At 40.0% G+C, this 144,179-nt stretch overlaps 1 protein-coding gene and 3 long non-coding RNA genes across 7 annotated transcripts; 2 read left to right on the plus strand and 2 right to left on the minus strand.

Moving 5' to 3' along the window:
• Nucleotides 1–22,830: 22,830 nt before the first annotated feature.
• LOC309846938 lies at nucleotides 22,831–33,307 on the minus strand. Its single transcript, XR_014302203.1, has 2 exons — nucleotides 32,973–33,307; nucleotides 22,831–23,423 (listed from the first exon to the last, which is right to left on the minus strand). It is a non-coding gene; the product is annotated as an uncharacterized lncRNA (long non-coding RNA).
• Nucleotides 23,018–26,257, plus strand: LOC309846942. Its single transcript, XR_014302208.1, has 3 exons — nucleotides 23,018–23,068; nucleotides 24,636–24,698; nucleotides 25,896–26,257. It is a non-coding gene; the product is annotated as an uncharacterized lncRNA (long non-coding RNA).
• A 9,910-nt stretch (nucleotides 33,308–43,217) lies between the features above and the next one.
• Nucleotides 43,218–95,871, minus strand: ALDH1A1 (aldehyde dehydrogenase 1 family member A1). Its single transcript, XM_082696596.1, has 13 exons — nucleotides 95,710–95,871; nucleotides 83,295–83,399; nucleotides 75,197–75,337; nucleotides 72,990–73,119; nucleotides 71,319–71,380; nucleotides 68,723–68,851; nucleotides 67,215–67,328; nucleotides 62,818–62,920; nucleotides 60,681–60,865; nucleotides 56,605–56,769; nucleotides 52,049–52,206; nucleotides 48,494–48,568; nucleotides 43,218–43,843 (listed from the first exon to the last, which is right to left on the minus strand). The coding sequence occupies exons 1-13, from the start codon at nucleotides 95,773–95,775 to the stop codon at nucleotides 43,771–43,773; spliced, it is 1,506 nt and encodes a 501-aa protein (XP_082552722.1). The 5' UTR covers nucleotides 95,776–95,871; the 3' UTR covers nucleotides 43,218–43,770.
• Nucleotides 89,001–98,553, plus strand: LOC309846936. 4 transcript variants are annotated; one of them, XR_014302197.1, is made up of 4 exons: nucleotides 89,001–92,128; nucleotides 95,166–95,226; nucleotides 97,582–97,761; nucleotides 98,317–98,553. It is a non-coding gene; the product is annotated as an uncharacterized lncRNA (long non-coding RNA). The 4 variants fall into 4 exon arrangements; XR_014302198.1 differs by having other exon boundaries at nucleotides 98,402–98,553; XR_014302199.1 differs by lacking the exon at nucleotides 97,582–97,761.
• The last annotated feature ends 45,626 nt before the right edge of the window (nucleotides 98,554–144,179 follow it).

The raw sequence follows: 144,179 nt of genomic DNA on the forward strand, positions 1-144,179 counted from the left end.
CTGAGCACCTGCGGGGGTTGGCCATGCAGTCCTCGCATGACCTTTGAGCCTGTCACAAAGGTGTCCTTGTCTTGCAGATAAGGCAGGGAGGGTGGAGAGGCTGTACCAGCGAGGGTAGCGGCACGGGAAATGGGGGGGGAGGTCTCATCCGCTGGTTTGCATGGGGTCGGCCCAGTACCAGGTTCATGGTCTTATCTTAGCATTTATAACTTGCCCTTGACCGTCTTCTCCCTTTCCCCTTCCCTTCTACCATCTTCTTTCTCCTTCTCCCGACTCCTTCTTCTCCTACCGATTCTTCCTCCTCCTCCTCCTCACCATCATTATTGCTGCAGCTTATGTACGCCTCTGTTTACCCCAGGAATGTTTGACTCTTAAAGTCCAGAGGCCCAGTCCTGTCACAGGGCCAGTTCAGGGCGGTCCACAGAGCTCAGAGGGAGGGGCAGTGAGGTCTTGGTGAAGAGAATGAGCTCCACGGTCCAAGGTTTGGGGGGCATCCGTCGCTTGTGAACCAAGTTACCTGGGGAAAGACACACTATCTCGTAACCTTACTATCCTCCCCAGAAAAGCCAGGAGGAGAATAACACTTCTGCCACCAGGCTTCGAGAGAGGCAGTTGAGTCAAGGTCCACGAAGCGCTCTATACCGGGTGTATATATATATATAGTATATATATACTATATATATATATATAGTATACGGGGCCATGAATGCTATTTTTAACACAGTGTTGTTGAGCTACAGAAAGACTAGATTAAATCATTCCTGCTTCTCTCCTCCATGTTTTGTCCAGGTTCCTAGAAAGGTTGGCCCCAAACTTCAGGCCCCAGGTGTCTGGCTTTTTACTAGATTTAGTGAATTCCTTAAAACAAATTATACCTCCATATATTGGTTGCTAGCTTATAGAAGAATTAGGGTTTTTCCCCCTTAATTCCTCAACTGATTTTTCTAGAGATTCCTGATGGATAAACTTCCCATGACACACTGGACAAGAATGCTGAAATCGCAGCGCAGGATCCTGTGGGAGCCATTCTCACCTTTGCTGCTGGAACTTTCTCACACTTGTCTTTTGCTGTGAGTTTTCTTATAAACTCAACCTATTGGGCGCTTGAATTTCCAGGATTTCTCATGATTTCTTATCTATTACAGGAGTTGTCTTTTTGTTATCCTTCAGCATGGCCAAATATCCTTTAAAATGTGTTTTCTATATTTCTATGGGTTTTATGTGAGAAAGACATTATAATGTCTTGAAATGAAAGTTTATCGTTTCCATTTCTAGACTTCAGTACTGCAGTGAAGCGATTAGTAGATCCTCTTCATAAATGGTGTTGGAATGAAGGGAGAGCCAGGATTCCCACCCGCTGTAGAGACAAATGGTGCTGTATTGAGCTGTTCTTGTGGACTGTGCCTGGGGAGGTCAGTAATTTGGCCAGCAGTGGTTTGAATCTCTGTTTTTTATTTTTATTAAAATGAGCTGTTCTTATTGCAGTAATTGCTTTAATAGATGAATCAGTACTTTCTGATTAAATGCTATATTCTATTACGCTGTGCTGTTGAAATGACAGGCTGTATGATAAGAGACAACTTTAATGAGCAAATCTGGCTTCAAGTTTGTTAACTGTTCACACCGGCCCTCCTCACGGTGGACCTGGTGATTGCTAGAATATTCTACTTGGTTTCCCTCCTAGTGGTCTTTAAGATTGCCCATTCCTTTGTTATTCTGTTTTTATTTGTACAATGAAGGCTTTCTAGGTAAACAAACAGAATTAGCAAGCGAGAGAGAAAAGTCTCCCTCTGCACCCGGCCCATCCCAGGGCAGTTTCCATCAACCTTGGTTTATAGCTTGGGGAGGAGGAATGAATTCATTCCCTCACAGGAAAGGACACGGGGCACGAGAAGTCCTTGACTTTAGCATGTTTGTGATGAAATTTTATATGGTTGAAAATGAGCATGGCAAGCCGTCAGTGTGCAGCGCTGCCTGCGGCCCAGCATTTAATTTGACCCAGGCAATGTGGGTACAATCGGGATCAAACAATTAGGTAAAACCTATGACATTTTAAAATCTTAGCTTATTAAAAAAGTTGAAAATTGGAAAGTTGAAGTAACAATACAAACAGTACATTTTTTTTTTTAAGATTTCATTTATTTACTTGACAGAGAGAGAGAGATCACAAGTAGGCAGAGAGGCAGGCAGAGAAAGAGGGGGAGGCAGGCTCCCCGCTGAGCAGAGAGCCCGACGCGGGGCTCGATCCCAGGATCCCGAGATCACGACCCGAGCCAAAGGCAGAGGCCTAACCATTGAGCCACCCAGGTGCCCCCAAACAGTACAATTGATGTAAAAATGAACTTGTTTAAATATACTTAAATGGTAAACCCTGATCTATTTATAGCACTTCCGTGAGGTGTGTAGTTGAGAAGGAAAAGAATAGATTTAAGAACATGTAAGAGTTAACATAACATATTCTAACATATAACATATAAGATTTAACATATTTACCAGGTTTAAGAACATTTAAGAATAGATTTAAGAAAAAAATGATGGAAAATTCTATTGTGGAGATTTGCCCACTTTTGGCTGACTGCAGATAAACCCCTGCCTGTGTGAATCAGGGTTCTCCAAAGAAACAGAACAGGACCAACAGTGTGTGTGTTTGTGTGTGTGTTGGCACACGTGATTATGTGTGATAAATCCCAAGATCAGAGCTGACAATTCCCAAGCTGATAATAGAGCTGGTAAGTCCCAAGATTGCTGTGATCAAGTGGGGGACAGCCAGTGATGGATTTACAGTCTGAGTCAGGCTTGAGCACCAGACATCTTTGGATCTAGACCTGTCTGGAAGCCGGCAGGCTCAGGATGTAGGAAGAGCCAATGCTTCGGTTCTCGTGTGAAGGCAGAAGAAACCAACCAACGAGCTCCAGGCAGTCTTTCCTTCCCATTACTTGCGGGAAAGCCAGGCTTTTTGTTCTAGTCAAGCCTTCAGGTGACAGAATGAGTCCCACTCACATCAAGGAGGGAAATCTGCTTTCCTCATCTGTAATTTAAATATAGTCTCACCCATAACATCCTCCTAGGCACACCCAGAATACCCAGTCAAGCTGACACGTAACATGAACCATCACAGTGGCACGAGCGGAAGGGGAGGTTAACTCTTATTTAGAAGTAGTTTCTCCTCTGTGGAAGCGGGAGGGGCCACATCTTCTCTGTCTCTGTTTTGATGCAGCCTCAGGGTAGGCATAGGACTTAGGCTCAGCGAGTCAGAGACTTTCTTTGACTCTCACATGGGCGACACACTAAGACATACTGCCCATTGGAGATCCACTGCAGGGGAAGAAGAATATATATATTTCTCAACTAAATAGTTTTAGAATATTTTACCTTTGAGAGAGTAGAATTATCCTTACACTGTATGCACTCAACAGTATTACACGTTTCTCAAGTATGGGTTACATGCACAAGCAGAAGATTGACACTATATATATATATATTTTTCTAAGATTTTATTTATTTACTTGACAGAGAGAGACAGCAAGAGGGGAAACATGAGCAGGTGGAGTGGGAGAGGGAGAAGCAGGACTTCCTCTGAGCAGGGAGCCCAATGCAGGGCTGGATCCCAGGACCCTGGGATCATGACCAGAGCCGAAGGCCGACACTTAATGACTGAGCCTCCCAGGTGCCTCAGTTGACTATATTTCAAGAAAAGAATTAACCAGAAGCCTGCACCTATATGGAATTTCCTATGAGGGGATTTTCAATGTAGATTGAAGGTGAAGGAATGAAAGGGAAGAAGGCACGATGGAGTTTCCTTACTCATAAGTTAGGGGGAAAATACAGACCTCATGAAACTGTGAAGATAAAATGTAATACAATGGGGGTGCCTGGGTGGATCAGTGGGTTGAAGCCTCTGCCTTCGGCTCAGGTCATGATCCCAGGGTTCTGGGATCAAGCCACGCATCAGGCTCTCTGCTCAGCGGGGAGCCTGCTTCCTCCTCTCTCTCTCTGCCTGCCTCTCCGCCTACTTGTGATTTCTGTCTGTCAAATAAATGAATAAAATCTTAAAAAAAAAATGTAATACATTGAAATCTGTAGTCCTTGGAAAAATATCTGTCACTTTCTAGGTGTTTAATACATTTTTAATGATGATGATGACAATGATGATGAGGACGATATATGGTGAGTTGTTTTTTTTATTTTTTATGGTGAGGGTTTTTTTCAGGAATCATCCAAGGACATGGATGAACAAGAGAAAAGTAAGGGGTGAGAAGGAACTTTTGAGAGTCTGAAACAACAGTTATCAGGATACCCACACGTATTACAGGTGGTCCGATTTATTTCAAGTAGACGAGCATTGATTAGCCCTCAGGATAAAAAGGTTTAAAAAGAGAAAAACAGAAAGAAGCATAAACAAGGATGACATATCTAGAGCCGCCATTTTTCTTTTTTTAAGCCAACAGGATGTCAGCTCAGAAATAAAGACTGAGATTCAGATGAATCCACTCTTCGGTCGAGATGTCAAGTTTATCCTAAACCATGACTAATGACTATGCTAGTGTGGGTTTGGTGTTATGTCTGGTATATTGGCAAACAAAGAGATTATCATAAACTTCTTAAGAAAACGAACTAAAATTTTTCACAAAGACCATGACAGTATCAGTGCCAATTCCCAAAGCTTTAATGATGAAGTCAGTAGGATGCTGTAGAAGGTCATGGAAGCCTGAGGAAATCCAATCCGGTCTGACCATTCTGGATGAGTTCAGGGAAGGACCCTGAGTTAGAAATATTTTCATGACCAACGTGTAGGGTGAGACTACTCTGAGAAGGGTTTGAGACACTGTTTATCAACAAATAGGTTGTATATATCACCTTCATCAGATTCACTAGTAAGAATGGGAATGTTCTGGGCACCTGGCTGGTCCAGTCTGTTGAGTGACCAAGTCTTGGTTTTGGCTCTGGTCTTGATCTCAAGGTCGTGACATCAAGGCCTGTGTAGGATCCATGCTCAGTGGGGAGTCTGCTTGAAGATTATCTCCCTCTCTCTGCCCCTATTCCCCGCTCATGCATACCCATGCTCTATCTCTAAAATAAATAAACCTTTTGAAAAAATGTTTGTTAAATATATAAATTTCTAGTCTCTACTTCTAGAATCTTTTCAGTCTTAGTCTCTGCTGAATGGGCCCTAACATCTATATTTTTAATAAACTCCCTAGATGTATTTCTGCAGAGTAACATCCAATTACCCCTGTCTATTTAGATGAATAGGGATCCTGGATGAAATTAGGTCTTTGGAGAAAATACATTCTCCACTGCCTCCAACCTAAGAAAAGATGGAGTTGGAACAGGTGTGAAGTTTCTGATTGCTGAGTTTGTACTAAGAGTCTCAGAGTTGCGTTAACAGTAGAGACGGCACCATGTAATGTCCGTCAACAAGGTCCCGAGAAAGCATTTAGCGCTATGGCGTATGACAAGTACTGAAACCGAAACTGCTGCATGGCTGACTTCAGATGTACTGATGATTTCAAAAACTGGAGGCTGTGTGGGCTGAGGATCTAAGATGGCCACACTCTCATTTGGGCGGTGGTTGTGGGCTGGGATGCTTACTAACATTTTTAAGTCTGTCTGAACCTTATTTCATTGTCATTTCAACTCTGTGCTGCTTTCCCTTCCTCCTCATTTTCCAAAAAGCTGTTGCACCATTTGCTTACATTAACCGTGTGTACAAAACTGGTAGAAACATGATCTGTCATAGAGCGCCTGAGATTCCTGCTTACTCTGGGCTAAAAGTCGAAAGTAGAATTTGTTCCTAGATTAAACCTCACATTTTCCAGAATGTATATTCTATTTGATTCCTGCAACTAAACATGTAGTCGCAAGAAGCAGCGATTTTTTAAAAACTGCATCTAATTCTGATGCAAATTTAAGGACAGAAGGCAAGGCAATTTATAAAACCATGTTTTATATAAATTGAGAAATGAAAGAGGGATAGAATTAACACTCATAATTTTGATGTTATTTTCTGCCAGTTTTTAATCCATGCGTTTCATAATGTTGTCATAATTGTTTTAAATGCTGCTTTTAAAATAAGCTTTTGCTACAAATAATCTCTCATATTGCTACATGATACTCAAGACGTATTTTTAATGGAGGCTTGATTTTCCATCCAGTGAGTGAACTGTAATTTATTTAACTAGTTCCCCATGAGTGGACATGCAGGTTTTTTCCTGTTATTTTTTTTGTTTTGTTTTGTTTTCCCTTTTATTATTACCTAAGGCCAGATTCCTATAAGCGAAGTCAAAGCTTATGAACCTGTTTATAAGACGCGGCTGACCTCAGTTCCAAGGAACTTCACCAACCTACTTGCCTATCAGTAATCTGTGAGCATTATTACTTGCTCTCTGCAGCATTTCTTGTGTTCACAAAATGTTACCGTCTTTGTAATTTCTTCAGATGTGTTTATTGAACACTTTACTATGTGTCACAGCCTACAGATACAAAGAAGTTAAAGTCTAAGGAAGTTGGTGACTGGGCGCCTGGGTGGCTCAGTTGGTTAAGTGACTGCCTTCGGCTCAGGTCATGCTCCTGGAGTCCCAGGATCGAGTCCCGCATCGGGCTCCCTGCTTGGCAGGGAGTCTGCTTCTCCCTCTGACCCTCCCCTTCTCATACTCTCTCTCTCTCAAATAAATAAATAAAATCTTTAAAAAAAAAAAAGTAAAAAAAAAAAATGTTGGTGACTAAGTAGGAAATACAGATAAATAAAAAACAGATTTCCAGTTCAGTTTTAAAAGTCCGTTAAGAGAGGGGCGCCTGGGTGGCTCAGTGGGTTTAGCCGCTGCCTTCAGCTCAGGTCATGGTCTCGGGGTCCTGGGATCGAGTCCCGTATCGGGCTCTCTGCTCAGCGGAGAGCCTGCTTCCCTCTCTCTCTCTGCCTGCCTCTCCCTCTACTTGTGATTTCTCTCTGTCAAATAAATAAATAAAATCTTTAAAAAAAAATAAAAAAAAAAATTAAAAAAAATAAAAGTCCGTTAAGAGAGATTCTCAGTTAAGATGCTTTAGATCATCATGACTGTAGTCTGCTTCAGATACATAACAACGATGGGCAAAGGACAAAAAATATAACATTTAAAAGGCATGACTAAATAAAAAACCAAATAAAGGTGAAGTTCTAGGCCCTGTGGGCTCCTGGACTCTGGTATCTATGAGTGGGGATGGGGAGAAAGTGCCGTGTTGAAGGATTCCCCCCCCACACACACACAACTGCAGTCAACTGTGTTGATCTATCCTTTAACACCACAGTGGACACTGCACATTTTCTTTTCTTTGTTTAATGCTCAATTCACTAAACTTCAAATCTTTCTGTTACTAACACTTAACCCCTGAGCGATCACAATCTTTCTAAATATTTCTATACTACTTATAAAGCAAATCCATCAAAACTTATGAAGTTAGAATATCTCAAATATTTATATGATTATGAGCTTATTTAATTTTATTCCCCTAGATATTTAATTAAAATCAAAACATAAGATACGAAATTCTCTTAACTGCCTTCAGCAGCTTAAGGAACAAATAAAACACACACAGAATATCACAGCCATTACAATATTACAGTAAAGTTAAAATACATTTGACCCTTGAAAACACAACTTTGAACTGTGCAAGTCCACTACTATGTGAATTTTTTACAATACAGTACTATAAATGTATTTTCTCTTCCTTGTGATTTTCTTAATGTTCTAGCTTACTTTATTGTAAGAATACAGTACATAACACACATAACGTACAGAATATGTTAACCAACTGTGTGTGTTATCAGTAAGGCTTCTGGTCAACAGCTCAGCTATTAGTAGGGAAGTTTTGGGGATGGTAAGGTTATACAAGAATTTTTTTTTAAGATTTTATTTATTTATTTGACAGCGAGAGATCACAAGTAGGCAGAAAGGCAGGCAGAGAGAGACAAGGAAGCAGGCTCCCTGCTGAGCAGAGAGCCTGATGCGGGGCTCATTCCCAGGACCCTGAGATCATGACCTGAGCAGAAGGCAGAGGCTTAACCCACTGAGCCAACCAGGCATCTGGTTGTACAAGAATTTTTGACTGTGCAGTAAAGGTGGTGGGGAGAATTGGAGCCCCTTCCCTTTGCCCTGGTTCAAGGGTCAACTGTAGCTGTAAAGGTAATTTTTTTTTTAAATTGGAATATGAATATATTTCTTTATTAGGATGCTCACAAGAATGACACGCTAGCACTGTCCTTCTGAAGTGGTAAAGAATACATACATCTGACCTACGTCATGGCAGGGAACCGGAGTCAGGGCTCTCAGAGCTGGTGCCAAGTGTCCACTGCAGTGGAGTGATTTCATTTCATATTTATATTCTTATTTTTTGCTCTTATGTTTTTATCTCGCCGAGATTGCAGTAATTTTCCCAGAAGGTGGAAATGGTATTTTCAAACCCTCAAGCAAAAGAATACCATGTCTGACTTGCTGAGGTCCAGGGTCTGGCCTTGAGCCGTTGACTCTGAGTTGCATTGCAGGATCCAAACTGAGCCGCCGCCGGGAGGGGTTCTTTCCACTGATGAAACCCCCTCGTGAGACGGTAAGAAACTTCTGAAGCTCGATACTTTTCCGGGAGTCGGGAATAACAGACTCTTTATTTATCTAAAGATTTTATTTATTTATTTAAGACAGAGAGAACATAAGTGAGTGAGCACCAGCAAGCAGAACAGCACAAGGAGAGGGAGAATCAGATGCTCAGCTTGAGCAGGGACCCCGGGAGCCCTGGATCATGACCCGAGCCAAAGGCAGACACTTAACCGACTGAGCCACCCAGTTGCTCCTAAGGTACACTTTAAAGAAGACAACACTATTCATTGATAGTCCTCTCATTTTGAGGTTTTTTTCTTTTCCTCTTTTTTTTTTTTTTTTGACATCATGGGAAATTTACATATGTTTTTATAAGTGTTTCATGATTTCATCAGGGGTGTTAACTTCTAGAGAGAAATGAATGAAACAGTGTGGAAGGAACAAACCTTTAAGTTTAGGAATGGTGAGAAACACTTTTTTAAAAAAAAATCTAAATTCATGTGTAAGTAGATTTTTGGCAAAAACACTAGAATCCAGATCCACATAGATTTTTGTTTTTTTTTCCTCTATGGCTTGGGAAGAGCTGTTGTCCATCAGACATTGTGCCCCTTCAGTCCACAATAGTATTAAAGACCAAAAATTAGATGCTGGCTATAGCTCAATGGTGAGGGTAGAAAAGCACGTGAACTTGACCTCCTTAAGTATTTTATCCTTTCTAATGCTACTCTAAATGGAATTGCTTTCTTAATTCTGTGTGGCTTGTTCGCTGTTAATGTATGAAAATTCAACTCAATTTGTGTGTTGATTTTTAATCCTGCCACTTTGCATAATTTATTTGTTACTTCTAACAGTTTTGTGTGTGTGTACATGTGTGTATGTGTAATCATTAGTTTTTCTTACTATGAACTAAAGTTATATAAAGTTGTAGGAGTCATAGAAGTCCAGTTGTCTATGAACAGAGATTAATTTCACTTCTTCCTCTCCAATTTTGATGTTTTTTAATTTCTTTTTTCTTGCCTAATTGCTCTAACTAGATCTTCTACACTGTGCTGAACAGATATGGTGATAGTGGGCATCCTCATCTTTTTCTTGATCCCAGAGGAAGGATTTTTGGTATTCCACCGATCAGTAGGAGGTTGGTTGTAAGTTTTTCATTTGAGGCCTTTATTATGCAGAAGTCGTTTTCTTCCATGCCCAGTTTAAGTAGTTTTTATCATGAAAGGCTGTTGAGTTTTGTCAAATGCCTTTTCTGAATTGAGATGATCATGTGGCTTTTGTCCTTACTCTGTTAATGTGATGTAATACATTAATTTATTTATGTGTAACAAATAAAACCATCTTTGCATTGTTCCAGGAATAAATCCCACTTGGTTGTATTATATAAGCATTTACATGCTATTCAATTTGGTTTGCTAGTATTTTCTTGAAGATTTTGCAATCAATATTCACCAGGATTAGCCTGTTGTTTACTTTTCTTATAATGTGTTTGGTCCTCTTAAAAGGGAGAAGCTGGCCTCATAAAGTGAATTTGAAAGTGCTTCCTCCTCTTCAATATTTTAGAAGAGTTTTAGGAAGACTGATGTTAATTTAAAAAAAGATTTTGGGGCGTTAAGGTTATCCAAGAATTTTTTTTTTAAAGATTTTATTTATTTATTTTGCAGACAGAGATCACAGGTAGGCAGAGAGGCAGGCGGGAGGGGGGGGGGACGTAGGCCCCCTGCTGAGCAGACAGCCTGATGCAGGGCTCCATCCCAGGACCCTGAGATCATGACCAGAGCCTAAGGCAGAGGCTCAACCCACTGAGCCACCCAGGCACACCCCCCGCCTTTTTAAAAAATGTTTGGTAGAACTCACCCATGAAGCCTTCTGGTTCTGGGCTTTTATCTGGTAGGAGGATTTTGATTACTGATTCGAACTCCTTACTAGTTATAAATCTATTTAGATTTTTTATTTCTTCATGATACAGTGTTGGTAGACAATATGTTTCTAGAATTTGCCAGTTTCATCGAGGTTATCCAGTTTGTATACAGTTGTTCATAGTATGCTTACTAATCCTTTTTATTTCTATAAACCTATGGTATTGCCCTCCGCTTTTTTTTTTCTGATTTTGGTTATTTGAATTTGGTCTCTTTTTTTCTTTATCATTCTAGCCAAAAGTCTGTCAAAGTTGTTTTGTTTTCCCCAAAGACCCAAACCTTGGTTTCATTGATTTTTCTCTAATGCTTTTCTATTCTCTAGTTGATCTAGCCTACTGTTTTTAAAATTGCTATAGTTGAGTAATCACATGATGGTTAGGAAAGTTTAAAGGTTAGCAGATAACCTACTACTGTTTTGATATTTCTTTAATTAATCCTGAAGTCACTACTGCCCTCCCCCCCTTTTTTTGGAGAGAGGGGCGGAAGTAGGGCGAAGAGCAGAGGGAGAAGGAGAGAGAGAGAATCCCAAGCAGGGTGTACGCCCAGCATGGAGCCTGACGGCAGGGCTCCATCTCAGCACTCTGAGATCATGACCTGAGCCAAACTCAAGAGACGGATGCTGAACTAACTGCGCCACCCAGGCGCCCTAGGAGTAACTACCTTTTAAATCTTTCTTGTCCGGTAGGTCACGGAGGAGAGTCATAGCCTTTGTCCTTTAGAAATATAACTTTGATAACAATGTACTGAATGGTTTGAACAGAGGAGAGACTGAAAGAGGAGAGACTAGTTTGGAGATCCTGCTATAATGCAACTGATAAAAAGTTTGAACAAAGGTAGTGACTGCAAGTCTCTCTTTTTTTTTTTTTTTTAAAGATTTTTTATTTATTTATTTGACAGAGAGAAATCACAAGTAGATGGAGAGGCAGGCAGAGAGAGAGAGAGAGGGAAGCAGGCTCCCTGCTGAGCAGGGAGCCCAACGCGGGACTCGATCCCAGGACTCTGAGATCATGACCCGAGCCGAAGGCAGCGGCTTAACCCACTGAGCCACCCAGGCGCCCTGCAAGTCTCTTTTTAATCTGAGATTTTCTTTTTCATTTCTGTTTTTTTCCCGGAGTTGAAAATTTTAAGAGTTGAATGTCTGTGTGTGCAAACATGCCAGTCTTTAACTGTCACTTATTTGTAACTCCTAAGGTTAAAAAAAAAAAAAAAATCACTTTGCGTTGCTTCTGTGGTTTTTTAAAAAAATTAACTATTAATTTACCAGGTTATTTTCATTCATTTTCTGAAATTGATCTGAATCAGGATATTCAGGCCTTGAAACAGAAGTGGGTCAAAAACCATTTTAGGTTTTCAAACAGAGGAATTGAATAAGAAATTGGTTATACTCAGGTATAAATACTCAGGTACTCAGGTAGCTGCTGGGACCAGCAACAGTCCCTTTGGCGGAAGGAATGCGTGGAGGCAATGGCCCCGCTGAGCCCAGGATCCCGAAGGACGGGTCTGCCTGGGCCAGTGCTGAAGAACCAGAACTAAAGAATCACCTGACCAGGTGCTGGGACTCCTGAGGGGCTGCTGGTTCCCTGGTGACAGGACTCACTGCTATGGGCACCAGAAGTGCTATCAGATGGTGACGCAGTGCTGGCTATCTCTTGCTGCTGGAAAGTGCCCCCAGAGTCTGGACCTGGGAGCAAATCCTTTTCCCCAGTCCTGCCTGTACTTCCCGTTGGTAGAAACTAACCAAAAGCTTGAAGCAAGCGACTGGGAAAATGGAACACCCAGGTCCCTGGACTCCCGGAGCTGAGTCGAGAACACCAGGCAAATGATGGTTCAAGTCTATTTATTGTCATGGAGACTGAGCGGGTCAGAACATTCCAGAAGCTCCTCCATTTGGCTTTCTCTCTTCTCTTTGAGAAATTAAATAGGTCTGGTGCCTTTTATACTTCTTTGGATGGATTCGTTGCCACAGGTTTCTCTATCTCCACCAGGTGGAGTCAGAGGCCAGTTTTAAAGGGTTAAATTTAGGAAGTAAATTTGGTTGAGAGTTTCGGTTTCAGATTGTGAGAAGCCAAGATAAACACTACCAGGGAGACGACTTCTTTCCTCTGATGTGTCCTACTAGAATGTTACCTTGTTACTATATTATTCATTTGACTGTTAGTCAATGCGCCCCATTCCCCAGCTGTAATTTAGGACATGGCTGTTGCAAGGAACAGAGACTTATTCCAGCTGGCTCAAGAAAAGAGAATGTTATTATAAATATACAAGAAGAAATATCACAGACATTTTTGGAAGAGAAACAAAACACAGCAAAGGCTTACCATGGGCTGCTCTTTGCTTCTTGTAGGGAACACATAGTCACTGTCATGTCTGCTTCTCATTTATTCATTATTCATTCATGAATATGCACTGCGTCTCTGCTATGGTGCCGGAGACTTGAGATACAGGGGTAGATAAGGCATTAAGAGGGAAGAGAGATATCAAACAAATAAGCACATATAAAATTACAAATCACTGTAAACGTTCTGCATACAATGTGTAGCTTTTTTTCAACTTAAAAAAAATTAAATTCAATTAATTAACATATGTATTATCAGTTTCAGAGGTACGGGTCTGTGATTCATCTGTCTTATATAATACCCATTGCTCATACATCACGTGTCCTCCTTAATGTCTGTCACACTGTTACCCTATCCCCCAGCAACCCTTGGTTTGTTTCCTATGATTAAGAGTCTCTTGAGGTTTGTCTCCCTCTCTGATTTTGTTTTGTTTTGGTTTTTTCCTCTTTTCCCCCATGATCCCGTTTTGTTTCTTAAATTCCACGTATCACTGAGATCATACGATAACTGTCTTTCTCTGATTGACTTACTTCGCTCAGCATGATACTATCTGGTTCCATCAACCTCATCGCAAATGGCAAGATTTCATTGTTTCGTCTTCTTTATCCATTCATCTGTTGATGGACATCTGGGTTCTTTCCATAGTTTGGCCACTGTGGACATTGCTGCTATAAACATTTGGGTGCAGGTGTCCCCTCAGATCACTACATTTGTATCTTTAGGATAAATACCCAGTAGTGCAATTGCTGGGTTGTAGGGTAGCTCTATTTTCAGCTTTTTGAGGAACTTCAATACTGTTTTCCAGAGTGGCTGCACCAGTTTGCATTCCTACCACAGTATAGAAGGGTTCCCCTTTCTCCACATCCTCGCCAACATCTGTCATTTCCTGACTTGTTAATTAGCCATTCTGACTGGTGTGAGGTGGTATCTCATTATGGTTTTGACTTGTATATCCCTGTGACTCAGTGATATTGAGCATTTTTTCTTATGTCTGTTGGCCATTTGGATGTCTTCTTTGGAGAAATGTCTGTTCATGTTTTCTTCCCATTTCTTGATTGGATTATTTGTTCTTTGGGTGTTGCGTATGATAAGTTCTTATAGATTTCAGATACTAGCCTTTTATCTGATAAGACTTTTGCAAATATCTTCTCCCATTCTGTTGGCCATCTTTTGGTCTTACTGACTGTTTCCTTTGCTGTGCAAAGCTTTTTATCTTGGGGCACCTGGGTGGCTCAGTGGGTTAAAGCCTCTGCCTTCGGCTCAGGTCATGATCCCAGGATCCTGGAATCGAGCCCCGCATAGGGCTCTCGGCTCAGCGGGCAGCCTGCTTCCTCCTCTCTCTCTCTCTCTGCCTGCCTCTCTGCCTACTTGTGATCTCTATCTGTCAAAATAAATAAATAAAATCTTTAAAAAAAAAAAAAAAGCTTTTTATCTGGATGAAGTCCCAATAGTTCATTTTTGCCTTTGGGTATGTGTCTAGCAAGACGGCGCTATGGCCAAGGTCACAGAGATTGCTGCCTGTGTTCTCCTCTAGGATTTTGATGGATTCCTATCTCACATTCTCACATTTAGGTCTTTCATCCATTTTGAGTCTATTTTTGTGTATGCTGTGAGAAAATGGTCCAGTTTCATTCTTCTGCATGTGGCTGTCCAGTTTTCCCAACACCATTTGTTTAAGAGACTGTCTCTTTTCCATTGGACATTCTTTCCTGTTTTGTCAAAGATTAGTTGACCATAGAGTTGAGGGTCCATTTCTAAGTTCTGTCTTCTGTTCCGTTGATCTATGTGTCTGTTTTTGTGCCAGTACTATACTGTCTTGATGATTACAACTTTGTAATAAAGCTTAAAGTCCAGAATTTTGATGCCACCAGCTTTAGTTTTCTTTTTCAACATTCCTTTGGCTCTTTGGGGTCTTTTCTAGTTCCATACAAATTTTAGGATTATTTGTTCCAGCTCTGTGGAAAAAGTTGATGGTATTTTTGGTAGGGATGGCATTGAATGTATAGATTGTTGTAGGTAGCATAGACATTGAAACAATCTGTGTTCTTCTAATCTACGAGCATGGAATGTTTTCCCATTTCTTTGTGTCTTCCTCAGTTTCCTTCATGAGCGTTCTATACTTTTCTGAGTACAGATTTGGTTAGGTTTATTCCTAGGTATCTTATGGTTTGGGGTGAAATTGTAAATGGGATCAACTCTTTGATTTCTCTTTCTTATGTCTCATTGTTGGTATAAGAAATGCAACTGATTTCTTGCATTGATTTTATATCCTGCCACTCTGTGGAATTCCTTTATGAGTTCTAGAAATTTGGGGTAGGGTCTTTTGGGTTTTCCCACGTAGAGTATCATGTCATCTACAAAGGGTGAGAATTTGACTTCTTCTTTGCTAATTTGGATGCTTTTTACTTCTTTTTGTTGACTGATTGCTGAGGCTAGGGATTCCAGGACTGTGTGGCAGTGATAGTGGACTAGTATTGTGTGGTGGTGATAGTGGACAGCTCTGCCATGTTTCTGACCTTAGGGGAAAGGCTCTCAGTTTTTCCCCATGGAGAATATTTGCTGTGGGCTTTTCATAAATGGCTTTTATGATATCAAGTTACGTTCCTTCTATCACTGCACTGTGAAGAGTTTTAATCAAGAAAGGATGCTATACTTTGTCAGGTGTTTTTTTTTTGTTTTGTTTTGTTTTGTTTTTTTGTTTGTTTTGCATCTATTGAGAGGGTCATATGGTTCTTGGCCTTTCTTTTATTAATAGAGTGTATAATACTCTTTGGTTGATTTGTGGATGCTGAACGACCTTTGCAGCCCAGGAATAAATCCCACTTGGTCATGGTGATTAATCATTTTAATGTACAGTTGGATCCTTATTGGCTAGTGTATGGTGAGGTTTTTTTCCATCCATGTTCATCAGGGATATTGGTCTATAATTTTCCTTTTTGATGAGGTCTTTTTCTGTTTTTGGGGGATCAAGGTAATGCTGGCCTTATAGAAAGAGTTTGTAAGTTTTCCTTCCATTTCTATTTTTTGAGACAGCTTCAGAAGAATAGGTATTAATTTTTCCTTTAATGTTTAATAGAATCCCCCCAGGAAGCCATCTGGCCCTGGACCCTTGTTTGTTGGGATATTTTTGACTGCTGTTTCAATTTTCTTGCTGGTTATGGATATGTTCAGGTTTTCTATTTTTCTTGTTTCAGTTTTGGTAGTTTATAAATTTCTAGGAGTACATCTATTTCTTCCAGATTGCCTAATTTGTTGGCATATAGTTGCTCATAATATGTTATAATTGTTTTTCTTCAGTATTGGTTGTGATCTCTCCTCTTTCATTCATGATTTTACTTATTTGGGTCCTTTCTCTTTTCTTTCGATGAGTTTGGCCAGGGGCTTATCAATCTTATTAATTCTTTCAAAGAACCAGCTCCTAGTTTTGTTGATCTGTTCTATTGTTCTTTTGGTTTCTATTTCATTGATTTCTGCTGTAATCTTTATTAATTCTCTTCACCTGCTGGGTTTAGGCTTTATTTGCTGTTTTTTCCCAACTCCTTTAGGTGTAAGATTAGGTTGTGTATTGAGACCTTTCTTGTTTCTTGAGACAGGCTCTTATTGCTATATACTTCCCCCTTAGTACCACCTTTGTTGCATCCAAAAGGTTTAGAACAGTTCTGTTTTCACTTTCATTTGTTTCCAACATCTTACATATATTATATTGATAAGGTCCCGGGAAGTCAGTACTGCCTCTTGTTCTCTTTTTTAGGTGAGTTTTTCCATCTTGTCATTTTGTCCAGAGAAGAATGTATAAATGAGAGAACAGAATACTAAAACAGCAACAATGACCCCAGAGAAGTATACACTAAAAATCAGAAGAGACCTGAAACCAAAACATACACACACACGTATATAAAATCAGATAGGTGAACAGAGCAGAGCAATGCACTGGATGCACTGGATCCTGTGTATATTTTGGTTTGTTAGAAAACTACAACCCAAAATTGTAAAAAAAAGAAAAACTCATATTTGTATAAAAATAAAATTAAATATACTGAAAGGATAGAATTTAACTGTAAAAATGAAAATAAAAAGACAAAAAATAAATGAAGGCATATAAACAGTTAAATGGAACAGTGCAATACACTATATCCTGAGTGTATTTTGGTCAGTTTTTTAGAAGAAACTACATCTCAAAATTGTAAAGAAAAAAAAAAAAAATATATATATATATATATACACAAAAATAAAATTAAATACATTGAAAGGGTAGAATGTAACTGGAAAGATGAAAATTTAAAAAGGCTTTAACAAAAAAAAAGAAGAAGAAAAAGAGAATATTATCAGACAGGTGAGGAGAACAGAGCCATACACTAGATTCTGGGTATATTTTGGTCTGTTTGTGAGAAGAAACTGTAATTGTCCCAAAATTGTAAAGAAGGAAAAATTTATATATACCCCAAAATACAATTAAATTTAATGGAAGGATAGAACGTTACTATAAAAATGAAAATTTAAAAAAGATTTTAAAAAAAGAGTTGATAAAATAAGAAATTGGTTGAAAAAGGAAAGAGAAAAATAAATTAAAATGGGAACACTAAAGAATCATGGGGAAAAAAAAAAACCAAACCAACCATGAATTCTGTATGCTCTATTCCCCGAACACTGGGGTTTTGCAGTTCTCTGGAGCTGGAGAACTTGATCTGGGCTGGAGGGGCTCACTGATCTCCTGGGGGAAGGGCCTGTTGTTCGGATGCTCCGTGTCTTCGCCCAGGGTGGAATTGAACTGCCCTTGCCGAAGCCAGGCTGAGTAATCTGCTCCCCTTTGCTCTCTGTGGCTTTTGTTCCCTGAAGGCTTTCTGCACAGCGTTAGAGGATGAGAATGAAAATGGTGGCCTCCGGGTCTCTGGGCCAGAGGTGAAAGCTGAAAGCTTGGGGCCCCACTCCTCAGTGCGCCCTCAGGGAAAGACAGTCAGTCAGTCCTGTCTCCCCGGTCTCTGTCTACACTCCGGGTTCACCTGGCCTGTGACCCACCATTTGCATCTCAGGCACAGAACCCCATTCGGAGTCTCCAAACCTGCAGACTCCTGCGGTGTGCACCTGTGCTGCTCCTCCTGGGGGAGGAAGGGGTTTCTCCCTGGTTCTGCTGTTTGTTGGGTTCTGGCTCAGAGAGCAGCTGCTTGACTGTGCCGTGGTTTGAGGTTTATGGCAACCCCAGGCTGAGAGGCCTCTCCTGGGCTCCCTGATTGCAGCCGGCTTCCCCTATCAGATCCCTGGGAACTCTGCTGCCCTCAGGCACCCCTGTTCTGTGACCCCAGCAATCCTGAAGCCACACTGTCCCACCTAGGATTCCACTCCATTTCAACACCTGAGCACCTTTCAGGCAGGGATGTCGCTCCCTGTGCAGGCTTCTGAACGTTCTGATGTTGCACTCTGCTGTTCTATCACTTTCTGGTAGCTGGCTCTTGGAGGCTCCATTCTTCCAGGGTCCATCATCCCTTAGGTCACCTGGGATTCACTTCTCCACGCTTCCTAACTTGCAGAAAGTGATCGCTTTTCTGTTTGTAGGGTTGCAGCTGTTCTTTTCTTAGATTTCTGGTTGAGTCCACAGGTGCTCAGAATGATTTGATCGCTATCTAGTGAATTCCTGGGACCAGACGAAACTAAGGTCTCCTTCTCCTCCGCCATCTTGGACTATCGGCCAGTGTGTGGCTTTTAAGGGAATATAACCTGGGACCTCAATTGTAGTTATGGGGTTAAGGCAAAAAGTAGCATTTAAGTATAGATCTAAATTGTATAGATCTAGATCTAGATCTAGATTAAATGCTAAAAAGCACTTAAGTATAGATCTAAAAAGAAGACTACAAATCAGCCCAATTAGAGTGACAAAGCAAGTTTGCTCAGGTACAGAGTGTTTGAGAAAGAATCTGTTATTTGTTATGTATTACATAAGCACTAGGCTTATTATTTAAATAGCTTATTATTTTAATATGGGGTATATATATTCGTGGGGAGTGGAGAAAACCCTTATCAGAATTAGTGAAAAACCCGATATACATAGTGCTATTTCATTTGAATTGGTTCTTTATTTTATATTTGCTTTATGTAGTAATGGAAGGTAGAAACCATACATTTGTGATTAGCACAATGTCTTCCAACACTTGTTCCTAATGTAATTTTAAAGTGCATGAAAATAACTTGCCTTGCATTTTAAGTCGGCCAAACTCCCTTTCTCTTGGGGGAGATTTATTACATGACGACGCAGATCCGGTTCTCTTTATCTGCACCCAAATGGCACAAAGGCGGCTTTGAGCCCGTCATATAAATAGTGTCCTATCTGCAGATGATTTCTCTTTTAGATCAGGACCTTAAACACCACTTGGCATGCATCTGGTCTCACTGTGTCCAGGGTGTAAACTTGAATTTCAGAGGTCTGACATACAGTCCTTCTTCTCCCTGGCCTCTCGTTCGCAGCAGGCTAATTGTGAATTAGTGAGTTAGCCACCCTGAGTCAGAATGTCACTCCTGTGGCTTTATTTCCCTCAGGTCCTGATTTCACAGACCACAATCCACAATTGAGTGCATTGATTTAATAAAGCTCCACTGACAATTCTGATTCCTATGTTGATGTTCTTCTACTTACTGGATTTGGGATCATTACTAATAGACCACAGATATACAAAACAAACAAAAAAACAAACAAAAGAAATAAATCCTTACAGTCTACTGGGGTAAAGGACTGAACATAAAATGATCACTATTGGCTGCTAGCTATCTAAGCCTAGCAAATGGACTATTTAAAAACCTTGTCCAGGGGTGCCTGGGTGGCTCAGTGGGTTAAAGCCTCTGCCTTTGGCTCAGGTCATGATTTCAGGGTCCTGGGATCGAGCCCCGCATCGGGCTTGCTGCTCTGCGGGGAGTCTGTTTCCTCCTCTCTCTCTGCCTGCCTCTCTGCCTACTTGTGATCTCTGTCAAATAAATAAAATATTAAAAAAAAAAAATAAAAACCTTGTCCAGAAAAGAAATTTTGCCCTTAAAATTTTCTGAGAAATACCTAGAAAATATAACTAATGCAAATTTACTTGTACTCTTTGGTTGATAGAGTTGGCAGTTTAAATGAAAACTTTCTAGGAATCTCTCGGAAATCCTTTGCAGGTATTTATTTAAGGGAGAGGTGGTGTCCAGGTCTGTTTGTTTGTTTGTTTGTTTTTGTTTATTTTGCCTGTTGTTAACTCATTTCAATAAAAATAACTGGAAATATGTAGACTCAGATAATCACAGTTCGTTATCTTTAGGGATTTTTGGCCTCCACATAGTTAGTGGTTGGATGGCCAAAAGATAAACCAAGCTCTTAAACGGATTCTATTCTTCAGAATTAAAAAGTATTTTTCCTAGTTATATGGGCATGCCTCCCATAACTGAATCATCCAAAATAAACTAGATTAATTAGGTCCAGGATGGATCGGATGGTATACCCACAAAAGAATCATACCACATGTCAACAAAGAAATCTTCATTCTCCTATGTCAGAAGTTTTATGTTTGGTCTGTAGACGTGTTAAGAAAATGAGTGAGCCAGCGAGACTTAAAAAATGCTGTTCCTACCTCAGTGCATGGATTAAGATGTCAGGCCTGGATTCAGATCCTAGCTCTACCAGTCACTATTGTGCAGCTGGTAGGGTCGGTTACTTATGGTCTTTGTGCCTTAGTCCTAGTCTGTAAAATGACCATCAGTACACTGTATACACATCGAAAGGTTTTTATGAGGGTGCACTGATATCAGGTTTCTAAAGTACTTGGCAAAAAATAAGCCCTTGTTTAAAAATCAGACAGGATCATGAACAACCTGCAATTTGATTTCATTGCTTATCTCTGCCATGGTGTATCCCCAGGGCCATAATTTGGAACTGGACCTTGACACCTCCCATCACCAGGAAGCATTGAGGAATGTCTGGAGACATGTTTGTTTGTCACATCTGGGGAAGGAGAACATTATACTGGTGTTTAGTGGGTAGAATTCAGAGATACGGCTAAACATTCCATAATGCCCCGTGCAATCCCAACCACAAAGACTTTTCCAGCCCCAAATGTGGGGGTTCTGCATTAGGGTGTAGCGTGCCTCTGTTTTACTGAGTGTATGTTGTATAAGGGTGTGACTTTGTGTTTTGTTCTCTGATTTACTCTCTGCTTCTTTTTCCTGTCCCCACACACTCCCTCACCGCCCCAGCCGACTCCCCCCAACACTCCCCTCCCCTGATAGGCTGTGAACTCCTTGGGCAAGTTTCGGGGCATCCCTATCACGGTCACGCGTGCATTATCTAGCCCAAGGCCTGGCCCAAGCACCTCAGCAAATGCTGAAGGATGTTTCAAAAAATGCTTTTCTAGGGGCGCCTGGGTGGCTCAGTGGGTTAAGCTGCTGCCTTCAGCTCAGGTCATGATCTCAGGGTCCTGGGATCGAGTCCCACATCGGGCTCTCTGCTCAGCAGGGAGCCTGCTTCCCTCTCTCTCTCTCTGCCTGCCTCTCCATCTACTTGTGATCTCTCTCTGTCAAATAAATAAATAAAATCTTAAAAAAAAAAAAAGAATCTTAAAAAAAAATGCTTTTCTAAAAGTCCATAAAACACTAAATCTATTATTGTGGGCTATGCATAGCAACCATGTATTTTGAGCTAAAACTCAGGACATGTGTTCTGAACAAGATAGGAGAATTTTCATGGTGAAGTCAGAGCACATTTTTTTTGGAAGTAGAAAAACCAAGGTTTTAATTTTGCTCCGAGTTTACCACTTAGCCCATTACTTTGACAAGTCACAAAACTGTTGCTAGTCCTGCGTTTATTCTAGGGGTGTTGTGAAGATTTCATGAGATCGCCCGTGTCAGGTGCTTAGTTCAAGACCCTTATTCCTTGCAGCTAGGACATTCTATGACTTTGGGCAAATTCCCACCCCCAGCTACCCAACCGCCTGCGTCAGTAAAATAGAGACAATAACTTCTCGGCATGAGCTTCAAGGCTTAAAGGAAACCATGATGTGCTTAGCAAAATGTAATGAACAATAACTATGATCATTGTTATATTTTTATTTCAGTGGCAGAAAAACTCAAGAAAAGAAATAATTCTCTGCCTTGTCCTTTTCACCTGTGTCATCTTCTTTACTCATACTCCCTGAGAACAACAGGAAGGAAACAAAACGGAACAGAAGAAGGAATCCAGAGAGACATTAGAAGGTATTTTGCACATTCTCTAAAATAACGAGATGCATTTAGAGCTCTCTTCCCAAGAGGAGTTGGACACCCTAGTTCTCGTAGTTACATTGACGAGAAAGGCACATAGGCCTTTTACTTGTGTTTCTGGGCCATTCTTCAAAGTACTGAATTATTTGCTAGGCTATGTGACAACCAAAAGTAAATTGTGATGATTACGGTCACCTTCTGCCCATCTTTTTATTTTTTATTATTATTTTTTTTAATATATATACAGAGATGAAGCTACCAAAACATTGAAAAGTTGTTTAGGTCAAACGTTGGGTGGCAGTGCAGGAGAGAGGAAATAGTATGTATGTAATATAGGAATATCTCTTATTTGATGATGGATGTGGGGGGAGGGGTAAGAGACCAGGAGACAAAAAGAGACGGTATGAGAATTAGTCAGGTTTGGTTTTGTTTCAGGGGCACAGACACAACTTACAAGGAAACTTTATTGGCTCACTGGCCCATGCCTTAGGATGGACTCATTTGGGCTGGATTGGGTTTTATGTTCGGACCTGGGTTCCCATGTTCGGAAGAGGGATGGAATATCGTTTTCCCGCCAGTGAGAGACGGAAGTTCGCCGCTGTGCCCAGAGGGTCAGGCACTAGGTTTACAGGTCCCCCTGGAAGAATTCCCCTAAATCATTTCTTCCTTAATCTTTCCTTCTTTCCCTTTCTTCTTTTATTTCTTTTTTTTTTTTTTCCTTCTAATTTTAGTGTGGTATGAGACCACTTGTCTTATACCTCCTCCTATAGGATCTATCCTTCTGTGCAAGAAATGGGAAGGTTTTTTAAAACTAATTATTTTTATTAGCATATAATGCATTATTTTCCCCAGGGGTACAGGTCTGTGAATTGAAGAAATGGAAAGTTTTAAAACATCCTATTCTACCAGTGGATGCGAGAACCCCCTGCTCTGTGTTACACTTGGTAAACAACACCACAGGTTGCTTTCAGTGACCGTGAGAGTTCTTCGGATTCCAACTTGCAGAACGTTCCTCGGGGACCCTGTGATGCCCAAGCAGGTATGACAGCCATAAAGCCCCCTGAGAGATACCTGTGAAGGGCTCTTGGCAGGGGGGTGGGCTAGAATTCAGTCCTTAGAAATCAGCATTAAAAAAAATTTTTTTTTTTTTAAATAAGAACTCAGCATTGAGATGTCCACAGAAAAGAGGGCAGATCTGTGAGTCTGTCTTGTTGGCAGAAAGTGTCCTGTCGTGCTTCATTCCCTGTGCACAGAATGTGTTCTTAATAACCATCTGTTGAATGACGGGAACTGGGGTCACGCCAAACTCTCGGGCTCGATTTTGAGATTCAGGGTTGGTATGCAAGGGATCCTGTAGAGCTCAGAGTCACACCCTTCTGGAACCTCCAGGCCTGCTGGATGGGAGAGGGGGAATCAGTACAGGCCAGAAGTATTCACCCTTTTCTATAACCCTTTCTCAACTAAAAACCTGTTGCTGAAGCTCAGTATGTAGACAGTGTAAGAGACGTTCTGGTTGGAGCTGGAAGGGGCAGGCAGGGCTCCCCAAAGCTGGCCATTCACCCTTTGCCTTGCCACATGGACACCCCCTCCTGTTCCATCAAGAGGCACATGGGACAGTTGACAAAAACCAGGACCAAGACACTAGAAAGAGGGCTGTCCCTTGAAAACTAGCCTCTATCCTGTTGAGCCTACGACGGATCATCTCTTAGAAACCAGCACATCAAAATAGAACTGCAAGAGTATTACACTAAGAGAGCAAGCCTTGTTCCACGGGGTGAGCGGTCACCTTTAGTGGGATGCAAATTCAGCAGGAGATTGATGTGGGGCCACCCCAAAGGGGGTGAGAGCTGGGCCCGTGCAGGAAGCTACCGTATGGGTCCAGCATTGTCTCTTAGTGGCGATGGAGTGCAAAGAGTGCCAGGCAGTGTGGGGAGGTGTTCGTGGACTCCCTAAAGGGATATTTAAGGATAAACACCCCTGACGGGATGCCCCAGATGGAAGAAGGAAGTGAGGGAGAAGATTAAGAAGCGTTGTCTTGATGTGAGGAAGCCTCGTGAGGAGCCAGCCGTCGGGCATGGGGGGGGTGGGGGGAGGCAGGAGACACCTATGGGAGCAACTGTCAGATACCCCTTTACCCTGGATACTGATGTTTTGACGAGCAGGTCACCTGAGGGCAGGCAGCAGCCAAGGTTGGTTTTCCTGACCCCAGCTGGAAGACCTGGGCATGTTAGAAGCTGCTTGAGAAGGTCAAGCAACCTTGACCTTCTCCATTGACCTAAAAGGATGATCTTACCAACATGGTAGCTCAGGTTTGTTTCCACATGGAGTCTCTGACTGGAAAGAATGGAAGTCAGGTGGAAGACTATGAAGCCTGCCGGGCCTCCAGCCCCTTCCCTCCCGGAAAGTGTTCTGGGTTCTGCAGGCTGACACGTTTGGACGGAAGTGTGAGTTCGCTCAGCAATCTGCTAACCAGGTTTGCCCCGTGAGACATATCCGGGGACTTCGCTGAGTCTTCACACAGGGAAAAGGAGAGCAAAGAAGGCTTGATACAAGCCTTGACTTTATTTTGGGATAGAGATTATGGATTTCTCTCCTCTTTTCTCCAGGAGAGTGGTCAGTTTTGGAGTCGAGCTGGTGGGCCTGTCTGAGGTGGCTCTCCCTGGGAGCAGGTATGTCTGCGATCTCCCCATGTTCCTCAGAAGTGGCTCTGTCACCCCAAAGCCACTCTCAGACATTGATCCAGCTTTGTGTTCTCCTCAGTGCTCACAACCAGACAAAATAGTGTGTATTTATTTGTCTGCTTCTGTGTTACCTCTGCCTCCCTCCCTAGAGCACGTGCTGAGGGAGAGCACGGACTTTCTCAGGATTCCTCGCCATGTCCCCATCTAGAACAATGACTGGCGGGCGCCTTGCCATGTGTCCTCAGTGTTTCCCTTCCTCATTTCACTACTCAGCCTACGGATTGGGCACCATCCTTATCCCCATGTTATAGGAAACAACTTTGCCCTTAACTTGGTCAACATCCCACAGTGACAACTGATGAAATCAAGATTGGAACTCTGGGCTTCCTGCTCCCAAGCCTCCAGACTTTCAATCCTCTTTCCTCATCTGCCAAGTTTCTGTTGAATTAAAACCACTCTCTTGATGAAGAAATTATTTGCAAGTGTTTTATGGGCGGTTGGCTTTGTGCCTCTGTCGCTGCATAAAAGAAACGGTGGTGGGGGAGCCAGGTGCGGTGCCACAAGTCCGCGGTCTTCACTGTTCAGAGGGCTTGGGTAGGGAGGTTCTGCAGAGCTCTAGTCTGTCTGGGTGTGGAGGTTTGAGAAGGGAGGGCAAACAGTAAGAGAAAAGAAGTTGAGTTAACAAATGAACAAACAAACCCAGCAATGAAGAAAGGAATAGTTATTTGTTGGTGGAGTAAAATCAGGTAAGGGTAGAGGGCGTACCCTGTCCTACCCTCAGTAACCTGGCCACTCTCTTTTTCAGGACTCTGATGAGAATAGGGAAAGCCTTGAGGTTCCTGTCTCCTCATTATTATTTTATTTTTTTTCAGCTTCATTAAGATATCACTAAAAAATAAAACTTATATACCTTTAAGGGGTATAATGTGATGGTTTGGTGTGTGTAAATATTGTGAAATGGTCACCACAAGTCAGTTAACATATCCATCATCTCCTGCAGTTAGCCGCCCCCCACCTTTTGGTGTCCTGAGGAAAGTACACATCTCCTCTCGGCTTATTTCAGGTCTCCAGTGCAATATTAGCAATAGTCGCCACGCTCGACATTCGATCTCCAGAATTTCTTCATCTTGTAACCGGAAGTGTGTCGCCTTTGACTCGTACCTCCTCATTTCTCCTACCCTCCAGGTCCCAGAAGCTACCATTCCCCGTCGGGTTCTGTGACTTCTTCCAGTCTCTTTGCTCCTTCCTGTCACATTCTGACTGGTTTCAGTGGAGCGGAATCAGGCATGTCTCTGTGGAACACGCTCCGAGGTTTTGGAGGACATCTTGCGTACCCCTTTTTTAACCTGGTAAGTGGGACTCTCCGAAGCCATTCCAATCCAGGGTTGGAAAGCCAGCCTCATAACTTACTCAGCACATGACCTTGAAGAAATAACTTACCCTTTTTTTTTCAAAAGATTTTATTTATTTATTTGATAGAGACACAGCAAGAGAGGGAACACAAGCAGGGGTAGAGGGAGAGAGAGAAGCAGGTTTCCTGTCGAGCAGGGAGCCTGATGCGGACCTTGATCCCAGGACCCTGGAATCATGAAGGCAGACGCTTAACGACTGAACCTCCCAGGTGCCCAGGGGATGAGTATTCTTCATCCCCTCGTGATGTTACCAGAACGATGAAAAATTGTATAAAATACACACACACATCCCCCACCTAGTGCCATGCCTATGGCTCAGTAAATACAGCTGTCATTCATTCCATTTGAGAAGGCAGAAATAAAGCTGAAACAAAATATGGTTGGTGGGGGATAGATGTCCCCACAGGATTGTTTTGGTTAACAGAGTGTTTTTAAAAAGATTTATTTATAAAAAGGATTTATTATTCATAAATACTTGTATATTTATAAGTATTATCTACTTATTTATTTGCATTGGGGGAGGGGCAGAGGGAGAGAGAGAATCTCAAGCAAATTTCCCGCTGAGCACAGAGCCCGAGGCAGGGGCTGGATCTCAGGACCCTGAGATCATGACCTGAGCTGAAGCCAAGAGTCAAGCGCTTCACCGACTGCACCCCCTGGGCGCCCCGTGATTTTGAACAGGACTAATATGGGCAAACAATGTTCAGAGCCGCAGCTCACCTTTCTCTTCCCACCTATGTTCTAGGAAAACAGTTTGCTAAAATCCTGTGTTTCTACTGAAGGGCAGGGCTGTTCGAGAGCTTCTGTATTTATTTGACTCTTAGGCTTGGACAGTGTCTCGGTTGGATTCGTGTCCTGTTAGACAGTTATGGGTTCTTCACTTTTTTCGAAATTGCTTTGGAGGATTTATAGAATCTTGTTATTTTGCTGTGAGATGCTGGACGTTGGAGTGGCTTGTCACAGATTGAGGTGTTATGCTTGCAGTGAGGTGACAAAAGCACACGGATGTCCCTGGGGTTGATTGTAGATGCCATACAGCACAAGAAACCAGGTCCCCACAAGAAGAGGAGATAAACACTGATAAATTCCACGTTAGAATCACGAGAGCTTTCATCTGCTAGTTCTCTTGATCATAATTATATCTGAATGTTGTGGGTGTGCCTTATGTGATGCGAGAATCAGGAAATATACAGAAAAAATGGCTGAGCTTATTTAATATTTAGGTAAATGTATTTCTTTAAGCTGGCTTTGAAATATAATGCACTTCTGCATTGGTGGCAAAGGTTACAAAGCTAATAACGTTTCATAAGGTCCCGGAGACCAGATTACATACGCAACATATCTCTTCTGGGCTGAGGCTGTTAAAAGCAAGTGTGCCTTGTTCACCTACCTCTTCCCTTAAAGTGGTGACCTTGACAGTTCCATGTTCTTTTTTTTTTTTTTTTAAAGATTTTATTTATTTATTTGACAGAGAGAGATCACAAGTAGGCAGAGAGGCAGGCAGAGAGTGAGAGAGGGAAGCAGGCTCCCCGCTGAGCAGAGAGCCCGTTGCGGGACTCGATCCCAGGACCCTGAGATCATGACCTGAGCTGAAGGCAGCGGCTTAACCCACTGAGCCACCCAGGTGCCCCGACCGTTCCATGTTCTGAGGGCAGAGCTACTGGAGGCACAGGGGCTTCCATGCCCACCAAAGACTGTGTATGAGTAATCAGCCCTCACCGTGCAGACACTGAGATCTTGAGGGTTTTCTGTTACGGCAGCATTATATACCAGACCTCACTAATTGGGAGAATTAAGAAACTACCCATGGGTCAAAGCCACAGGAGAAGAAAACAGTACAAAAAGAAAGGCCGTATAAGGTCATCCTTCAGAAACTGAACTGAGTTTGAGTTCAGGGTCAGCCGTGGCCTGTGACTTTACATAATACCACTAAACCTGTTTTCTGTAAAGTGGGAATAAAAATAGGATGTGCTTCAGAAGGCTGTGATACGGCGCCTGAGCGGCTCAGTCGCTTGGCCGTCCGACTCTCGATTTCAGCTCAGGTCATGATCTCAGGGCTATGAGGTCGAGCCCTGTGTCAGGCTCCATGCTCAGCACAGAGTCTGCTTGTGATTCTTTCTACCTCTACCTCTACCCTTCTCTTTCTCAAATAAATAAATAAATAAATAAATAAATAAATAAAATATTTTTTAGAGAGAAGGTTGTGGTAGGAATAAATGAGGCAATTCATGCAAAATCACCAGGTTTTGCATAGTTCCTGGCACATAATAAGCCCTTAATAAAATGCCTGATAGCACAAACTTTAAAAAAAAAATACAAAAACTCATCCTGCTTTGTTCAGGATATCTGTCAATATTGTGAAAGCCAGATCAGGCCCAAGTATAAAGGAGAGGTTCTTAAGATCTACAGATGGATTTTAGAGGGTGAGTAAACCCCTTAAAATTTTACACAAAATTGCATAAATAAACGTGCACTTGTCAAAATAGAGTGAATCCTAAGTGGGAGTTTTGAAAGCATCTGTGGGCTTACGTAACAGATCATAGGAATGGAAAATCGAGTTTGGACATAAAAGATTCTGCAGTGAAAGCATAGATAACGCACAAAGACTCATTGGATTATTGGGAAGCTCAAGGATTCAGAAAAATTAATCTGGGAATCTGCAATGGCCCAAGCTCAAAGACTTTTGGCTCCGGTCATCTGCGCTACTTGAGACTGCTCGTGTCTCTACCCATCCCACCTTAGAGGGGCTCCTGTGCTCCAAGGGATATTTCTGCTCAGCTCATTGAGCAGTGCAGACTCTGGGCTCATGTTACGGCCCCCAGGCCCCAGCTGCGGTGACCACTATGGCCAGTTTCGTAACAGGTTGGGAACCGAGCCAGCCAATAATAAAGCCCTTGAAAATAATCACATCATCAATGGGATTTGTTTTATTTCAATGGAAGCTTTGAAAATGAGGCAACAGAGGGTAAGAATGCTGGCTCTGAGGTCAGCTCGCTTAACCGAAGTATCCCAAGCTAGACCCTGCTCAGGTACCGCTGAATTCACGAACGATACTATCAAGACTTTCCTTTTCCATCCACCGGTTTTACTTTTCTTTGTGAGTTGACTTCATTACTTTCTGGGCTCTCGTCATGAAGGATGTAATTTTATAACCAGCAGCAAAAGTTTCAATGAAACCACTACCTATTGTGTTGCGAAGGAGGTACTAAGCCATAGGGGGATCTGAAAGAGCTAACCCAAACCAAATGGTACCACGATGGAAATCTCTGTTATCGAAAGGGTTGGCGTGGGGGATATGAAGAAGTCAGGAGAAAGATTTGTTTGAGTCAAACTGTTTGTGAGAAAGGGTGAGTGGGGAAGCTTTAAAGGAATCACTCTGAGAGATGGACATTGTACATATAATGCAGTTTTCCCTGCAACTGACATCTCAACGGTGAGAAAAAAGTTGCCTAGCTTTTCTAGAAACAACAAAGAAGAATTGCTGTGATGTTAGGCTTGTATTTCTAAGCTCTGACAACAAGAATGATGCATAAGGGTTTCTCTTGGACTGTGTAAGGCTATCCTAAGGCCGCCGTAACAAAATACCAAACCCTAGGTGGCTTTAACAACAGAAATTTATTTTTTCAGTTTTGGGGACCAAAATCCATGATCAGGATTAGAGCATGCTTGGTTTCCCTGGAGGCCTCTTTCCTTGGCTTGGAGACAGCCACCTTCTGGATGTGTCCTCAGGTGGTCTTTCCTATGTGTGTGTCGGGGTCCTAATACCTTATTGTAAGGACGCCTGTCATACTGGTTCACCCTACTCACCTCGTTTTGACTTAATTACCTCTTTAAAGGCCATTTCTCCAAATTCAGTCCCATTCTGAGGTACAGGGGGTTAGGACCTTAACGTATAAATGGAGTGGGGGAATGGGGGAGAAGTCAGCCCATAACAGACCGTGTGCGGCCAAGACTCATGAGAAAGCACCAGGGTCACTGTCTTAGATCCGATCCAAAGAGAAAAACTGAATTGTGGACAGTTTGTGGCTGTGGTAAGAATAAGGTTGAAAGCGTGATGAAGTATTCATCTGGTCGAGGGCATGAATGGCATGAGAGCCCCAACACGTGGTCTCCAAAGAACCCATGAAAATGCCCTCAAGAGAAAGTCAGAAGCAGAGAGAACGAAGCCTGAACACAACAGGGTCAGTCCAGTGAGGCCTTTCTTCCTGCCAGACTTCTGTCTCCTCTTGCGTTGTTCCACCCGGTCCCTGGCTCCGATTTGACCCTGAAGGGGAAGAGATCTGCTTATCAAGTTGGGAAAGGAAGAAACGGATGTATATTGGGTGAAAGTGGTAAATAAAAAGAAAAGATCATTTCTTCCTCTTTTCCAGTCCATACACTTTTATCTTGTCACCAGCTGTAGTTAGCGGCAGATGGGTAGCCTTAACTTTAACTCACAAAGGGGATTTGACATTCTACATATTGAATTACATCTTTAAAATATGAAGAACTTCTCACTCTTTGAGAGCAAAAAAAATTATACGTCTCTTAAAGTTTTGTGCAGGATCAGAACTTCTCCCATAAAATACATTTTGCGGGGAGAGGGGAGATCAAGATAAAAGTGTACACCGATTGTATCCCCCAAATCTCATTCATTCTGTGTGCTGGATGTATTAGTTATCATTCTCCGAAGTTCCAGCAATAATCCCAGGTAGGGGTCTGATTGGCTGAGTTAGGACCAGGTGCCTAACTCAACACCAATCCACTAGCCCAGGAAGATAAGAATTCAATCAGAGTTGACCAGATTGGGATCAGCGCCCATCCCAGAAGTTAGAGCAAATGTATGGGTTCCAACTTTCCTAATAAAGTGAGAATGAAGTAAAGCTGATTCCCCAATTAATACTAAGTTGGCACAAAAAAACAACTACCAACAAAGTTTATAGCAGCAACTCTCAAACTCTCAACTTACTTCCAAATTCAAGGTGTAAATATTTCATGTTTAAAAAAGGTATAGGTTCCGTGATACTGGGAAAAATACCGGTGTACAGATCAGCAATCCTAGATTCTAGTGGTGATATTGCCACTAATGAGCTGGTGGACCATTTCACTTCACCTCTAGGACCCTCAGTTATCTTCTTCTATACAATCAGAGGTCTGGGCTACAGTGTATACTTGATTCCCTCCCACTTAACAACTCTATGCCAGGTACAGAATGATTTTATGTTTCTAGAGGGAGGATTTTGACTTTGCAGTCATTTTATGCCGACATCCTCCTCAAATCTACAGCAGACGATCTGTCATGACCAGCAAAGCCGTGCGGAGTTAATTGCAACGTGGATGACTTACAGAGACAGTTTAATTTCAGTGCTTCTCTTTTACCTGCTGGGTGTAATCATGTCATAGCTGCCGACATTGGTTTGATTCCAAAAAAGCTTATAAACCAGGAGAAGATCAGATGGGACGTTTCTAAGCCCAGCAAAACCACTCTTTTTCTTTCAATCGCACCATCTGCCTAATGGGAAAATCCTACCTAGTTTTACCCCTCCAGAATGTGACTCAAAATGATTGGAGAAAAAAAAATGCGAATGCAACGAGAGAGGGAATACCCTGCAATCCGTTAATATCCTCTGCCGAGTCATTTTGTACCCATTCTTGCAATTGGAGATCACAGGATTCTTGACAACCTAATAGCATTTCATGCCAATAACGTCCAGACTGCCTGTTTGTTTGATGTCATTCGCAACGTGCAATTATCCCAAGGGCAGGTTGGAGCTAAACATTGTCATCTTCCCTCAGCCCTTTCTGCCGGGGGAGGGGTGAGGGAGGGTGAGGCTGTGATGGACTGTTTGGTTTCAGTTATGCAAAGGTTCAGGGTTGATAAGATTTGAAGCTTTTCCCTTGCAGAATGTTTGCTGTTGTACATCCTGTTGGGGGAGGGGTTTTTTTTTTTTTTTTTTTTTTTTTTTTGGCTCTTTTATAAAGGCCGTTTTGCTTCTAATTTTTATTTGGATGACAGATCCAGAAATTTCCGCATTGTTCTATGTCCATCACCATTTGGACCTTCTTTTGAAGCTCTTTGTCCCTCTTTAAGGTAGAAAGGGGTTAGCGATCGGCTTCTCAAGCCCCGAACAGAGAGGGATCCCCATGGGACGGGTGCGCACACAGCCGCTTCGGGCTGCCCCTTTCATTCTTACACTGTCCCCACGCACCCTGCTCGATGCTCTACCTACTCTTTAGAAATGGTAAGAAAACTAATAAGAGTCAATAGGTCAGAGTTCTGAAGGGAAACTGAGCATCCCCGAGGGAGCGATGTTACGGGGCCTCATTCCAGGAACACGGAGCGCTGTACCCCTTGCTTGGGATCCCTTCCCCATGCGGAGCCCACCCCAGCAGCTCTCCTTCGCCATTTAGGGACACTGTGAAGGGGAGATGTCACACCGTCTCTGGGCAGAGTACCGCCTCGCTTCCTCCTTTCTGCTCTTTCCCCAGGACTGAGCTACTGCCCTTTGCCATAGCTGCTTCTCCAACAGGCTCTGATTTTTATTTATTTTAGATTTTATTTATTTGTTTATTTATTTGACAGAGAGAGAGAGAGACAGAGAGAGAGGGAGCACGAGCAGGGGCAGAGGCAGAGGGAGAAGCAGGCTTCCGCTGAGCAGGGAGCCCATCGTGGGACTCAATCCCAGGATCCTGGGATCAGAACAGGAGCTGAAGGCAGATGCCTAACAGCTGAGCCAGCCAGACGCCCCAGGCTCTGACTTTAAAAGTACAGCGAGGGAAAGAACAATTACTGCTGGAAGGGTGCTGTCTAGGAGCCCTGAGTAATAAAGTCAGAAGATTCCAGCGTAATCTTTGTGCCATTACGCCTTACCTGTGTGAACTTGAACGAGTCCGTCAATCTCTTAGACGTTAGGATTTCAGATATCCAGTGGGATAACAGGAACTTCCCAGCTCACTTCATGAGGTGTTGCAAGAATCAAATACAATAAAGTGTGTCTATCATATAAAATGCAGCAAAAATGTGAGCTGTCACGAATAATTTCGTAGTTAATGATTTCCAAGCCAACTTTTTTATGAGTCCTGGACTGTGAGCTGAAAACAAGGCAAAGCTAGTTACTCACATGAATTCTCTTAACTCTCCCAAGTTTTCACTGTTCTACCTCCATCTCAGCGAGCAAGTGAAGAAAGTGAAACCTAGAACGGTTATTCTACCCAAAGTAGCTCAATTATTTTACATCAGAGGCAGGAACTGGCTCTTTGAAGCAAGTCTGGGCAGTGCTAGAGTTACGTCTCTTGTGCAAAATCTCCATAGTATTTCTTCGAAGGATCATGGTGCCTGCCTGGGTTCAGAGGGACATGTTTCTGGGTCGCCTGGGTTGCTCAGTCAGTTAAGCGTCTGCCTTCAGCTCAGGTCAGGATTCCCGGGTTCGCTGGTTGAGCCCCACATCGGGTTCCCTGCTCAGCAGGGAGTCTGATTCTCTACCCCCCGCCCTGCCGCAGCTTGTGCACACATTCCCTCTCAAATAAATGAGTAAAATCTTAAAAAGAAGAAGAGCAAGAACAAGTAAAAGGGCAAGGACAAGAATAAGAAGAACAAGGACAAGGACAAGGGCATGTTTCTGATCTGCTTGGCTCACTCTTCTCCACCTGAAGCCCAGGCATTGCTGAGCAGCTCTGGTTCCCTCTTAGGCTCTATTCCTTCGACCCTGTCTGCCACACAGTGGGAACGCAGACGTAGAGCCCTGGGAAGGGCAGATGCCCGAAACCAGAATTGTGCCAAAGGCAACATGTATGACTTACATAGAAGACACGTTTTTCTGGACGTGTAACCAGAACTTGCAGAAGCCCACGGTCTCAGAATACAGACTCGTTCTGTAAGTTTTATTTGGACTTCTAATCAGTGTCAAGCCCAGTGCTGGAACTAGGGACGTGGAACCAAAGCAAAGCATCCCGGCTCAGGTTGTACTTCGCTCTCTGATGTGTGAGGCAAGCAAGGAAACAGAGGGTGACCGCTAGGTGAGATCAGCCAAGCACACTGGGGGATACAGAGGGGAGCCCACTGGCTGGAAAAGCGGTAGACACGTGGGCGGTAGGGAAGCTTTTGGGTTAAGGAGCCCATTGACTTGTATCATGAAGAAGCATCAGCAGAGTCAACATTGTGGTGAAATAGTTCTTCCTCCCCCTTCAGCATCTGTACCTACAATCTCCCTGTGCTTTCATTCTGTATTTCTACAAATCTTACCTTGATTTTTCCCTTAGCTATCACTTGACTCTAAAAAAATTCTTTAAATATTTCAAAAAAAAATCTAAATATTTCCTCTTCCACCCTTTTCCTTAAAACTTGATTTGATTCAAAGCTGGTAGTTCTTTGTTGTTGGAAGGGATGAGCCCTAATAAAATTCTTTAATCTTTGAAAAGCAGCTGGGAGTAGTTTAAGAGTCTTGAAAAGTTACAGAAGTCTATAATCAGTCCCCTTGGCTGAAGAAGACCTTGGACGCTGGAATTATGGACCCCTTGTTTGAACATCACCGAGATGAGGACCCTTTCATTGAATGACAGAGATGACCGCTTCCTCGAGTGCTCCTTTGTGACAGTGAGTGTGAAGGAGACGTGGACGGGCTTCTCTACCAGCTGCGTCTTAGGAGGTTACCGGCCACAAAGACCCCCAGCTTATGGGACGTCAATAGGAGTATAACAGAGAGGTCTCAGAGGTCTGGACTTCAACATGAAAAAGAGGAAGAAAAATAAAATATATGTTTGAAGTCTGAAAAATCTCAATGAGTTTTCATGGAACATTAGTGCAAAGGAAAAGAGTAAATGTTGCTAATAATATTGTGTCGTTTGTGATTGCTTGACTGGGCTTGGTGCCCCGTTCTAGTTTTACTGGTTAAGAATGGGGGGGATTACGTGGTGAGACTGCCTGGCTTCCTATTTTGACGCTGCTGCTTCCTAGCCATGTGAGTTAAATTTTCTGCTTCCTCCCCTACAAGTTGGAGAAAGTGGTTCCGGTCTAATGTCCTTGTTGAGAAGAGGCCATGAGATGGTTCATCGCGTGCACCTACAGTAGGGCCTGGAGTGAACTCAGTGGTCCGCAGTGGGGCAGAGGGTGCTGTTGGGCTGCATGGTGTGGTGTGGGGCTGGGGGATGTTGGCGGTAGTGCCTGGTGTTCTGGGGCGGCCGCCCTTCCACTCTGCCCGCGGGTTGGCAGCACTACTGAGTGCCGCGGGGCCTTAGCCTGATGCAGCAGCCAGAGGGTTGGAGAAAGAATGAGGTTGGGGCCAACCGAACTTTCTCTGGTTGGGGGAGAAGCTGGAGGAAACCAGTCTGTTTGGCAGGGTGAGGACCCGCGGACCCGGTGAGGACCTCGGGCTTTCTGGGACATACTCAGATGATGGATGAAAAAGACACATGGTATTCAAAAATCTGCCGACCTGTTTGAATTTGTCTAAGACTGTGAGGCGCCCCTTCTTCCACGGTGCCCTGCACTGTGTCCTTCAAGCCTTTGTTGAGTGTCAGCAGTGGATGCTGAAGGTATTGTTTCTTCTTACATCTAACCGAGAACTCCAGAAAAGATTCAGTTATGCTTCCAGAACTATCTGGCAACAGATCTTCCTCCTACTTCCCCACCCTTTCATTAGTATCCCGTTCTCACACTTGGCTGGAGGATGATAAGACATGTCAGCCCTATTCTTTTTTTTTTTTTTTTGGCAGAGAGAGTGAGAGACCCAAGCAGGGGGAGCAGCAGAAGGAGAGGGAGAAGCAGGCTCCTCACCAAGCAGGAATCCCGACGCGGGGCTGGATCCCAGGACTCTGGGATCATGACTTGAGCCGAAGGCAGACGCTTAACGACTGAGCCACCCAGGTGCCCTCTATTCAAAATTATTAAAGAAAAAAATAGTGAACGTCTCTCTAAAGATAACTATCTTAGGATCTGTCAAGACACTTCCCATTACCAGTGGTAAAATGCGGCCATATACTCGGCAGGTATTATAACTTACTAGACCCAATAACTGGGATGAATCTCCATGGAATTATGCTGAGGGGAAAAAAAAAAAAATCCCCAAAGATTACATATTGTATGATTCATGAAACGACAAAACTAACCAAATGGAGGACAGTTGGTCAGGGGTTAAGGCTGGAGTGAAGTTGGCAGAGACACCAGTATGACAATAGAAGCAACACGAGGAATCCATGTGTGACGGAAAGTTTCTGTATCTTGTCTACAGTGACATCAGCGCTCTGGTTCTGGTACTGTACTACAGTTTTACACACTGTTACCATTGGGGGAGGTTGGATAAAGAGCACACCAGATTTCTTTTTATGATTTCTTACAATTACATATAAACTTACAATTATTAAATAAGAGTTTAGCTGAAAAAAATCAAACCAGTGAATTTGCTGTTCATTTTAAGATTTTTCTTTTCTTTTTTTTTTTTTTTAAGATTTTATTTATTTATCTGACACAGAGAGAGCACACCAACAGGGAGCAGCAGAGGGAGAGAGAAAGGCAGGTTTCCCACCGAGCAGGGAGCCCTGTGCGGGGCTCAATCCCAGGACCCCAGGATCATGACCTGAGCTGATGCTTAACTGACTGAGCCACCCAGGCACCCCAGGATTTTTCTTTCTTTCTTTTTTTTTTTTTTAAATATTTTATTTATTTATTTGACAGGCAGAGATCACAAGTAGGCTTGGAGGCAGGCAGAGAGAGAGGAGGGGAGGCAGGCTCCCTGCTGAGCAGAGAGCCCGATGTGGGGCTCGATCCCAGGACCCTGAGATCATGACCTGAGCCGAAGGCAGCGGCTTAACCCACTGAGCCACCCAGGCGCCCCAGGGATTTTTCTTTGTTAAATGTTTATGGCTTACCTTGGAAATTCCATCCATCTTATTAAAAGATCTTGTAAAAATCATGGAAATAAAAACGGCAAATGTATCTTCATACATTTGCTGTTTTATTTCCATGATTTTCTCCTCCACTAGATTTAAGCATTGTGAGAGCAGGATCTTTCCTTTTTATATGAAGCAAATACCCTAAGGCATCTAGAATTGTGTTAGTACAGAATAAGAACTTAAGGCTCATCATTTCTTTCGTAATCCACTGTATTTCATAGACTTCCGGTAACCGTTAAGTAAACACATATAATGGGTTTTAATTTTTGTATCTGTATCAAGACAGCCTGCTTTGCAAGGGATTGAAGCTGATTTTCATTACTTAAAGGCTTAGTAAAAAAAGCTATCACTGGAAGTTTTTCCTTTTTTAGACAAAAGGAATAAATTCCAATAAATATCTGCAAACAAAATACAACAATGGGTGTTACATAACTTCTTTTACATAAATGAATAAAATATAATAAATACATAAATATTAAAATAATTAAATATAAAAAATTAATTAAAATAAAATAATTAAATATAAAAATAAAATAAAACACAGCACTGGCAGTTACATTTCTACTCAAGTATCGATTTAAACAACTACAGTGCTGCAGTGGGACAGAACTAGGAGTTAAAGTACAGAGGGTCTTAACCAAACCCTGCCACTGGTAATTTCGTGATATTTCAAGCATCACCCGATTTCTCCATGCCTCCGTGAAATGAAGTTATTGGGCTAGAAAAACACTACATTCTTTTCTAGCTCTGACATTTTGTGGTTGCATGAATGCGAGATGACTGAACATTGAACACAAAGGCTAAGCCATGTGCTTTTAAGTCCCCTAATCCTCGCTGAATTCATGTGGGTTGAACCTCCGAATCAATCACCGGGCGACCACTGTCCCTGTGGGCTCCCGTGCTGCCTTCGACACCAGCCTCTTCAGTTTGTTGTTCTCTTAGTCACGCTGTCCCAGACTATTAGCTTAAGGATTAATCATGAGGACTAGCAACTCAGGGGTGAAAGGCAGTTGAGTTCATTTCTTTAGAACTAACCCCACTTCGGTATTAAATGCATTTAAATTTGTAGCCTCAAATCTAAGCCAAGTTTTTTACTCACATTTTCTTCCACCCTGGTCTTTCTTTGATAATGAATTTTCACCTGTGTCTGAAGGAAAGATTAAAAAAAAAAAAAAAAGGATGGGAGAGATGGGTATATCATAATTAAAGGGCCCTAACTGAGGGTAGCCTAACAGTTAGGACCAAGGAAGACAGAGCATTTAGAAGATACAAAGTCAAGGTCAAGAGAAAGCTATTTAGTGTCTAAAGAAACTCTGTTATCTTCATTGTTATTGTTAATTCATCAGTAGATGAGTTATGCGTATTGAGAAGTTGTTACATACTAGGAACTTTACCTTTTTGTGCATTTTACAAACATTATTTCACTTAATAGAATAACCCAGTTAGATAAGTCCAGTATTAATTCCTTCTTACAGATAAAAACAAACAAACTAGAATTTCAAAAGGTTGGTTATTTTGTCCCAAATTCCAAGGCCACCATGATTGCTATGGTGGTTGCTTTTGATTGCTAAGTGAGAAATGATTGCTAAATGAGAAAGGTTTAGTAATTGATCTAAGATAATACCCCTCGTGAGTGGTAGAAGCAGAGTTCAGCATCTCTTTTACTCCAAAGGTCAAGATCTTCCTGCTACAATTGTACTTTGAAAGTAAAGTCATTTAAAATGTTTCCAAGTGACTGAGGGATTTGTAACCAGTTACAATTAAGGTGCCTTGCTAGACATCATTAGAATGTTGGCAACCTGTTATTATGAGAAAATATTCAAATAAACTAGCGAATGAAATGAAAAAGGGAAGTATTGCAACAATGCATACAAAAAATAGGTACTAATGTCCTCAAGGGAACATAGAGGACATTAAAAATTCAAAATTGTCCAAGGGAGAACCCATGTGTATAAAATCTTTGACAATTTATGAGGAAAGATGGTAATTAATAGTCCATCTTGAAATGAGGTATTTATGCTTTAAATCTACTTAATCCCCTTTTCTGACTCTTACTAATTTAGTGAGTTTTATGCATCCCTTAGGTTTCTCTCCAGACCAAGACATATTGATCAACCTGGCTGAATATTAGGTATGTTTATGAGTTATGCTGCTGTTATTAAGGAATAGTAAAACAAAAGAAAATCATGAATACCAAATGTAATTCATGATCCTTGATTAAGTTTTGGATCACAGGGAAAAAATGCCATCAAGGACAATAGTGAGACAATTTGAGAAAATAGTGTGTGGATTGTGTTTTGGATACTAGTATTTTGCCAATGTTAATTTTCCTGAATTAGGTAATTACTCTGTGGTTTTGATAAATTACATTGAAGAAAAACAAAACAAAACAAAAAGATATTGAAGTATTTTGGGGCAAAGGAACATGATGTCCAAGAGTTATTCTCAAAAGGGAATCTATAAAAAGAATGGGATGATAAAGTGAATGAGGGAAAATATTAGAAATTAGTTAATAAAAGATATATGGGAGTTCTTTGCACTGCTGTAGCCACTCCTCCAAAAGCTTGAAGTTATTTTAAAATAAAAAGTTAAAAAAAAAAAGATGGAATTGGGAAGAAGACCAACCATAAGAGACTCTTAATCTCATGAAGCAAACTGAGGGTTGCTGGGGATTGTGGGGAGGAACAGGGTGGCTGGGTTAGGGGCATTGGTATGTGCTATGGTGAGTGCCGGGAAGGGTGTAAACCTATGATTCACAGTTCTGTACTCCTGGGGCAAATAATACAGTATATGTTCATTTAAAAAATGGGAGAAAATGAAAAAAAATTTTTCTGCTTTCATATTTGGTACATTCTTCTAGGCTTGGCAAATCTTTAAGTAAGTTACTTGAGAAAAAGTAAACAAACCAAAATCTTAAAATCTTGTGAAATCCACTGAAGGTACACCATGTCAGCCTCCTAGAACATTTCTATAAAACTCAGAGATGTTTATTTCTTAAATGAAATGAAATCCTGCTTGTGAAATTAGTGAGTACATCATACTAAATCAAACGTGTGATAAGCATTGCTATACTTTTGCCAGAGATATTTCATTTGGCAAGAAAGTTGACTTTCTAGGGGTTCTGGAATGAGCCAAAGTGTTTATGGATGTCACTGTTTTTCCCTGGGATAATCCCACCATTCAGAATCCAAGGGCCAGCTTAGAGACAGGACAGAGGGCATTCCGAAGCCCCCAGCAAGAAGTCTGTGGCCATTACTACCCTTGTGCAGAATTTCAGAGTGATAATTGGGCCATTTTGCTTTCATTTGTGTCCTGACGCAGGATCGTATCTTCCAGAATATCACAGTCCCAGCACGCTCCAAGAGTAAGTCTCTGTGCCCTCGTGCAGTCACTGAATTTTGGCTTCTGGAGAATTCAGCCATCATCTCCAGTTCTCTTCCCAGTGTACTCTTTTACCATCAAAATGGAAAGGCTCAAATGCATCTGCAGAGTATATATAAACAAGAGTTCCAAGATAAATTAGCAGATGAAGTTCTAATCGGGAACTTGTGCTTCATGTGAAAACATAACCTGGTGGTATATGTGTACTTCTAAAGGTCCAAGTGAAATGAGACAAAAATAAAAATCATGCATTACCCAGGCAAAGGGGAGGTTCCTCCCTCCCTCCAAGTATGTAAAGAAATGGTCAAAATCCTCTACGTTGAGTTAGCTCTATTTTGAATTGGCCACAAAAAAATTTTAAGAAAAATATTTTCCTCCAATTTCTCCTTGGCTATTACAATATAATGCAGAAAGAATCATGCATTCTAAAAAAAAAAAAAAAAAAAAGGGGGTAGGGGGAAAAGAGGTGGGAAGCCACTAGGACATTTGAAAATCTGTGTTGTCTGATCTCTGACATTGCCTCTGCCTGAACAGTTAGTTCTAACTTGGTTTGGTATTCCCCGAGCAGAAAATACTTTCTATCATGTGGATAATGAGGACAGTGATATCACATTAATGATTGCAGAACCGAATTATTCATGATAAAATTCCTTATTATATTTTCTGTAGCACATGGGCTAATAAAATACCCTCTAACTTTTCAAGGTTGGAAGAATTACTGCCAGCATAGCTTTATAAATTGGAGGAAAAGAAAGAAAAATAATGTCTAGAGGCTCAGGACAAGCCAATATGAAACAGGTATTTTGTTTAATCCTGTAATCTCTTATTTATACAATGAAGATTTAATTTTCAAATATTTAAAGTTGCTTCTGGCTTTTGTCTTTCACGTCTTTGTTTTACATTGTAGAATGTTCTGGTGGGTTGCCATTACAATATTAACTTGTCTACCTATTAATTTATTTATGCATGGTTTTAAACACATCTCTTAAAAAAATGTAGACACTGTCTGGCTTTGGGAAAACACAGCCCTCCTCTGTATTTGGGTACTTTTTCTTTGCAATGTCCAAAGATTTTTCAGTTCTTCCCAGGCCTTTGATTCCTCCAGTTTTCAAAGTGATAATTGTGTCCCACATCTTACAAGACAGTCTGGATTGCCAATCTTCTAGGCCCACACAGTTCTGAAAAACTTTTGCAGTTGGAGTTGAAATTATTTTGGGTCTAAGAAGCCAAAGAATTCCATTTGTTCACACATTGTGGAGCTGGACTGTGACAGCTGTTACGTTTCCTAACAATAGTGTTACTGAGGGATCTGCTACAGTAAAATGATAAGCAATTATGTTTATAAAATCTGAATCTGGAAAAAAATGTTATCCTAAACATTATTAAGCTTAAATTTTGGGTTGCTGGATTAAGAGCATTTTGGAATATGTATACACAGAAAATATTCACTTATTTTTACTTTCTCTGTGGGAGCCCAGACAGAAAGTTCTTTGTATCAGGGCATAAATATGTAACTTCTTCAGTGTCCACAGAGGACAATTGTGCCAGTCGCTGCTCCTTGATCCCCAGCGCTCTCGTCAGAACACTCAGTGCTAATTTGATGCTCAGAACAGCACCCTCCAATGTGCGTCCCTTAGTGTTAAAAGGTGTTAAGTGAGGGTAGGAGAAACGGAAAGTGTCTGGTTAAATAAATCTAGAAGAAAATCCGTATGAAACAAAACTGAACGAGTTGTAGGACTTCTCAGAATCTAGAATACACTGCCGTGCAATCTGAAACTCCAAGAGAGGAAAATATGATAGAGAATTTTTCCAGTTTTTTTTCCCCCCCAGAGGAACATGTCCTGAGAGAATGTTACAGAAACTTTTCCTTCTTCATTCACTGCAAATCTGCTCATTTTTAAGTCTCAGATCTAGTGAAATTTCCTTCATGAGGCTCTTTTCAGTTCCCTCAGTGAAAGGTCATCCCTTCCCCTTTGGTACGTTATTACCAAGCTCTTCAGATTCCTTGAATTCTCATTCCCTTTCAATGCCCCATCATTTTTTTTTTTTTTTTTTTTGTATAGTGTCTTTGTTCTCCACTAAAGCAAAGCATCTTGAGGTAATGGAACATCCATTATTCACTTGTTTGTGTGGCTGTGTGTGTTTAATAACACCTAATGTAGCACCCAGAACCTTCTAGAAACTCAGTAAATGTTTGCTTAAAGACTGAAGCCACCCACCTACCTCAGATGTTTGCTGTTGATTTCAAGAATTCCTCTGGAAAGGAAAATACATTTCTTTACCTATTAGAGAATGAGTGGATTTGACTTTTATTCTTTTTTTTTTTTTTTTAAGATTTTATTTATTTATTTGACAGAGATTACAAGTAGGCAGAGAGGCAGGCAGAGAGAGAGAGAGAGGAGGAAGCAGGCTCCCTGCCGAGCAGAGAGCCCGATGCGGGACTCCCGAAGGCAGAGGCTTAACCCACTTGAGCCACCTAGGTGCCCAGACTTTTATTCTTAAATTCATCTTGATGTCCAATTTAACACTGATTTCCAGTGATAGGAAGAGTAAATAACCATACACAAAACTTCTACTTAAAAAATTCAAACCAGGGTGGCCTGGGTGGCTCAGTCAGTTGAGTGTTTGACTCTTGATTTCAGCTCAGGTCATGATCTCACTAAGGGTCATGGGATTGAATCCCCCCGCACCCACCTCCCCCTGCACCCACCACCCCCCGCATTGCCCCCCCAGGTCCAGCTCCATACTCAGTACAGAGTCTGCCTCTCCCTCTGCTCCTCCCAAGTCATGCTCTTTCTCTCTCTCATATAAATAAATAGTCTTTAAAAAAATTCAGACTTAACAAAAATCATGCAAGGTTGTTTTTATTAAGCTTTATGTTTAGGTTACAGCGAAGTACTTCAGGCATTACTTCCTTTGACAAGCAGACACGACATTCTAGGCGACATCTCAACAAACTCCAGTGACTTCACAACTACTGGGAACAGAACAGATCTATTCTGCAGTTCAAAGGTGTGTTAAGGACTTTATGGGGTCATTAGAGAAAGAAGCTACATGACAACTGGTCCTCTTCTAGAACATGATTATCCTGGACAAGTAGCTACAAAGAGAAGTGCATGGCCATTACAGAGTTTGGAGAGCTCTTACATCAGATCCGTCCTTTTTTTTACAGATAGGACTTGGGGGCGGGGAGGGGGTCACATATCAGAAGAGAAAAGATTCTTTCAGAATAAGCTACATGTCAAGTTTTCTATGTGTAGTTTTAATACTAATATGATTAGCTGATGTTTAAGAAAAATCAAGAACAGAACAGTTTTGTATTTAAAACCCACTACAATATATTAGTGACTGTAGGAGATGCTTAGTCATTGAGGATGTTTTGCTCCGTTCTTGTGCTTTCTTTATGAGTTCTTCTGAGAAATTTTCATGGTGACCGTCTTGACTTCTGTGTATTCGTGGAGACCATATTCTCCCCTGGAGAGAGGGGGAGAAACCCACAGAAGTTAACACAGTAGTGCAAATGGACCATGGTCCATGGTTTAGTACAGATTTGTTCTTGCCTATCTGGCTAGGGACAATGGAAAATATTTTCTGAGTACGGAAGCATTTCAAATAGTAGCCAGCCAACCAGAAGATATCTGGTCTTACATAAATCCCCTTGTGGGGAACCCTTTAAAGCTCTTTTTATTATTTTGCATTTTAAATGACTATGTGCGTTCTGTTGATTTTCACATAAATTATCTAGTTTTGACATTGTTCTGCTTGACTATAAACAAGCTCACCCCCCCCCCAAAAAAAAAACCCAGATAATGCAGTCCAACAAGAATTGTAACATTTCTAGTTTAGGTTCGAATAAGTAAGAGAGATATAGTACAAGAGGAGAAGTCGTAATATATAATCGCTTGAGTGGTGCAGTAAAACTATAAATTCAAGTGGAGCTTAGCTCAACAGTTTTATTGTGTGTGATTGGCCCAGAAGTGATAACGGGGCATTTTCATGCTAACGTGCCCTGATAGAGTTTGAAACATATTTTCTAGCTGTATGTAGTTTTAGTAGTATCTCTTGATTTGGGGGAAAACAAAACAAAACAAAAATACCTACCTATTGTTAGAGTTTGTTTCTTTTTTGTTTCGAGAAAGAGAAGAGAGAGTTCATTGGCCCAAATTCAGACCTTTGGGCTTTTTGTGGTTTCAGGGTTTTTCTATTCATTCAGCCCCTGCCATGTGCTTATCTAACTCTTAAACCCAACCCAAATGATCAAGAACTAACCTGAGTCAACCAGTTAGCATCCTGGTACCCGTTATTGGGTTTACTGAGAGCTCCTACCAGTTTTGGAAACCGTAATTTACTCTCTTTTGAAGAAATGACTAAAAGCCTTGGGTTCGTTATTCTCTATATTGTTTTGGTGAGAGGACTCGCATGTACGTAGCGGCACTCTCAAAATCATAACTCGGGCACATGCAGGCTGACAGGAAAATGATCTCGATCTCTTCCCTCCCCTCCCTTCTGGTGATGGAGACAGGTATGTAGAAGACAACTTCTTCTCGTGGTAACCTAATCCTCTTAACGCTGATTATTTTCTTGGGCAATTAAACTTCTGAAAATAGCTTCTGAAAGCTTCAATGAACATGTTCTTCAAAGTAATTAAAGGACTTAGCCTCAGTTGTCTGAAATCCATTAAAGGATAATATTTTAGTAAGTATTTTATCTCACAAAGTTAGATAAATTAACGCATGATTTTTGCCAATGGGCTTTCCATTGTATTTCGGGTGACATGGACACTTGAAACTCTCAGGAGAGTACTACGTGTGATTATTGTCCTACTCCAGCTGAACTAAGTCCTGCTCCTAAGTATCCCGATGCATAGACATTCCTATGTCTGCAATACAACACAAACACATTTGTTTGCATTTCTCTCTGTCTTGCGGCTCTGTGGGCTACTGGTTCTGTGCTTCTAAAATCCTCAAGGTACCAGTCACCGGGGCCTTGTTCGAATGCTGATTCTGTTTCAGTAGGTCTGGAGAGAGGCCCGAGATTTCTCTTTCCAGCAAACCTCTGCGGGACCCTCTTGCATCTCCCCCGGGTCCACGCTGTAGTGATAAGATCCCGGTAAGCAAGTTACAACTTTCTCTCTCTGTCCCCAGAACATAGCCTGGTGCCGCTTCAGTGGGCACGGGGATAATGTTCGCTACACTGACTTGGAGCATATAACCAAACAAATAGATTCATGTGCTTTCTCTGGAAGTCTGGTAGTTTATAGCACTTTCATGCTCCCCTTTCCTGCAAGGGACAGGAGGAAAGCAATCTCTTGTGAGGTGCTAAGAACTGATTAAGTTTGCGACCGTATACTAGTAAAGTCTCCAGTGACTTCGTTCACTCAAGTAAAAATGAGCACAGTTACACAAAGGAAGGAGTTTCTACCATTTGACTCAGTCCAGTGCCAGCACCATGAACGGAGACCAATCCCAAGTTCAGGGACTTAGTATTACCACCATGCTGAAGTCTGCGCACCGTTCGTCTTGGCTCTTTGAGGACTCTGTTCCCAACTGATCAATTCACCCTCCTGTCTTTAAGGATAAATTGTAATTGAACTCTTGGGAGTCATATAAGTTTGCTGCTTCAGTAATTCTCTTTAAACATCTTGCAGTAAATGACTTGTTAATTAAGTTGGCCAAATTTGGGTTCAGGTAGACATTAACAGCATCCTCAGCCAGAATTTTTGCAATAAAAAAATGACAGTATAACACTTCTTTGTATTTACATAGATGTAGAAGGAAATTATATGCACGTAACAGAATTTTAAGAAATTATTTATGTTTGATCTTTATTTTTCCATTTCCCTCTCTTACTTGATTTCCTTATGACTCAACCTTAAAGTTGGACCAAACTGTATTCAACAAAATTGATATATTTGGTCTGCTTTCGTCATTTTGTCCCTTATGATTGTTTTGTCTTCAGCGTTCTTAGGGAAATGTGTTAGGTAGCTGGGCCAAGAACGAGTTAACTCTCCTTTAGAATACAGCTTGTATAGCTTGTATTTGTACAGAATACAAATTAAAGCTTTTTGTACAGTAATTAGTTCTGTTAAGGGGCTCTGTAATAATGGATGTTACAAAGAAAAGGAACGAGGGAAGGAACCATTTGCCGAGGCCCCACCTGGTGACAGAATGCTGTGGGGTGGACACACAGTGTGTCGCTGGCCTCTCAAACAGCCATCTTAAGAGGCTTGTTAGCATTTCCATCTTAAATAGGAGGAAACAGAGGCTCAAAAGTGGTACAACTTGAAACAGACTGTATGGCTAGCAAGAGGTGCAGCTGGGATTCTCGTGCAGGTCCGCTAGGATCCCATAACGCTTCCTCTACGACGCCATGTTCTTTTTACGAGATGAGCTTGTAAAAAGCTCATTCTCTCCCCACCAACATTCTAAAGATACCCATGGTTTTTCACTGCTTCCTCAACAAAAGGCAAGCCAATTTTCTTGAATGCAAGACTTCTTAATCTGTATCCTATTTAACTCTGAAATCATACTCTCCAACCCCATAAATCCCCACCAGCCATCAAAATTCACTAACTCCCCACCCCCTAGCCCCACGCAGTGCGCCACATGTAACCCTTCTCTGCTTCCTGACATCTGACATTTGTTTCATGGCCTAGATCAAGTCCTGTGTTTTCTGTGCGGTCTTTTCTGATTCTGTCAGCTGCCAGTAAGTTCTTATTCACTGAGTTCCCACAAGGGTTAAAACTATGGAATCTTCAGTATGGAAAGGAGCTCACTGAGTCTCTGCAGTGTGTTCCCCCCGTCCTGTTCCCACCACGACTACTGATCATATTGGACAGACAAAATCGTGAGAGGTAAAGCAATGCCATGAATGTTACACTCCGGTGGTGCCCAGATTTTCGGTCCCTCAGTGCTGTGCTCTGCATTTTATCTGCTTTTCTACCTCCACGACTGACGAACTCCTTGTCTACGACTGTTCACTTCACAGTGTGAGGAGAGGAGATTCTGTTGCACAACTTATCCTTTTAGAAATTCTTGCTGCCACCACAGTTACATGGAGGATGGGTTGGGGTATCTCTAACTCCTGGGCCCTGATATACAGAGCAAATGCTTAGTGAACATATTGAGAAGGAGGATGAACCATTTTATGATTCTTCCTTTCTACTGGCTCCCTGAAGATGATTGCTTCATTGTAATTTTGCTGATTTATTTAAACGACAAAGTAGATGCCTATTTAATGCATTTGTGACCTTTAGAAACTGAGGCTCATTCTTACTTGCTATTTACAGAATGGGCAGCTTTCCTACGCTTGATTCCATGAGGTCTGTATAGGATGTGTCTTTATTCTTTATGACTTTTAAAACATATTGATAAATACAAGAAAATTTTGAGATGAAATGGTTAAAACCGTTTGAACAACATTAACCAAATATATTGCTACCACTTTCTGTGTATACATATGTATATGTACGTTTTTAAAGAGTCTATATACCCAGGTTTCAAAAGCAATTTGAAGCCTTGTAAATGAATTTATATATATGTTCTCAATCTAGTCATGACTATAAAACATCTTTTCCGTCGTTAAATTTCCTTTTCAGTTTATATTTTAGTGCAAAAAGAACTAATTTGGGTAATTTAAAATTTTAGATTCCATATCAAAATATTCCCACAAATGAGAAACTTCTTACACTGAGCTTTTTGAGATAAAGACACTAATTTACTTTTTAAAGAGGTATATTCAAATGACTAGAGTGTCATTATATTTTCATATTTCTTAGTCATCAATGTGTAGTTTTGCTTCCTTTTTGGAAATATTTCCCAGATAGATTCCATTCTTATACATAGCAAGAAACTCTAAAAGTAGGCAACATTTCAGTAACCAACGTAAAGTGCTTAGTGTGGTCCCTCATGAATAGTAGGAGTGTAATATGTTACAGTTCCCTTCTGCCAACACTTTCTTGCACTTATGGGCTAAATCCAGCATTTAAAAGCTATTTGACAGTACGAATCTCTAGGAAAGAACAGAGGCAGGTTTTAATTCAAGTAGCAAGTACGGATCGATTTGCTGGAATGACAGTCATTTTGATCAAGGGAAGCATTTATCTGAATAGAAAGTTATTCTTACAGTTCTCTTCCGTTTCCGGACATCTTGAATCCACCGAAGGGGCACTGGGCAGATACCACGCTATAGCAATTCACCCTGGGAAAAGAAGAAGTATACTGTAGATCCTAACTGACAAAATAACTCCTGAATCTGGAATGTTAGCAACCTTAACAACCCTGCTGATTTCAATACAGCATACTCATTGTTATTTTTTTTAAAGCAGTAGTATAAATTAGAATGCAGTAACGTGTATGTACTGCCTAGAAAGAAAGAGAATGGTGCAGCTGTGTGTGTGGACAGTCCTTCTGGTGTAGTGGATTGTGTCCCTGAGAAACTGTAGTTTGATTTATAGACGACAGAACAGCCCATAAGCCATAGGAGAAGGGACACGGTTTGCCAGAGAACTGGTGTGTGTGGGGTGGGTGTTTTTCACTGCCTATATTCATAAGCTTTATAAATCCCTTGAGGATTGTGTACGTAAAAGGCTAGAATCAGTTATCTTTCGCAATTGTAATATTTATCACATGACTCAGTTCACTTTTTCCATTAATTCTTTTAATAAATTACTTTAATGGGCCTTAGTAGGAGTTGGATTTCACTATTGATTTGTTTATCCCTTGCCATGTTTCGTAAAATATTTAAAAGATAGTCTATGAACAAACATAATTATAAGAACATGAGTAATTAAAAGTGAAGGAAAATGGTGATGAAAGTTCAAGACAAGAAAAAGAATACAGTTTCGCAGGGCATAAGCAATTTGTTTAACTTTCAATCTCCTGATGGCCAAGGTGAACAGCAAAATTTAATGACCTATATGATTCTCATTATACATAAGGAGAAAAAACACAATTTAAAGGAAAAACAAGGTTCTTTTAAAATATTTCCTCTCCGGGGTGCCTGGGTGGCTCAGTGGGTTAAAGCCTCTGAGCTTTAAAGACCTCTGCCTTCGGCTCAGGTCATGATCCCAGGGTCCTGGGATCGAGCCCCGCATCGGGCTCTCTGCTCAGCAGGGAGCCTGCTTCCTCCTCTCTCTCTCTGCCTGCCTCTCTGTCTACTTGTAATCTCTGTCAAATAAAATAATAAATAAAAAAATCTTTTAAAAAATTTATAAAATAACATCCCTTGATGTTACCATAATAGGAGAACAACAATGTGACCCCTAGATACATTGTATGATGCACGGATGTCTGACTGTGAACGTGATCCAGAGACAATACTCAGACGTCCCCTCAGTTAAAGCATTTACTGTCCAAATTCCCAGAGCTCCACATATCCCACCGGATCACAGTTTGTTCCAAGTCTCTCCTTCTGTAGCAGGGCTCCTTAAATAAATGTATGCTTTCAAAACACAACTTGGTTCAGCTTTAATTGTTCTTCTGCAAACCTAGGTCCCTATTCTGAAATGATGAGTAAAATCAACCCTGGGATTCAATGATTATCCTGAAACACCAAGTGGAAACTATGCCTGGGACCATGCCAGAACTAGAATTATGTTCTAGAATAAATAGCAGTAAGAATATGCCTCTGTTTTAATAACAGAGGAATTCCTGACTGGGGATTTCCACACCACTGGGCAGAATGATGTCATATGCTCAGTCTACTCGAGCAGGCATATCACATTCCAAAGTTAAAAACCTGAAACTTGTCCTTGTTAAGAGGTGCAGAAAATGAGTTTGCTCTTTTGACCCTATACTGGAAATGAAACTATTTAAGTCATTGGAGAACTAACGAATACTCAGAGAAAACCGTTAATTTCAAAATAATCAGCTTTGCCAGTTGATTCTCCTTCCACAGCCTTTTCTTGTTATGAAGGAGGGAGGTTCCAAGCCCAAGACCCCTGGCTGTGCCCCCTTAGTACCCGGGGGATACTGAGGAAGATGTCTGGCTTCTCGGAGCATATTTTTTCTCCTCTGTACAATGGAAGTGGAAATATCTCACCAGGTTATTATTTTTTAAAAATAGAATGTCCTTCTGATAGTGGTTAGTGTGTAATAAGTTTTTAGTAATTGGAGATAATATACATACATCTAATAGTAATGCTGAACCTTATTAATAATTTTATCATAGGAAAATTACACTTCAACCACTAGCCCTCCTGGTTATTTAAGAATTTGCTTGATTTTAAGTCTCTGACAGAAAACATTACTACAGAAAGAATCATTTTAGCATTTTAGCATTTTCTGTGTTCTAGTTGCACAAAGAATCACATGGGAGCTTTGAGAAATACTCCTTACATAAAAGTCCCCATTCAGTCCCAGAGATTGGTACAACTGATGGATTTGAGGGTCACTGCCTCTGTCCAGTTTAATTTTTAAAACTCCCCAGATGACTCCAAGGCACAGCCAGGGATGAGAATCACTACTTTTGAGTCAAGTAGGTCTGCATCTCAGCTTTGATCAATGACTTAACGTCACTAATTAACAAATAGGGACCACATCAAACTAAAAAGCTTCCCCATGGCCAAGGAAACCATTACCAGAACGAAAAGACAATCTATATTGAATGGGAGAAGGTATCTTCAAATCATGTCTAATGAGAGACTGACCTCCAGACTACATAAAGAACTCATACAACAAACAATCAAAAAACAGTCCAACAAACAAAATGGGGAGAAGAATCTACATAGACATTTTCCCAAAGAGGATATGCATATAGCCAACAGGCACATGAAAAGATGCTCAACATCACTCATTATCAGGGAAATGCAAATTGAAATCACTTGAGAGATTACTTCACTCCTGTCAGAATGACTAGTTTCAAAAGGATAAGAAATCACCGTGTTGGGGAGGACACAGAGGAAAGGGAACTCTCTTGGGGAGTTGGTGGATGTGGAAATTGGTGCAGCCACTGTGGAAAATAGCATGGAAGTAACTCGAAAGATTAAAAATAGAATTGTCCTATGATCCAGCAATTCTACTGCTGAATATTTACCCAAAGGAAATAAAAACATTTCTTTAAAGACATATATGCACCCTATGTTAATTGCAACATTATTTGCAATAGGCAAGATATGGAAACAACCAAAGTGTCCATTAACAGATGAACGGATAAAGAAGATGTGAGAATGTGTACATTGGAATACTACTCGGCCATAAAAAAAAAGGAAATCCTTACCATTGGTGACAACACGGATGGACCTTGAAGGTATTATACTAAATAAAAGAAGTCAGAGAAAAACAGATACTGTGACTTCACTTATGTGTGGAATCTAAAACACAAAACGTATAGAGGTACACACTTCCAGGTATAAAATAAGTAAGTCATGGGGACATAACGTACAGCATGGCAACTGTAGTACATAATTTTGTATTGCATATTGGATAGTTGCCAAGATAGTAAATCTTAAAATTTTCTCATCACAAAAAAAAAAAAATTAGTTTTGGAGAAGAACTGATGATAATCAGACCTATTGTAGTGATCACTTTGCAGTGTATACAAATGTCAAATTATTGTGTCATACCCCTGAAAATACTACAGTGTCAATACCTCAAAAAATGATAGGTAAATAAGGAAAGAACAAAGTTCATGTTAATGTGACTAACATTGAAAAGATGATCTTATGCGCTTTGGACTTACCACACTGTCCCAGCCTGCAGAGCAGAAGAGACTGTGATGGCTTTATCAATATCTTTGGTAAAGATTCCTGCTGATAAGCCATAAAAAGTGTTATTTGCTCTCTTGATCACGTCATCTAAAGATTTGAACTTCATGATTTGCTGCACTGGTCCAAATATCTATACCATAAAAAATGAAAGAAATCAAAGTAATAGGTTAAAACTAAATGTTTTTCCATGGTATTGTAGTTTTATTCCCCTACAAGCTATCATAAATTAAATTAAAAAAAAAAAAAGAAAACCCTCTGTCTACTAGGTAGATTATTTATAATTCCTAAATGCAAACTAGCCTAGTTATATAGTTATATGTCATATCTCTGGATTACATGTTCTTAACATTAATTACCTTGTGCTCACCAAATATTTAATTGCAATATATTTGTCTAGGAAAATTAGGAAGTACAAGAGCTGAAAACAGGGCCAAGAGCATATAGAGCATGAGGAGTGTGGGCGATGAGTGTGATTTTCAAGTATGTGGATGGTTCTTATGTGGACAAGGGCACAGTGAAGCTATGAGGCCAACAAGCAGAACATACCAGGAGGGATTCATTCATGTGTTGCCAGAGGCAAAACTTTCTAATGCTTAGCATTGTCCAAACATGGAAAAGCCTAAGAAATAATGGATTACCTGGTGATGATGCTGTTTAAAGAGACACTGGCTGGCCACTGGCCAGGAGCAAACCAATGGACATAGTGAGTTTGGAGAAATGGGCTTAAGAGAGCCTTCTAGTTTGAAGAGCCCATCTATAACTAACACTAACCAGCCACCTAAGCTCTACGGATCTCAGTCGCCTCATCTATAAATTTGACTTGTGGCCTAAATTATTCATAATCCTCCTCCTAACATTAACACCCTATCACTTTTTAACAGAACGGTTCCCACATGCTCCATGGGATTTTGTGCTGTTAGGTTAAGTGGGACTGGGTGGTAATGAGGTTAGTACGAGCAATGGTCGGTCACACAGAGCGGGGAGTGGTGGTCATGAGGAGCAGATGACACTCTCAAGCTGCCTTGAACTAGCCATGTGAGCTCCCTCCTTTCTGCTTTGGGCCTTGGGTTTTTATCTACTACTTAGGATGATAACAGAAACATATATCATATGTGCTCAAAGGAGAGCTCAAGATACAAAAGGCATAAAGATATAAAAAGATTCAAAAAAGTTTGACATGTTATATTCACAGGGTGATAAAATACATATAATATGTAGAAACGGAAAACAACTACCATGCCATTATTTAAGAAAATTATTGGATCAGAATTTTCAATTCAAAATGTTGAATTTTATTTAGTTGCCAATGATTAAAACATAATGTAGAAATTATACACCGGATAAATATTCTGAGATTTTTTTTTTTTAGAAAAATAAAACCAGTCTTGCAGTGCCTGAGTGCCTCAGTGGGTTAAAGCCTCCCTTCAGCTCAGGTCATGATCTCAGTGTCCTGAGATCGAACCCTGCATCGGGCTCTCTGCTCAGTGGGGAGCCTGCTTCCCCCTCTCTCTCTGCCTGCCTCTCTGCCTACTTGTGATCTCTGTCTGTCAAATAAATAAAATCTTGTGCTTGCTTCAGCAGCACATATACAAATAAATAAAATTAAAAAAAATAAGAAAAGAAAAATAATACCAGTCCAAATAGGTGAAAATAATAAAAGAGAGTATTTGTCTCTGGGAAGAAAAGACCACATACAGGCTCTCTTCTTATATTGGAGAGATTCCACGATAAGAAAACAATATATCGACACTTCTCTCAAGAGGCTGTGAGAATTAAATGAGAATATTTTGTGTTTATATTAAATATATTTATATAAACATTTATATAAACATATACACTAAACTTTACAAAAATGAATAGGAATGTCAGAAATATAAATCTGTATATCACATAAATAAAACATTTGTATTTCTGTTATTTCATAGGAATATACTTGTGTTTTACATTGACTATTAGGCACTTAGCACTATACCTGGCATATAGTTAGCAATCATTAAATGGTTCTCATTATTAATAAAAGCACTCAAACAAAGCAAACAAACAAAAGCAATCAGACCAATATCCCTCAAACTGCAGACGAATATCAAACTATAGACCAATATCAACTACTGCAAATATTCCTTAAAAGTGTTAGCAAATAATATTCAGCAATACCTACAAAGAGCTATACACCATCACCACGTGGGAATCATTCCAGAGATACACGGCTGGTTCAGTATGCAAAAATCAATCTATGCAAGACAGCACATGGGTAGAATGGGAAAAAAAAACAAAACCCACAGAATCGTCTCAGTTGATGCAGAAAAAGCATTTGACAAAATCCATCCTCCTTTTCCTCTCAACAAATTGGGAATCGGAAGGCACTTCGAAAACCTGATTAAGGGCATTTATGAAAAATCTCACAGCTAATATCATACTCAGTGGCAAAGAGTGAACGTTTTTCCGCTCTGATAGGGAACAAAGCAAAGATGCTCACTCTTGCTACTCTTATTCAACATAATGCCAGGATTCTAGCAAACGAAAAAGACAAGCAAAAGAAAAGGCATACAGATGAGAAGGAATATCCTTTTTCCTATTTGTAGATGACATAACTGTCTACATACAAATTCCCAAGAAATCTCTAAAAACCTCCTAGAATTTCTGAGTCCAGCAACATCAAGAAAATATCCAAAATCAGTTACATCTGTTTATACTAGCAATAAGCATATGCGTACCAGAATTAAAGATTCTACTTACAATAGCTCAAAAAAATACTTAGGCATAAATTCATAAAACATGTTTAGGGCTCACACACCGAAAACTATAAAATCCTTATGAAAGAAATCATGGAAGGTATAAATAAAGACACAGGCCATGTTCAATGACTGCTAGAGTCTATGCATTCAAGGCGTTAATTCTCACCAGATTGGTAGACATGTTTAACACAATTTCTCTAAAAATTCCAGTAAGATTTTTTAAAATATATGTAGGCAAGCTTATTCTAAAGTTTATATGGAAAAGCAAGGGAACGAGGGTAGCTAAAACAATTTTGAAGAAGAATGAAGTGAGAGGATTCAGTCTTCCCAATTTCAAGAGAACTGCTCTGCAATAAAAATAAACTCTCCTGAGATGCAACAATTTAGATGAATCTGTAGAAAATTAAGCTGAGTGAAAAAAAAAAAAATCAATTCCGAAGGGTTGCAGAGAGTATGAGTCCACTTATGCAAAATTCTTGAAATGACAAAATTATAGAAATGGAAAACAGATTAGTGGTTGAGGGAAAGCTGGGGGTTAAGGATTGGAGGGGCGGGTAGAGGAGGGACAGGGGTTTGGCCCTTAAAGAAACATGAGGGATTCAGGTGCAGATGAAACGTTCCGTTTTCTCCGTTTCAATGTCAACATACTTGCTGTGATATTATGCTATAGTTTGCGAGATGTGACCATTTTTGAAGAAAACTGGGTAAACATGGAGGGGATCTGTCTGCATTATTTCTCATACCCACAGCTGAATCTACAATGATCACAAAGTAAGAGGTTTAATTTTTTTTTTAAAGATTTTATTTATTTATTCGACAGAGAGAGATCACAAGTAGGCAGAGAGGAAGGCAGAGAGAGAGGAGGAAGCAGGCTCCCTGCTGAGCAGAGAGCCCGATGCGGGACTTGATCCCAGGACCCTGAGATCATGACCTGAGCCGAAGGCAGCGGCTTAACCCACTGAGCCACCCAGGCGCCCAAGAGGTTTAATTTTTTAAAAAAATGATTACATATCATGTAGTCATTTTCCAGTTATTTTTGAATATATTATTTCTTTGCAGAGGAGAGAAAGCAACAACCAAATGAAGCTTTCCTTTCCATTACTTTAGAGCTGTGGAAGAAGCCCCTAGACATTGTTAAGCATCCTGATCGGTCTTCGACTAGAAATTCTTGCCTGGCCTCATGACTTCCTTACTGTTTTTAGTTTTGATTACAAATAAACATTAATCAGTAAAAGAAATGAAAAGTAACATTTGGGGCACCTGGGTGGCTCAGTGGGTTAAAGCCTCTGCCTTTGGCTCAGGTCATGATCCCAGGGTCCTGGGATCGAGCCCCGCAACGGGCTTTCTGCTCAGCAGGGAGCCTGCTTCTGCCTCTCTGTCTCTGCCTGCCTGCTGCTCTACTTGTGATCTCTCGCTCTGTTAATAAATAAATAAAATCTGAAAAGAAAAAAAGAAAAGTAACATTTACCAAAGAAAGAGGTTAAGAGAACTGAGAATTTTATTTTATAAAGATTTTTTTATTTTAGACGTAAGAGAGCGTGTGTGAGAGTGTGTGGGAAGGGGACGGAAGGGGCGGGAGAGGGACAAGCCGACCCCAGGGTGAGTGTGGAGCCCATTGCCAGGTTCGATCTCGTGACCCTGAGGTCATGACCTGAGCTGAAACCAAGAGTGATGTGCTCAACCAACTGAGCCGCCCAGGGTCCCCAAAGGCTGAGACTTTCAAAGGGACACTTTGTACACACACATTGAGAAAATACGGCACAGAAGGGAAGGGAGAGAAAGAACGTATTTACCTCCTCTTTGGCAATGCGCATCTCGTCTGTCACGTTAGAGAAGACCGTGGGCTGGATGAAGTAGCCTTTGGTCCCCCACGGGCCCCCACCGCACTCCAGTTTGGCCCCTTCCTTCTTCCCACTCTCAATGAGGTCAAGTATTTTTTCATACTGTTCCTTATCGATCTGTAGGAAAAACACCACCCAGAAAGGAAAATAAATGAATAGGTTAAATAAGCTTTATAAGGATACTATATCGCCCAGCCTGTTAATGAGGGTTTCAGAATGCTGGAATATTGTTATTAAGTGAAATCTTCCATCAAAACAGCGACAGTGGATCGGACTCATTCTGTGCTTATTCTCCTGACTTTTCCAGAAAGAGCACTTACAGATATATATTTGTGTTCGGCTTTCGTTTTGCAGTTACATAAGCAAAGCGTATCAGCCCTGCAAACAAATGTAAACTTTTTTCACACAACTGTCATGTATTTATAGCAGAACAAAAATGCCTGTTAATAGTCAAACGGACATACTTGGAAACTATAGTCCTGACTGAAATATTGAGAGGAAAAGGAGAAGAGAACTTTGATACTAGGTTTGATTCAATATGGCAGCCGGAAAGAAAATGCTTTCAGGCTTTGAAGACTCCAAGACCTCTGTTTGCTTCCCCTCATTCCTGAAGCCTCATCTGGCCAGACCCACACCGACCACAGCCCACGTGTCCTCCTAGCCGGATCCCCGTGGGGCGGTCTCAGTGGGGCGGATACCAATTTCCAGCAGGTCCTGATTATTAACATCCTGCTTCCTTACATAGAACCCATCTAAATACACGGCAAGAATTACGGAGCCTTAATGGTTTGTTAAACAGTATTTTTTATAAGGAAAACAAACAAACAGACCCCAAACTGTTAAGTCCAGAGTTCTGGCTGGGATGCCCAGAGTACCCACTTCCCTCCACGCACTGGAATTAGGCCTGTGTCCTGTCTCAATTCCTATTTTGAGAGGGCCTGGGTGACTCTTGGACCCTGAATCCCTGGAGAAGACTGCCCTGTGTCGGGTGGCCAGAATTAAGCTTTAAAGGAACAAGATCGAAGATCTAGAAGTTAGGGTGAAGAGCCTTTTGACAATTCAACTTGTCTTTTCCTATTACTTAAAAAGTGTCGCTCTTCATCTTCCTATTTGATCCTGAAATCTCCCCGCCATCCAAATCCCAGAAAAAGGTCTCAGACTAACAGCACACAGCCCTGCTCCCATATCCAAGGAGATTAAGTGCTATTTGAAACCACAAACCGTTTCCTAAAATTTGGCAAAATAGTTGCTCAGTCCTCCTTAGTGTACGATACTTAATTGAGTATTTCAAAAAGAAAACATCTCTTCATTTCCAGCAGATTAAGGAAGTCATAATGTTGGTTTAATAACTGTTGGTTTGATATTTAAATTGCTGCCTAGTATTTACCACAGCCAGACTAAGGGGTGGTATAAGTTGTGCCTGGTTAAAATGTTCAGGTTTGCCAGCAACTAGCCACGGGTCCAAGTATCTCCGTGCAAAGCTTCTCTGGCCTATGCCAAAACATTAATCTCACTATAGCAACAAAAATCATGATTTTGGAGGGGAGGGCGGTTTCATCTTAAGATGTATTTCCTAAGTTCTAACTTTTCCCTGCCTGTGGCCAGAGTGGATATTTGGGGACAGTCCTACTCTTGCTTATTAACTGGAAGGTAAAGGCTGAACGGATTTCTTTGTTGGAAAACTTAGATGGTCAGTAACTTCTAAGAATACAGGAATTCATAGTGCAGCGTCAGGCTATCAACAATATGGTATTCTAACCAGCAACCCTCGCATTTCTTGGTGGCAAAATGCATTTCTTAGGCCTCACCCAAGACCTGCTGCATCAGAATTTGCATTTTTAATGAGACTCGCAGGTGATTCAAATGCACAGGCAAGATCGAGAACATTGCACAAGAGTTTAGTCTTAGTGATGGAAGTTTTCAGTTATACCTACGGACATACTCCGTGTAGTCTGGCTAATTTTGCTTCACCGTAAATACAAATCTTCCTCAGAAGGTTTCAGACTGGCCATATCTGGATTTGGCTTTCCTTTTGGCCCTCAGGAACTTCTCAGTAAGGCTAGGATGTAGCAAGGGCTCTTTACTGTGTGATGGGCCATTAGCTCATGGGCTAGTCTATGAAATGTAATAGGGCATGGCATTGTAATAGTCTCAAAGTATACGTTTTGATGTGTTTGAATGTGCAAATTCTTTAATTCCTTAGGGCTGATGGGCTGAAAAAGAAGACAGTTTGAGAAATGACACTGAGACATCCTTCATATTATTTGGAAACCATAGATCAACAAAACCAATGAGAGCAGATATATGAAGTTATTGATCTGTGATAGTAATTGTCACTGTAGGTATAAATGGAAGCGTGCAATTTTCATTTACTCAACAGACATCTGGGCATGTACTGTGAACCAGGCACTCAGATGCTTTGTAGAGATTACTGCATTTCACAGCTCGGTGACCCTGCAAGATTGGTGTTACTATTTCCATTTTACAGAGGAGAAAACAGAGCCTCAGGGAGGTTAGATTTAAAATCTAACCTCTATTTCGAAAGTCCATCTCTCTGCATTAGGACAAGATGCCACTTCTGCTGATATTGTTATAACCTTTGATGTGGGTATTATTACTTCTTTTGCAAGTGAAAATACTGATTTTTCCAGGTTTTTAAAAAATTTTTAAAAAGAATGCATATTTTGGTCTATGAAATCAAACTGGAAAATCATTTCACCAATGAAGAAATATAAATATAATGTGATTAAAATAAAACCACATATTACTTCATTTACCAGACAAGTTATTTTAGGGCTCTTAGGTTTTAATATTTGGCATTGCCTAAACCCTAAGGTTTTCCTACTTGGCTGTCTTGGCATGAGCAGAAAAACCCCAAGACAGCCTTTTAACTCTTCCAGAATGTAAACTCCATGAGGTCAGGTAGCATACTCTTGTTCCTTTGGGCATTGCCAGGTCCTTATCCTAGGGTTTAGCTGATAGTAGCATTCAATAAATTTTGGCTAATAAAATTTATTTTTGGCTTAGTGAGTGTGTTAAGAACAGTGTTCATTTCAAATCAATAGCATGGTACAGTGTATAATTTTTAGTGTGAAAGAATAAAGACTCTACGCTTAATGTCTACACTCCAGAAAAGGATTTCTCAACAGTGGCCTTATTGGCATTTTGCGGCAGAGAACTCTTAATTGTTGGGCTCTCCTGTGCATTATAAAATGTTTATAGCATCTCTGGCCTCCACCCTCCTTTAAATGCCAGTAGGACCACTCCCTCTCAATCACCCCAGTTGAGACAAAATGTTGTCAAATATTTCCTCGGTGAGGGGAAAAACTGTTTGCAGTTGAGAACGCCGCTCTAGATCAAGATCCCAGAAGGCTCGAGTAAACTCAGAATGAAAGATCCAGAATGAACAGGTCACTGTGCAAGGAAGAGGCAAATGTAGCCTTTGGACAAGAGAAAGACCCTCTTGTTGACAATGGTTCTGAGGGCACAACTGGCCTTTTCCACCGGAAATGAGAAGTTTGCCCAAAACCAAGACCTGGGACCTTCTAGAACACTCAGGCCACCACTGGAAGGCCCGTCAGAGTGCGTGAAGGCTGGCGTGAACTGAGAGGCATGCTAGCGGCCCGCGTCTGTGGGATGGTAGCTGAGACAAAGGGTTGATCCTGAGGGAGAAAGAAATGCCAGGATTCCACACGAACTTCCAATGGCCAGAGACGGCACGCAGGGATCAGGAGGTGTGCGGACGGAGGGGACAAGACAGTGACAGCCTTTGCTGTTTGTCCTCACCTCTTCGATTGCCAACAGGCTTCTTAAACTGTTTCAAGACATGAAGCCAGGGCTGCACAACTTTCTTTAACACTGGGAATGAGTGACTGCTTTTTTTTTTTTTTGAAACACCACACTGATACAGTGTGATCCCCTAGGAAGATCTGCGGTAAGGAAATGATCTTACTCAATAAAAAGTAAACCTAAAGAGGACACTTTATTCTTGTCCCCTGTGACTGCTATTTCTTCTTTTGTATACTCACCTGAGGGCCTTGGCTGACTCCTGGGGTCAGAGGATTTCCAAGGACGTACTTTTTAGCCCGTTCAACGCTCCGTCGAACGAACTCATCGTAAATCGATTCTTCCACAAAAAGCCTGGAGGCGGCTATGCAGCATTGCCCTTGGTGGTAGAACAAGCCGTGGTGGGCAAATTCGACGGCATTGTCCACTGCAGAGGAGACAGCCACACGGAAGAAGGGACACTTTTTAAACATGACGCATTTGTATGCATCTCTCTCAGGGGCAGTAGGACACTGTGAGATGCACGGTCAGATACAGTTCCAAACGCCCCCTCCCCGCATTGGCCAGGTGGCAAATGAAACTTTCTAATCCTTCATTTGATACAGAAATATTAGCCACGAATATGGAATCGGAAAAAATTAATATAGAGACTACTGAGAATACAGAGAGTGTCACAAGATCCTATCCCACTATAAATGATTTCTTTTAGATTTGTTTATTTTAGAGAGAGAGAGAGAGAGAGAGCAGGGGGAGGGGCAGAGGGAGAGAATGTCAAGCAGGTTCTCTGTAGATTGTGGAGCCCGACCTGGGGCTCCACCAGGATCCTGAGATCATGCCCAGACGCGAAACCAAGAGTGGGTGCTTAATTGATTACACCACCTAGATGACCGACCCTGTACATGGTTTTTATAAACATCTCTGCTTATCATTAGTTAGATGACTGAATAGCTCACGCCTCAGATTTTAACTAAATGACAAAGAAAACATGAACTATCTATTGCATTAAATAATTTAAAAATATTTTTAGACACCCTGATCAATAGGAAAAGTTGTATTTCTGAAAAAGAAAATAATAGTCGAAATCACTCTACCACCTTAACAGTGCTGTTCTAGACAAAACATTTTCCACCTTTACTTAAAATACACCATGTTATTTCATACATGCCCATAAACTCTTCTTATCTATGTATCTGAGATGGTAGGATGGGCCTTAAAAGGGAGAAATAAGTTGTTATCACTAAACCCTAAACAACCTGAAGAAAATTTTCTCCACATTTTAATTTTTTAACTGTTGAAGATTTAATTCAAAGGAAAGCCATTGAGTACTGCTCTATTGACTTCGTGAATTAAGCACATCACTTGGAGTGGAAACAGTTTCTAGAAAGGTTTGGTAAAAACCAGGACTCTTATCATATTTGTAGAATATACAACGAGGCAGTGTGTTCTGAAAAGCTTCGGCTGAGATCACACTGGGCCATTTCTGTTCACTGCCTCATTCTGCAGCTGTCAAAGACAGAACGAGATGGATGCCTGACAGTTGGTCACTGTCGACTGACTCCCATCTTGGAAATAATTGTGGGAGGTTAATCAATAATATAATCAGGATGAACCAGGGATACTGTATAGTGGAGTCACATCCTAATTATAGATGGAATATATGTAAATTTGACCACACTTGCCAGGAAAAAAAAAGGAGAGAGAGACAATCCTTAAATGCTAAGTATCATTGTCTTCTGGGTAGTTCATTTCATGTGTGTATGACCCTGCATGAAGGGAGATGAAAATTGGGACATTTGCCATCTCTCCAGTTGGTCCCAGTCCAGCACAACTGGGTGTACGTCACCATGCCTAACCCAATGCTAATATTTGCAGGCATGGAATTAAAAACAAACAAAAACAAAAACACCATGGCTCCTAAGTACAAGACAGTCACCTAGAGTTCAGCTGCAAAAATGGCCATCTAGGGGCGCCTGGGTGGCTCAGTGGGTTAAAGCCTCTGCCTTCGGCTCAGGTCATGATCTCAGGGTCTTGGGATTGAGCCCTGCATCGGGCTCTCTGCTCAGCAGGGAACCTGCTTCCTCCTCTCTCTCTGCCTGCCTCTCTGCCTACTTGTCATCTCTGTCAAATAAATAAATAAAATCTTAAAAAAAAAATGGCCATCTATTCCACACCAGGAAGAAAGAGTGTCTGTGTTAGACTCATCTACTTATGACATTTTAGGACAGTTTGGGGAGAGATTTTCAAGAGTCATCCTGGGTTCTGGTTAATGCCTTACATGTGGATGTTAGAAGCAACCCCTTTTATAAACTTCAAGGTCACGGTCTGGCATTGCCAGACACCAAGATGAGGGGTGAAAAGTTAAGAATGGCTCCCACTCACGGTCAGCGTCGGCAAACACAATGCAGGGGCTCTTCCCCCCCAGCTCCAGGGTCACTCTCTTCAGATTGCTTTTCCCGGCGGCTTCTTTGATCATCTTGCCAACCTGGAATACAGCATTACAGAGCAGAAGGCTGAACCCGCTCTCCTGAAGGTGGCTTTATTTAGCCTTTAAATGTATATGCGGTCTGTGCCACAGTTGAGTTCCACTGGGGAGAAACATTAAGTGGCTTTTCTCAAGATTTGGCACCTTCTGGTATCAAAGGTCCCGCCGTCCGGACACAAACACGAGGCATCAGAAAAACACTCATGAGAACAGATACGGAGCAGAGGACGGCTGATCTTGATGCACAGAAAGGACAGGAGGTGTTTTTCATTTTAATCAGAACTTCATGTTTCTACTGCTGGACGGGGCGCGTCATGATCCAACCATCACTTACCTTCTTGGCTTTTCATCCTGCTTTTCCAGGCTTTTCATCCTGCTACTGAAATCCAGAGAGTTCTGTCCGAACTGGCATACTTACTGCCCCCGGAACCTCATCTCTGTTTCTCCTTCTATGTCTACCCTGACCTTGGCCTCCCTCGTCCCACACTTCCTCGGGGTCCGGCTGATACCGGAACCCTTCTGCGAAGCTCGCTCTGTGGAGTCTTTGCAGACACGACTCTTCCTTCCTCTTATACCCCCTCCCCCATGGAACCCTCATGAGGACGGATTCCCAGTCTCCCTCGCATTGTATTATTTGCAAACCCATCAATTTCCCAAACAGATACCGCCTCGCTGGTGGCCGTGACAAAGTCCTGTCCCTGCATACTTCTCAGGACACACTGTCACAGTGGGGGCTGTTTAACTCTGGTCGCTTGCCAGGTCTCTCTCTCCCCACCCCCACCCCCCTTCCTGTCTCCTTCCACACCTTTGAACCGTGGAGCTAGAAAAAAGAAATTGGATCTGGGCTCTGGGCTGCTGCTTCAGTTAGCTGGAATCCTACTGTTCTGGTTTCTTCCTTAATGCTAGTTGCCCCTCTTCAGAGAAAGGCATTGTTTTCATTTTTTTTTTTTTTTTCCCTCTGTGGATCATGTCCCATCAAGATTTGCTGTAGTTATTTTATTTTTCCACCCCTCAGACCTGGCCTGCTTTGTAACTCTTTCCTCTTTACTATTTTTATTGAAGTCCTAACGTCCTAAATGATCTTTGCTTTTCTTTTTGAAAGATGATTCCTTTTATCTTGCTTCTGGGTTTGTTTTTTTATTTCTTTCCCTATTTGACACATCAGATTTTAATAAAAAGTTTCTCTCCCAACTGAACAAAAGATAAGCAGGTGCTTGCTGAGCGTCTGTTTGAATTTTAGGTGGTTATTGAACTGACTGCTACTGTGCCTTACAGAGCACAGCAATAATGAATCTGCCAAAGTTTTTATCTTATTTAAAGATGTCGTGCACTAAATCAAATCCTTTAATATAGGTTAATAAAAAGAACCTAAGATTAGCCTTGCGGTTGGGAAATCCTGTCGGAAAATTTCTTTTTATACCATTTTCCTTCCACGGTACACTTCTTATTAAATTTTCATTAAGATGATGATTAAGAATCTTTTGTTTTCTACGTAATATTTTCTTTTCTTCCTTTGAAGTCTCTGAATTCTTTCTGCATCTTTTTTTAAAAAAGATTTTATTTATTTATTTAACAGCGAGAGATCAGAAGTAGGCAGAGTGGCAGGCAGAGAGTGAGAGGAGGAAGCAGGCTCCCCGCTGAGCAGAGAGCCCGATGCGGGGCTCGATCCCAGGACCCTGAGATCATGACCCGAGCCGAAGGCAGAGGCTTAACCCACTGAGCCACCCAGGTGCCCCTGAATCTTTTTTTTTTTTTTTTAACTTAGAAATATTTACTTGAGAAACTTTATTAAAGTATATCATTTTTGTCTCAGGGAAGGGAATCTAACTAATACTTTCCTAAAAGCTACAGATGTCAAGAGAACTAGAATGAAGAGTAGCCAGAAGTATGAGTAGGGGAGGAAGGTTACACTTTTGTTTAGTACAAGTTTCGAAGGCAAATAAAAGGTTTGTTTGAGTTTTCCCAAAGGACTCATGGAAGCCGAAACAAGGAGACATCAGTTTTTGTCCCATGATTTTGTTCTCTTACTTGGGAAGATTCATCACTTTTCTTAAAGCAGTCTGCAATGAAGAAATATAAGAACCTTCAAGACTAAAATAGTATGTTCCATGATGCTGTCACATTGCCATGTGGGGCAGAAGTAGCAAGTGCTCACGAAAATGGTCTAATTTACCACATCCTGCACAATGTTCATTGGACTCTGTTGCTTGCTTTGTTTTCTTTTATTCTGTTTTAAATGAGTCTAATAGGACATTAAAATTCTTACCTTGCCAGAAACACTTTTAGAAAGAGGGTCATTGCTACCATGACCATAAAAGATACAGGTGGTAGAAGCCATGTTAGAAGCAGTAGAAGCAGTGGGTGTGGCCACGAGTGAGCAAAAGGCTGAAGGAGTGAAAAGATACATTTGAATACCCTGTACAGTGCCTGGTATTTTACTACACACTAGCTCCTTCAACTGCATTTTGTACAATAAGGTAGATATTATTACTCTCATTTATAAATGAGAACTGCAAATGTAGCAATGATACTTAACGTTTGGAAGACACACTGTTTAAAGGGGTAGAGTCAAAATTTGAACCCAGATGTTTCCTAGTTTTTAATCTCAGAGTTCTACCATTTTTAGCAGGTAAAGTGCCCCAAAGCATGAAGGGGCCCAAGGATGGGTCAAGACAAACAGGCAGTGGTTGTAGAGATGGGATCCCATGAAGTGATGGGGTCTAGAGCAGGAAATGTGTGTGGAGGTCTAGAAGGCTAGGCTGAGGAATTTCTACCCTTCTGTCTTAACCTCCTCTGCTATGATTTTGATCTGTGACTTCACCATTTTTTAACTTATTGCCACGTCTTATTCCCAGTTGTTTTGTCCACAGAATCCTAAATGCAGGATTCGTCTTCCCCGACTCATTGAGGGGTCTGTCGAATGTAAACCTTTTCTGTTCTGTGTCTATGAAACATAAAAAGTATTTTTTGTATTTAGCTAGTTTTAAAAAGATCGAGGAAACTAAAATTTGATTTTCTACCATTTTCATTCTCTATGTAAATGTTTCTTTAGGGGTGCCTGGGTGGCTCAGTGGCTTAAAGCCTCTGCCTTTGGCTCAGGTCATGATCCCAGGGTCCTGGGATCGAGCCCCACATCGGGCTCTCTGCTCAGCGGGGAGCCTGCTTCCCCTTCTCTCTCTGCCTGCCTCTCTGCCTACCTTTGACCTCTGTCTGTCAAATAAATAAATAAAATCTTTAAAAAAAAGTTTCTTTACATCGGAGTGTTCTAATTAGGAATATAAAATAATCAAATTAGCCTCTCCTCGTAATCTAGGATATTCTTCTTGCTTCTCAATCTCTGGGGACTTAAAAAAAGGAACCACTCTTCAAAATTCAGAGCAGGTTCTCACACCTGTGTAGGCATCGTCATTCCTTCCTGTGAATGCCCTGACAGCAAGCACTTTGTACAGCCCTTAGTATCTTACAACACGCTGTCTTGTGTCTTGCGTGTAACAGCACCTTTCTAAGAAGGGGCTCTTCTCATTATCTTTCATACTGTGAACCAGTAAGAGGTTTGCACTGAACAGTCCACAGTGTCACATAATCCAACAGGAGGACTCCAGTGGTCTGCCTGATACCGTATGATTTTGCCACTTTCTACTTGCAACAGAAGATCATCTCAATGGGTGGGACTCCATTCTCCCGAACTCCACTTTCCGGGCGGTTCCCTCTTCCTTTCCCTCCTGCCTCTTCCTGCAGTGCCCACAGCTGACACCCTGTCCTTCACCTTCTGGAAAGTCAAGCTGGAGCCAGAGAGGCATACAAGTGAGGCTCAGCCAGCAGGAACACTGAGGGAGCTGAGTCGCTGGCTCCCTTTCAGAATGATCAGGAAACAGAGAGCCCCAAATAAGGAGCTAAAGGGGATGTTCTGCTGTTTAATTTCCATAATCTACAGGATACGATTACATTCATTCATACAAATCACTGTGGCCTAATTTAGATTTTCTATCATAAACCATACTAATCATACGACAGGGTCTCATCGGCTCTACTTCTTGTCATGGAAAGTAACGCACACACTAAACACAGTTTCGTGCAGGCCGGGTGTGTGACAGGAACCCCGCTTCATCTCGCCCACATCTGCTTATGTTCTATAAACACGCACGAAGCCTGGAATAAGGAACAAATCATTAAAAGGAACTTTTGTTTTAGAGAAATGTCGGCCTAAAAACGGTGATACAAAACATGCTTCTGACCCCTGGAGACGCAGACCTTCTGCACAACTGGCCTGACTGGCCTGAGTAGCTAATGTTACCTCTGTGGATCCTGTGAAGGCCACTTTGTCTATATCCATGTGGGAGGAAATGGCCGCCCCAGCAGTAGGCCCGTAGCCAGGGACAATGTTCACCACTCCAGGAGGGAAACCTGCCTGCGGGTAAAGAGTAAAACGGTTAGGACAGAACTGAGTATTTAATTCCATGATAAAAAGAGGAGAGTCTGGGATCAAAGCCACCTCTCAATGCTGAGCTTATGAGCTTCTCTACCAAGCAAGACTCATTTAAGTGCTATTATTATTATTATTATTATTATTTCATTTTGTGACCTACTTAAAATAACCTCCCAAGTTATGCTACTGGGGAAGTGTTTCTCCTTGGTCGGGGCAAGTCCCTGTTTGACTTTTCTGGATCATTGCCCCGGTGATGGCTGCCTCAAATTTCATAAGAGTAACTCAGAAAGAGAGTGTGTATAAAAGAGCTTGGTAAATTATTCTCAGAGAAGGAAAACAATGCAATTATTATCCTATCGGCGAAACTAAGAAGCTAAAAGGATCTCACATTTTCAGTTTCTAGCTATTGATTGTTCAGGGCATTCCAGCTGAGCTGCAGATTTGTACTGGCAATATTTAATCAGCAAAACATTAGATAAGAACTGTCCTCCTGTGCATGACGAAGCTTCGCAGATTGATTTCATTCCCGTTAAAGAATGAACAGGTAGAAAACGGTGTGTACCTAAGATGGGCACATAAAAATTTCATGTTATTAGCATAAAAATGCCCCATTTTGATATCTCTTTTGCCCTTTTCCTCTTTCTTTTAAATTTGAAGTGAAGAACAGTTTTAAGATTTAAGTTCAGATTTTTAAAAATTTTCTAGTAACTAAAGCCTCGTTTTTAAGTTCTGGAAAGATCTGAAGGACAAAGAGCAATAAATTGCAAGAAGAAAGGAGAAATCCAATCTGGATAGTTGATGAAACTACACTTCATGTGTTTTGTTTTGTTTTGTTTTGGCCGGTGTTTGAGCAAGAAGGTAAATAAATGCAGAGAAAGCCACAACAGAAAATGGAACATAAATATGTCCTCTCGTGGATAGATATGTTTAAAAATTATGTGGCCCAATATTAAAAGTAAGCATAGTGGCGCAGAGGCCTCCAACCTTTGGAGGGACTGGTTTAAAAAAAAAAAAATCTGCGGAACCTCCAATCCATTAGTGTCAGTTAGAAACCAATGTTCATCTCAATATTTGAAAGAAAGATACATCAATTTCAACGTGACTTTGCATCCATGAGTTAAGCTAAGGAAACAAAAATAAAAGTGGTTGTAAGGTGACTGTCTGACAGGAAGCCTTTGACTCTGGCTTCTTGTCCCCATTTGGGCGGAAGTTCATGGCAGCTGACTGCCAGCAATGTCAGCGGGACGCCATGTTCGATGTGTTCTCATCTGGATTGGAGCCATTGGCAGGTGGTTTACAGCAGCACCAAGTGAGGCCTTCATGGGGTAAAGGAGGGCTCCTGAGTTCTCATGCGTATTTTGATTTGGGAAACTCACCTCTTGGATTAAAGATGCCACATGAAGAGCAGTGAGAGGAGTTTGTTCTGCAGGTTTTACAACCACCGTATTTCCACAGCTAAGGGCAGGCCCTATCTTCCAAATGAGCATGACCAGCGGGAAATTCCACTAGAAAGCAACAGGAACAATTGATTCCTTGTATTGCTGAAAGCCACATTTGCCAATCTAACTTCTACATTATTTACTACCTATAGATGTGAAATAATACTTATTGTAGTTTTGTGTAATCAACTGGTGTTTTCAAATTAGGTTCATTGCTAAAAGCAACTCATAAACACTGGAAAGCTCCAAATAAACTAGATATAAGACAGGAGTGGAAGGGAACTATAAAATTTTATTAAGTGCTGTTATTTTGAGTTCTTCATCTACTGGAGGAAAAAAAAATACAGCATGATTTAAAAATCAGGCCTGTTAAACATGTCTGCACATCTTTGAAAATTATAATTATTCCTCCCTCCTTATAGATCATTTGTTGTAACCATGTACCCAATAATAATAGTTAGCAGTGACCTGAAGCTAATATAACAGTGTGCATCAACTATATTTCAATAATAAAAATTGGGTGTGTGTGTGCTTGTGTGTGTACGTAGTAGGGGTAGTAGCAATGTTTATTTCCAGGACAAATATCTTGCTAAAGACAAAAAGTATAGGGTCTGGTGGCTAAGAACTTTGTTCAAATCTCAGCTCAATCATTGACTAGCTCAGTGAGCTCAGACAAGTTACATGCTCTCCATGCATGATTTCATCATCTGTAAATGCTAATAAAAATCCTCTCTACTTCAAAAGGTCATCTTGAGGAATCTAATTTTTTTAAACATCTTAATTTAATGTTTTTCATGTTCCAAGATTCACTGTTTATGCACCACACCCAGTGCTCCATGCAATACGTGCCCTTCTTAATACCCACCACCAGGCTCACCCCTCCCCCCACCTCCCTCCCCTCCAAAACCCTCAGTTTGTTTCTCAGAATCCACTGTCTCTCATGCTTCATCTCCCCCTCCGAATTCCCCCAATTCACTCTTCCTTTCCTTCTCCTAATGTCCTCCATATTATTCCTTATGCTCCACAAGTAAGTGAAACCATATTGATAACTGACTCTCTCTGCTTGACTTATTTCACTCAGCATAATCACCTGCAGTCCCGTCTATGTTGATACAAAAGTGGGGTATTTATCCTTTCTGATGGAGCCATAATATCCCATAGTATATATGGATCACATCTTCTTTATCCATTCATCTGTTAAAGGGCATCTTGGCTCTTTCCAGAGTTTGGTGACTGTGGACATTGCTGCTATGAGCATTGGGGTACATATGGCCCTTCTTTTTACTACATCGGTATCTTTGGGGGTACATACCCAGTAGTGCTAATCATGTCAAAAAATGGGCAGAAGACATGAACAGACACTTCTCCAAGGAAGACATATAAATGGCCAACAGACATGAAAAAATGTTCATCATCACTAGCCATCAGGGAAATTTAAATCAAAACCGCATTGAGACACCACCTTACACCAGTTAGAATGGTCAAAATTAACAAGATAGTAAACAACGTGTTTTGGAGAGGATATGGAGAAAGGGGAACCCTCTTACACTGTTGGTGGGAATGCAAGTTGGTGCAGCCACTTTGGAAAACAGTGTGGCGATTCTTCAAGAAATTAAACATAGAGCTACCTTATGATCCTGAGGATCTGTCAAGAAAGTGGGCCAAAGACTTAACAAAGTGATGGGTTCATAATAGGCATGCAAAAAATATGAGCTATGACTAGTATTCAGGCTGGTGTAATTTTTATTAATTTTATTGAGTATTGAACTAATGAGAAATTTTATTCAAAATGTGATTGTGGATGCATTTCAGTCACATTGGAGGAGAAGATAAGTCATTGACAGGTCTCCATCTAAAAGCTTCAGAATACTTGACCATCTTTTTATTTGGCTTCTTGGAGTATGTCGGTGAAATCATTTAGATAGTCTCCTTTATGTTGAGTTTAAAAGAAAGCCTTCATGATTCTGCTTAAAAATACAACTAAAGGTAGAATAAATCCCATACAGTGTTCCAACAGTTTCCTCCACTTTAATTTAAAAAATGCATTTTGGACTCAAACACTGGTTGCTACTCTTCTCCTGGATGAGAAGTCTCAATGAGGAAATAAAAAGTGCTGGAGACTAGTAGGTCATACTACTTCACTAAAATGGCGTCCTGCACAGAGAAGGCAGCAATGGCTGCTTTGCCACATGCATGTGAAACATGGGTATTAAAAAGAGTACATAGCACAGCTTTTTAAAAATGAACCACAGAATAAAAGGTTAAGATAGGTCAATGCTGTAATATCAAAACAACTCAAGTGATATTCCACACTATAGATATATTTCTGGACTACCTCATTCCCCTCCAGAGATCAGTCACAGAGAGACCTAAGCTCATCAGTTACTATGTTTGCTCCACATTTAGCAAATATCTAAGAATCCATATGTGCTGGAGAAAACTTCTTTACCAAATGAAATAGAAATAGAATTCTTTTCTTTTCTTTTCTCTTTTTAATTTTTAAGCCTGAAAATGATAGAGGAGACCAACTTACAGGAATGATTTGGCCACATACACCAATAGGCTCGTGTCTTGTGTAAGTGAAAAAGTTTCCATCTGGAAAATAAAACACACAATCATTTGTGGACAAATACGTTTGACATTCATGGAACGGTCTTTGGGGTTGATGTGAGAGGAAGGTGTAGACAATAACTGAAAACAAAAGCAACAAATAAAGAAATAAAAATAACCCCCATGTCTCCAACCACTTACAAAAGGAAAAATCCACGTCCTGCAATAGTAATTTTCAATGAGAGGAACCATAAAACTGATGTAAGCCAAGGCAAAGATGCAAAACCGGAATGTATCTGAAAGATATTTAATTCTCTCATCTTGTAGAAGGACTATTTTCTAATTTATCCTCATTCTCGAACTTTATTTTCTTAAAAAAAAGGTACAAGGTGGGTGGCTAAGACAACTGTTAGAGTTCTTTTTCTGACAGTTTGATCGGTAACGGCAGAAATCTTTTGGAGTAAAAATTACAAAATTAGAAGAGAGTAGAATTAAAAAATATCTCCCTACAAGCCTACTGGCTTATTCTAAAAGGTGCTTTTTTTTTTTTTTTTTTTTACGTACCAAACAATAAAAACAAATCTCTTCATTTAAAAAAAAAAAAAAAAAAGGAGGAGGAGGAAGGAAGAAAATGCCAGAAGTAAAATTCATTGTTTTGCAATCTGGATTTGAACTGATTCATATGCCTCAAAGTCTGATGAGGTTACATTGTGCTTTTTGTTTTGTTTTGTTCTGTTCTAGTTCCCACAAAAGCTTCTTGGCTATCATAACAAGAAAGCTCCTTATCAAATCTATCTGTACTTAAAATAGTCCCTCCCATTTTGTCAGAGGGTAAAGAAAGAGTTTCTGGAGTAGCCTCATTTCTTTTTGCTACCATGTTCTCACTCTCCCTTTTTAGTTCCTGGCTGTTACTTTTAACCTGCTTGAATTAGATTGAAAATGGCCATCAGGGTCAGTCCTGGAGAGTGTTGCAGTTCTAGAGCCAGTAAATGTAAATGAATTAAATTCTACCCCTAATGTTTTCCCAGTTAATGCTTTTTTATATTCCTCTCCCATGAGCATTCTCTGCTAAAATACTAAAGCACATACATACGCATTTCATCACGCAAATTCTTCAACTGAGCTGTAAGCACCACCTCATCTCACTTTGAAGCCACTCAAAATAAATCAGTATGAACTGGTTTGTGGAATTAATGTACCGTAACTCTACTGAGTGAGACCAGGCGCAGATGACATAACTGCCTCACACTGGAACACGCAACGACACTTAAATAATTACATTATAGGAAGGGCGTACATTTCACTATCAGAATACAAAGTAAATCATCTGAGGCCAACTTTGAAAAGCCTGGGCAGTTAGAGAGACAACTGCCCTAATTCAGTGACTGTGCGCATAAGAATGTTCTTACTTGAATATTTTCTAAAATATCTGTAGTGTGATCTTCTGCACGATTATGCTGAAACAATTTGAAAGACCATTTGACAAATCTTCGCAGAACTTCTAGGCTCAGAGCTGCCTTGTCTCAAAGTCAAGGAGAAAATCCGTCTGACTTTTCGGCTGACATCTTTTAAAGGGAGAGTTTGGAGTAATTCAGCTCTACAGCGATCGCCTCTCGCCTACCCTCTCCCCTGATGGTTTCTCAAAGCTACTCACCGATGGGTATCGTGCGGCCTTGGATCTTGTCAGCCCATCCTGCACAGTAGCGCAAGGTTGTGATGCAACCCCCCAAATCCATCAGATAGGAACTGGAGAAGAGTTTTCCACCATTCATTGATTCCATGGTCTGAAAAGGAAATCAAACCTCAAACGTAAACTCCCACAACCATTTTCGATTAAAAAATCGAGAGGTAATATTTTGAAGAAGCAGGTACTAGAGAATTTGGGAAATAGAAAAAAAAAATCCTATAAGCTATCTTGTATAACGTTTCCTTTCTACAAAGGAGGTAAAAACAGAACAAAACAAAAAGAGTAAAAATGACTTGCATAGACTTGCTTAAGGCCACATAACAAGATCCAGATAAAAAGGGCGGTAAGATTGCGGTTTCTATACCCTAGCATTCCTTCCTCATTCTGAATGTCCTCCGGCTGCACAGCTTGCTAGGAATCAGTCCCAATTTGGAAGACACACAGTTGGTGAGAGTGAGTGGCACCTCTGTTCCTAAGTCAGATCAGAGGCCCAGCAAAATTTCACTTATTGTGTAAACACAACTGTGGGACAATTTGGTGACTATGAACGGCGCCTCAGTGATCATTTTTGGTATTTGCATTGCATCCAGATATGACCTCTGTACACAAACTTCAGTGATTCCTGGGTCTTCCATCCATGAGTTTTCTTCAGCAGAACTTTGAATGGTGAAACTTCCAGTGTTGCCCCTATTGTCATCATTATTGTTTGAGTGGTCAGGCTGGAAAGTGCAACATTTTCTGGTATGGTTTGCTAACCATCCACTGGTTGACCTGGTTTCTTTTCTTCCTTTCCTTCAGCAGGAACTTTAAGACCTCTCTGGGGATCTCATGTCCTGCCAGGGCAGGAATATACAGGTGAAAACTGTTGAAACTGTTCCTCGTTTGTTATAGTCTTCTGTCTCTGTGTGACCCTGACTGCCATCCCCAAACTTCATCGGACATTTCTGTGTGCCTGATCTTTCTTCCCCCTTAGGATCTTATGCTGACAGAGAGAGCGAGCATTCTATAACCCACAGAACAGTCACCCAGGTGCCCCAGTTGTGCATAACTTCTAACTCTGTATTTTTTGCATGATTTGAATCATGCTGAACCTTTGAATAATAAATAGTTCCTTGATTAACTATAATCGCTCAAGTTGATTTAAAAGTATGTACATGGGGGGCACCTGGGTGGCTCAGTGGGTTAAAGCCTCTGCCTTCAGCTCAGGTCATGATTCCAGAGTCCTGGGATCGAGCCCCCCATAGAGCTCTCTGCTCTGTGGGGAGCCTGCTTCCCCCTCTCTCTCTGCCTGCCTCTCTGCTACTTGTGATCTCTGCCAAATAAATTAAAAAAAAAAAATTATGTACATGGGCTTCTTTATTACTGCCATTATAAGATTCTAAAGGTAATGAGAATTTGCTGTGAAGCTTAATCTTGGTATTGGTTCATTTGCAATTGGCTTTACTCAATGTCTAATTGAAAAGAAAACAAGGAAACACCCCACCCATTTTACTTGCTGACTCATCTAACTGCCAAAATGTTTTTTTTTTTAAAGCAGTATACATAAAAAATACAGTTTGTACAAATACACAAAGGATTGACTTTTTTTCTTTATTTGTCAACTTTTTCACCTGTAAGAAGACCATCATTTAACCCAGACCACTGTGAATACATACATTTCAGGAAGGGAAAAGCAGCCATTTAGTAAGTTTCTTGGTGGGCTAGATTAAAGAGAAATACATCTATTTTAGAGAAATATCCTGGGCACCTTTGGCAAAATCTATGAAATTTTTCCACAAAAAGAGTTCAGTGGTCAGGTAAGTTGGAGAAACCCAACATTCCAGGACATTCACTGCATGTGACTTTGTTAAAGGCCCTGAGCAATTCTAGAATAGAGGGGGAAAAAAATTTTGTTTAAGAGGTTATAAGTTGTGGTTTGCTAAGGTTTAGCCTGTAGAATCTAATCTAGGTGTAGAAATGAACATTATCCAGAACAAGCACGCAGCTTCCCCTTTGAGAATAAGCTCAACGGTGTGTACAGTTCCTGTACAGTTTCTATACAGGAGCTGGTAGGAGTCTTTCCGTTTTGTTTGTAGGGAGCACAGAATCATCACTAAAACCAAAGCCATTTGCTATTCCAAACAATGGATGCTTTCTAGAGATCTCTCTACCTGCCCAATTTGGTTAATACTCACTGCCAGGAGAAGCCGATCTCTTTCAATTAAGTCAGCCAACTTGTAGATGAGCCGCCCCCTCTCCGAAGCATTCATAGTACGCCATGGAGAGCCGATCTGAAAAGCCTTTCTTGCCGCCTTCACTGCTTTGTCAATATCCTCCTGCAAGTCAAAGGGAATTCATTTCAGTAGCCTAAACATGTTAGCAAATGCAGCGGCAGTAACCCTATAAAACAGACTGACAGTCCCCATAAGCAGATGCTGTGTGTTCATTAGCCCGAAGTCCAGCACACTGTACGAACTCAACTGTCAGCTATGGGAGTTGCAGCCCTGCTGCCTAATCTTTAGAATGATGAATTCCACACACACACAGCTCAGTCTTGATTTCCCTGAATAGCAATATTGTAATATTATAATATTGCTACCTTTGGAGTGCTGCTCACCGTACATCGATCAAGTCATGTTCAAATTACTTTGCACACATAAATTCACGGAATTCTTTATAATCTTGTGACACGAATATGTTTCCTGTTTTACAGAAGAAGAAACTGAAGCAAAGAAAGAGAGGAAATTGGCCCAAGGCCAATAGCTGAAAGTGGCAGAATGCTTTTGCACGGAGCAGCTCTGATCGTAGAGCCTTGGCTCTTCACCGTGATCTATAGCTTTGGTGATGGACCGAGAGTTCCAGGGAAAGCTCAAGATCTACTAAAATGGTGACTGTCTTCTTGGATAGCTGAGGACTCCATAGCCTGTGCCTGCTTTTTGAGAACCTGCTGCAGGATGAATGAAAACTGGGTCTTGCTGTTGAAAGGTAAAGAGTATAAGTGCACGTTCATTTCTCCTGTGCAGAGAGAAAAGGCACTGAGAAGTGGAACTGGTATACAGAGGATCCGTCTGCATATTACGACCTCTCTTTTCCCAACTGCGTACAAAGAGATCTTTTCAGTTCCTAACTAGTTACAGAAGTCAGTTTCTTATTCTTAAGGTGCTACTTAAAATTACATTAATTCAAATAATCAAGGCGGATCAAAAAATCCAGTAATTCCGCATTTAGTCTAGCCTCTTCACTCCTTCACTCCTGCTGCTTTTACTCACACTCTTTTCCCGGAGCCAGGTTGACTCCTCCTGTTCCTTCCTAGTCAACCTTAGTTGCGTACTTTCCCTTGGCCTCACCATTCCACAGATCCCTGCTGAGATCTCTTGGAGCTCCTACAGCATATACCTACCACAAAACTCACCACCTCTTCCATTACTACTTTATATGTTTTTTCTGCCTCAAATCAGTTGTAAGCATTTTTTTTTTTTTTGAGAGCGAGAGAGCATGAGCAAGAGTGAGGGGTGGGCAGGGCTGGCATGGGGGAAAGGGAGAAAGAAAATCTTAAGCAGAGCCCATGCCCAGCACAGAGCCCCATGAGAGGCTTGATCTCACAACCCTGAGATTGTCAGTGAACTGAGGTGTGACCTCAAGAGTCAGACGCTTCATCGACTGAGCCACGCAGGCTCCCCAGTTGCAGACAACTTAAAGGCATAGATTGTTCCAATGTTCTTTAGTGTGTAGGACTGGCCACGACACAGAGCTACATAAATTCCACAAATCATGGCTACATCTTAGGCCAGTGGGTTGGAAATTTTTGCAGAAGAAATCATTTCTTTTGAGAATAGGGGAGAAAATTGCATAAAATTTTTTAAAAGTTGCTCACAATTTAGCTGAACCCCATTCAAGAATGACCCCTGCCCCAGTGGGAATCAGGAACCTCAAGTTAATCTTCCCCACCTTGGAGTATATTTCATTAAAAAGTCCAAAACTTAGAAGTCTGCAAATTCAAAGAAATAAACTATTTTTACAGTATTTATTACCACACTAAGATGAGTCCAGCACGATATTTTAGAAGTGTAATCTACTTTGACTAAGTGATAACATTCACAGAGCCCAAGCAAACATTCTTTCACTATAATACATCATATATTTGTTTATCTCACCGCCTAACTTCTGAGAGAATGATGAGTATATATACAATAAAATAATGCATTGGTACTCACCCTTCCTGAGAAATGTGTATATAGTCATATTGGGGGTATTCGGTTAATCACACTGATTATTTATATTTGGATATTGTTTTATGCTTTAAGTTCTAACTTTTCCCAAGGTATACACAGACAGTGCTATTTGGGAAAGAAATCCCACAAGATTCGGAAATTGCCAGTATGATCTATGGATACCACAGCTTATAAAATATATGCTGCTGTGTGTTTAAACAGGTCGGTGTGAAACAGCTTTCATCTGGATCCTTCTGCTCAGTGTTCTGCCATCAGCCTTAGCCAGATACAGTTTATCAGAGCCATCCCGGCCTCTCAAAGGGAAGGGAGAAAAATGGCTTCAAGACATCTAACTCTGCCATGCGGAAAACACATTGAGATAAGGACTTTCTTACAGTTGTGTCCTGTGCACCATAATCCTCCTTTGCTCATAATCTATTTTATCTTGCAGGCACAGAAGTAGAGTAAGGATCGTTAACACATAGATTTGGAACAAAACAACCCAGGTTTAAATTCTGGTTCCCCATCTATTAACTCTGAGTTTGGAGACATCCACCCCACCCACCCATCCATCCATCCATCCATCCATCTGTCCGTCCGTCCATCCATCCATCCATCCATCCATCCATCCATCCATCTGTCCATCCATCCATCCATCCGTCTGTCCATCCATTCATCCATCCCCCAATCCAGCCATCTATTCCTCCATCCAAAAATTTGCTGAACACTCTACTGTAAATCTTGGGATCCGGCTACTAATAATCAAATTGGGAAGACAGGAGATTGTCCTTTTGAAAATTAAATAAGGTAACACTGGAACCACATTTTCTCTGTGACAGACATGACTCAGTGTTCATTAAGGGGTCACAAGGGCTATCATAGTTGCAGCAAAACAGGCAAAACCACCCTAAAATAACTCTCAGTAGTTCTAGTATATTTTAGTCTTTCCTTTCAGTTTTCTCTACCGTGTATCATTTTAGGCTGCTATTATCTAATCGTAGCTTGCCTTCTCAAGCCATTCTCTTCTGTGTCCCCCAGCTGTCTTGCCGATGGCCACCAGGCTAATCTTCCTCATGCAATTTTATGTCACCACTTTCTCTATCAAATATTTGCAACTCCCCTTTGTCTATGGTCCTCAGGTCAGACTCTTTCTGATCTTCAAGACCCAACATTTTGGGGCCCTACCTCACCTTTCCAAACTTGAGTTCACATTTTTTTTTCTACTCTGTCTGGCCCGACTGCTTTTCCACCTTTGCTCCTGAAATTCTCCTTGCCAAGAATGTTCCACCAGTACAGCTCTCTATTTTAAAAATGTGACATACTCTTTAAGACCAAATATCATAACCTACTTAAACCCTTGCTAGTCTAATCTAGCCTGATGGTAGCTCCCAGGAAGAACTTACTAAGCTCCAGGCACTCAATGAAGCTTTCCGTAACTCTGCAGTTACTACGACAGTTCAACATCATGGACTTTGTTTTACGGGACGTGAAATCCAGCATGAAATCTATCAACCAAAATTTGATCCCACATCTGGCTCCCAAATCTGGTTTTATAGCTCTGCAAGACATCCTGATGGTGATCTTTGTGATGAATATTTATTGGTCTCTGTATTAAAAGCTATAATATTCCTTATTATTCTGGGCCTACAATAGGCAGTTAATAAATATTTAACAATTTAATTACCAACCTTTTAAACTCATCATGTTACATTGATTTTATAGAAGAGTGCTCCTGATATAAATAATTTGCTTATATTGACATGCATATCATAAATCATATTTTAACTGATTCTATTACATAAGAAAGCTTTTACACTAACCATAGTAAGCATAAGGGGTTTTTTTTTTATTGTTATTATTTAAATTCTATGAGTAGTATTTCTTGGAATTTTACTTCAGGACTAACATCTCCAAGGACATGGTTTTTCAATTCACCCGAAAACAATTTGGCATATTAACTCAAATTTGCCACCCCAATAACACTTTTGCCTTAGAGGGCTTTAAATGTTCCTTTTTTTTTTTTTTTTTCAAGTTTGGATGATGAAATATCAAAAGACCTCTTAAACACAGTTGAAGAAGGACAAACTTCTCTATTGCTCCCAGGCTGCCCGTTTCCATATTAGATCCATTCCAATTTGGAGAAAATAGTCATCAGACCAGTTTTACTTTTACACCTGTCATAAGCACTTACTTTAATGGCCATTTATTTTTATCCCCACCAATTATTTGTTAGGTCATGCTCAGTATTAAAAGCAGTTTTCAGGATTAGTCAATATAGCCTAAAAGAGGCACTGGAGTGAAAAGAAAACAGTTCCCACCCACATCTGTGCTTCGCTTTGTAACCCCCATTCATTCTCGCTCCTCCTCCTTTCTTTATAACACCATTGAAAGGCAGTATATAGCCCATTGTTAGGTCCATTCTACTCATAAATTAAACCCCTAAAACCTCTTGGGCTCATTATCTCAAGAGTCAGTTCCAGAATATTAGGTTTACGGTGACTGTGTAATTTACTCGATTTGTACCTTTCACTAAGCAATGTTAGGAGTTCACGTGCATTTGTCGGTTAAAAATTGTGAGAGGAGCAATCATTATTTAAAAGCAAACATCAGTAGATTACTCCAGAAGAGAATGGGATGACAAGAATGTTGAATGTGAAGCAAATAGCTGGTTACCCTGAACAGTTTATACCTTAAACAACTGAACTCAAGCAGCTGGGTTAGCGTTGTGACCCGATTTGAAGCTTTGCTGGGTGTTAGTGAGTGTTCCTGATCGACATTCGCGCAGACAATACTGCTCTGCTCTGAGCGGGAGTAATTACTGATAAGCCCATAGCAAATAGATGACAGGTATTTCTAAAGCTTCAGGTCTGCTCCTCAGCTCCCCCCTCACTGCACTTTAGGAAGAAGGCAAATCCCACCACCAACGATGCAAGAAAAGTCCTTGGAGATCTTGATAAGGTTGCAGCTGGAGCTCTAGGCACAGATTTGTCTTCCTGATGAAAGGAAAGCTGCAAGCCAGTGGCAAAGAGAGATGTCCAGAGCACCAGGGCCAAAGCACCAAGAATACTTGTTCTTTTGGTAATTGCCAACGCAACCATGTCTGCAGTCTTGCTCCTGAGCAGCATTTATACCTCTGGAGAGAAGGAGCGGGCAGCAGTCAGGGGCTCAGACGTAGCTCGCCCTGCCCTCTATTGCTTCCCCTCCCCACCCCAGATTGCCAGAGCCACTCAGCCAACTAGAAGGACATTTGCTGTAACGTGGCGTTGCAGTGTTGGGTAGATCTCCCGAAGTCTCTGGCAAAGTCATTTCTCTGCTGAATAGAAGAGTACATGTTTCTCTTCTTTCTAGGAATGGCCCAAAGCACATAGGCTTCTGGGTCTCCTAAGACAGGTTGCCAGGGATCAGCGGTACTTCTCTGCTCAAGTCTGGCCTTGTAACATTTCACAGGGGTGCACAGAGATTGTTACGGTGCAGGTTCGCACTCCAACTTTCTTACCTATTAAAGTCCATGCCCCTTAGGAAATGCAATCATAATTTAATGGTTTAATAATTTCATGCAGTAGTTCTCAAAGTATATTCCTCCATCTCCACCCCAATCAGCAACAGCAGCATCCCCTAAGAATTTGTCAGAAATGCAAATTTTCAGGCCCCACAGTAGAATTACTGAAACAAACCCTACAGGGTGGGGTGTGGCCCAGAAACCCCTGTTCCAACAAGCCTTCAAGGGAATTTGGTTGCAGGCAAAACTGTGAGAAACACTGCCTTAGTCAATAGTTAATTTAGTACTAGATTCCTAAGATGATGAGAGTGTGTATGTGTGTGTGGGGGTGCTGGTATATGGAAACTCAGAGCTTAATGGAGGAGTTTTACATATACTTATGTAATTTCATTACCTGTAAGAGGTAAGACACTGAAAGTATGATGGTAAAAGGTAATGTGGACCTTTACAAGAAGCATGGTGTCTCAGACAAACCCACCGATACCCATGCAACACAGGGGTTATCATCTAGGTAAATATGATGTTCTGTACTGGCACAGTTCAGAGTAATTCTACCTGGGAAATTTGGGGGGAGCTTTAAAGAAGAATAAAACCCTACAATGACTGGGCTTTGTTATATCCCTGGCACTGATAAAACACTATATCCTTCTTCTTTTTTTTTTTTTTTTAATTTCTTCATTTGAGAGAAAGAAAGAGAAAAAGCAGGGTGGGGGGCACAATGAGAGGAAGGAGGAGGCTCCCCACTGAGCAGGAAGCCTGACACAGGGCTGGATCCCAGGACTCTGGGATCATGACCTAAGCCAAAGGCAGATGCCTAACCAACTGAGCCACCCAGGCGCCCCAACATCTTTTCTTACTTAACTTTCCCCAAGTTTTTCCTATCTCCCTCTTACACAACAAAGAACCAAAGCTCAAAAGGAGGGTCAGTAACATGTGAAACATTTGTGCTCTTTCTACAGCTAATGATCTGAACTGGGACCCGAGGATCGTACCTTGACCCTGGCAGTCACAGAGGCCGCGAACGGTGTGCACTATCACTGTTTGATTCTGGGCACAGGGAAGGTGAAATTCCTATGTTGATGGGGTAGCCTGAGAAGGCCTCTCTGGCCTTTTCCCCAGAGGCTAATGAGGAAACCCATGAAGAATTTATGCACAGATGAACTCTGGTGTGTACAGAGAGTGAAATCTGAAAGTAGTGGCCTGTGTTCTCCATTCTATTCTGCATCTACTTCTCAAGCTGTCGACCCCTCTGATTAAACTCTGAACTCTGGCTCCTTGAGGCTCAGATCTTGTGTCTTCTGATAATATTGCCACCCAAATCCGGGGGCTTCTCTAAACCTAAATGAGCCCCATAGGTCTATGGCTATCTTAGAATAAATCTACAAGGCTCAATGCCTTCAATTAGGGATCTCATCACGTGGGGAGAAGGTAGTGAAAAAATGGGAACTGGGCAGGAACATGGAGCTGAACCTTGGGTCACAAATAATATTATCCTTCGGTCGACATTCGGACTTCATCTTTCAATGGTCTTTTTATGTACCCAAACAACTTGTTTTTTAATACCTTATAGGACAGAGATTTCAAGCTTGATAATATTTGGACAACTAAAGACTGAGAAACACATTCACATTTTAAGGTACGTGCTCAGATGAATAACAGGAAGGCTTTTATCTCCTCACTTCCCAGGCTATTTAGTATTTCACTTTTATAATAATCACAAGGTAAGGCAACCCTGCCGGTCACAGACTCTGGGGTCAGAAGGACAGCATTTGACTATTGACTTCATTATTATTACTGTTTTTTGATTTTTAAAATATCATTATTTATTAGCAATGTTCCCTAAAGTAAATTAGTCAACCTGTCCATTCTGCTATTTCGTTATCATTTGTGAAAACAGTTACAAATAGAAGCTTTCCCACTGGGATGCTTGAGGGTTAAATTAATGTTTAGAATTAAAAAATAATGATGATATAAGTTGGTTTTTGTTGTAGTCGGTATGATGATTAGCTAGAAAACCACAATACCTTCAATTCATGGTTCAATATCTGTGGTTTTAAGATTCAGTTTTTCAAGGTACCAGTTTAATGTTCACTCAATGATATTTTTTGCATTTTATTTTTATTCTTTAAATTTAATTTTATCTTCTCAGTGTTCCAAGATTCATCGTTTACACACCACACATTCAATGATTTTTAAGAATATAATGTGGCAATATATTGTTTCAAATGTTCTATCTTGTTATCTTTCATTTCATCTTGCAACTTAAAAAAAGAAGACTGTTATAGAAGGGATTTCTCTGCTTTATAAATCTATGACTAATCGTATGTAGTCTCTTTATACAATAAACCCAAATACTGAAGAACAAGTAAGGAGAAATAGCAAGAAAAAAAGTCAACCCCCATCTGGAACCATGGGCTCATCATTACCCCTTGGCTACTGGGAACCCTTGATGCGTGAAGAACAACTTCCCAGACGGCCCCAGAAAGGGTATTTTCATAACCTGTTTACTTCAGGTTGTGGTGGGATTCAAAGCCCAGCATGGTGGGAAACAATGAAAGCTAGCATAAAGGCTGGGAAACCCACCTTATCTCCTTCTTCTACTTCACAGAGTTTCTCCTCGGTTGCAGGATTAAAGACAGGAAATTTCTTGCCACTCACTGAATTATGCCACTCATTGTTTATGAAAATCTGCAGAGAGGGAGAGAAAGGAGGTGAACAAACATTTAAATAGGCAACAAATTTGATGAATTCTTTTATAAACTTAGAGTATTATAAAATGCCTACGTGAGGCCAATTTAAAACCTTCACACACCTCTCCCTGACCCTGCAAGGAATTTTTGGCTGTTTGAGACATTTTATACAGCATACACACATGCGTGTGTGAGCTCATACACACGTATTAAAATAAGGTAATACTTTGAAATTACACTGAGATACGAGGTTATTTCAACCCTGGAACATACAAACTGGAGAAAACCATCTAGAAAAAGTACTTTTATCCGAGTTTGAGGCAAGACCAAAGGCTTTGGTGGCTTTAATCTTCATTAATCTTAACTTTTCCCTTTAGATTCTGAGCGTCCTCCTGTTGGGCTGCTGGTGATTTGGTTTCATAAGTGACTGTTTCCTGATCCTTTATTTTACTATTTTAAAGGTAGCGTGGAGGACGGTTTTAAAAGAAATTTGCTTAGAAAAAAAAAAATTGGCTAATGACATGTTTTTACTGGCTGTTTCCAGGCATAAGGGTTTTATTCTTTTAAAGAGTTATCTAATCATTTATTTGTCCTCAGATTAAATCAGGTACTGGATTTCTTAATGATATCTAAGAGACATGCATCAAAGAGACAGAGGGGTCTAGAAACATGGAATTTCGTTCTGTGTATAAACGAACGGAAATACTTAAATGTGTTAGTATATCGTTTAAAAAGTCCCAAATTTCAACTTTGCTGCCCTTAACTGCTCCTTCACTATGCAGCCTACTAGGGCTTTGAGATATCTGTCATTCATTCAACTTTTAGTGCAGTAAAATATACAATGTCTAATTAAGAAGTACTGCTTTTGTAGTAAAGAAAATTTCATTTTTGGTAAAAGCTAGAATTTCTTCCCCCTCCTGTTATTTCATTACTTCTTGTTTACTCTCCTTTTTCTTACTTATTTTTGAACGATAAATATTATCGTAGGTATGCTACTGAACTTTATGTATTACCATTTTCTGTCGGATTTCTTGTTACACTGTGAATTATTTGATGTAATTAAGAATCACAGGTAGTTGATAAGTGAAGGGGACAGCTGCCCTGCATTTTTTTACATTTATCTTAATTCAGACACCTCCCCTTACTTGGTACTTAAAGTTAAACTATTAATAGGCCACTGAGGGACAAAGTAGTGAAACACGGCCCCTCTCCCCCACCAAGGTTTAAATTTGTTGCTATACTAAACAACAGTCGGCTATTAAAAGTTCCCCAGTGGCGGCTAGCAAGATTATACATTTTTAGTTTAATTTCTTTTATTATACATATTTGAAATAACAAGTTTTAAAATTAACCTGTGAGTTTATACTGACTCAGTTATTCTATTGAATAGTGTCCATAAATATCCGGAGCTAACTATCCAGTCACATTCATGAAATGTGTATTACCCTGTATCCCTAAATGCTTAAGTAGAATTAATTCCATATTCTGTCATTTACAATATTACTTAGACAGACAGCCTGTTCTCCAAAATATTTCCCTGCTCTGCTAAACTTCCATCACCAAACTTGTCACTTTTTTAAAAAGTCATTTTTAAAATGTGTGCCCTCTCTCCTAGGCCGTAAGCTTGGTAAGGTAAGGTCAAGGACAATGTTTGTTTGGCTTCCTGGTTCATCCTCAGTGTCCAGCATCCTCGAGTGGTTTTCAGCTCCGTCATGAATTCTTGAATAAATCACTTAAAACCGATTCAAAGAACCTACGATCCAGTAGCTACCCATGGGTAAGATCTATAATGTTCTGCACACGGACACAGTATATTTGTGATTTGCTGGAAAAAAACAAAAACAAACAAAACAAAACAAAAAACAAACAAAGGGGAGGATAAGCTTTCTTATTTGCCTATTCACACTGATCCAGTAACTCGTGCGTCCAAACAGCAGTAACTCGTGCGTCCAAACAGCATCCGGTCAGTGTTCAGAGGAGCTCAGGAAACTAGAGCGCTAGCTGGGAATCGACAGGGAGAAGACGGGAGTGTGAGTAAATAAGAGGGCGGGGGTGCAGAGCCGCGGAGATGAGACGAGGAGACGAGGTGTCCAAGGACACGTATGTGGGGGTGTGGGAAAGGATAATGGGACACAGATGAAACCGTACAATCCCCACTGTCCTTCAAGAAAAACGTGTTGGCATCTGAGTTCAACTTGAAGAAAGATAAATTCAGATTAAAATACTGACTTGCTCAACGTCTCTTAGGGTGAATCAGCATTCCAGCTCTCGCAAACACATTTTGCAGAATCCTATAATTAGGCTTGAGGCAAGTGTTTTCCCTTGCGCGTCTCTAGCCCTTCCTTTTTCATACTTTTTTCCCAAAGGTTGGCTACGAAATATCTGAATCAACATGTTCCAAACACAGTTCATGGTCGCCTCAGCTTTATGCTGCTCTTGACTCGACTACAGTTCTATAGTTTGCACATTCTCTCCCTCCCTTGCTCTCTCTCACACACACACACACAGAGAGACACACACAGACACACGTTTTCTCTCCTGTTAATGATACACACAGTCCCTAGTCATTGTTTGGTTATCATGCTCTTCTATACTATCATATACACACATACACACAAACCAACAAAAGAAAAATACAAACACAAAAAACTCCCTGTTCTTCCTCTGCCTAGTTGAAATTCCCCACCCCCCCACTCCCCACTATCATAATCTTCCTAAGCCAACCCAATGCACATTTTGGACACTCCTCCTAAGCATACAGGGCCCCATCGCCCTTTTCCAAATTTTATTTTATTTCCTCAGTTCAGCTTCTACTTTGGCCTTATTCGACTGTCTCCGACACCATGTCCTTCTGCTCCACACCTTTATTCATTCTGTTCCTCAGACTGGAGTTTCACTCTTTTCTTCTACTCATTCTTGAAGTCTTGCTTCAAATGTCACCTCCTTGTGAAGATTTCACTAGTCAGTCCAATTGGATTTAACCTTTTATTTCCCCCCTCTTTTCTGACACAGCCTTTTGTATCTTGCTATTAAGTTACTTATTATGTTCTGCCAAATAGTAAATACTTGAGACATCCGGAGGATACTGTGGAGAAGTATGAGAGAGTGAGCCCCTGCCCTCAAGGGGCTCATAATCCAAGGACAGAGTGTATTCACATCATTGGCCCATAAAGAATTGAAGGTTGTATGTAGAGTAAAAACCAAAGCAGTGCTTTTCATCAGGACACTGCAGAGTGGAACCCACAGAAGGGCAGGCAATGGGCCAGAAGAATGCCTCCTTGAAGGATGGTATTGGATTGATGGAGAGAGAAAACGAGCAAAGGAAGGGAATGCTCTTGGGATACACAAAACACAGAGAAGAGATGAGCCCCATGCAGAGAGTTAATGGAAACAAGTCATAGATTAGTTTCAACGATGAAAGGAAGCCAGTTCGTGGTGAATCTCAACCCTCAGAGTGGGATGGCCGGACTCTCATCTGGATGTGGTAAGGGCATGACAGGAACGAATGGATGTTTGGGGGATGTTGACGTGAATGTACCCAAAATGGATGTGAAGTGGGGCGACCAGAATCCCGGGAGATTAGCCGGGAGCCCATCTTCACATTCCATGCGCTCCCTCATGAGGCTTGAGAGTGGACGCAGTGAGAGGGCAGGAGAGGCCGCAGTCTACAAATGTATGCGTTCTCCCCGGAACAGAAGCCTCTCAGCGGAAGAACAGAACATGGCGTAGTGAGATGACCAAGGTGGCTCTTCCTTTAGCTGTGGCAGAGTGTTTTGGTAAGAACTACCTTAATGATCTTTTTTTCTGTTTTAATTTTGTGGGCTTTACATTCGACATTGGCCTTTCAGCTAACGGTGTGACCAAACACTTGTGAACAATCATCCTTCCTGTTATCTAAAATGGTTATGTGGAGAAGTGTAGACTCATGGATGTTTGGTATAATCATTATGAAACCTATTTGAGGCCTGTTGAAATGATCTATCATGGTAACAACCTCATTTTCCATTTGCTGTTTGTCTTTAGCAACTTTAGGGGGAAAGGGACCATCCCATAAGAAGTAAAAAAAAAAAAAAATCTTGGGTTCCATTTAACTACTATATGAACTACATTCTACTTATGAGTTTCACGGTCAGGATACTTTTGAATAATATATATACACTGGACCTCAGCTTAAAGTTCATAATATTGATTGGGAATTATAGATTCCTATGCATGCTCTTAGCTGTCACGTGCTTCTTATTAGGGGAGACAATCAATGAGCATTGAGGAAACTTAAAAATTGATTTTTTACTCTTTAAATTTTAGATGTGCCAGCTTTAAGGGACACATCATGACCTTTGATTCAAAGGGAAAAAAAGGCAGTTTCCTGACTGTAGTTTAATGTCCAAGAATAAGTCATAATTTCGGGGGGGGGAACCTTTCCAGAATAAAAATGATTATGTCTTTATGTGATTGGCATAAAGCTACAATTCTAAATAAATAAGCCCTTTCCTCAAAATATTTCTGGCTTGGATCAAGCTGAATTTAACTAATAGGCAAAATAAAACCTATTAGCTTTGCTCGGTCGTATAAGATTTTGGAACCTGTTGGTTTAAAGGAGAGAGAGAGAGCCCGTGACTCCCTCCAGTAGATACTCAGGGTGCCCTAAATTCACATCATCTCTTTGGGGCTGCAATAGGGCCAGGGGCTCTAGCTCATCTAAGGGAAACTAGTGCTTTCTTGGTGGCAGAGAGATTTTTCGACAGATCCCATTTTCAGTGCACAGAGGATTTGTTTTAAGATATGCCAAGCGGGAGGAACGTGACAGAATTCCCCATATTATGTCTCCTGTGTGAATTTTCAGACCTGAGATCCTGGGGCACAGGCTGTGGAGTGACGGGACGGACAAGAAGGGATGTGTACTGTACACACATAAAACTTTTCTCAGCATCAAGCACTTAAGAGTACCAAAGACTTTGGGGGAGGGGCTTAGAGAACAAGATGTGGGATGAAGAATGAGAGGCTGAGCGAAGTCAGGGACAGGTGTTAAATGTTTAGAAGAATCAAAGCTAGATCTCTGGCAACTCCCTAGATCTCTGGCAACTCCGTTCATCCCAGACCCTGAGGCAGTAAAGCAAAATGTTGAGACCGAATGTTAAAAAAAAAAAAAAAAAATCTAAAAGGAAATTAAGGAGGAAATAACAGATGGGAGGAAAATATTTAACTTGACCCAAAGGAATGAAAACAAAATGAGAGTGACCAAAACGAAAGTGGGAGAAATAAAATTTCCCTTTCATTTCTGTTTTATATTATAGTCTGACTTCAGTAACATGAATGTATACTCTTTTTTTCTTATTTATTCAGAAAACCCTCAGCTCTTTCAACTAGGGAGAATAAAGATGCTGAAGCATGTCTTTTTTGAGCCACATCTTCACTGTATCCCACCGATGACAAAAATACTTGTCAAGGATCTCTTAGGTCATGCATACCCTGTATCAAAGAGGTAAGATGTAGATGCCCCAGAAAGTTCTGCATATTTAGTGGCAAATAGCATAATTCAGTTATTTGTTGTTTGTATTATTTTAATTTCTTATTAGGTAACAGGAAAACAGTGGAAATAGTCACAATGGGCCCTGGGTGAGGAGTGGGTAGTTGATGAGGCAAAGTTTTGCAATCTGTGATATTTGTCCAGGTTCCTAGGAAGCAAATTTCCATGAATAATTTCAACATTACAACAAAGTCAGGAGGTACGGATATGATGATATGTAATCAGAAACTCAAATATGAAAAACACTACATCCCTTGCAAACAGTTGTGTGAGGTTTGGATACACACACACACTCAAAACATAACAGTGTTCTGGAATCTGGGTTCACACAAATATCCACTTCTCTGATTTGTCTATGAGTAGTGGTTTTAATTACAAAGCAACTATTGCTCCCGTTCTTTTGAACATGGCTCTATGCTGCTACTTAAATCTAGTAAATGTATAAGGTGTTTGGCCACAGTAATACTCGTGTCATGAAAACCCAAACCACCACCACCACTGCCACCCCAAGCCAGGTAATTGCTACTCTGAGACCAGTGTATCACCATTTATCAATGTCTGTACTCCTCTATGTAGATGTGTACTACATCATTCTACGGATTACACATGGCCTTTCAGAAGCATTACCTTAACTTTTGGTTCAGTTCCTCTTCAAAGGAGCCGTTTCCCATAAACCCTAAGAGTTTTCCCACCCAGCCCTCTCATTTTGGCAGGCGGCTAATGACGAATTCAGTAGGTGAAGTCCAGTGTAGAGAAATCAAGTGAATGCTTGGAGTAGTGAGACTCCTGACGAAATTGAGCTAATAGGATCTCCAGAGCATTGGTTATTTACTTTAGGATTGCTATTGATTAGGTTCCCTGAGGCAGGCAGGTGCCAGAGAACAAAAGAATTTGCCAAGACACCAGTCCTTGGAGATGAGCTAAAACATTGCATTTGTAGTGAAGGGTTACCTCTCAGGAAAAAATTCAGTGGTTGGTCCCACCAACTGTTTGCGGCCACCGTCTGGTTCCTGTTGGACTCGGGCACTCTCCGAAGGGGAAGGTAAGTGAATCTGACCTGGCTGGGTGGGAATGGGCTTCTGAGAAAAGGAGGAAGTCTGGCCCCTAAGCAACTAGATGGTGGTGATTGCCGGTGAAAATGTGAGGTTGGCCCTAAACTACTGACCTGTGCTGCTGGTCAACAGACCACCCTTGGAGTGGCATCAGCAGAATCTGGAAGTCTGTTAGACATGCAGAATCTGGTACTTCACCTCAGACCAAGAGAATCAGAATTTGCATTTCAACCAGAAACCTTCCTGATTCACATGCATATTCAGATTCGGAAAGTGCTTCTCTAGAGTATCTTCTCTCTGTTGGATCATCTGTCTGGGGATCTAGTGCCCCGATCATACCTCTTTCCTCATCATCCAAATTTCGACTCTCTCAATCAGAGTAAGGGATGAATGATAAAAAGGAAGCAACAGGTATGAAATCACTTGTTACAATCCGGTAGGATTCGACTACTACCACCATGTTTAGTATGCGCCTCCTAAGGCTGTGGGACCTGGAGCAAATCACCTAGCATCTCTGAACTCAGGTTCCTCAGCTTTAAAATGGGACACAACTAACATGTTCTAACTCTATTCCAGTGGCTCATTATGAGCCTCAGATGAGATCAGTAGATGAAAGCAGTTTTAAACTACGGCAAGTGTTGCAAGTATTTATTCCAGTACATTGGGAGTGGAATAATTTGAGAACTGTAGGAGTCATCTTGGGCAGTAGAGGGTTAAAGAGAGCCCGCACCAAGGGCCTAATAAGCACTGGGCGTTTTCCACAAATTACTTCACTGAATTCTCAGGCCACTTTCCCAGGTAGTTATTATTATTCCCAATCTACAGACAGGGGAATTGAAACTCAAAATTAGAAGCTTGGCCAAGGTCATAGCATTAAAGAAGTAGAAGGGCTGGAACGCGAAGCCTGGCTTGTCTTGTTAAGCCACTGTACCTCCCAGCCATCCGGCTCTTTGTTCATCTGCTTCCAAACCAAAAGCAAACAAAATACTGCTTCAGTCAGAAGAGAGTTAATATTGTTTCCCGAGTGAAAGCAGTGCCTCGGCACCATCAGCTTGGTTTTGGGCGTTAAGTCCTGCCTTGTTTGAAGCACCCCTTGGTGTGGTTTCCCTCCTACAAAACCCAGGCGGTGGCCAGACTTGCCACCGCCTCTATCTCCAGCCTCGGCTGGTCTGTTCTTCGCCTCTCTCACTTTACGACAGCCGCGGCAACTTTACGACACTCGTGGCAGCCCTTTGGATAATTCTGTGAACACAGCAGGCTCTCTCGCCTGCAAACGTTTTTGCATGGCATGTGCCTTTACCTTGGATATTTGTCTCCCTGCCCCTTCTCAGCTCTCGAGGGTCACTTTGTGCTCTGTATCCTTCAGGCTCCCTTTCAATGTCCCTTTCTTAAAGAACCCTTCCCTAAAAGCTCATGGAAAGAAAGCTCTTCCCCCTCATTTCTCAGCTTTCAGTTGTCCTCTCTTTAGCATTTATCATAATTTATGATTCAAGTATGCGCGTACTTACTTATTTTCTTCACCTTCCAGGGACACAAGCTCCCTAAACCCTATTAGCCTTCTTCTACCATATGACCAAGCACAGCGTGGTTATTCAGTGACTTGTTAACTATATGGAAGGAAAAACAGGAGATGGGAGTGAAGAGAATGGGGTAGTGGGAAATGTATGTGGCCTGAATTTGTTTGCTGTAAGAATCTAAAACAGCGATAAGGGTGTCTAGTGCATAGTATACCAGGATTCATCATTTTTCCCTATCAAAAAGATATCTTTAACAGCAATGTATTTAACAACCTTATCAGAAATCTAGGAAAGGAATCTCTTACTCCAACCAAAAGATACTCTGCAGGAATTGAGAAAAACACAGTTCCCATAGAAATGGCACACCTATTTCCAAATCCTCTACACCACTGCCTCTCCCAGCCCAAACCCCACCTTTTCAGTCAAACCAGAATGTCTGTTTGCTTCCAGCCTTCCTTATTGTTCTCCTCTTTTTCTAAGTTGGCCACCAACTTCCTCCTGGTGGCCTGGGAACAGCTGAGTGGCAGCTGGCAAGCCTCATGGTCATGTCCCCTCCAGGAATCAGGAATGGACAAATGAGAGTCGGAATCAAGAAGGCCAGAATAAGATTCCAGGAAGTCCACGTCCCCAGGTAACAACACTGATCTTAGACAAGCCACTTGGTGTGAGAACACTGATCTTAGACAAGCCACTTGGTGTGAGAGTTCAGACTGCCCCCGTTTGAAGTCTAGTTTTGTCACTTTCTAGCTGTATGATTTAAGGCAAGTTACTTAACCACTCTGTTCCTCAGTCTCCTCATCTATAAAACAGGAGGAGGAAACTCCCCATAGGGTTATCATGAGAAGTAAATAGAGTCATTGCAAATAAGCAGTCATTGCTAAAGAGGAAACACAATGAATTTTAGCTATAATTGTTTCCTGAGTGTATGGGCCCGAATCTGTCAGTTTATAAAATGTCATTAGCATATGAAAATCTTTTCTAGTAGGTACATCTTATTGTTTAATGAGTTCAGTTTAGGAGTTAAATAAAATATGTTGGGGGTTTTAATCCTGTCTGAGAAAGCTTGTCTTCTTGAATTTTCTGTTTTTCTTTTTTTTATTAAGGTAAAAAACAAAGCAAAACAAAAAACTGTTGTAAAGGGAGAATGGAAAACAAAGTTACCAAATCCTTTAAGATAAAATTTTTGATCCCTGAAATCCTGGATAAACTCTCAGAACTTCACACCAATGAAATCCTCGTCAGGTGGGGCATGGCTGTGCAAGAAAGACTGGCAGGAAAACTAGAAGAAAAGAACGAGATGAGAGGAACACTCATGAGGAGACAGGTCTCGGAAAGAGGATTAAAAGAGGTTTCTGGAAAATTGGAAAGAATTCAGGAAAATAAATAGGACCAGGGCAGCCAATGTTAATCAATCACTTCCCATGGGCCAGGCACGATTTCAAATGGTTTATATGCATCAAAACTCATTTAACGCTTTCATCCACCTTAGGGAATTAGGATCTTTATTATTCGCATTTTAAACATAAGGAAACCAAGGCAGAGAAAGGTAATGTAGTTTGCCCTGTGATCACATAGGTTTTGAAGAAGCTCTTCATTTAAAGGCTCAGTAAAATGGATGAGCTAGCAGATGCGGGATTCATTCAGAGCTGGGAAGGGGGAAAAACAACCCTAGAAATGGGATCCAAGTTTATGTGGATTTATAATGATGTTATTGAGGTTTTAAATCCTAAAAACATTTGTATCATTTTAGAAACTATTTCTTAACCTTAATCTCTGTTTTATCCACCCAACAACAATAAAAACATAATCAGACTGTACTAGAGAATAAGTCATAAAAGATATGTAACAATGACTTCTTTTGTTCGGGTGAAAAGCAGTCTCCCATTTGAGAGCGTGTAGTTCTACCATAGCTAGAGTAATTTTCTGTTATCAACCCTGCTTGTTTCTTCCCACCTCCTTGCCCCAACGACCAATATATTTCTAGTGGTAATAACGAAGGACATTAACATAGTAAGAGAAAAATAATACAGAGTTTAGGGGCCGGCCATAGAAGAGAATTCCACAGACACTATAAAATCCTTGCTTACTTGGTTTGCAACCAGGAAACTTAGTGAATAACTGTCATTTTTCCAACCCCTCTTGCAAGTGCAAATCCAATACAATTCTTCAGTGGGGCATAGTAAAAAGCAAATGCAAAGACATTTGAAAAAGCTCACCCATTTAGATTTAATTACATACATAACTGGTGTCCTCCCAAGTGTGAAAATGCTGTAACCAATAAATCAGACAATAAAATGCTATCTGAGCAGAACAGATTTATAGAGATTCACTCACTTGCATTGGGTGTTTCTACCCTGAAAGTTCCTAAATGCAAAAGCAAATGGCTGCTTTTTGAATTGTGCCTTCTTTTCAACACTTAGGTCCATCATTTTCCTTAGAGGGTGTTCTTGTCTAATGGCTTTGAAGTGAACAGCGGATTCCAATCTTGAAACCATCTCTCTGTGTTAAAGGATCACTAGGTCTGTGTTTGTATGCTAGATTTTAAGGACCATCTCATTTGTTCGTTACTGTTTCTTACATGCTCAATTTATAGCTACCCAATGAAGCATAATTTAGTAGAGAGAACACTTCACTTTAGAGCTTCCTCAAGATACACGTAGAAGACTGCAAACTTCAGCAAAGCCAAATTTTTAAAAATGTGACATTCAGATTACCACAATATCTTTCCAAGTAGTATCACAGAAAAAAAGAAAAGACTCTGTAGTAATAGTATGAGATAACTTTCAGTCTTTGCCAATGATTTTGACGTTTATGAAATGCATTCTTAAATGTACCTGCTTTAGATTGAAATTTCTTGTGAATGACCAATTTGGAGTAAGAAAGTTGGGAAGACTGGAGTCTTGTCATCTTTTCAGGCAAACCTTTACCAAGGGCAAATTGTTGGAGGGTATGGACTCATCACATTTTCCATGTTCTCATTTGGAATAAAATTAAAGGAATAAAAAATGTTTTCCTTTTTAATAAAACCTCATAAAGATAATACCTTACTACACTTTACTGCTGCTGACCAACCATGTTAAAGGCACAATCTGATCTCTGCAGACACTTTCCTAAGGAAAAGAACCAGTCAGCTGAGCAACTTCCTCATTTGTTGTGCTTATGAAAATGAAAATACAACTGACCTTAGGATTTCAAAACCATCCATGGTTACAAGTAAGGGAGTAAATAAATACTAGCGGGGCTTTCACTTTATCATGAAATTATACTGCTCTTGATTTTTCATTGGCTAATTCAGAAGGCAAAATGGCTCTTCCTGAGATGGAAGGGTTCCTTTCTTACCTTGCTTTCTGCAGTGTACCATAGAACCAATTTTAAGTGATTTTGTTCAGATTGGTTTGTTTGGCTTGTTTTATCTCTTTTCCTGGGAGTTCTAGACTCTGACAGGAAAGCAGGCATATAACAATGTGAAACAAAAGTTCAGGGATACTTTCGAACGGCTCAAATAGGATCCATTTCCTCGTTCTCCCTAGCTTGTGGATTTTTTAAGTCTCGATCTGGCTCCTGCTCTTGTTTCTCTAAATATTTATCAGTTAACAAATATGCATCTGCTCCAATGGCAACAAACTTGCTGAAGAGAGAAGTAAGAATGCTTTCTTTGCCCCAAATAGGCTAAACAATGCAGGTCCATTTGGAGTTTTTGAAACAGGAGCTTTCATCAAATTATCAGAGGTAAGTCCTTCGATTTTGACACTCACTAAACATATAGAAAAGTCATGTTACTTCAGCATGGGGTTTCTCCTTTTCTTAAAAAAAAAAAAAAAAGAAAATCACTTCCTATTTGTTTGGCTCTTTCTAATAAGCTTCTCTAGTAAGTACTTGCCTCTCTTATCATATATGCTGAGCAATGCTGAAGTTAATAGAACTGCATAGAAAAGTCCACTGAACCCTGGGGCAAGAACCCTTCACAGAGAAGAGAATTCCTTTCACTTAGACATATCTTAAGAAATAAACTTATGAAACATTGCCTGCTACAATTTAGAAATCATTATTTGATCAAGACACTAAACCCAAACCTGCATTCTGCAAGCCTTTTATTTTTGTATTTGCAAAGGGCTCGTTGCCCAAGTTTACTCACATTGACCTTTTATGCTTTCAGCACATGTCGTTTTCATAAACCTGAGAGGCAAAGCAGCAAATATAAATTGTACTAACCTTCGTATATTTATATGTCAAATTGGTGAGTGGGACAGGTAAGTCTGGCATGCCTGAGGACGACATTTCTGGTTCAGCTCCTGGAACACAGGTGACAGGCTCAGCGATTTGGTTCTGATAGAGCACTTGGCTTTATTTGTTCCTTTTTATCTGCACGGGCTAAGGTCTATTTGCATACCGGACTATGATTGGATGAGCCAACTCAGAGCGAAAAGAAAACGACACTACTTATTTGTAACACCTAGGGCAGGAAGCCCTTGACTTTAAACTTAAATCCTTAAGAAACCAGCTCTCCAGCGTTTAAACTGCAGCTGGAGACAGGGCACTATTTGCAGACGAATTAATTTACAAAGCCGAAACCTGCGATAAGGATATGCAGGGCAGCTGCTCTGGCCACTAAGGCCAGTTGTGATTTTTTGGCTTTTCAGGCTTTTTATGCCACTGGGAAACTTTCCTTGCTCTGACAGACTTGGACTCGGAGAATCTGAGGACTGAAAAAGAGTCTCGAAGGGCACTTGTTCTCAGCAGACGCTGGTGAGGAGAGGTCCCTGGCCAGGTGTCTTCAGGACAATGCTGTCAGTGAATTTAGCCCAGTCCCAGAAAAGCGGGGTGGGAAGAGAGTCCTTCTGGACAGACCCAAGTCAGCTTCACAAGCTCTGACCAGTGGAGTGTATTATCAGTGGGTAAGCAGACCCACTGTGATTTCACAGGCTCTACATGATCATTATGTTACATGGGGGAATAGAAAAGTCAGCAGGATTTTTACAGATCTTGGAGTCCACTTTCACACACAGTCACCACAACAGCAAGACGGCAATATCGTCTCTTAAAACCATCTAAAATGAAACCAACCTAAGTTTTGGGAAGCTGACTATATTTATCAATGACTGATACAGGCAATGGTGCAAAAAGATTTAAACCAGACCCTAAGGAATTCAATTTCTTAAAAATGAGTGTTTCAAGCTGGGATTGTTAAAAAAAGAATGTTTAACTGTACTCCTCCCATGTTAAACACAAAACTTTATTGTATTGAAGCTGAACCAAAAGTTACAATAGGAACATGATGGAAAACTGTGGATACTCTTAATTCTGATTACTGAGAGTTAAGAACCACAATTATTTTTTCCCCCAGGGAAAATTGCCAGCTCCCCCCAATATGGGATTTAGATAGCGAAATGAAGGTTCAGTGAATAGTTGTTCCAAATCAGACACAGTTTTTTTGGTCAGTTTTCCATTTTTACTTGGTTCCCCGTTCTACAGATAAAGAGACGGCAAGTAGCTTGCTTAAGATCACAGATCTAACAAGTGCAAAACCAGAATTTCATTTCCCAGGCAGGTTCCCTAAGTGACTAGTTGCTCTCACAGACACTTACGGTTATTAGCCCTTTCATTCATCTAAGAGTAGGGTCAGCAAACTTTGTAAAAGAGAAAATATTTTCTAGGCCAGATGGTTTCTGTTGTAACTTATTCGACTCTACATGAACGAAACGATAGACAATGGATACATTAAAGGGTATAGGTGCTTTCCAATAACATTTAATTTACAAAAACAGGAGGCAGCCCAGCTCTGGCTCATGGGCCAGCCCCCAATTCCTAAGCCACCCGTCTCCAAGGACCATGCCTCCCCTGCACCTTCTGCTTGAAGGCCAGGTAGAAACGTCTGTGTTCTTGCAACACTCTGCCCTCTTTCTCCATCCCTCCTTCATTCTCTTGCTCTCCATTCCTTTCTTTTGGGAAAACCGAATTGTTTTGCCTTTTAGAAATGTGTTTTGAGTTAAATGCACAATTACACAACAGCTGTTATGTAACTTGCAGAGTGGAGCTCTGGCTGTGCCCAGACAGCTGGGTTATGCTGCTGTCTCCCTCTTCCAGCTTCGCAGTTGTCCGTGGATCCAAACACTGGTCCATTTCATGGCCCGACAGTGAAAGCGCAAAGCCTCCTGACGCTCTTGGAGTGTCGCCTCACTACCCGCATGCTCTCATCCTGGACTCCGTTGCACTGAATAATGAATTACCTAAGAATGTTTCCCTTTACATCAGACATGACCGAAGGTAGGTAAAAGAAACGGCTTGGGAAACAGGTTACCATTTAATTTCAACAAATATTTACCGAGTAGTTTTTAAGGGTAAAACACAGTGATTAGAATCAGGAATTCTCCCATGTTAATCTTCCTTGAAGGGCAGGTTTAGTTTAGTTTTGTTTTGTTTCTGCCCAGAAACCACAGGGACTGAGGTCTCTATTTTTGAAGTCGGTGGTCATCCTGTCCCTGTCTCCCTAAAGCTTGTCTTGTGGAATAGTGTGTTCCCAGAAACCGTGGCATGGATGGAAGGCTTTACCTGACCACTCTGTCCCTCGCACACCCCACATGACTTTGCTGAAAGCACAGGGCCAAAAGAGATCCACATCAAGACTGAGCCCAGGGCTGGGTATTTTTATTGTATTTTTGTATGTATGGACTTCAATTTGGGAGTGATAGACAAAAGATGTTTGATCTTCCAATCCTCCTTACGGGCAAGCTAAATTACACATGCACACACATGGGGGCAGGGCAGTGGGAGAGAAAGAGAAGCATAATTGATTCTTCTCTTGCATCTAACTTCTTCCAGCCCTTTCTGGAAAGCTGTCATGATGCCAAGGAACACACAAACCATGACTTCGACCGTTGCTGAAACCACTCTCTCCTTTCAACAGGAATCTCTCTCCGGAGCTCCACGCAAGGCTCAGTCGCTGAAAAGATAATGGAGCCAACCCCATCCATTTCTATTTCTATTGAAATAGAAGCCACTCAAATTTGTTAAAACAAGCGTAATTATATGGTGAAATAAAAAGAGCTTCTTTTTACATTGCCTGACCTCAAAATCCAGGATCACTTTGCTGAAGCTCAATTTCTCTTGCTCAGCGATGTCCCTTCCCCATCTCTTCAGTGTTGCCTCAAACATGGCTGGGTGAGTCTGCCGGTTGGTTAAGCCAGTGATGGAAAGATCCCTTTGCCTTTGATCACCGCAATTTCAGCAGACACCGCATTGTTCTTGGGCGCAGTTGGGCTTTAACAATTTGGGAAAAGCTGGTCTTGCCTGGGGGACAGCATCTGTCCTTGGTTGGCATGCTGGCGTTAACAATGGAGGTGGGAGGCAGCCTGTGAGTACCTTGTCCTACGTGTTATGGGCTGACTTCTGCTCATCTGCCATTCTTCTCCAATTAGCATTATCTCCTCACTCCTGATTTCTCTTGCTCTTCACGTACCCTATCGTTGTTTCCTCTTCATTTTGTGTTACTAACAGTAGGGCAGATGCCCCTCTTCTCTGATATCAGTTAGTAAAGGCACTAAAACAATCAGTAGTCAAAGGCCTCCATAAGATCATGATTTTAATTGAAATAGGTCTTTGCTAAACTTTACAGGGCTGAAGACGTTTCTTAGCACTGGGTCAGCTCCCACAGTTTGGACTAGCCTTACACAGCATTCACAGTGGGCTTGTTTCCTCAAAGTGGAGAGAGAAATTCAGGACACTAATGGCACTTTTGAGGCAATCTGAATGTAGGTGACTTTGAGAGTTTTAGGACATTTCCTGTATCGTTTTACGGTTGTCTTGTGCACAGATCATAGAGTAATGTGTTTAACCACTGGGAAGGTTGGGTGTTTGCCTAGCACTCAAATTTATGCATAGTTTTCTTAGACACAACCCTTCTTTTCCTCCTGATAAATGTGCAATTTACATAACATTTAATCCAATCCTGTAGTTGAAAGACTAGATTCACGTGAGTGATCAGATTTCGGAGCAGAGATTCTGTGAACGGTAAGCAGGGGAGGCTGTGTCCTAAACAGAGTGAACACAGGAGTGGTGAGGGTCGTGTTCTTGCTTTTTTACTTTTTAAACATTTTTGAAAAATATTTTCAAGTCAAATATGCCATACAGAAAAAAACTACAAAAAATAGGAAGCGTACATCTCAATAAATAATCATAAAAGGAACAAAAGAAGATCACCACCACTCGGGTCAGAATAGGACAGTATCGGCAACCCCCAAAGACCACGCTGTTCCTCCTTTCCACCCTTATCCTCTTTTTCCTCACCCTAAACTGGGATATCACCCATATCCTAACTTCGAATGCCTTACATTCTTTTTTAACCCTGATTTTTGAACTTGATGCAAGCAAATCATACAGACAGCATAATTTTAAAGGAAATCCAGAAGTGCAAGTGAATCTAACCGGTGAGTTAAATTGTAATCGTAGGTAAAAAAATTTTCTCAGAGAGTGCTCTCACCCAAATATAGCCCCAATAAACATAATTAAGAATTGTGAAATGTATAGCAATAGGTTGGCGTTTCTATGAGAAGAAGGGCATTTTTTTCACACTAGTCACAGTACTTGTTAAAAGTCCAGAGAAATGGCCCTTTTCCTACAGTTTTGGTCAGAGCTCAATAGCACTTATGCATTATATCAAAATTTTAAATAAAGTTTGAACCCATGGGGCACCTGGGTGGCTCAGAGGGTTAAGCCTCTGTCTTCAGCTCAGGTCATGGTCTCAATGTCCTGGGATCAAGCCCCGAATTGGGTTCTTTGCTCAGCAGGGTGCCTGCTTCCCCACCCCCTCTGCCTGCTGCTCTGCCTACTTGTGAGCTCTCTCTGTCAAATAAATAAATAAAATCTTTTTAAAAAAGTGTTCAAACCCTTGTTTTAGTTGTTCTACTTCTAGAAATTCATTTTAAGGAAACAACCAAAAATATATGTAAGTTATGAACAAGTGTCTTTAATATATTATTTATAAAATAGAAAAATACCAAATGGTTAGGTAGTTTGTGCTTAGCAAAATACACAGATAATAAACAAATAATTGAGGAAGGACCTGGTAAACTTTTGAAATATATTGTAATTTATTTTTTTAAAAAGAGTAGGTTGTTAAAGCTGTGTACTGTGTAGGGGTACTAAGAAATTATACTTCACCCTTTGGATTTGGCCGAAATCTGCAATACACCTTTGACCTTGACCTCAGCATTTGGAAAGCTAAATAACTGAATTTCAATTCCAGTGTCATTCCTGACATCCTGAAATTATGCAGGATCACATGATTCCTTTGGTTGTGGTTTTATATAATTTTCCCTTTGAATAGAGGCTCTCAAAGTTATCCTTGGAATCTGTGAATTTGACCTCATATGGTAAAGGAAAGTTTGCAGATGTGATTAAGGATCCTGAGATGAGAAATTATCCTGGATTATCGGGGCAGGCACTAAATGCCATCACAAATGTCCCTTGAAGCAGAGAGCAAGGGAGACTTGACCACACAAGGAGAAGGCAATGTGATCACTGAAGCTGACAGCTTTGACGGAGGAAGGGACCAGAAGCCAAGAACACAAGCAACACACCTCCAGAAGCTGGAAGATGCAAGGAGCCTCTTCCCATAGAGCCTCTGGGAGGAACAGGCCCTTTGATATTGGCCAGTGAAACAGATTTCAGACCTCTGAACTTTGCAGTTGTGGGGAAAAAAATATGTGTTGCTTTTAGACCACCGAGTTTGCGGACACTTGTTAATTTGTTAGAACAACCTTGGCAACCAAAGACACAGATCAGTGAAAGCAGGACTGCCGAAAAGGCAGCTGCTGTCATTGATCACGACTCTACACCTTATCCTGGTTTATTGCTTATATTGAAATATTCACATTCAAATAAAGGAAAGCCTCCCATTTGTACCGTGGAGTAGAGCCTTCTCAGGTGCTCAACCTCCTAAAAATCTTTCACTTTCAGTTGCTGTATAAGTGGATATTTATTCTATTGCAAAAATAAAATGCGACAGATGACAATGTGTGTGAAAACTGTTAATTTTTTTCAATAATCCTTTCACTGGGACAAGTGCATCTGGATGCTTGGATCTGTTCCTGTATTTTAAAGTTGCATGTATGTACCCAGATCTAGAACCACATTCCAAACTCATTTTCCAGGCCTTGGTTGTACATTTCAGATGCCTGCTGGGTACCTGAGCTACATGTCACATCGTCATTTAACTGGGCTTCCAAACTCAAGAGCTTGTGTATTTGTTTCACGTGGACTCATACAGTGTACAACAGCAACAATAACAAAAATTTGCCTTTTTTTCTTGTTTTCTTGTATTTTTGTTGGTTAACCTAGACTTCTTAACACACTCATAACACTCCTATAAGCATGCGTAACTTTAATCACCAGCTCACACAAAATTTCTCTATTCCTGTTCTACACGCTGTATGTCTGTTATAAATTTTTTTTTCCACCATCCCAAAGGAATCACAATTATATAGTTATTGCCCTATTCAATGTTTATTTGTTTAATTTCTGCTCATAACCTCACTGTTTCTTCCATTCTCTTTTCTCAAGGTTCTAACTTCTGGATACTTAGATCATTTGGTTTTCAGCCTTCTTCCATTTAAAGCTCTAAATTTCCCTCTCTGCATGTCTTTAGCAACATCTAGAAGATTGGATATAGCATTTTCATTTTTGGTCAATTAAAGATACTTCCACATTTTCATTGTGATGTCTTCCCTGACTCATGATTTATTTTGAGTTTCTTAGTTTCTCTATTGGCTGGCAATAAACAACCCCCGAATCAAGACAGCTTATATTAGTACAGCTATATTTTTATGTGCTTATAAACATAGCATGACTTTGTCTTCCTAGGGAATTGAACTTTTCTTTTTTTTCTTATCATGATAGGCTCTCCCTGTTCCTCTCTATACTTTTTGCCTTGGAATTTCCTTTGATAAATTATCCCTACAAGAGCTTTTCCTTTGGTTGGGGTTTGCATAATACACTTCCCCCAGCTTCTGTATCTGTGTTGCATATAGTTCTCTAATTTCTTTTCATTTGTTTCTTGTGTCTTTTTTTTTCTAATTAAAAAAAAAATTTTTTTTTAATATTTTATTTATTTGAGTGGAGAGAGCGAGCACAAGTGGTGGGGGCAGAGGGAGAAGCAGCCTCCCTGCTAAGCAGGGAGCCCTACACGGGCTCAACCCTAGGACCCTGGGACCATGACCTGAGCCAAAAGCAGACACTTAACTGACTGAGCCACCCAGGTGCCCCTGTTGCATGTGGCTCTTTAAACGGCCCATAGTTGGGTTTTATGTACTTTTGCAATCTTACAAATGTTTTCTTTTAATTGGATCATTTCCTTTATTCACATGTAACATAATATACTGATGAATTTATGTTTAAAAATTCTCCCATCTTACCAAAAACAAACAAAAATTCAACCATCTTACTAAATACTTCGGTCTTATCTACTCTATGTTCTTCTCTCTTGACTTCTTTTTAAAACTGATTTTAAATTATTAACTTAAGATGTTAGCATTAAAATTAAACTAAACTTTAACTCCATTGCTTTAAATTTCTTTTTAAAGATTTAAATTTATGTATTCAAGAGAGAGAGAGACAGAGACAGAGACAGAGAGCACAGCTAGGAGGAGAGGGAGAAGCAGGCTCCCCACTGAGCAGGGAGCCCCTATGTAGGGCTCAATCCTAGGACTCTGGGATCGTGACCTGAGCCAAAGGCAGATGCTCAACCACTTAACCAACTGAGACCACCCAGGTGCTCCTGAATTTTAAGTTTACATTTAGTGTACATTCATTTTAATTAATTTAAAAATTAATTCTTTATTTTCAAGTTGGGAATTATATATTGTCTTTACTGTTATTTTAATGGTTACTTAAGAAATAAAAGGTTTTACTTTGTTACTTCCAAAGTAGAATTAATAATTGGTGACTTTAGTTTTTTTCTTGGTGCAGACAAATTCTCGGGACACTTTAAATTTGTTTACATCCCTCCCCAAATCCACGCAGTCGTCGGTACATTTGATTTAAATGTTTGTGTGCATGTTGATTTACTGGATATTGTTTCCCATCCTAGATCCATTTCATCTCTTTGACTCAAGACCTAGCTCTACTGCTTCTGATTTAGTTCAACTAAAAGGAAAGGGGGGGGGTGTGGGGTGGTACAGAAGAATAAAGTACAGGAAGAGAGAAAAGCCCTTCCTGCCTTGTTTATTTTATGCCTGATGACACTCTGGCCTGGCTGAGTCCTTCCTCCTAGGACCGCAGACTCTGCTGAGTGTCCCTCCTGTGGAGCTTTGGCTTCTACAGCTCCCCAGGCTCCAATAACACCGTTTCTCCCTCTTGCAACTTCAGGCTTGCAGGAGTGGTAACGGCTTCTCACATGAGTCAGCTCTGGGGTCTGCAGTACCCCTTGTGGGCTGCCCACGCTTCCCTAAAGAGTTCCTTTCTTAGAACATCTTCAAAATTCCAGCCAGGTGTGTCTACTGTTTTTTGCCGTGACCCTGAAATGATTCCTTTAGAACTTCAGATGCATCTTTGTGTGTGTGTGTATGGTGGGGGCATATAAATAGTTATATATAATGACAATAAGCATTAGCAAGCAAATATGTAAAATTAAATACTTGGAAAATAACTTACATGGGTACTTGTGGTCCTTTATCTGACTGCTTTGTCTCCTCTTTCCCACCCAGATGAGAGAATTATAAAACCCATCTTCATTATTCTCTTGATGACTTCTCTTGTGTCTCTCTGTACTCCAAGAATGACATGTACGTGGTGTGTATATGAATTTAAGTTATTCCTAACTTTATAAAAACGAACTTATTTTCTTCTGAAATGCTACGTTGGTAGGAGTCATCCACATTACTGCACACCACCGTGGTTCCTTCATTTCGACTCTTTTACACCTTTCTGATCAGAGTTTACTCATCCAGTTTTTTGATAATGGGTTTTGGTGGATCTGCAATTGTGAATAGTGTTTCTATAAGCATTCTTGTGTATATTTCTGTTGACTGTATATCTGAAATCAGATTTGCTAGTTCTTCAGGAATATGAATGTTAAACTTTGGGATACAATGCCCAAGTGGGTCTATCAATCAATACTTCCACCTTCAATCGAAAAGGATCCTGAGGCTCCAAATTCTGCAGCATGGGCTAGTGTTTTATCATTTAGATTGATTTTTACAATGGGTTTCATTTTTTTATATTTAGAAACTCATTATTAAAGAATGTTCTTCTGATTCCTACTTGACTCAGAGCTTTTGTTTTATTATGAAGGTGTTGAATGCTGTACAATTATTTCCTTTCATATCATCTTAGCTTTTTGTATATATCTTTTTCTTCTTTTTTTTTTTTAAGTTTTATTTATTATTTGACAGAGAGAGAGATCACAAGTAGGCAGAGAGACAGGCAGAGAGAGAGGGGGAAGCAGCCTCCCCGCCGAGCAGGGAGCCTGATGTGGGGCTCAATTCCAGGACCTTGAGATCATGACCTGAGCCGAAGGCAGAGGCTTAACCCACTGAACCACCCAGGTGCACCTTTTTAACTCTGTATGTTGTCAGGTACATTTATGGTTTTTTCTAATATTAAAAAATCCTTGCATGCAGGAGATAAAGCTAAATTGGATTTCCATTTGATGACTTACCTTGGGAATGAAAACAATAGTCTGCTCAGAAATGTACAATAATAACATTACCATGTATTAAAATCTGGGAAGCCCAATAAAAAGAAAAAGAAAAGAAAAGAAAAAAGAAAAAAGATACTTCAAAGGAAATTTTTGTTCCTAAAAATTCGGTCAAAGAAAACTTTTCAAATGGAACGAATTGTTCACTTTAAGTAGCTAAGAAATCCACAGCAGTATATGCCTAAAAGAAGTAGAAAGAAGATGTAGTGAGGGCAAAGATAGGCATGAATTAAATGGGAAAAAAAGAGACAAAATAGAGAAAGTCAACAAAGCTAAAGATTTGACTTTTGAACAAAATAAGAAGATGGAATCCTTTGTAAGACTGAGAAAGAAAAGAGAAAAAAAGACACAAAAATGTTTTGATTAAAAAATGGTACGTGCTTGCAGATAATGATCTTTTTTTAAAAAAGGAAACACTACCAACAATGACATATGAATTTATCCAAATGTGCCCGTACCATTTGTTGAAAAAACTATTCCTTTTCTATGGGGTTGCCTATGTAGCTCTGTAGAAAATCAACTGTCTGCCTATATGTAGGTTTATTCCTGGACTCTCTATTCTGGTCCATTAATCTCTTTGTCTTTAGACCAGCACCACACTGTTGTACTGTTGCTTTATAACGAGTCTGAAAATCAGACCGTGTTGTCCCTCAAATGTTGTTCTTTTTCAAAGTTGTCTTGGCTAGATCCTGTTTGTTTCTACATTAATTTTAGAACCAGTTTGTCAATTTCCACAAAATCTTTCTGGGATTTCCATTTGGTTTGCAGTGAATCTTCTTCCTTCTGGGACTCCCCCATGTTTATAGATCATGTCACTGTATCCTTTAGTAATCTTCACCACTTTTCATTGTTGTGTCTGTCTGGGCTTCATTAAGGAGAATTTCTTCTATCCTAATGAATTTACTGATGCTTCCTTTATTTGTGTCCAATTCTTATTAAATAATTCACCTACTCGGCTTTTGATAATGGCCATTTTTATTTCAAGATTTATTCCTTTATTATCCTCTTGTTAGTTTCCAAGTCTTATGAAATTTTCATTTTTGTCTTTTAAATATAGATCTTTTCAAGTCTATGTCTGATAATCCCCCAATCTCAAACCTCTGCACCAAGAAATACATTTTGTCCTTTGTTCTTCTGGCTCTGCTAGCTATTTGGTGCTAGGCATTAGATTGAAAAGTGTGCTTGTAGAAATGATTAGAGACCTATGATGACATTATCTTCTCCCAAAGAATATGTGTACTTGATATTGCTAGATTCCTAGTATTTCCAGGTTTCCCCAAATAGCTCTGGGCTCCCATATTCTAGCATCAAAGTAGAAGGGTTTCATCAAAGCTATTCTTCCCTTCTCTGCAGGCTCTGGGCTAAGAACCACCAGACTGTCCAATGGGCAATATCCTCTCTCTCAGATATTCAGGGATCTGCAGTCAGGAAATGCCCAATATAAAGGTTGCCCAAACAGTGGGCTTCCTTCTCGGGACTTTTATCCGGCCCTTGAATCTGCCCTGAGAGCATTTCACCATCTGGTTAGCAATTTCTGTCTACTAGAGATTTAAATAAATATTTTGTCCAGATAGTCTCATTGTTCTTCAATGGAGGGTCCAGCCCAAAATACTTGTTCTGCCATTATCAGAATCAGTTACTAAGAAAATGTTTCCATTTTTTTCAATGAAATGTTCTTGACTGAAAATTTAGGTTAAGTAATAATTCTGTATTGGCAGCTTTTTTTTTTTTCTGTCAGTCATTTATATGTACTCTCCTCTCTGCTTTTTTCATGATATTTGCATTTTTTCTACAATATGTCTAAATGTAGATTTTATTTTTATCCCCTTAGGGGTTTATTTTGATAGCTAAATCTGAGTTTTATGACCTTCATTAGTTTTGGAGATGTCTCAGCCTTTATTTATATTAAGTGTATGTTGGATCTTTTGATTTTACCTCTGTATTCCTGAATATGTTTCTTGTTGCCCACATTTTAATTTCCCATGCTGCTCATTAAATAATTTCCTCCAATCAATACTCTAGTTTACTTAATCGCTACTCAGTTATTTTTAATCTACTGTTTAGAGTATCCATGAAGCTTTTATTTTTTAAAAGAAAGATTTTATTTTTTTATTTAACAGACAGAGATCACAAGTAGGCAGAGAGGCAGGCAGAGAGAGAGGAGGAAGCAGGCTCCCTGCTGAGCAGAGAGCCCTATGCGGAGCTCAATCCCAGGACCCTGAGATCATGACCTGAGCCAAAGGCAGAGGCTTACCCCACTGAGCCACCCAGGCACCCCCATACTGAGCTAACTTTGTGAGTGTTTTTAATTTACCACTTTAGCAGAACTAAATTGAAGGCATGAAGTTATATCTGCTCCTCTGTACTTTAAGGGGGGTGAGGGATATTTTACTGTTATCTTTCTGATATTTCGTTCATTAGCATTTGGGAGACTGCAGCTTCATGTCTAAGTTATAGAACACAGACAAGAGTATGAGCCTGTGCTTATGAAATCACAAAGAAGAATGAATTTTTTTTTACATCACAGCCTAAGCTAAGGAGCTCTTGCTTCCCCATCCAGTGATTCAGAGGGCATATTTTTCTATTACTTTCCTTAGTGAGTATCAGTCATTCCAGGAAATGGAGTCTCAGTTTCTAGTTCCTCTTCAGACAACCTTGACTACCCTCCTTATTTGGCTATCAAGCCCTTTGGCTATCAAGGCAACAAATTTTCAAGGGGAGGACAGTTTGTTTACCTCTTGATTTTTAGTTTCCTCTTTCTTTTGGCTTTTGGAGATTTCTCTCGCTTTCTTTTTTTTTTTTTTTTTTAAAGGACTTTATTTATGTATTTGACAGAAGACACAGCGAGAGAGGGAACACAAGCAGGGGGAGTGGGAGAGGGAGAAGAAGGCTTCCCGCTGAGCAGAGAGCCCGATGCGGGGCTCGATCCCAGGACCCTGAGATCATGACCTGAGCCGAAGGCAGAGGCTTAACCCACTGAGCCACCCAGGTGCCCCTTTCTCTCGCTTTCTTTCTGGGTCAAATATGCTTTTGATAGCTACTAATTATATTTTTATCTTGTATTTTTTTTTTAAAGATTTATTTATTTGACAGAGATTACAAGTAGGCAGAGAGAAGGAGGAAGCAGGCTCCCTGCTGAGCAGAGAGCCCGATGCGGGACTTGATCCCAGGACCCTGAGATCATGACCTGAGCCGAAGGCAGCGGCTTAACCCACTGAGCCACCCAGGCGCCCCTATCTTGTATTTTTTAAGGAAAATTACCAGTCTGCTATAATGAGTGACATGGAAATCATTTTTACAAAAGGACATAGTCATTTAAAAAAAGAGGTAAAACTGGTTGTTTCTACAGACTGCTTGGTTTATGTCTTGTTTTGTTTTTTTGTTTGTTTGGTTTTTTTCTGTACATATTTTGGGGAAGCTTTTTCTTTATAAATGGCAATCAATAACAGAATATCTTCTTATTCTCATAGTTCTTTTTTTTTTTTTTTGCTTAATTATTACATATATGCATAAGGATGTATCTGTATAGACAAATCTTCCTTAATTTGGGGCTATTCCAAAAATTTCAGCTTTTTTCCTTTTACAGAAACTCCTGGTCAATTTATGCTAAAGTTACAAAGTCATACCAGTTTGTTATCGCTCCAACACTAAGTTAAATTTGTATTTAGAGCTCTAGTTTGAGTCTAAGTCCACCACTATTCAGATATTTTTGGATTTGTCTGGAGAACTGCTCAGATTAATTCACTGGAGTATTTTTTTACATTCTTGAGGAGTATTTTGTTAAGGAGGAGCTAAGACCTTCTTGGGAATAATTCTCTAAGGGAAGGTGGTGTCAGACAAATAAACCTGAGTCTGTATAATGCTTTGGTAGTCAGAGATGAGGGTTGAATCTGATCACAACTTGCTATTTGCTCCTGAGATCTGCTACTGACTGAGCACTTCCTTTCTGAAGCATGGTGTCACACCATCATAATAAGGACAGAACAGGCTGAAAGTAATTAATGAAAGTCCTTGGTGAATGCAAAGGCAACCTTCCACATACATGAAGAAATTCCAAGGGTCCTCAACTTATCTCAGTTACCCACATGGTAAAGAAAATATAAAAGGGAAGAGGCAAATATATTCTTCAGACATTGGCTTACGGGCATTAAGGAACCCAGAAAATACATTATCACTGGCATTCTTGAAGACGACCACCATTATATCAACCGCAGTAGCAAAGATGTAGGGCCTAGAGCAATGCCCAGGAGATAGGATAACCAGGGAGATAGGGTAGTATTAGGTAGCAGAGACTTGGAATTGGCAGCTTAGTGACTACCAAGAGAGAGATTGTGCCTTGAGCTCTAGGATTAGCTTTCTTCAGCTGTAAATGAGGTACTCTCAGATGATTTTATGGACAGGAAAAGGCTGAGAAGAGCCCTCACTAAAAAGAATGGATCACAAAAGGGGAAGGAGATGAGAGATAATGCCCACTCATGGTGGCCAGGGCCTGGGGAGAAACTGATTAATGGATAAGGAATTTTACTTCGGAGTGATAGAAATATTTGGGGACTAGACAGGGGTTGTGGCCAAACCATGTTGTGAATGGATTAAATGTCACTGAACTGTTCACTTTCAAATGGGTAATTTTGTGTTATGAAAATGCCATCTCAATAAATTATTTGAAAAATAGAAAGGGGAGGAAGATGGAAGTTTATTCTTGACCAGAGGAGATGACCCAAGAATCACTCTAAATAATGGATGATTCTATCGTGGGGCTCTGGACCTTACAACAACATGGATATGAAAACCCTGAGAAACAGAGTTTTTGTTACTTTCAAACTGATCCAGGAATGGTTGCCCTGGGGAAATATGAGTTTCATGCCATTTAAAATATTTTGCTCCCATGTCCTATTGTTTCAGTCTCGATTCTTAGATATTGTGACAACATAAATAATGATTAGCTTGTCTTGGATAACACTTCAAGAATATTCTAAAAGGGTAACTTTTATATATTTTTCTTGTTGTTTCTGATCATTTTCTGAAGGATCATGGACGATTTCTCTCTCATTTCTCCCTCCCTTCAAATAATAAAACAAATGTAGGTATTAATCCAAAATCTTTTGTAAGTCATGCTGATTAGTTGTGGAAAGTGTTTGTACGTTGTCCTGAGAATCCGGAATTTATTCCTCTCTGAAGTCAAGCTAGTATAGCTTTAAAGCACGGGGCAGTAATTGAGAATCTGGAGTTGAAACATTTTAGCAAATGGTGTGTGAACATAGAAAATGGCTTCCCTCAGGTGATGGCGTCATGATTTGCCCTGGACCCAGATTTCAAAGCCTCCTTCTAAACCCCGGGGGGTGGTTCTCCCAGGATATAACTTTACTAGACAAAACAGCAATGGCACATTTCTCTCCCTTATGTTCCTGTATAAAGAATGACTTTGAGGGCGCCTGGGTGGCTCAGAGAGTTAAGCCTCTGCCTTCAGCTCAGGTCATGATCTCAGGGTCCTGGGATCAAGCTTTGCATCAGGCTCTCTGCTCAGCAGGGAGCCTGCTTCCCCCTCTCTCTCTGCCTGCCTCTCTGCTTACTTGTGATCTCTCTATGTCAAATAAATAAAAAAATCTAAAAAAAAAAATGACTTTCTTAAATATGTGGATCATGAACTCCATAAACACATATAATCACGTAACATTATCTGTAGGCAATCCAAACTGTTCCTCAAATAAATAAATAAATAAATAAATAAATAAATGAACTTTAACAGTATGAATCCTAAATGTGCATTAACTAGCTGATTTTCCATGAGAGTTTTTCCCCCAAATACCAATTTAGGTTTTCAATTCCATCCCCAAACTGCAGAATTGCAGGAAATTCACAGCTAATGCCAAAATATTGTTTGTTTGGATTTTAACGAGCACCTGTGTCCAGACATTCCAGTCTGTTCCATAGAATTATGAGTTAGTCATTCCTTACCCAAGTATACCATTCCTGGCTGTTGAAACTGACCTTGCGTAACTAATCTTACTTCAGCTACCATTTGAGTGGGGACTGACCCTATAGAAAGAAATTTTACATGCCTCCCTATCTGGGTTATCACTGATGTTTGCAGCGACAAGTTCTTTTACCCCAGCCAACATATAGAAAGAGGCTGGTGGACTTCTTCCTAAAAAGTGTAAAACAGGAAATTCATAAAATTGAATAAATAAAATTATTCTTTGTAAATATAGAACCAAGGGCACAGAAACCATGGTGCTTTGGAGTCCTTTTTAGACATGTGGCTTAGAAAGGCATCTCGCTTAGTAAATCCATACTAAAGCCTATTGCATTCTGGATTCATACCACTGAAGTATCCAGTAGCTGATGATTCCATTCCACTGGCCTGAAATATTACACTCCAAAAGTTGTAGCGACTGGAATCCTGCTCATTATTCAAAATCAAAGTTTCAAAGAATTATATTAACCAAAACAAAAACAGCAATGATGACAACTGACATTTATGATTATTACGAACCTGATTCGGCTCTCAATTTTTTAAAATCTAGATGAAAATTACAACTATTTTCCCATTGTGCAGATGAGAAAACTGCGGTTTGGTGAGGCCAATTATATCCTCAGTTTTTGTCCTCCTAATCCTTCCTAACCTACCATTCCAAATCAATTTAGTGCCTACCTCCTTTGACTTGCCGCATCCTACAGAAATGTGTGAAATCTATCCTCCTACATCTCTTAATTTAGCACCTATCTAAACCCTTGCTCCTTCTTCCAGGGGCTTAGAAATTGAGGAAATGACCTATCTCACTGAGCTTTGTACCAAATGCACTACAGAGGGAAGTGCCTTGCATGTAATAGAACCTTGCATAATTATTTTTAGGTTTTACATATTACTATTATTATTTTTTAAGATTTTATTTATTTATTAGAGAGAGAGAGAGAGTGAGTGAAAGTGAGCAGGGGAGGAGTGGAGGGGGAGGGAGAAAATCTCAGCACTCCATGCTCAGCACAGAGCCTGATGTGGGGGCTCGGTCTCACAACCATGAGATCATGATCTGAGCTGAAACCAAGAGTTGGATGCTTAACCGACTGAGCCAACCAGGTGCCCCAGATTTTGTAAATTATTGACATTGATATTAGAAAAGTACCCAGATTTGGGGATAGACCACCCAGTATCTATCTTCTGCATACCTAATGGTTTAGTGTTTCATATTTCCTGATTGATGTTTCAACTTGAGTTGCCACAGATAAAAATACTCATATTATAGTTAAGAACCAGGACCCCCAACCAGCAGACATGGTGCGAAGAATATTTGGAAAGTCATTAGCATCATAGCTTTCCATCCACAAAACTGTGATTAATCTGGCTAATACAACAAGAGACTTAGGATGCCTGGGTGGCCCAGTCAGTTAAGTGTCCAAAACCTGGTTTTGGCTGAGGTCGTGATCTCAGGGTCATGAGATCAAATCCCGCGTTAGGCTCGATGCTCAGTGTGGAGTCTGCTTGGGATTCTCTCTCCCTTTCCCTCAGTCTCTCCCCCCTGTGCTCTTGCTCTCTCTCCCTCTCTCTCTCTCTCACTCAAATAAATAAATAAATAAACCTTTAAAACAAAACAAAACAAAACAGAAGACTTGGTGTTCCTTTTTGGTTACCATATAAGGGTACTTCCCACAAAACTTTATGTTTATTTGCCTTCAGAGGCAAGACCACAACCATGTCACCTGGCCAGTATTCTTCTTTGTTATCTTAGGTTGAGGCTAATTTGTTCTGTAACCACATTGTCATTCTGCCAACTTTGTTCTCATAATCCAAAAATCTAAATATATAGAAACTTATTATTAATATTATATCTCCTCCTCTCCTCCTCTGGTGGAAGGAAGAGATCTCTGCACACTTCTTTGAATTCAGTCTGTTCAAAAGTAGAAAACCATGGAAAATTTTCATAGGCTTTTCTTTCAAGTAAATATCATTCATAAATTACCTTATGATCTTCACATTTAGAATCCTATTTTTTACTGTCTGCTTATCATTGTTTGGGCTGGTATTCTTCTACCAGATAGAAAACTAGTACCTCTTGCAAGAGGGAGACTCCTGTTTGTCCACCAAAATTCATTGTCCTCCTCTTCCAAAGCAAGAGAATGAAGGCTGGTACACACCTTTACAGCATAGTTCCATAAGTGGTGTGTCCATTTCTTGTTTGGGATTTTAGACATTGAGTATACCTCCTCCATGTTCTCTTTCCCTCTTCCACCAACAAGAAGCTAGTTCTGAGGGATGGCATTACAATGACAGAAGGAATCTGGTTTATGAATGACCTCTGCAAATTTAGGGTGAACTCCTAGGGGCATTTATGGGAAGAAACATGGATAGCTTTTATCTTTAGATCACTGTTTTTTTGGAAATCAGTTACAGTAGTTTATTTACTCTTACTCTGGCAAATAATCTGCAAATAGATACCACTGTTGTAGACTATCGTCATAACTGCAGGAGTCATAAAGGCCAATAGAATATCCAGAGAATCTACTGGCAAAACTCAACCTCTCACCATTTAATTTTTTGTCATTTACATAGGGTCAATTCTATCTATATTGCACATGAGGTAGGACGTTTTCAGTTCCTAAGAAATATTTGGCCTTGTGTTCCAAATTTTCCACTATGCTTATGAGATATCACAAAGTCAGCTATATTTAGTCACAACTTGGTATCAGCTTGGCAGAACACACATTGGGCTTTATTATCTTCCGGATTCTCTCCAACTTAGCATACATGAATTCTGTAATTCCTCTCCATGATAATGATCAAAAATCTTTTCATCGTTTCATTAAAATACATATTTTTAAAATTTTCACTGAGCACTCTCTTTTTTTTTTAAAGTTTGCCTAACATTTTGTCTAGGGGTTAGCAAACTGTCACCATGTGTGAGACAGTAAATATTTTAGCCTTTGCAGGCCATATGATCTCTGTCACAACAACTCATCTTCACTGCTGTAGAGCTAACATGACCACAGAGTCTACATAAATGGATGGATGGGACTGTATTCCAGTAATATTTTATTTACAAAAATAGGAAGTGGCTGGATTTGGTCCACAGTCATAGCTTGCTGGCCCATGTCTTAGTCTTATCCACACTATGGATAATTATTTTACCTTCATCTCTACCTGTGTCCTTCAGAACTTTAACACCATCCATCCTGACAGTTTTTTTTAAATCTTTTTTTAATATATATTTTCTTAAGTTTTATTCAAATTCCAGTTAGTTGACATACAATGTAACATATGACAGTTTTTAAAATCTGCTTTCCCCACTTTTGTTGCCAGGTTTCTAAGTGTATCTGGAAAATATTATGCTGATCAGTGCTATTTCACATTTTTATTTTGAATATCTGCTCAATTGTGTGTTCATCACTACTTAGTATTCTTTCCCATTCCTCTCCTAAACCTGCCATTAATCATCCTGGATAATGACAAACTGTTCTTCAAAGTGGTTGAACCAATTTACACTTCAGTAAGCAGTGACTGAGATTCTTATTGTCTCACATCCTTGCTGATATTACAAACTTGAATTTCTGCCAGTTAGAGGGTTATGAAACAGGGCCAATGCATTCCACAGTTGGAGGGGGGTGACATTCATATCTGAGTGCATAGGAATGATGCTCTCTGGAGTTGAGCAGTGCACCATCCATGCATCTGTATACAGCAATCTTGGTATGAAACATATCTCAGTGTTTTTAATTTATAATTGCTTATTAATGAGTTTGAGAATCTTTTCACTTATGTAATGGCTACTTATATTTCTTCATTTATGAAGTATACATTCATGACTTCTATCCAAATTTCAATTCTTGCTGTATTCTGCATACTAGTCCTTGTCAATTGTGTGTTACAAATATCTGCTCTCAATTTTTTGGCATGCATTTTTACCCCTCTTAGGGTGTCTTTGGATGAAGAGAAGTTTCTTATTTTCATGAGGTTAATTGGATATTAGTTTTCTTCTATGGTAAATGCTTTTACTATATGATTTTTCCTTGCCCTGGAGTCAGAAAATTTTTCAGTTTTACATTTCATATTAAAGTTTTTTTTTTTTTCAATTTACCTGGAATTGATTTTGCCTTTGTGTTATCCAGTACTATTTATTGAGTAGTTGTTCCTCTTTGTCTTTTACTTTGTCATAAATTAAGTTTCAATATACATATTATTTGTTTCTGTTTATTTGAGCCAATTTAGCCTTTAGTCTTTGTCTAAATGCATACTTTTGTCTACATGGTAGATATACGATTTTGTATAGTGTTTCTCTGTTTCAAAAGTTATCTTTTTTTCCACATTTCTAACTGCTTTATAACTATAATATTTGTGCCTATTCACATATTTGGAACATTTGAATCTATTCATTCACTGTTCTTTGTTAGTCAATTTTTTCTAATATTTTTTGATATTACAGAGAGTGCTATAATAGACATTTTATGCATATATCTTTTTCTTATGCTGAATAATATCCTGGGGACATAATCAAAAGAATAGGCATTTTGATTAAGAGTAATACTATTACATGGTTTCACTTGAACATTTTAATTTTTTGCCTTTGAGTTGTTATTAATGAAATGATACTCTGTCTTGGTTTTAATAAACATTTATTTGATTGCCCATGAGGTTAAACGAGCTACCTTGAGTCATTATGCATGTCCCTTCATGAGAGGGCCTCCTCCTGCTCATTCTCTTAACATTGAAGTTTACACGAAAATTTGAATGGGCTCTTTGGAGGTTACAGACTTGTACTACACACTGTATAACTTGATTTCTTTTTTTCTAAGCGCTAACATCTATTTTAAGCCCTCACTTAGTCTGCTTTTTTTTATTCCATCATATTGGACAAATCAAACAAGATTAATCTTGAGCTCTTGAATAGAGGCAAAGGAGTTCTTTTCCAGCTGCATTTTGGCACAGATGTGGCATCATCTCTCTGAAATCACTATCACTTTTACCTCTGGGAACTGGAGATTGAATTACTGCTCTGCTTGGAGTTACCCACAAAGATCAGCTTCAAAGATGAGGGTTTAAGTTTCTATCCCATTCAAAGCAGGGCAAACATAGAAGCAGAACACAGTGAGTCATCCTCATCCTTTTGTGGGCACTCAGCTTAGCTGGCATGTCACATCTGACAGTGCCCAGCTTTTAGATGAAGGAACATCAAGTGCTATGTTAACTAATTACACGGGGCTTGGAACTTGACTCCTGGAGTACCAGGGGTGGGGGGAAATGTACACACGGCCTCTGTTTCTTCGTGTTTGCTATTCACCAGGGTTCAATACACCATATGGATTTCCTTGGACTGAGCCCCAAGGAGAACTAAAGCATATCCTGCTTTTTCATTCATTCGTTTTAGTTAAGAATGCACCCTTTCACTTGCCTCGATGTTATGGTGGAGAGTGTTTTATAGATAACATCTGTCACTCTTCATCCTCTCTCACATCTAATAACTCACTGAATCTTGTTCATTCAGGAGTCATACATTTGGACATACCCTCTTTTCTTTAGCTCCATTGTCTCAGTTCAGCCTCTTATCTTCTCTTATCTAGATTACTTTCATTCCACTCAGTACCTCTCTCTGCTGCCACTCTTATCTGACCTTTACTCTGCATTAGTCAGAACATTTTCAACGACAAATATAGGCAGCACAAACTATTTTTATGAAATCAACAACAGCAGCAAAAATAATTTATTGAATTAAAGAATTGAAGAATAGAGTTGACTTTAAACTTAGCTGGAGATAGGGGTTCAAATGACGCCATTGGAATTCTCTCTCTCCCCCCTTCAACTCTGCCTTCTTCACCATTGACCTCCTAAGGGCAGGTTCTGGCCACAGAGTGACAAGGATGACCAAGGAGCATAGGCTTACATGAGTCTTTCCACTAGAAATTCTAGACAAAATAGCACAATGTCCCATAGCATCGGTGCCATCTACACTCCCTATCCCCAAAGGCCTATATCACACTCTCTTAGGTCAGGGTCTCTACTGGACCACTTGGGATTAGCAAGCTTATGTTGTTTGCCAAACCTCACTGAGGAGAGAGGTGAAGACTTTGAGTTTTCCAGCCCTACCAGAATCACAAGGAGCAGGGAAGAGAAGGCACTATTCAAAGCAAAGGCTGGTGGGTCCAGTTGAAAATTAATAGATGTTAACTAAATATGACCTCCAAAATTATCACTTTAAAATAAATTTATAATGATGTCTCTAGTTTCCTGCTCAAAAAAAAAACCTTCCAAGCTTCCAGTTTCTTATGGGATAAGCACAACCCTCTTGCCTGGCACATAGGTACCCAGAGTAAGAACTCATTCTGCCTTCCCTGTCATCTCCCACTTCCTCCCTCACATATTTTAGGATCTTAATCACACGGCCTCTGTTTCTTCGTGTTTGCTATTCACCAGGGTGAATCTTATAAGTACAATTATGTGTCTGCTTTCTATCCTTGACTTTGAGAAGCTTGAGGATGGGAACCACTTCTTAATTGTCTTTACTTTCTTCACTACTTACCTCACAGTAAAGACAATTAAGAACCTATAGAGCCCTATAGGCTCTAGCAAATGACTGACCAGACACATGTAGACTGACTGAATGCATGTATGAAATAAGACCCTGGATTTTTGTGTGAAAAACTTACTGGGAAAGTATGATCCTTCCAACCAAGCGAATCTAGTCCCTTAAAAAAAAACTTGGTGCTAAGAGAACTCATCTAATAATGGGGCTCAACAGGGTGGCAGAAGTATGTTGGCACCGTGACTTATTTGCAATGCTGAAGACATTCTATGGTTTGGAAGCATTTTCAAATAGTGAAGTGAAATGTTATATAACAATCCAACAGATTAGAGGCCTGAATAATGCAGTACATTACAAATATTTCCTTCTGGCACTTTTATCTACTGGCTCCCATCCAATTTCTACCTACTGATAGATGAACAGGCTTTAAGACTCACATATTTTAGATAAACTAGGGCATTATATGTTCATGAACCAATACGCTTGAAATAATGTCCCAAGCCCTTCCACGATGTTTCACGCTCAAGAGTAGCCACTAAATGATTGTTAGATAAAAAGGCAACCATTTTAGCAAGACTTGAACTACTATAACCAGGCATATCCACCTTTTTTTTTTTTTTTTAATTTACTATGTAGCCTTTTCCTCAGAGCAAGGCCCCCCACTAGTCCCGCAAGTTTCTACCAAAGAGGTAATTATCTTTGCAGACTTGTAGGAACCACTCTTCGCCTACAAAACAATGCAGTCACGGGGAGCTCACTTATGTATCCCAGGTTCTAGTGTCTCTAAGTCAAGCTTGAATTAGAGTTTTGGCACAAACAGCAATACCTTTTACAAAAATGCTCTTGTGGGTACCACCACAGCAACCAAATACAAACAGGACCTCAGGTGTATGTAGACACAAGGTGTGTACACTCTTGCAAAAGAGCACACACAATGGTTTCTGGGGTAGTAATGAGGTGCCAGGTTATGAGAATGCCATGGGAAAAAAGAAGGGTGTAGATTTTATTTTTATGGGTTATATAACTGCTGGTGTGAAAATTAAAGTTCTTTACCAGCATCAAATAATGCTGACTCACTGTGCAAGAAATGAAAGGTCAAGCCCTAACATACAGATTAAGTCTGGGGAAAACTACATCCTCAGGTTAAAGATACGGCCTTTGTCAGCAGAGGCTGTATGAGGTCAAATGCCCATTTGAGGCTTTTATTTAATGTGTTAATTATCCATTGAGACAGTGGTAGCTTTCAAAGGTCTGCCTCTATCAGAAATGTTACAGTTCAGGTGTGTTCTTTAATGACAATTTTTTTTTTTTTAAGATTTTATTCATTTGACAGACAGAGATCACAAGTAGGCAGAGAGGCAGGCAGAGAGAAGGGGGGAAGCAGGTTCCCCGCCAAGCAGAGAGCCCGATGCGGGGCTTGACCCCAGGACCCTGACTGAGATCATGACCTGAGCCGAAGGCAGAGGCTTAACCCACTGAGCCACCCAGGTGCCCCGACAAATTTTTTCATATATATTTTTCATATAGAAAATTATTTTCATTATTTCATATAGCATATATATGAAATATATATATACTTTTTCTAACCAAGTGGTTTATCCTTCCAAATTGAAAGTATAAGGTCTTAAAAAGTATAAGGTCTTAAAGTTGAAAAATGCCTTAGAGATCATTTCATTTTACTATTTTAATTTGCAAGCTTAAGCAGCAATAAAGAAGTATTCATTAGGTATGACAAACCACATATAGAAATAATGAATACCCAAGAATGGTTTGCCATTTAACCCAGTTCCCCTGCAGTGATAATTACTAGGATTATTGAAGAGTTTCCAGAACTTCCTTGTTTCTCAGTTAGCTCTTTAAACTTTCTGTAGTGGTTTTATAATTTTCAGGACTGTAGGACAAATAATCACCAACTTAGGGGGGATGAGACAGTCTGCAGGTAATAAATACTATATTTGAGTCTCCATATTTTAAGCATCTACTTTGAACTGTGGATTATGGCTTTCTTTTATTTTACTTGTTTTCTTCTTCACTTCACTGGAAAGTTATTTTGCCCATTTTTCTTCTGCTTCATATCCTGAGTTAATCTGAAACAAGATTCTGATCTACATTTTTGGCTCTTTAACGACCAGATTTCTTGATAGAGTCTCAAGTGTTAGTTCTTTGATCTTCCACCGAAGCCTGCTACTCACAGAGGGAGGTATTGTGTGTGCCTGAGTTTGGGGGAAAGTGTGCTTTGAATAACCCTTACTTCTGTTCTATGTTACTGCTCAGATCTTTATCATATGTCCTTTAGTATTTTGTAAACCTGTTTCAGCTATTGCCAGCATTACTGGCTGTTGGCTTAAATACATTCAGAGAGATGTGTTTATGAATAATGCAAAGTGTCTTTCATTCATCTTTTGGTTCCTGATGACAAACAACTGATTTTCTTAGTAGTTACCCAACATATTTTGAAAAAAAAAAAAAAAAAAAAAAAAAAAAATATATATATATATATATATATATATATATATATATATATATATTAAGATTATGATATAGGATTAAGGGAATGCCAACTCTCTAAAACAAAAAACAGAACCTCAAAAGATTTTTTTTTTTACTAAAGGCACAATCTCCATATGGAGGTCCATTTGGAACCAAGTGGCTCCAGATTTGTTCTCTCAAGTTTCTCCTTTCCCATGATGGTGAGTTTTTTCCTTCCTTCCTTCCTTCCTTCCTTCCTTCCTTCCTTCCTTCCTTCCTTCCTTCCTTTTCTCCTCTTCCTCCCTTCCTTTTTTTGTTCTTTTCTTTCTTTCTTTCTTTTTTTTTTTAAATACTAGAGGCCCCTGTCACTAAAACAAAGCCAGGCTAGATTTTCTGAGTTTTACTAAGTACATAGGAAGCACAAAAGGAAATAAATACTGAAAACAAAAGATTTATTTTCTTTCAGGGAAACATGTGTGAATTTTTTCAGGGCCAGGAATTCACCTTATTCCTCTAAAACCCTGACACTTAGCACAATCTTGACACATAGTAATTGTTTGATACACTTGAATGAACAAATACTTGAGTGACTGAAATATCTAAGTAATTTGGACAACAAATACATGGGGCTAATAAACCAGTAAGCTGTATGAAGTTTCTCAACTGCAGCTCCAAAAGACTAGACTAATTTCATAGCCTCCTTACCATACTTCCTTGTTTCCTTGATCTGACCTTTGCTTACATGAATATCATCATCTTAAAACACTGGCCTTCCAATTGCTTCCTGGACACCCGGGGCTAAGTTATGATAAGGAGAAATAGATCCCCCTCTGCTGTTCGATGAGACTCCAGGCTCTTGAGCAGATGATGGACACCTGGGATGTCTCCTCTCCTCCAAGCCATGCTCCATGGCACAGCCAGAATTGTCTTTTAAATTACCAAAAGGAAAACAGAGACTAGAATCGTGGTTACCAGGGGCTGGGGACTGGGAAAAATGGGGGAAATGTTGGTCAAAGAGAACCAACTTCCAGTTATAAGATGAATAAATTCTGGGGTTCTCACGTACAGCGTTGTGACTATAGCTTATAATACTGCACTATATACTTGAAAGTTGCTTAGAGAGTAAATCTTAAATATTCTCCCCACAGAAGAGAATTATGTGATGTGATGTGATGAAGGTATTCACTAACACTGTGGTGGGAACTGTTTTGCAATATGCATGTGCAAAAAATCAATTCGCTGTGAACAGACATTTCTGCAAAGAAGACATCCAGATGGCCAACAGGCACATGAAAAAATACTCCACATCACTCGGCATCAGGGAAATACAAATCAAAACCACAATGAGATATCACCTCACACCAGTCAGAATGGCTAAAATTAACAAGTCAGGAAATGACAGATGCTGGTGAGGACGTGGAGAAAGGGGAACCCTCCTACACTGTTGGTGGGAATGCAAGCTGGTGCAACCACTCTGGAAAACAGCATGGAGGTTCCTCAAAAAGTTGAAAATAGAACTACCCTACGACCCAGCAATTGCACTACTGGGTATTTACCCTAAAGATACAAACGTAGTGATTCGAAGGGGTACGTGCACCCGAATGTTTATAGCAGCAATGTCCACAATAGCCAAACTATGTAAAGAACCTAGATGTAGATGTCCATCAACAGATGAATGGATAAAAGAAGATGTGATATATATATATATATATATATATATATATATATATACACACACACACAATGGAATACTATGCTGCCATCAAAAGAAATGAAATCTTGCCATTTGCGACGACATGGATGGAACTAGAGGGTATCATGCTTAGCGAAATAAGTCAAACGGAGAAAGACAACTATCATATGATCTTCCTGATATGAGGAAGTGGAGATGCAACATGGGGGGTTAAGGGGGTAGGAGAAGAATGAATGAAACAAGATGGGATTGGGAGGGAGACAAACCATAAGTGACTCTTAATCTTACAAAACAAACTGAGGGTTGCTGGGGGGAGGGGGTTTGGGAGAGGGGCGTGGGGTTATGGACATTGGGGAGGGTTGTGCTATGGTGAGTGCTGTGAAGTGTGTAAACCTGGCGATTCACAGACCTGTACCCCTAGGGATAAAACTACATTATATGTTTATAAAAAATAAAAAAATAAATTAAAATAATAATTAAACATATAAAACAAAACAAAAAAAATCAATATGCTGTACACCTTAAACTTATAAAATATTGTATGTCAATTTCAATAAAGATGGAAAAAAGTGGGGAATGTTTCTGATTGTGGGTAGTTTGAGGACACTGTTTTTGCATGGAGAAATATTTAAATAAGACTTAATCATAATTTCCATCTGGCTATTTTTAGTTGAGAAAATTAATTAAAATGTCATCTCTTTAATTATTTAATTAATTAACATTAATTAAAATGTTAATTAGGTACCAAATAAAATACCAAAAGATCGCCCCATTTTTTTGCTTGAAACACTTCAACAGCTTCTTGTGACTTACAAGATAAAACCAAATATCATGAACAAGGCCTATAGATTATTTTTATCAGGCCTTTAAAAAAGTTAATTTCGCTCAAAACAGTATTTTAAATGACAAATCAAATCACTGGTCAAATTAACTGTCAAACTTCAAATGTAATGATATGAATTTAGTGGGTCAAGATCATCATTTAAAAAAGAAGGCAGGGGGCTATCATAGATTCGTGTGAACTGTATGTAGTATTATTTCAGTAATTTTTTCAGTTATGCTTATATGATATATGAGATTATACTATATATGATATTAAATATGTCATACAAAAAAGAACACTGCATAATATGTTAGCTCATTAAGTATTTCCTGGAAAAAAATAAATAAAAGCTGCTGAAAGTAATCATCCCTGAGAAGCCGCTGTCAAGGGGATAGGTACCCTGACAGTAAATTCGTCAAGAGAAGCGGTCCTGACTCCAAGAACAAACTTTTGAAGAGCAATGGCAGGGCTCTGTTATCAGCAGGGTGCTCTTTTCAGTTGTGTCTCCAAATCTGGGGCCATGGCTGGATGACTCATTGCGTCCAACGGTCTGATGGGAAGAGTCTTTAATGAAGAAAATTCTCACTAAAATTACAATTTCTTAGGACGAATTAGGTTCAAAGTCACAAGCCCTTGCAATTCTTTACTCTTAGGCATTCCTTAGTGATGTCGTAGAGGATCTATGTTTTAGCCTTCCTCCAGGATCCTGAATGATCTTAGAAGATCCACTGGGATATCTTTCGCTCTGTATTTTAGGAGACTATGCATAAATTATATTGTCTGAGCCTGTTCTGAACCAAATCATTCCGTTAAAAGAAAAAGGCTTTGAGAGAAAAAAAGAAATTAGGGAATCAAGTGAATAGACAACGTGGGTTAATATATCACAATAGTTACCAATTAGACAAAGAATCTGTGAAAGCTAGTCAATGATTGTATTAAGAATCATCCTCAAAGCCTTTCTCTCAAAGGGATAATTTGGGTATATGTAGCCACTAGAGAACACAAAATTATACACATAAAGTTCACATGCATTTGTGAAACTTTAGCTCATTATTGGCATTGGGAAGTTAAAAGCAGGCAAATAAAGGAAAATATCCTCCCTAGAGGTCAACGGCTACAAATGGCTAAACCATAAAGCTGTTCCTTGCAAAGGACTGTTCTTTCTTTCTTCAGTAGTTCACAAACTATTAATTGCTACAATTTATAAAATCCCCATATAGCCATTGAGCTACAGGATGGAGTGAAGAAAGTCCTGATTTGTCTAAGGTCCCAGTTCCCTCCCTCTGAAAATTATCAGTCTGAGCCTGGCAGATGGAGGCACTTCGACCTTCAAGTCCTCTGTGTACCCAACTGAGAAAAAAATGCTTTGGACCAGAGAAACCAGCCTTTCAGTCTCTATCATGCATGATGCCATGTGAACTTTATACTTCCAAACTGCTCATTAGCTATTTATTTGCCGTGGAAGATAGTAATCTGACTCAAATGACATATATAACAAGGGCAAATTAAACATTAACATGAGTTTTTCCCACTTTAAAAAAAAGAAATTATTTTTATGCAAAGGTTAAGGAATAACTGGTAAGTCTTCTGCGTTAAATATAATGGGAGTAGACTCATAGATCCCTACCCCTCACCGGCTTGCAGCTAGCTGTGAAACAATCAGCTCATCTTGCTGAAATCAACTGGGGTTAAACAACCTGAAACTTTCCCTGAAACAACCTTGGTTTCAAAGCCAAGATTAAGGCAACCTTTGATTTTTAAATGTTTGATAAATGTGGGCAGTAAATCTGGAGATAAATATTTCTGCTATTAGGCATCACATTAACGACACTGCATTCTGAGCCTGGTGGAATGGAGGACTGAGTCCATAAGTGTAGTGATATAGGACAACAGGAATAATCGCGTAGGGGTGAAACACTTTCTCCTCCATAACACTGGGAAAGGTCATGTCCAACGTGCTTTGCCATCACCGAATAACGAGTTAAATTAGTCTGATGCCAAAGTTCAGAGTTAAAAGTTATTCTTTAAAAGACGCCCTCTATCACACACACACACTCCCACCTAGACCAAGCGCTTACAGAAAGGATATTATCGATCTGATGGAGTATTTTAAGGAAAGCTTTTCCTTAGGGAAGGGATATGTGCAGAAATTGGTTAAAAAAAGGGTTTCATTGTTTTTCTATACCCACACTAAACTACCCTGAATCAGAAGAGATTATTTTAAATAATACGTCATCAGCTGTTTATGGAGCTTCTACGTCTTCCAGGCACTGTGCTCTGGAGTTATTTATAAGAGCAAGACAGTACTAGAAGAGCTCATGTAGGGCAATTGTAACATACGACAGAAATGATGGCTAGGAGTATGTTGGTATGGAAGACAGGGGTTAGACTTCATGACCTTAGCGCCTACTTTCCATATAACTATGAGATAGTTCTCCAAGTTATATTTCTATGATAATTATTTGGGGGGAAAAGTCCCCATTGCAGTTCAGAATGGTTGAATAAGCACTGGAAATATTTCCTTATTGGAAAGGAACAAGAAATACAGACAGACAGGACAGCCTCAAGATTGTTCCCTCTGATGTAGCTTGCCTGTAGGTTGGTCCTTCTAATCCTTTTTCCATAGGGCCAGACAAATCCTTCTGAAACACAAATCTGGCTGTCACCTTCTGCTAAAACCTGGTGAGTGGCTCCCCATTGTGCTCTGGATGCTAAAATTCAAGCTTTTTAGCATGGAGTGTTAAATTTGCTTCACGGTGAAGGCTTTGCTTACTTCCCATTCACCGCTCACTTCCCTGCTCATAAATGCTGATCTCCATCACAGAACACTATTTCCCTGAACAGAACTTGCTCTCTTGCTTCTGCAGATTAGAATATGTTATTATACTATTTTTCTCTATCTGTAAAATTCCCTCATTTCTTTTTTCTTTCCTTCTTTTTGTTTTCCTTCTTCTTTTTTTTTTTTTTTTCTTTTTTCCCCCACCTTCCTTTTTCTCTTTACTCGGTCAATGACTACTTCAGATCTTAGCCTTCCTAGGACTTTATTCTCGGAAACCTTCTCAGACCCTGTAAGACTCTTACCACACTAGGGTGTCTCTGAATCTGTTGCATCCATTGGGGTATTGCTGGACTGTGTTTTGCTACCATCATATTCTCAGAAACTAGGACTGCATGTAGCTTAATGGGTGAAGTTAATCAGTAATTATTAACTACACAAATACATGTTGATCATGGTACTAGGGGGTGATGTGAGAAATCATTCCTTCTAAGTACAAGGCACATAACAGATTTTTTAAAAAATTTGTTGTGAAAACGGAGCACACTAAATTCAGAAGTCTGAAGTTCGTGCCACAAGAGCTTGTAAGCAGCAAACCATGGAATGATTTAGGCTCTCCCACAGGAGCCTTGGAAGTGTGAGATCGGCTAACAAGACTGTGGAGAGTAGGTCCCCTTGAGAAGCACGACTATAAAAAGTCACTGCTTCCATTTTTAGCCACTCCCTTCAGTCCAGCGCCAGGTACATGCCACATCGTGCCTGGGATCAATTTACATCCTCTGTATCCGGTTTCATCCCCTTGGTGATTTACATAATCCCCCTGGCTGTGCCTATCAATTTACAGACCAAAGGAATCCCATCATAGGCACTAAGTCATCTACTTGGCTGCTTCTTACAAATGCATTTTACCTGGATTATGTCTGTCAGTGCAAACCCCCAGGGAATGATAATTTCATTGTACTTTATCACCAAGTGTTCCTAGAGACAGCGGTGGGGGGGGGGGGGGATACCTGAGGTTGAGGGGAAGCAAACCTGTTCTACAGAATCACCCTTGATAACTTGTCTTCCTTCCACAGTTTGTGACTTTAGAACTGTCTTACCCTACAGGGTATTTAAATCTGTATTGCAGTAAAATGGTTCTAGGGCCAACCCCCTTTGAAGATTTCATACTTCTGTCGACCACCCTACTGTGATCGTTTTTGAAAGGTTAATCTTGAGAGGAGAGATGGCTCATTTTTCCCTCTCAAATGATGAACTTTGTTAGATCCCTAAATACTTTGAAGGGTAAGACAGGCCACCATATTCATGTCTTAAAATACATAAAATGCAAATTCATGGATATAACCAGAAGTAAATTGAGAAAGAGCTGTTTTATGAGTAGAAAGATAGAGTAAATCTTGGCTGCAAATAATAAAACAATTATGATGGTGCTCATAGTTCATTGACAAGGTTAAGGCCAATAAAATAACACAGTACTACAGCATGGGAGTATCTGAAAGTGCCAGGAGAACCGAGCGCCATTTCCCTGATGTGCTTGAGATAAATTTTCTGACGCCAAGGCGAAGAAAAGTAAGGATGGTATTTAGGACATTAGTGTGGTCCTACAAGACAATTTCTACTTCTCGAACAGAAGCATTGAAGCAGACTTTGCCAAGATTTTGTTGAGCACTTTTAAACATTCATATTTTCCCATTTGTAGAACTGTGTTCCTAGAAACAAATGATTGAGACTAATCAGAGAGCCATTATCTCTGCTATGATCTTCAAAGTTAAGAAATATTTAATAAAAAGTATTCATTATGCATCATACTCTTTTTTCTTGCATTATTAAAACACAAAAATCGATGCTGTCCCTTCCAAAATGATCCAAATAAGCCTGAACAGAAGTGTAAGGAGAGCATGAGGGTCACACACACTGAGACTTGGGCAAGTTGTTCTGGGCTGAGAGTCAGGGTACACGACTTTTAGACTAGTTTTACCTATGATTATGAGATCGGGGGTAGTTCTGCATTGCCTTTCTCTATACCAATGGTTTTCAGGCTCAGAATTACCAGGAGGAATTGTTAAAACACATACTGGTGCTTCCTATCCCCTAGGTTTCTAATTTAGCAGGTTGAATATGCCTAAGAATTTGCATCTCCTCCCAAGTTCCCAGGTATTTCTAATGCTCTGAAAGGGGGCGGGTTTTGAGAACCACAGCAACTCACACATCTCTCCATCTGTTCCTCTTCACTGAGGGGGGAAGCAAAGGGATGAGGACAGAGGCAGCATGGCCTTGTGTTATGGTCTTCAGATGGCACTGTGGGGGGGTGTGCATTTATGGGAATGGAGGCAGGAATGAAGGGAAGAAGAAAAAGCACACATTTGGATCTAGCTCCCATTTTGTTTTGTTTTGTTTTGTTTTGTTTTTAATTTTATCAAGTAGAAGATGGGCCTAGCCCTTGGAGATAAAGAACCCAGAGCAGTTCAGGGGAAGAGTGAAAAACCACCAGAGAATTCCAAGTACGTTCTCCAGCTTGCCATCCTTGCCCTGGCTCCTACTGTATCCTGGAGGTCAAAAATCCAAAATTATAGAGAAACATAAAGAGACAAAGCTGACCTGAAGTTATCCTGCTGGTAGGAATACGATCTTTCTTTGCATAAAAAGTGACCGCTCTCATCACTTCTCAGCCTTCTGGCTAAGAACAAGTGTAAAAAGTGACCACTCTCAACAGCTTTGTGTTAGAAAACAACAGGAAGGTTGGATGTATTTTAAATAAAGAACAGGAAAAGTTACTATGCTTTAACTAGAATGTTTTAAAAGCTAAACACGAGTAGATGCTGTTTGTGAAACATATGGATAAACACATTTATATGGCTAAATACGGCATTATAAGCTGATTTAAACATTTTCCAGGTAGGAACACCAAAATATGAAAAAGATTTATTTAGTGCATAAACTTGCAACAAATAGTGAGATCGAGCTTCCTTCGTATTTTCTGGAGCTCAAATCCCATTGTAACATTGCCATAAAATAAAAATATGTGAAAAGAATGTTTTTCTCCACTCTCACAGATGTCTCACTTCTTACGACGAGCACTACACAAAATAAAAGGCCAGTATAAAAACTGTCAGGTGTATTAACAAACTTTCTGCAATAAGATTTGTCTTGCAAAAGCTATTTTCTTTTAAAGCGATGAGGCTGCATGCTTTCCTTATTTGCACACCATTCTCTGGATTGAACACCCCTTTGTCTCTGCAATTCACTGCCTCCTCATGGACTTAGTATGGTCCAGCGTAGTTATTATAGTGGCATGGATTTCATTGCTGGAATAAATATTACAATGCTTTTGTAATCATAGGGCATCACGAGTAGGAGCATTAAGAGACATCTGCTTTCTCTGAAGGGAATTACATGAGCCCTCTAATATTCGATGGGAGAAAGAACAATGTGTAAACTGAGAGCCAGTGTGTGTCATTCACCATAAAAGTCATTCAAATTCACACCAAGTCAAGTCCAGACACAAAGCTGTCCACATAATAAATACAGTTTGCAAACTGAAAAGATGCAGTAAAGTAAGACCTGAGATTTTACTGATTAATGGGCTCTCCTTTATTTTGGACACTTGCTCACTGACTCGTCCTGGGTTGCAAAATTCTTTTAAAATATCCAATTGTTTGGATATTTTAGTATTATTTATTTTCAGTACATATTTTTAAAACAATAATAATAAATAATAATTTATGTGACTTTCATGAAAGAAATTTGATCTCTTTCATCTCATTCAAGTGTTTAAAAAAGCAGAAGTTATTTCAAGATTTTTTAAAGGAAAACTGAGGTATAGATATTTTCAATGAAAAACAAAAATACTCAATTCCTGAACTATTTACTAGATGCACATATTTAACACATGTTTTAGCACATGTTTTTATGTATGGCATTCATGCAAATTTTTGAGGTCAAGTAAGAAAAAAACATCAGGAATCTGAATTATATTTATCCATATCCTTGGAGAAGGGAATATTATTATATTGTATTTTGTTTTCTTATAGAGAACATATATTCAAGATTTTCATCCTGTACTTAATGGTGACTAAGGTAGTATAAAATAATAGAATGGAAGAAATTCTCAAGAGTTTTTCCCCATCAAAATAATAAATCTTATTTCTAAAATGTGATCATTCTTCAGAACGTATGGGATAGATATAAAAGCAGAGAAAAACAGTGTGCTAAAATACGCAGCCATCAGAAAGGATGAATACCCAACTTTTGTATACAGCTGGAGGAGATTATGCTGAGCGAGTAAGTCAAGCACAGAAAGTTAATTATCTTATGGCTTCACTAACTTGGGGAGCATAAGGAATAACATTGGAGAAATAACATAAGGAATAACATAGAAGAAGGAAAGGAAAAGTGAATTGGGGGAAATCAGAGCGGGAGATGAAGCATGAGAGACTGTGGGCTCTGAGAAACAAACTGAGGGTTCTGGAGGGGAGAAGGGTAAGGGGAATGGGTGAGCCTGGTGGTGGGTATCAAGGAGGGCCTGTATTGCATGGAGCACTGGGTGTGGGGCATAAACAATGCATCTTGGGGGGGTGCCTGCGTGGCTCAATGGGTTAAAGCTTCTGCCTTCGGCTCAGGTCATGATCCCAAGACCTGGGATCAAGTCCCACATCAGGTTCTCTGCTTAGCAGGGAGCCTGCTCCCCAACCCCTACTTGTGATCTCTCTGCCTACTTGTGATCTCTATCAAATAAATAAATAAAATCTTAAAACAAAACAAAACAACAATGAATCTTGGAACACTGAAAAAATAAAATAAAATTTTTAAAAAATTAAAATTAAAAAATAAAATGCAATTTGCAGTAAAGATGGATTTAAAAAAGAAAAAAATGCTTGGTAAATCTTCGCAATTCTTACATGGTTCCAGCGACTAGGAAAGAGAATAGCTGAGTGTGACTATTCAGAATTTTGTTCAAAGTTGCAACTTAAAAAGAAAAAAAGAAGTGTTAAGAGTCAAACCTGTCTTCTCTAAATCCTTCCTCTACATGGAACGGCCACTCTCATTAATGAAAAAAAAAAAAAAAATGAACTGAAATACTCCTTTCTTCTTTGAAAGTCAGGAAGTCCCAAGTTGGAAGATGTGTAGAAAAATACATCTTTTTTTTTTAATGTAGTCAACATTTCAGTTATTCATTTTTTAAATAAAAAATTGCAAGCATCATTCTTACAGATAGAAATCATTTGGTGGAGAAGTGATGGCTGCAGGTAAATTGATAAGCAAGTATAGGAAACTACCGTTTCAGCAAAATAGACATCTATTTCTCTACAAATCTTTTAAATAAACCTATGTATTTCATTAAATTATTACTTTTTTCAATTTGATTGGAGACTTAGGTCTTTATTTGAATATTAAATTTTAAAAGTTTGTTATGCATTCAGATGCCATACCTTTAAAATATCCAGAAGTGTATCTGTTGATCAAAAAATACATACTTGAAAATTTTGACTGTAGCTACGTCATTCAACTATGCTGTCCACGACAGTGGACAGAGACCACACATACTAGCCTGGAAATACGGCTAGTATGACCGAAGAACCAGTCTCTTCATTGTACTCAAAAAATGTTAAATATGCTTGGGACAACTTGGTCAACTGTAAATTTTATGCCGCCAAATGCTCTACCACTGAGCTATATACCCCCACAACTGTAAATTTTATGAAATCTGAATACAGATGAAGTAGTTTCTGATGAAAATTTAGTCTTTTGAACTGTGATTTGCTGTAAGTGTAAAAATACACGGAGTTTCAGAAGCACGATGAGGAAAAGGGAAAAATTTTTTTAAATAGTACTGTATGTTGTTTATAGGTTGGATTAATAATATTTAGGATATAGTATGTTAAAGAAAATACATGACTGAACTTCTTTTAATTTACCAGTTTTAATATTTTTATGTAGCTGCTAGAAAAATTATAAGTTACAAACATGGTTTGCATCTTATTTTCAATGAACAGTGCTGACCTACATTATAAATAGCAATTATAACTTAATAGTTTTTGCAGTTTATAAAATCTGTGGCCAATTATTACTACCCATATTTTTGAGCATATCCAATAAATCTTTCACTAAATTTTACACACATATTTTTTAGTATATCCCTCTTCGTAGAGCCACAGCTAATCTAACTACATGGGGCCTAAGTTTCTATATGTGAGGCCATTTCAGTTGTTAGTAAGTGTTCAGACTCTTAAGGTTTTTGTCTGTTTGTTTTTTAGTAGACTCAATGCCCAACATGGGGCTTGAACTCACTACCCCTAGATCAAGAGTTGCATGCTTTACCGACTGAGACAGCCAGGCACCCCTAAGGTTAGTTCCTTTTTACTGAAAACATGAGTTTTGAAATTAAAGCCCGTTTGCTGCATCACATGTACAGTTACAAAGGTTGTTCACAACACAAGGTCTCCTAAGTAAAAGATCCAGCCCACACTCACCCACCAAGTGATGACCCTGGGAAGGGCCTGCATTTATCTGGAAAATGGAGCTTTTTGTTTGTTTGTTTGTTTTGTTTTCTAAATGGCACAAAGACAGCATATGGGTGAGCCAACTCTGTGGGTTTGCTTCAGATGCAATATTACAACATGCGATATTATAAAATACATGCTCAGAAAATTGTTTGCTGCTCAAATCATCCAAGTAGAGTGTGTGATCTTTCCAGGTGAGATAATTCTGGTATCATCTTACATTTGCCAAAAGTTCTATTATTTTCCCAACTTTCACATATATTTTTATCAGTATTTTCAAAGGAGATGTGGAAAGATAGGAGTGTACTGTTCTCATTTCACAACAAAGGTAATGGAATTGAGTTTCCTTATTTTCCACTTGCAAATAAAATTATAGTTCCTACAGCTCATGAGGCAGCTCCATAAAAAGAAACACTGCAACTAAAAATGAACGTCACATTTATAGGCTAAGAACAGATTGTAATAAAAGAAAACAATTTAACCACAATTTTGGTTTCTAAATTCAATCAGAATTTTGATTTCTAATAAAAATATTTCATCATCTTTTGTTACTTAATTTCTATGTTTTAAAAGAGCAAAAAATAAAAGGCAATGTGGTATACCCCCAAATCTAATTTGTTTATAATTTTCGTTTCATACAGTTTATCTCCATTAGCCTATGACAAAAGTTCTCCCTTGAAAATATTCTGACAATAACAGCTACCTTTGAGAAACAAGTTGACATTAGAGTCAATTAAATCTATTTTTAGCTAATAATAAACACTGTTTTCATGCTATGTATTTTATTTAAGGATAAGAAAAAAAAGTGGCTAATACTTTTATGAATCTACAGGACTCCGAGGAGAATATCTTTAAGATAATTCCTTAATATCCCTTTTGAAAGAGTATTAGTAGTTTCTTATTCAATGTAGATTTCTTAAGTAGCTGACATTTATTTTGTTTCCCTACCACCTGATCTTGGTACCTTAAAACCTGTTTTTCATTTGTTTTACATTTATTCATATTCTAATGGTTCCTAGTGATTTTCAACTAGAATTTTCTTAAGGAGTGGGTTTTAGATCTTTCTACACGTACAAGAAATATTGTTGGAACCTACGTATTTTGAAAACCTTAATATGTTAAACATTAATGACCCACTCAGAGTGATAATATTCTTAACAGTTACTAATATTTAACTACTGAATTGAAGGCTGAGAGTTCACTTGAATACAATAAATGCCGTGTAATATACACAATTATACCAAATATTCTGCCTCTCTTTTGATGTTTTTATAAATAGCTCATTTGTTCCTTGCATTTCAGACCAGGACTAATTCCAGACACATCAAATTTGAAGAAGGCAATGTATAACATTTACAGCAAAAGTTGGCATTGCAACCTATACTAAAATGTGAAATTTCCTTTCCAACTGGAGGCGATGGGCCCACAACATTGCATATTTACTTAATTCTCATGTTTACCAAGCCATTGTGGTCATCAAAAGAGATTATTCAGGCAACAGACTTTTTTCAGGCTGATTGGAGGGGCAGTTTGATAAAACGTGACAAAGAGAGAAATTATTTTAAAAGTAAAAGCATGAATTTACCCAAAGCCATCGACATCTATCTTTCCGTGGATCCTGTAATGAACGTTGTCACTTTGGCATGTAGAACATGTCTCTTCTTCCATCACCTTCGAATTAATTGGATTGTAAGGGGGAGGGCCAGGCGAGGAGGGATGGGGGGGTAGAAGGCGCAGTGGCTCCGTTGCTATTTGTATCCCCAGAACATTTTGAAGTCAGGTAGATATTAACCTAATAAGGGAAGCCCCACTGGCTTTCTGTCTCCTCCAGACAAGAAAACAGCATAATTGTGTCTGTGCCTCTCTTTCCAATTGTTCTACTGTAACACGGGTTGAGAACTAACTACAGATTCTAATTAACTCAAATTAGACTGATGAGAGGGATGATAAGCACTACAACGTGAAGATTAGGAAATTAATCCTAATGTTAAACCTCAAAGACATTGGGTACAAAGGAAATAAATGTTAAAGAAGCAAATTGGGCCACTAACTACTTCAAAGATGTTGGAAATTAGTGCTAACCTAGCAGTGGGTTTAACCCATTTGAAGGAGAGTTCTTGACCTTCTGCAAGGAAGGGTTTCAGCACCTAAAGGCCAATAGCCCGCGTTTCAAAATGGCGTCAAGCCTTCTCTTGCACTTCTTGTGTTTGATTAAGTATTTATCATTAGCTCAGGAATGGGACGGGTGGAAGTGATGGGGATAGAAAACTATGTTACTGATTTAAAAATAATTTGTTGAAAGCACAGAAAATTTAGAAAGACTGGGTGTTATATATTACAGACATTTGTAAAAGACATATAATGAGCACTTTTATTCTGATATTGTTTGAGGAAACCACTTATTAACTATAAATACGCATTAAATGAAATTCCTTATTGAAAATGTGCACACTTTCTGCTTTCCCACAGTGTACAGGTTATTAAAAATGTTACTTTCCTATTGTTGCTTCTAATGTTCACTGACTTTTCTGAACTCTCAATTGTTTCCTACAAAAATAGGCTCGGAAGACATACAAATGACCAAGAGACACTTGAAAAGATGTTCATCATCACTTGCCATCAGGGAAATCCAAATCAAAACTATAATGAAATATCACCTCACACCTATCAGAATGGCTAAAATAAAAAACACAAGAAACAGCAAGTGTCAGCAGGATGGTGAGAAAAGGAACACTCCTGTACTGTTGGTAGGAATGCAAACTGGTACAGCCATTGTGGAAAACAGTATGGAGATGCCTCAAAAAGGTAAAAACAGAACTACCCTACGATCTAGCAATGGCAGTGGTGGATATTTACCCAAAGAATACAAAAACACCAATTCAAAGGCGTACATGCACCCAGCATTATTTACAATAGTCAATTTACAGAAGCAGCCCAAGTGTCCAAAAAGAGATGAATGGATAAAGAAGATGCAGTATAGATAGTTAATGGTGTATTACTTAGCCACGAAAAAGAATGGAATCTTACCATTTACAATGACATGGATAGAAGAAAGTACAAAGATAAGGGAAATAAGTCAGAGAAAGACAAATACCAACTGATTTCACTAATATGTGGAATGTAGGAAACAAAACAAAGGGGAAAAAAGAGAGACAAATTAAGAAACAGACTCTTAACTATAGAGAACAAACTGGTGGTTACCAGAGGGGAGGCGGACCAGGGCGGGGAGGTGGGGGGCGGATGGGTGATACAGGTGATGGGGATTAAGAGTGCACTTGTGATGAACACTGGGTGTTGTATGGAGGTACTAAATCACTATATTGTCCACCTGAAACCACATAACATTGTATCTTAATTAACTGGAATTTAAAAATAAAAAAGAGAAAACAGGTTTCTAGAGAAAGTTCATCTTTTTCATGTTGCAAGGTTCTCCTACACCAGTCATGTTGTTTGAAATCTGTATTATACGACAGAAGAAGAGTTAAAATGGTGGAGGAAGAGGAGGGCCCTGAGTTTGTCTCATCCCTCCAACACAGCTAGATAGTTAGATTATGTATAAATTCATTTGTAAGTATATGTTTGTAACTCTAATCCATGTAATGTGAAAAATTTAAGAAATAAAGTAGGGGCTCCTGGGTGACACGGTTGGTTAAGCACCCAACTTTGGTTTCGGCTTGGGTCCTGATCATGAGGATTGTGGGACTGAGCCCAAAGTCAGGCTCTGTTCTCAGCACAGAGTCTACTGAAGACGTCTGTTCTGCCTTTTCCCTCTGCCCCAAACCCCTCACTCTCTCTTTCCTAAAAATAAATAAATAAATCTTTAAAAGATTTTTTAAAAATAAAAAAATGAAAACCCACTGCAATAATAAAATAAGAGCGATTTGATTAAAATTTAAAAATCAGAACCACATCAAGGAAGAAACCTAACATGAAACCCAGAGGGCATATAATCAAATATCGAACTAAAAAGTTTTAATACACTAAAGAAAAGACTCTTTTTAGGCTACATGACTCTCATTATTAAAAAAAAATAAAAAGATGGAATCATACTAGTATCTCAGAAGAAACAGTATTTTCAAGAAGTATATTCTTAGAAGTTTTTCAAGTAAGAATTCACACTGTGGCATACAAAGTAATAATCTCTTCCATAAGACTACTGTTTATAGTAGATGTTTGGCACATTTATAAGAAGAATATCAGTTGATATTCCAAATAATATAAAAAAGAGAGCTTTGATAAAGTGACTTAAGCTGATTTGTCCATTCTCAATTATTAGGCTCTTTTTGGTTGGTTTCTAGTCCCTTCTCTAGAGGTAGGGAATGAGGTTAGTAATGAGTATTGCGTTCCTTCCCCAGCAGACCAAGTGGGATGTTACAACAGAAGCAAGTCTCAGAATCAAGTCTGCACATACAGATTTACTACCAACAAGGTATGAAAACATTCCAACAACTTACTCTCTAAAGTAGGTAAAATTCCAACTCTATCCCACAGTCATTCACCAGTACAAGGCATCAACGGTTCTCAGGCCCATTTGACAAGTCTTGAGAATCAGCCAGTCATCTAGTTGACTAGATGAGGTGCACTTTCTATCCTGCCCATGAGCAATGGGAAAAATAGGCGTCCTAGCATTAGGGCACTGCTCTAAAGAACATCAGGAGGCTGGCTTGCCATGTTCTCATATTATCTTTACAACTGGAAAAGTATTTGAGACATTCTCCCACTCTGTTGTGGATGGAGATGGTGATATTAAAAGCCATCGTTATTGGAAGCTATACGACACTGATTAGCAACTTTGAAATGTTATCTATCTATCCTAATTAGAATGTTTCAAATGCCAATAATCTATTCTAGTATGTAGGTTATACTGAATGTATCCTATCCATATATCATATTATGTTGAAGTATTTAAAATACACTATAGGCAATGTAACAGGAATTGTTCTAACCCACCCATGAAAAGACCCAGGGTTTTCCAAAGACATCTGTCAACTCTTTCTCCTAGATATCTGCTAATACAGATATTCTCCTTTACTAATATACACAAGATATTCAATTTGTAATAATAAATAAAAGCATTCTTCTTTTTAGTACCCTATGCATAGTATTTTATGTTTCAAATTATTTCCCATATGTTAATTAATTTGTCTACCAAAACCTTGTCAATTGGAACACTGTTGTGACCACTTACTCTGTTATACAAAAAGAAGCAGAAGGGCTTACCATGATGAAATGATGTGTCCAGGGCCACACAGCAAAGTTTGGCAGAGCTGTCGTTTCTAGTTGTATGGTTTTCCACTCGGTAATTTTTCTTAGTGACCTTTTGTGACATAGTCTCTGATGTTTTTCCAGGAAAGTCTATAAGAGGAATGCATTTATATTCTATTACTGGGTTTACTTCCTCTCATTATTGAATAAAATGATTTTAAAGCATCCTCTTTGGTTCGGTAAGCAGATGCTTTTAAGGTCTCTGATGATTCCCAAAAGAAAAAAGAAAAAAAGAAGATGATAGGAAAGAGTTTTTCAACATGGAACTCAACTGTAAATTCAACTCTCTCCTTCAGTGAAATGTGAGTAGAACCTATACTTCATTAAAAAAACACATAATAATTACCACATACTATGCCTAATTGAAAATACAGATAGACATTTGAGTCCACTTATTTTGTATGGCAGAGCTAGAATATTGGAGTGTTTCAGAAACAATTCTCAAACTTAATGGTGTTCTCTGGCTTATAATTATATTAAATTATCTCAATTGTATAATTCACTTCTTTTCTAATATCAATACTTTCTTCAAAACAGAATTGGCTCCTCCTAGGAAATTATGTTGTTTCATGAAAAAAAGCATCAACTATGAGTCAGACAGAAGGAGTTCGCTCTGTCCTCTGTTTACATGTATTTGCTGGTTGACGTTGCCTCACTCCTTGCTGTATTAAACCTGGGTCTAAACTCCCGCAGAGGCAATGCAGTAATGAGAACCTCATAAGGCTTCGGGGGAATATCAAATAGGGGTGAAATATGTTGGGGTGTTTTGTTTTCCTGGCCAACTCTTACTTCCTGCCTCACATAAACATCATCTTCTTTGAGCGCCCAGCCCTTGTGGGCAGCCTCTTCCTCACCTTACTGGATACACTCCCCTCTGCTCTTTTTTGCTGATCTCTTATTTACTCTCTGTCTTATTGGCCTGAATCTGCGGCTCTCTCATAAGGCAGGTAGCCCATGGGGAGGAAGAACAGAGGAGAGTATTTCATCACTCTCGCTAGCTCTGCTCCGAGAGCAGTGCCAACACAGAGTAGATTCTTTACAAAGAAGTTTGTTGAATGACTAAATGGTTGAATAAATGAATGGAATGCCATGGGATGGAAGAAATATTTACCCATTTGTTTCTCAAGGTTGTTGTGAAGATCAGAAAGCAGGCATGTGTGTTGGACTGTTAAAAAACTCAAGCCTTATGTGTTGGCTAATTCAATAAAAAATATATATATATGTAAATGGTATATATGTATATAAATATAAAATATATACTTGATATATGCATTTATATATAATACAGCCTATATAAATATATATTATTACATAATTTTATACATATATTTATTATATATATATGTGTGTATATATATATATATATATATATATATATATATATATAAAACTCAAGTGCCCCACGGTTTCCCTCAGCTAGCATAGCCTTAATAAATGTTTGGGGAGGGCGCCTGGGTGGCTCAGTGGGTTAAGCCGCTGCCTTCGGCTCAGGTCATGATCTCAGGGTCCTGGGATCGAGTCCCGCATCGGGCTCTCTGCTCAGCGGGGAGCCTGCTTCCCTCTCTCTCTCTGCCTGCCTCTCCGTCTACTAGTGATTTCTCTCTGTCAAATAAATAAACAAAATCTTAAAAAAAAAAAAAATAAATGTTCGGGGAGTTGAATTAAGCTGAACCAAAACCGAGGAAAAATTTACCACGACTGCACACCTTCCTGATGTGTGCGTACCCTTTGCAGGTTCCGTCCAAGAGCCCTCGCACGATCGCCCGGCAGGGCCCTCGCAGAGGTTGAGAACTGTGGGGGTCTCAGACCGCCCAAACCTAAGGAGATATGACAGGTAACCAAACGGGAAACCGCTGGCTGCCTTGGGCTCCCTGAGATTTGCCTCTAACAAGGCAGACTTGTCAGCGGGCCCTTTGCAGGGGAAATGAAGCGACGAGCAAGCGCGGGGCATCGGAGGCGCCAGCTCCTGACAGGCTAAGGTGTGACCCACTGAATCCTAACCACCGCAGACATCTGGAGGGGGACGAGGGAGCCGGGGGATGGCCAGGGGCAGGAGAGGCTGTGGGGGAAGCGAGGTGTATGCAGAGCCCACAGAGAGTAGAGGAAGAAAGGGCAAGTGAGATTACTGGTCATCTGGTGTCTTAGAGCCCACGCAAAGCAAACTTCAAGCACAACAGCAAACACAACCTTTGGGTATTAGTGTCTCCAAAAGGTATTTACCAAGTGCAGTCTGGCTTGATCTCCCAGACTTGGTTAAACATGCATTTTGTTAACGCTGGGTTTCTGACTTTCTGTTCTTTCCCTTTTTTGTTATTGTTGTTATTATGGCTACTTTTGAAAAATTTTTGTTTAACACCTCGCACGCTTTATCACTAGAATCCTGATGCTGAGGAAATCAAGAAATAAAGGAAAAATGAGGAAAGGAGTGAAAACCCCATAGAGCATTTTTGAAACGGCTTTGCTAATCGAACAACGTGTAATTCAACATTCATAATTCCTAAATATATTATTACATAGATCTGGATTTTAATAATTTTATTAAATTTAATAGATACACAGTTCTACATGCATTATTCTCTAATTTAAAACACTGATATTTAGGAATTAGCAGGCAATTCATTTAACTTGCACCGTTTTTATAAACTGCCTTTTCTTAAAATGACAAACAGGATCAATGGCAACATCAAAATATGTTTTATTTGGGGGCTAAGGGCACATCAGCATATCAAAGCATTTTAATAGGTCATCGTACTTTATTATATGAGGAAGAAGTGAAAAAATGAGGTGAACATTTTGATATGCTTTTATTATGGTCACTTTATCACGTTTTACCAAAGTGCTTTGTTTATATGAGCATTGCCCCAACTGAATCCAAGATCTAGGGAAAGGGGAAGGATATTTTGTTCATCCTTGAATTTTGAATAGCTATCAAAATGTTTGGGGCAAAATAAGTTTTTAATGTAAATATTTAATGAATAAAAAAATGAATAAAAAAAGATCTTCTACATACCACCATATTTGTTATAAGAACAGTTTCAGAAGGGTGGAAATGAATTTTTCTAACATCTAACACAGCTCTCCTTCTTCAGTCATTGAAACTAGTTATGGATGTATAAAATATATGGAAAGATAAATTTTTCCAATGGTTTCATCAGTGGCAATGAATATTTAATTGATAACATTATATTTTCAGCTCTATGAGAATTAACAAGTAACACAGAAGGGTACTTAACACAAGCATTCTACAATAAATGGGAGAATAAAAAGCATTCCATCTGGGGCGCCTGGGTGGCTCAGCTGGTTAAGCAACTGCCTTTGGCTCAGGTCATGATCATGGAGTCCGAGCAGGGAGCCTGCTTCTCCCTCTGACTCCTCCCCTCTCATGCTCTCTCTTTCCCATCCTTGCTCTCTCTCTCTCAAATAAATAAATAAATAAATAAAATCTCTCTCTCTCTCTCTCTTTTTTTTTTAAAAAGCACTCTATCATATAATGAACTTTTATCTTTAAATGGTATCTGGAATCTACAGAGCATCAAGAGGACACATTTTTCTCCTTTGAGATACACAATCTGCTAGGAGACCTTCAATGAAAGTGGTTTAATTTGACTGATAATAATTTTTGGAATGTAATTTATATAACAAAATGGAAAATTTTACTCCTTTTGATACCTACATTTTATTTGTACATTGAAAAATCTTATTAATAGGTAGGGGCAGATCGACTAATATAACGCATACCCAGAAAATCCAACTCCTTACTTCTCAAGGACAGACACAGGGCTCACCACGAAGATAAGGAAATCACAGCAACAAAAGTTTCTCTTGTATCCAGACAACACCAGCTAAGCCCCAACAAACCCAGCTGCACACAACTCTAGAAAAAAAAAAGCCATCTCTTTTCCTTCCCTAGATCTTGGGGAACCACTGCAAGACTAGTGCATCCATCGTTAGCATCAGTCACCAAAGCAGCAACAGATCTTTGGAGAGAGCCCATTTCTCAGCCTCAGAGGGTATGGCAGCAGCAACAGTAAAGGCATTTAAAACAATCATGGTTAGATGTGACAGAGACTTTGTGGGATTCTTAAGCCTTCTAGACTTCTCGACTTGAAGAATTTTTTTTTTTTTTTAAATTTGTGTGAGATGCTGTTTAAGAGTCAGAAGACCTTTGTTTGAGTTGTTGGCCAGCCACTAACTAGCAGAGTGACCTTGGTTATTCTTTCTTTCTTTTTTCAAGATTTTATTTATTTTTCTGACATAGATCACAAGTAGGCAGAGAGGCAGGCAGAGAGAGAGAGAGGAGGAAATAGGCTCCCTGCTGAGCAGATAGCCCGATGCGGGACTCGATCCCAGGACCCTGGGATCATGACCCGAGCCAAAGGCAGAGGCTTTAACCCACTGAGCCACCCAAGTGATGCAGATTTTTTTTTTTATATGAATTTCTTAGCTCTACGGCGCCTGGGTGGCTCAGTGGGTTAAGCCGCTGCCTTCGGCTCAGGTCATGATCTCAGGGTCCTGGGATCGAGTCCCGCATCGGGCTCTCTGCTCAGCAGGGAGCCTGTTTCCTCCTCTCTCTCTCTCTGCCTGCCTCTCTGCCTACTTGTGATCTATGTCAAATAAATAAATAAAATCTTTAAAAAAAAATGAATTTCTTAGCTCTAGTTCCAGAAATTCTGATCCATTATGTTTGGTACGGACTTCATCCTAGGTGATCTTAACAGATCTCCATTCAGTTAGAAGACATCTAACCGAATCCAGGCCCTTTACAGATCAAAACCCCCAGGTCCAGCAGAAGGAAGGAGTAGAGAATACAAGAAAACATTGATGTTAGAACAAGGACCACATGCCGGTTCTCATTTTCAGATGAGACGGTTTCATTGCAGGGGGTGGAGTGTTAAGATTTTTGAAACCATCGTCCATGATGTGAGTTACACACAGCCCTTCCTCATGTGGGATTTACACTATTTATCAGCTGGACAATTTTACTTCCAGTCTAGCAAAGGTAATCTCCAATCCCAGCCATTCTCCAAAATATTATAGTTTCTGAACCTACAAATTAACGAAGGTATTTCAAGTTAAAAATAATAATAATAATAAAATATTGGTTATATTATCTGTTTTCCCCACTGAAAAGCTTTTCAATTTTTCTGATTATATAAATAATACATAACCTTTGTCAAACTTTAAATAATACAGCAAATCGTGGGGGAGGATGAAAACATCCTCTGAGATCCTGCTACTTTGATCTGTCCTTTTGTAGCACTTGGCTGAATTCACCACACATCTTTTTTCAATCTTTTATATTTATATATAAGACAGCACAAATGGGATTAATATCATTCATGCTGGGTCACTTGTTCTTGTGAACTGACATTTGACTCCTTCTACCCCACAGCTCCCCATCCCCTACTTACTAGCTACATAGCCAAAAACGACCTATCTGGTATGTCTCTTTATACTATTTCCATGCATATAAAATCATATACACATACATACAAATACACAGGGCCCATATAAACCACATTTTGTTACTTTGCTTTCATAAATGAAATGTCCATATTTCTCTGCATCTTGCTTTTTTTTTTTTTTAAGATTTTATTTATTTAACAGACAGAGACCACTAAGTATGCAGAGAGAGAAAGAGAGAGAGGGAGAAGCAGGCTCCCTGCTGAGCAGAGAGCCCGATGCGGGACTCGATCCCAGGACTCTGGGATCATGACCTGAGTGGAAGGCAGAGGCTTTAACCCACTGAGCCATCCAGATGCCCCTGAATCTTGCTTTTATATTAGCTATATATCATGAATATATTTCCAGGGGCATATACAGAGATCTCATTTTTTTCCTTTTGATGGCTAAGAAATATTATATGAAACTATCGCAATTAAACTCCCCAAATAACAGACCTTCACCTGGTTTCCAAAGGTGCCAAATACATCTTTGTCATTATATCCTTATGCACTGACACTTTCATTTCTATGGGATAAAATAGAAAGGGTGAGACTACTGCATAAAAGGACATGCCGATTATTAATTTCAATATATAGTGCCAAAATGTTCTCCTAAAAGGCTGTGACTATTTATGCTTCCATGAGTAATGCATGAGGCTTCTCTCTCACTAGTTACCACTCCAGGTTGGGCCAGTTGGAGGGGGAGAGGTGATGGCCTATTTTTCAGTTCATTTACATTATGAATGAACTTCACTCTTAGCGAAGCTGGACATCTGTTTTATATTAGCTATTCATACTTCCTCTTCTGTACTTGCCCTCCTGCTTTATGTTTTAGTGCAGGATCACTAATACTTCGTAAGAACTCAGAGGTCAATATAACAATACCATAAAAAATATAAGTGCTCTCTGTGTGATAGCCTTTGGGGGAAAATACATATACCCATACACAGAAAAATGGTCTGGTTTACTCCCCAAATTCAGAAAGCTATTCTCTGTATGTATTTCAGGCTATTTAAATAATCATTTTCCTGGAGTAAAAACTGATGAAGCCATTCATCTCTACCTTTCATTATTTGGTTTTAATTACAATTTTTAGAACAATTCTCTTAAGGTAAAATTTACATGCTATAAAACCCATCCTTTTAAAGTATATGATTCAGTGGTTTGGGGATATACTTGCTGATATTTTGGGATACTGTACCATGATCACTACCATCTGCTATTGGAAGATTTACAACATTCCAGAAAGAAACCCCATACTCATTAGCAGTTACTCTCCATTCCCTGTCCCACCAAGCCCTTGGCAACCAGCAATCTATTTTCTGTCTCTGCAGATGTGTCTGTTGTGGGCATTTCAGATAAAGGGAATCATGCACTATGTTGCCTTTTTTGTCTGGCTTCCCTCACATAATGAGCTCAAGGTTCATGCATGTTGTAGCACAAATGAACACTTCATTCTTTTTTGTTGGCAACTAATATTCTATCGTATGGATATATCACATTTTGTTTTATCCAG

Source organism: Mustela nivalis (assembly GCF_964662115.1).
Source record: "Mustela nivalis genome assembly, chromosome: 13".
NCBI classification, from domain to species: Eukaryota; Metazoa; Chordata; class Mammalia; order Carnivora; family Mustelidae; genus Mustela; species Mustela nivalis.

Coding starts and splice junctions, on each gene's coding strand:
- ALDH1A1 (XM_082696596.1), bottom strand. CDS start 95,775: ATGTCGTCCTCAGGCATGCCAGACTTACCTGTCCCACTCACCAATTTG. Junction 71,381..72,989: donor AGGCCGCACGATACCCATCG/GTGAGTAGCTTT, acceptor TTTATTTTCCAG/ATGGAAACTTTTTCACTTAC. Junction 56,770..60,680: donor GAGTCAGCCAAGGCCCTCAG/GTGAGTATACAA, acceptor TTTTTCCTACAG/ATCGATAAGGAACAGTATGA.